The sequence below is a fragment of the Neovison vison genome, chromosome 2, assembly GCF_020171115.1.
Source record: "Neovison vison isolate M4711 chromosome 2, ASM_NN_V1, whole genome shotgun sequence".
Lineage (NCBI taxonomy): Eukaryota > Metazoa > Chordata > Mammalia > Carnivora > Mustelidae > Neogale > Neogale vison.
Window position 1 is genome coordinate 30,622,013 of NC_058092.1, and position 124,910 is coordinate 30,746,922.

The 124,910-nt window shown below is 51.7% G+C and overlaps 5 protein-coding genes across 6 annotated transcripts; 1 reads left to right on the plus strand and 4 right to left on the minus strand.

The window, feature by feature from the left end:
* Positions 1 to 6,097: 6,097 nt before the first annotated feature.
* On the minus strand, positions 6,098 to 26,748 carry NT5C1A (5'-nucleotidase, cytosolic IA). Its single transcript, XM_044237899.1, has 6 exons — positions 26,623 to 26,748; positions 20,034 to 20,201; positions 19,476 to 19,605; positions 17,702 to 17,824; positions 15,233 to 15,417; positions 6,098 to 13,706 (listed from the first exon to the last, which is right to left on the minus strand). The coding sequence occupies exons 1-6, from the start codon at positions 26,746 to 26,748 to the stop codon at positions 13,341 to 13,343; spliced, it is 1,098 nt and encodes a 365-aa protein (XP_044093834.1). The 3' UTR covers positions 6,098 to 13,340.
* A 5,003-nt stretch (positions 26,749 to 31,751) lies between these two features.
* HPCAL4 (hippocalcin like 4) lies at positions 31,752 to 44,058 on the minus strand. The gene is made up of 4 exons (XM_044237900.1): positions 43,899 to 44,058; positions 37,919 to 38,088; positions 37,517 to 37,732; positions 31,752 to 35,785 (listed from the first exon to the last, which is right to left on the minus strand). The coding sequence occupies exons 1-4, from the start codon at positions 44,056 to 44,058 to the stop codon at positions 35,588 to 35,590; spliced, it is 744 nt and encodes a 247-aa protein (XP_044093835.1). The 3' UTR covers positions 31,752 to 35,587.
* Positions 44,059 to 68,082: 24,024 nt separating this feature from the next.
* On the plus strand, positions 68,083 to 85,599 carry PPIE (peptidylprolyl isomerase E). 2 transcript variants are annotated; one of them, XM_044237902.1, is made up of 10 exons: positions 68,083 to 68,159; positions 69,333 to 69,431; positions 70,016 to 70,059; positions 70,551 to 70,577; positions 71,705 to 71,786; positions 72,497 to 72,597; positions 74,764 to 74,887; positions 81,114 to 81,299; positions 82,250 to 82,392; positions 82,568 to 85,599. In XM_044237902.1, exons 1-10 carry the CDS (start codon positions 68,129 to 68,131, stop codon positions 82,634 to 82,636), a joined length of 906 nt encoding a protein of 301 aa, XP_044093837.1. In that variant the 5' UTR covers positions 68,083 to 68,128; the 3' UTR covers positions 82,637 to 85,599. The 2 variants fall into 2 exon arrangements, with proteins under 2 accessions (XP_044093837.1, XP_044093838.1); XM_044237903.1 differs by having other exon boundaries at positions 68,105 to 68,151.
* Positions 85,600 to 87,995: 2,396 nt separating this feature from the next.
* Positions 87,996 to 116,354, minus strand: BMP8B (bone morphogenetic protein 8b). Its single transcript, XM_044237901.1, has 7 exons — positions 116,021 to 116,354; positions 101,057 to 101,246; positions 100,497 to 100,645; positions 94,158 to 94,352; positions 93,284 to 93,363; positions 92,411 to 92,521; positions 87,996 to 88,997 (listed from the first exon to the last, which is right to left on the minus strand). The coding sequence occupies exons 1-7, from the start codon at positions 116,352 to 116,354 to the stop codon at positions 88,848 to 88,850; spliced, it is 1,209 nt and encodes a 402-aa protein (XP_044093836.1). The 3' UTR covers positions 87,996 to 88,847.
* On the minus strand, positions 96,876 to 98,297 carry OXCT2 (3-oxoacid CoA-transferase 2). Its single transcript, XM_044236246.1, is given in 12 exon segments — positions 96,876 to 96,928; positions 96,931 to 97,052; positions 97,054 to 97,206; positions 97,208 to 97,262; positions 97,265 to 97,301; positions 97,304 to 97,632; positions 97,635 to 97,816; positions 97,818 to 97,896; positions 97,899 to 98,035; positions 98,037 to 98,142; positions 98,145 to 98,207; positions 98,210 to 98,297. Coding segments are annotated over 12 exon segments (1,404 nt in total).
* Positions 116,355 to 124,910: the final 8,556 nt, after the last annotated feature.

Sequence of the window (124,910 nt, forward strand, 5' to 3'; positions counted from 1 at the left end):
CATTTGGGCTAAGCCTCTGTCTCCGTGCATTCTCTCCCTGGGAGATTCATCTGCTTCTGTGGTTTTACCTCCTATAAGCCAACGGTTCCCAGATTTATATCTCTAGTGTAGACCTTTTTTTCCCCTGAGCTTTGGACCCATATATCCAACGGCCCAGTCTTTCTCCTTATACTCCTATTGGTCCACCGATGTTCCAAGACCCAGTGGGGTGTGCCGGGCCTGTCCAGGACCTCCCCCCCAGCTCTCTGCGCCCAGGCCCACATCCACAGGGCTCCCAGCCCAGATGTCAAGCGTCCCCATCACCACTTTCCTGCTTGCTGTTCCATCCCTGAGAACCCATCTGAGCCTCCTTGCCTCACCCCCTCCCTGACCTCTGCTCATCCCAGGCCCTTCCTGTCCTCCCCTTGCTCTCCTCCCCTGCTCCCCTGGGACCTATCAGCACTCACTCCCCACCTCCACAGCTGCCGCCAACAGCTGGTCCCTGACGGAATGTGCAGCTGCTGAGAGCCACATGTGGGGAACAGGCTGTGCACAGCTACCCCTGGGGCCAGGCGGGGGTGGGGGGTGGGACCATCTGTCTGTGTCTGTTCATGCATCTACTACACACACACACACACACACACACACACACACACACACACTCCTAACCTCCTTCTTAAGGGATGGTGGTGGACAGTATTGATTTGGTCCCTTTCTCTGCCCCTGGACTGCAGGGTTCATGCCCCATCAATGGGGGTCCAGTGGTCCCAGTTTGGGGTCCCTGATGGCAGACTGGCTGGGTCCAGCTATCTTGGTGCCGGATAGTCCCTGTCCCTGTGTGCGGGTAGCACAAAGCCTCCCCAGAGCTTGCTGAGGACCAAAACGGTGGCCTGGTTGATCAGAGCCTCTCTTTCTTTCCCAGACCCTGGGGGGTGGCCGGTGACAGAGGAAGCCAGAGGCCTCAGACATTCCAGAGCCCCCTGGGCAGCGCCTGAGGCTCCAAAGGAGTCTCAGCCCTGGGGCAGCGCCAACGGCATCTGTCCCGGTTCCCACACTCTGGCCTCTGGAATCTCCACGAATTTCTCTTCCATGTGTGCATGATGTCAGCAGGACAAGGACACTGGGGATAGAAGGAAGGGAGGCACTGAGGACACTATGCTCCCAGAAGTTAGATGGCCATGGGGAATGGGGATGGGGGAGAGCCCCCCCACCATAAGGAGAAGATGACTCGGCCTCTTGCTCCCAAGCCTAACTAGGTCTGGACACAGCCCGGGGCATTCCTATCAGAGCCCCTTGCTATCTCTAGGGCCTCAGTTTCCTCATCTGTAAGACAGAAATAAGACTAGCAGCTACCTCCTAAGTGTAATATGGAGGCTATAAAATCTTGACCCTTGTTGGAGTTCCTTCGTGATGTAGACACAGCTCTCTCTCTCACCATTTCCCTGACCTCCACCCCAGTCCTGCCATTTTTCATGTTTTAGAACACATAATGTAGGTTCATACTTCTGAGTCTGTCCATCTTGAAAGCCTTTTCCTTTTTCTATCTGGAAAACTCCTACTCAGCCTTCAGAACCCAGCACATAAGCCCCTTTCTAAGATGCCTGTCTAGACTCCCTTGGGCACTGGTACTGCTTCTTTGTACTCCAATGGTTCCCTCTATGGCAGCCTGATCTTCCCATACTGTACTGTCTATTTACCATCCCTGACTGGCTCTCAGGAAGCTGTCCTTCCTGGGGAGGATGGCCACTCTCAGGAGCCCAGACACAGCACCCACCCATAACTTGCGGGTGCCAGAATATAACCAGGACATGGTTCTAGGCTCACCCTGATACTACCTGGTAGAACTGCCTCCCCCAGCCCCCAGCCCCTAGTCCCACAGGTTTGGTCTTAACAGGAAAAGGAATTACTTTGTCCTTACCAGCTGTCAAGGCATTTCTTAAACCCAGGAAACAGCCACTGTTTCCTTTCCCCCACCCAGGGCAGCCAAGCCAAAGTCCCACTGTACAGATGGGGAAAACTGAACCCCAGAGAAGAGAAATTAGCAGTAAAGACTGGATTAGAACTCAGGGCTCCTACCCCAGTCTAAAGCCCCAAATCCCTTTTTCCTACCCCTAACTCCCTCTTGCAGGTTAGAGCTGGGAAGTGATAATGGGGTCAAGGCAGGGCCCCACTGGGTTGAGCGGGAGCCCTGAACTTGGGAAACAGCTGTTCCTCACCTCTGGCTGTGACTGGAATTGGGTCCCACTATGCTCCCTGGTATTGACAAGGAAACCTCCCTCTCTTGCACCACTAGTAATGATGAAGAATTTTAAGACCACCTGGGGACAGATGGGCATGGGTCCATGGCCCACAGAATGTGTGTCAGCTCAAGTTTTCCAGGAGACAGATGCTAAGACAAATGAGAGGTGCAGATTTATTGGGGACACCACCTGTAAAGATAAAGAGAAGGAGCAGAAGTAAGACCAAAGAGCCTTTTCTGAGCATGGTGGAGTTCTGACGCCTGTGAAGGAGAGAGAGCAGGAGGGAAGATGGTGGAAGAAGAGCCTCAGACTGCAACACAGCTCTGACAAGGTCTAGGTCAGGCCCCGAGCAGAGATTATCCACTAGGGGAGTCCCAGAAATAGTGAGCAGAAATAGCCCAGCTCTGGTCTCCCTATGGTGCCCAGCCACCAACTGGGAGCGGTCCAGGGAACCTCTGCCATCTGCTCCCCGAAAGTCCCCGTGGATCCAGGTCACAGCAGCAGGGGACTATTAGCTAACGATGCTCCTCACAGCAGCTTCTCTTGAGGACACATAGGAGTGACGGCTACCCCCCCCAGCAGCCGCCGAGGGTCCGTGCTTGGGAAAGTCACCCAGCCAGCGAGCAGGTGTCAAGTTCACGTTCCTGCATTGCAGGCATCCTAGCCTAACCTTTAAACCTCTTGGATCTTCACAGGGCTTGATGTGGGAGGTGGGTGGGGGACTTCACCAGAGGAAGGAAAGAATGAAGATTCAGAGGAAGTCAGGTGGGAACATTCCAGAGGGAATAGCTGTGAACCCGGAGCAGCTGGTTGGCATTACATGTCCTTTCAGCATCCACCAGCATGTGTCCTCAGATGAGTCGCTTCTCCTCTCTAACACGCGGCTTTCACCTTTGCAAGATGGGAATAAGAGAATATCTCGCTCACGCCTCCCCTGCCCAGATCCGAAAACAGTGGGACGAGGGGACCAGTTGGTTTGTGTCTGGAAAGATGGCTGTGTCTCTTACAGAGGTGCCCATGAAAGGCCACTCCTGAAACTTCCCCCTGGAGGAACCAAGTGGCAGAATACTATTTGTACTACATCTGAGGTTCAGGGGGACAGAGCTCAAACTAACAATGAAAGCTCAAATTTTATGTGTGTTTTATCTTGAAATGATACACAAGAGAGTCAGTATAGCGTAGCACTGAAGATGTAGACAACTTGAGTTTGAATCAAACTCTGCTATGGACCGTGGGTGAGTTACTTTGCCTCTCTGAACCTCAGTTTCCTCTTCTGTAAAATGGGATAATAATAGTACCTACTTCATGGGGTTATTTCGAGGATCAAATAAATCGGTTTATAGAAAGCACATAGGACAATCATTCTGTTTGTTGTTACGATGTGAATTTGTCATTTATTCCTGTGAGTTACCTGTTTGTAAAAAAATTTTTAATGGCTTACTGTCAAAGAAAACCAACCACCGATAAGGAAAAGTAAAGGCAAAGGAAGAGAACACACTTAGCCCTCAAGGCTCAGCCCTCAGGTCTTTCAGTTTTGCAGGTTGAAAAGTGAGGACACAACAGAGGAAAAAGAATTATGACCGTGATTTCTCCTTTCCCTTGTTCCAAGGCACAGTCACACTTCTTCTGTGTTACAGCATTTTTGCTCCCAGATCCAGTCCAAGATCCTGTCAGAAAATGGAGGATTCAGTTATGGCACCAGAGGGTTGAGTCTGTTTGCTTGAGGCCTGGGCAGGGGAAAGTTAGGGTTCAACGACCTCCCCCACCACCCTTCCGTACCCCTGCCCTTTCCCTCGCCTTAGACATGGCCCATCACCTACAACCAGCGTGAGCAGCTCTGGGACCGCTGGCCTTACAGACTTTCTGAAAACTTCACAACGAGACCGAGACATCTCAGAACACAAATTCTCCATGACGTTTTCAAGTAGGTGACCTCACAGCCCCTGAAGGAATCTGCTCGATGGGAGGTGTATGGAAGGATGTGGATGAGGAGTCACATTTCTCCTTCTCCCTGGTGACTGGCTGGAAAGGTGGAGGACCTTCAGGTGGGAGAATCAAAGAGGCACATTTGGGGCTAGTCTTGCCTGGAGGCCGGGGAATGGCTAAGATAACGTTGGAGGCCTCTAGTGATAGCAGGCAGATGGGAGCGTAATGACTTGTGGGAGTTGACCTCCAAGATGGCCGCCGATTTTCTCCACTTCCTAAGTTCACACCCTTGGATCATGCCCTCCCACACTGTAACAGTTTGGTCTTCATGATCCACCGCACGTGGTAGAAGCGATAATATGTCACTTCTGAGGCTGGGACTTCAAGGACAGTTTTTTTTAAAGGAAGTTTGCCTTGTCTGCTCTTGGTTACTTTGGGGGAAGCCACAGTTACGTTGTGAAGACACTTGGGCAACCGGAACTAAAGCTGCGTGCCGACACCCATGTGTGTGCGTGAGCAGATCCCCCAGCTCCCGCAAGCGTGCAGGTGACTTCAGCCCCCAGCTGACAGCCTGACTACAACCTCCTGAGACACTCTGAGCAAGACCCTCTGAGCTCAGCTGCTGCTAGGCTCCAGCCCTACAGAGACCATGAGATAAGAAATGTTTGCTGCTGTAAGCTGCTAAGTTATTTGGGGTAATTTGTGACACAGCAATAGATAACTAATGTGCCGTAAGACTCCCGTGCCTTTGGTTTCCTACCCACATGGGGGATGCTTTGGTGGTCTTTTAGGAGAGATATTCAAAATACTTTACAACCAATTCAGAAATGACATTGGCTACAAACGGCAGACAGTTCTAACAGCCCTGAATTCAATTGTTCAATTATAGGCACCTTTTAAAAAATCTTTTAAAGATTTTATTTATTTAGAGAGAGCAAGAGAGAGCAAGGGGAGGGTCAGAGGGGGAGGGAGAGAGAGAATCCCAAGCAGACTTAGTGCTGGACACAGAGCCGGATGCAGGGCTTGATTTCAAGACCCTGAGTTCATGACCTGAGGTGAAAGCTTAACCATCTGAGCCACTCAGGTGCCCCAATTATAGGCATGTTTTTTGAGCCCCACTTGGGGGTCACTTTGGGAACACCAAAATAAAACCGGAGATTTCTCCTTTGCACTATGGGACAAAGAGCCATGGAGCTAAAATGGGAGAGAGTTATCTCTCCCTCACGAAGTACCAGGTTCTGAGGGAGTCTAGCTGAGGAAAGTGTTTTGTTTTTTTTTTAAGATTTTATTTATTTATTTGACAGACAGAGGTCACAAGTAGGCAGAGAGGCAGGCAGAGAGAGAGGAAGGGAAGCAGGCTCCCTGCCGGGGCCGACGTGGGGCTCGATCCCAGGACCCTGGGATCATGACCTAAGCCGAAGGCAGAGGCTTTAACCCACTGAGCCACCCAGGCACCCCATGAGGAAAGTGTTTTGAGCTAAGTCTTGACAGGGCCTCAGCAGATGGAGGGGAAAGCAAGTGGCAGGAGAAATGAGGGTGGTGGACAGAATGGGGTAGAGGTACTGGGCCCAGGTTTGATGGGCTGTGGAGGGCACTGGGGTGCAGGAGGAAGGATAATGGGAGGGCTGAGGTAGAGACTGAGTCACCCTCTTCCTCCTCCGTTTCACACCCTCTCTTATCTCCTCTTCCTCCCACTCCATCCCACCCTCCCTTGCTAGCTCCAGATGGGAACATAGAGTCCACGCCAAGAGCACCGCTAGGAGAAGCTTGCCTTCTGATGGGCTCGGGCTGCCGAATCTCCCCCCAGGGTGGTCTTCACGTAGACCCTCGTACCCCAGGATGGAACTGATCTCAGGCCTGCTTGCTACAGGTCTCGCCAGGGGCATTTCTCCAGGAGGCCGTCAGTCAGTCAGCAGACACAATCGTGAGGAAGGCAGACAAGACAACATACGTTTATTTTAAAAGTGTTCGATTTATTTGAATGGCTTTTAAGAGGCAGAAGCCCATGTTGTGACGTTCAGTTACAGGACAAGCACAAGGACTGAGAGGCATCCACATGGACGATCACACAGCGCCCTTTATCACGTGACTGGGTAGCTGCTGGGAGCCAGACCGAGCGGGGGCACGGGGAGGGCTGAGCAGACCAACGAGGGGCAGAGCCGAGAAGGTACGAGCGGTCTTACCCCCTCTTCAGACGAGGGAACTCAGAGAGATGAAGAAGAACATGCTCTAACTGTTTCAGGAGGCACTTAGGAGATTTAAAAAAGCAACCCAAGGAGGTTCGCTTGTAAGGAAGACCAGGGCAGCCCGTGTTTGCAAAAGATATAAATAGACCTATAAAGATATAAATAGGGCTTCTGACAGGTAGACACAAGCATGACTACATGTAAGGCTTCACTTTCGATCTTGTTCTACACGAGGGGGTGGGCACTGAGATGCTTTTAAATAGATACCAGAAGCTAAAGATACGTGTGTTAATAAAGAACTTTATATGTACACAGTTTAAAACACACAGGGGTGAACCAGGCTATCTCTGAGGTCTCTCAGAGACCCCAGACTCTGTGATGTGAGCCTGAGGATAATATCCTCACACGCTCAGTGAGTCGGTTCTGAAGAACTCAGTTCTCCCTCTGGGTCTGGGCCAGAGGGAGCAGACAGGAGGCTCCAGGGCTGGCTTCGGCCTGCAAGATGTGTTTTGTTTGGCCCGCATGATCCTTTCCAAATTCAAAATAGTTGCCAACATTTGAAAGTCCAGATTTTTAGCTTCCCTTGAAAAATGGGGTGCGATATCTGGGAACAGCCCCACACATTCCCACACGGCAGCAACCGTGTCCGACAAAGAGCAAATGTGTGCTCCATTACCCGAAAGACCCGGCTGGCTTCGTCTCTTCGCTCACTCACATTTCCCGCCTGGCCCTGGGAGGCTTCAGGGTTTGGGACCAGGCCCAGGCATCCAGTCTGCGGTGACCTCATGATTTTCTACATGGTGGCAACTCCAAGATTAGCCTGAGGCCTTCCCCTAATTCTGTGGCAGACCCATCTAACCAGTGGGCCCATGAAGGCATCTTCACCCACAGGCCAGGAGCGTGGGAGGCAGTAACTCTATAGAACCCCAGTATGTCTTACAGGGACCACTAACTCTGAGAAGATGGGTTACTGAAAAGTTGCCAACATACTTCACTTTCATAAATTCAATCTCAACGGCATCAAGGAGATATTTCCAGATCAAGGTCAAGGGTTAGTCACTTCTGGGCCAGACTAGAACACCCAAGCAGAGTAAGGAATCCTAGCCTAGGCTGGGCTGGGCCAGGGGGGCAGGGAAGAAGGTAACTTTTCTAGCCATGATCATGAGATGACCAGGACAGCCATGGGAGGTTGGCAGGTTTTGCAGGTGTTTAGAAAGCTCCATTCAAGTCATAGCGTGAATGACTCTATCTGGATTTGTGCAGTATGCAATCTGCTCAACTGAGCACATTGGCCCTGGAACTATCAGTAGGAGGAAAGAAACAAATGGAGATGGTGAGGCAGGTGCAGCCAAAAGGGGTATCCTAGCACAGATTCTACCACTTCCTTTCCAAGTCTGCGGGAGGTAGGGCTTGGAGGCAGAGGGATGGGAGCCAAGATTTTATTGGCCAAATCTGAAAGCTGGAAAGAAAGATATGGAATTTGGCCTCAGTGGCCCCCATGCTGCACATGTGCAAATGCCCATGAGATGATGGGAATGGCCAGAAGCAGTCCCAAGAAACAGGGCTGGCCATAAATATATGGGGCCCAGGATCCTTAGTTAACAGAGATAACCATCCTGTCCACTGTACATGTACACACACAAACACACACACACACACACACACACAGAGTTATCACAGAGATATCTGCTCTGTTACACGCCCACATAAACATGGACACATGCAGCTTTCATCCTGTTGCACATGCTCATATGAATGTGTCCACACACACAGTCACAGTGGTTGCTGGTAAGAGAAATCAGCTTGTCACACAGGAAATTTTCAGAGCACCTATAGTGCTTTTAGGCCAAGCTACACAAAGGAGTCCAGCACAGCACCAAGTACCCCAGTAGAGAAAATTAACCAGTGAAGAAAACCAGGGAACGGTTGCCAATGGCGGAGTGCTGGCCTCTAGCGCCACCTACTGATGGGAAGGGTTTTCATGCTTTGCCTTGAGCTGGTGGAACCCGAAGAACAGTGACCTACATTCAAAGGCACCCAGTCTGGGGAAGCGGCCAACCCCAGGATGCCTACCATCCCCCCTCCACCCCCCCTGCACCCCTCCTTCCAGGGTAGGGTGAGACCCCCGGATTCTGAGTGGTACCGTGCCATCAGAGAATAAACAGGGCCTTGCAGAGGCCCTGGAAAGCAGAACCCCACACCAACAAGGATGTCAAAATAGGGTTCCATCTTCTGCATCAACTCCAACTTGCTAGTAGGGGCTTCTGGAATGCTGGATTGAGAAGGATTCTGAGGCCAAGTCTGGGCTTAAGAGACAAGAGTATCATGATGGAACAGTCATGTCTCTAGGTGGGACCACTTCTGCATTTGCCTTTCTTGCAGCCGATCCTGGAGACTGGGTAAACTCCTCTGGCTGCTGGGTCCCAGATTTCTCCTGATCCGCAGTTCCACCATGAGGGCGTGTGCGTAGCCCACACCCGCACAGCCCAAGACAATTGCGTTTTGACTTTCACTGGAGTTTTAGCTCTTGCTTGATCAGTAAGTTCTGGGCCAGCTAAAGCGCTCGCTGGAGCAGCCTTCATGAAGACCTTGTTCCTGCCTCCACGGAGAGCATACGGATGACTTGTTAGATCAGAGTGCTGAAGTCAACATCGGCTGCTCCATTATATCCAAAACCAATATTTAGCTAAAGCCCATTCACCTACCAGCACTTTTCATTTCCCAAGAGGCCCAGGAGGGCAATGACGAGCTGAGAACCACAAAGGCACACAGAGCAGGTGCTGAACAGCCAGCTGGGCTCAGCCCTAGCCAAGGGTCCTGCTCCCTGCCCTCACCCATCAGCTGAGGAGGGCACACCCGAGTCAACTTTATGAGTCAACAACATTTCAAATTATAACAGGCCACGGGGCACTTGGAAATGGTCAAAACCTGAAATCTGAAATCCTCCAATACCAAGGATCTGTTGTGTTCAACCTCACGGTACTCAGCTAGTGCCTATGATTTTCTGCAGCCCTAGCAATCCCCGCAGATGGGCACGGAGCCGGCCCATGCTGCCCCCCCTTGGCCGTGCAACCAGCCTCTGCCTCCAGCACTCGGGTGGATATGAGCTGGTCTCTCCCACGAAAGGGCACGCTGCGGGTGTTTGCCTCAGTCCAGGGTCAGATAAATATTTTCAGCTCCTTGGTTTCTGTTGAAACAACTCGACTCTGCTGTTGTGTGCAAAACCGGTAGGCATGGCTGTGTTCTGATGAAAGTTTCTTTACAAAAACAGGTGATGAGAGGGATTTGGCCCATCATCAGTTAAACTCTGCATGAGCCCCACACAAGGGCCTTTAGACTGGGTTCCAGAGAACTTGGGTGATGCTTCAGCAGCTCTGCAAATGTCTGGCTCTAATTTAAATTCTTCCTAGCTACTTAGGACACGATAACAGCAATGTACCACGTGTTTTATAGCAGTTTAACAGGAAGGAGGTCAGCATGCTAACTGGTGGGCAAGCCCCTCTGTCATGAAGCTTCTCTTGTGGCCTCTATGCTGTCTGGGCTGAACGGCAGAATGGCTGAGAGCCTGGGTCCCCAGGGACAGACATGGGCCCATTGCCAGGGCTGCCACTCACCAGCCGAATGACTCTGGGTAAGTTACTCTCTCTAGACGAGCAACCAGAGTGGACGATGGCCATTGAGCTAGCACAGACTCCCGGACGCCCCTTTTGCTGAATTGTGGGAAGACGGCGTTGTCACAGTGGAGGGAGGCCAGTGTAGCAGAGGCCATGGAAGGGCACTCCGGGGCTTGGGCCAGCGCTATTTCGCAACTGTCATAGAGGTATTTCCATGTGTTGATCACCAGTTTGGTGTGCAGGTGCTCACCTGTCACACCAGCTGGATATCATTATGATCCCAGATCCATCTCACGTTTGAGCTTCTCACAGGTTTTGGTTTCTCCTAGCGTTTCCTGCTCCATTCCTGCCATTCTGATTGGGCACCTGGGGAAAGGAGGGAGCAGCTTTGCGATGATCTTTGCAGTCTCAGCGCCTAGGAACAGGGCTTGGTTTCCTGCTCACTGGCAGATTTCCCTGGGTCTGGGACAGCGTGGGCAAGCACTTCCTGGGAAGCATTCAGGGGACTTGTTGGGGGGCAGAGCTATGGGCTCCAGGGGTCCAACATTTCAGGAGCTGGGATTCCCTGCCCAGTGCTGCAGTCCAGTACGGGCTGTGATGCTCACCTGGCATTTCAATCTGCCCGGGGAACCAATGCACAATGCTCCTTGCCTGGGGTTCCTCCTCACCACTGGAAAGAATCAGAAAGTGTGTCTGGCCACTGCCTCGCCTGCCCCCAGGATTCTGGCCTTTTACTCCGGCCCCCTAAAGCTTTTTTCCAGGCCCAAGATGCTCATTTATGGTTTCAATAACAGAACCAGATCCCAGTGGCTCTCACTGCCCAGGGCAGTCTGTGTCTATTACTGGTGGCTCCAGTGAAATCCACAGCTTTTACTGCCCCTTATCTTTCTCCTTCCAGCATCATATTTTTCTGCTCTTTGAAAGACCTGGAAGAATCAGGGCTGTTTATCATTAAGTCCTGGAGGCAAGACCTCTTGGTTCCCAGAATCCCTAGGGTTTATCTTAATTAGGTGCCATCTGGTGCCTAATGTACATACCCTGTTCTGGTCATGCAGACTAACACCATTCTTTGAACCTCAACTGTGCCAGCTTTTCAGGCTGCATATGGCTCTGGCTGGCTTTGGAGCCCTAGAGGCTCATCCAAGGGGGTGATTCTGACTGAGGGAAGGACAGAGGGCCTTTCATGGTTCAGCCAAGATCAAAGCTGAATCCCTCTCTCACTTTTTTTCCTAGAGGTAGTTCTTATGTCTCCTAGTATCTCTGGCTGGGCTAGGAGCAGAGGGAAGAGCTAAAAACCAGGCCCCCTGCCCTGAGGCCTCCTCTGTTGGCCAGATGGATCCTGGATGTGGATTGAAAGACCTGTACGAAGATATCATCATCACATGCCCCTCCTGTGATAAGGCAATCAGTGGTGGGGTCTGGCCCAGAAACTCAGCATGGCCTTGACCTTCCCCCTTCCCCCACTCCCCAGCCCAGCTTCACATACAGAGGGTGCAAACCCAGCCTGGCATTCCTCTTCTGGCCCAAACTATTGCTCATCTTGGAAACACTTCTGTCACTTCATTTTGTCTTCCATCCTGGATCATCTTTCTGCAACTACTACCCTGCCATACACTGCCCTGAACTTGTCCCCATTCAGATCCTGCACTGAGTCCACAAGATGACAAAGGTCAGGCCCAAGGTCAGCCCTTTACCTCCTTTTCCCGCCCTCACCAGCGGTCCAGCTCTCTCACACACACCTCCAGGCTCCTGCTCCCTATGATGGGGCCTTTGGCTTCCTTCACAAAGTGCTTGCTTACAGCTGGGATGGCCCAGGAGCCAGATAATCGGTCACCTGCCCTCTCAGATGACTGCTCACCTGTTCTGGGTCTTCCTGAGGGACCAGCCATCCCTGTTCACACCCTCCCTTCATAAAGAGAGCCAGGCTCGTTAGCAAAAAAAGAAGCGGACTCAGTAAAGAGTGAGAGTTCTCCCCTAGAAGTGGTGACAAAGAGGCTGCAGAGGCTCCTGCAAATGGGGGATTCACTGGCCCACTGCCGGGAGAGGTCACCTCATTCTGGCATCCCTTATACAGCATCCTGGTGACAGAGAGCTCAGTGTTTCCAATCATAGTCCCATAGCTGGAGGATCTTGCTAGTGCATCTTTCAGCTCCTTCCTGTCTAATGGGTCACTGCCTCAGACCAGATTTTCTCATGTCACCCTAGGCAGGCCTTCTCTCAGGGGCAAGTGGGACACCCTCCCACTTCAGCCACTGAGCTTTCTTCCCCTGCATTTGGACCCATGACAGCGAACCCCAACACTCTACCTCTTCCCCGCTGGCAAAGCTGCTTGGCAACACAGCAGAACACGGTAACCAAAGGACTGAGAGCTGAGGGGAGAGGGTTGGCAGGCAGGAACAACTAAACTTTGGCTAAAAGCAAAAGCAAAGGAGGCCCTGAGCAGGTGGTCCTGAAAGCTCCTCCTGGGGAAGAGCCCGCAGTGCCCCCTGCTGGCGGAATGAGAGTTTGTGTGCAGGTTAAGTTCACTCCTCTCTCCTTCCACAAACCCAGCTCCTGGCCGCTGACCCCCGACCGGGGACTCACAGTAGAGGAGCATGGGAAGCAGACAGGTCATCTTGTCTTGTGGTTTCCAAACGTGCAGAATGAGAGGTAGGGTTGCTGCGGAGGACTGTGCATTTTGCCCCTTTGACAAAGACCTCCGAGCCGAGGAGTCCGTGGGGGCTGAGATACAGGCTACATGCTTCTGAGCAAGCCATGTACCCCAGAGTGGATCTGGGTCAGTGCAGAGCAAGGGTCGTCTTTTTGAAATTCATTCTCGAGACAGTGTTCTCCTCTAATTGCACAAAGGTACCCTACGGTCTGGCAGCAGCCCTGGGCCGGGCAATCTTATTAAACCATGCCAATGCAGCTCCAAGAGAGATGGAAAACCACCTACAAGATGCGGGAACTGAGGCCCATGAAAGGGAGGGACTTACCCCAGGTCGTCAGTGCACGCTGCCACAGAGCTTGGAAGTCGGATGCCTTCTCTCTCAAAGCCAAGTTCTTTGCACCGCACTGAGCTAGTCTTAATCCCAAGCCCCCTTGGAGGCAGCCCGGCTCCTCTGACACTGTCACCCTCATTCCCATCAACCCACCCTCTTCCTCCCCCGAAACCAAGCTACTCTGCAATCTTACTCTTCCAGCCAGGATCGTGGCACAGTGTTTGCCCTGCGGGAGGGCTCTGCAGGGTGCTGGGTCAGTCTGCATAATTCCCTACAAGTTCCTCACTCGAGGGGAAGAGGGCAGACGTGCAGAAGGACAGAGCGGTGAGGAACTAGAAGGGTCCACTGGACGTTGGGGTGGAATACAGACAGGGATCCGTGCCCGCAGCCCTGCAAGTCAGTGAAGCTGGCGGCTCACTGCGCAGCTGGGGCTGGCTTCAGAGGGGCAGGCGACCGGGGCTTCTGGGCCACACCGTAAGGCACATGGGCGGCCACTGTGCCCATCTCCTGAGCCCCGGCTACGTGGAACATCTGGTCATCGAAGAAGATGTGTGGGCGGATCTTCTCAAGGAGGGGGCCCTTGGGCGCTCCTGCAAGGAACAAGGCCTCATCCGTCTCCAGGCCCCAGCTGCGCAGGGTCTTGAGAGCCCGGGCCCCCGAGCTGGCTGCGCTGCGTGCTGTCACCAAGTAGGTACGGATCGGGCACTCCAGCCGCAGGCCCTTGGAGTAGAACTTCTTCTGCAGCCTACCCAGCGCCTCCAGAAAGCCCTTCAAGGGGCCCTAGGAGAAGGCAAGGGAACAGGGTGAGCTCCTCTGTCTCCCAAACATTTGCCCCCTCTCCGGCAGGACTCCTCCCCAAAGCACTAGAATCCTGCTGTTTGGGATGGGAAAGCTTTCCGAGACCCCTAAATCGCCCAGCTCTGCTACACCTGCTGGGGCCACTGTGTGCGTCAGTGGTCTGTAGGTACCTCTGTCAGTCTGGGCATCCATATTGCTGTGATTGGGGCTGTCTGGGTCAGAATAACCATCCCAGGGCAACTGCTGCTACGTATGTCTGTCTATGTGCCCTGTAGGTACATGGTTGTCAGTCATGCAGCTGCGTAACTGTGCCCTTCTGTGCAATATCAGCCAGGAGGATATTTTAGTGATTATGGGATGGGCAACCTCCAATCAGAATGGACTCCAGCTGCAAACAACAGGGACAGACAGACCAATGGGTACCTGCCAAACACCGACCCTGCCCATTGGGCACAGGTGGCTCAGGATGTCACGCCCCAGCTCTCTAGGGTCAAGGGAAAGACCGACTCTCTGCTGTGCCCAGAACAACACAGCTGAAGGAGGATGTGTGAATAAAGAACCAGATGCTGATAAAGGGGAAAGCTGTATCAGTGGCTGGAAACGAGGGCAGGTGGGCTTCTAATCTTAGAGACCCCTCCCTGGCTGGGTGACCTGGAGCAAGTAGTGTTCTCCTGGGCCTCTGGCTACCACTTAGTGGTAAAACTGGTCCTGTCCCGGGTTTCCAGAGATTTCAGGAGGACTCCACAAGAATGGAATGAGTATCTGGGAGCTGCCACTACAAGCCTGCTGAGCTCTTGGGGAAAGAGTTCTGGAATTATTGCACACCCCGACTTTTGTTAAAAGCACAAATAGGATCTCCCAGGAGGTCTCTGGATTCCACCACCTCCAAACCCAGGAAATTTTCTCCAGGCTTCCTGGCATATTCTACTCTCAGGGAGACTCCAAGCAGTGCAAGGTTCCCCAAGCCTCCTGGCCATGGGAAGGATGACAGGAGGTAGGAGGGCTGGTGTGGCCCAAAGCAGTTGGGTTGCTCGAGACCCCACAACCAGTGGGGTCTCCATGCCCCCTGAGAGATTTTCCTCTCCTCCAGTAAGGGAAACAGGGGCTTCTTGAGGACCTGGGACCTGGGAGACTACTCAGAGGGGTGGGTGAATCTCAGAGAGGGGATGAGGGTTCCGGAGAGAAGATGGCAGTTTTGGAGACAGAGCGAGGCCTTCAGAAAGAGGAAGGAAGCTTCAGAGGGCAGAGGAGCTTAGAGAGAGAATGGGGGCTTCAAAGGTGGAGGATAGGACTGCAGTGAGGGGGACGAGGGTCAGTGAAGGTGGAGAAACACATTGAGGGGGCCAGGAGTCCGGTGAGAGGGATGAGGGCTGGAGGCCTGCAGAGGGGAACTGTCTGGATTCTGGGTTGGGCCTGGGGTTTGGTTCTGGGCTTGAAGTTCCAGCCAAGGGCAAGTTTAGGGGACCCGCCTTGCTCCTCTCAGGGGTTCTGGGGAGTGTATGCAGCACCTGGGCCAAAGGTTTGTTCTCGTGGGCCTTCTCGTGCTCAAAGAACCTGTCCAGCCCGTGGGCCTTGACGATGCGTTCCGACTCATCCGAGAAAAGCACAGCATCCCCATCGAAGGCCACGCGCAGCTGGCTCTGGGACACAGCCACGTCCCTGCTGGGGCTGAAGATGGTGGCCGCTGCGATCCCTAGGCAGAGAGAGGCAAGTGTTGTCTGCCTTCATCTAGGCAGTAGGGGCCCCTGACACGTGCCTCAGAGACCTGTGGCCTGCCTTTGGCCCCCTGCCCCAGCCTCTCCCAGGACTCAGGGCGAGACTAATGGGGGCTCATACTCAGAATATTTAAAAACTGGTCAATAAGAATGGACAGCGTCTTTTGCTTTGAGGAGGGCTCAGAGGGCCCTGGCCCATGTCAGGGTTTCCCTTTAGTTGCTGCTTTGTGGGAAGGTCGAGGATGGTGTGTGTGTGTGTGTGCCAGAAACAGAGGTAACTCAGAGGACTCAGGGAAACAGCTGTTTACCAGTCAGTATGGAGAAATTTCAATTCCTTAAAATCTAGTAAGGTCGTGCTGGTATGGACCAGCTGAATGTCAATCCTGACCGGAAGGAAGGGTCCCCCAGGCCACTGCTGTCCTTCGAGCAGATCCTCACAGGCACGGTGGGGCTGGGCTGGCCTGGCCTCAGTTACTCTCTACTGTTGATTTCTGCAAGTAATCAGCACTCTCTCTGGACCAAGGTAGAATTAAGGGTGTTCGAGCTCTGGAGCTGGAATCCCAGGCTGAAGTCTATGGGTACCCCCAGTTCACTGCCACAGTGGCCCTAGGTATACCCTACTCAGGGTTCCTTGAGGCAGTGTCAGTGATCAAAAAGGGCAGAACCAATGCCATCTGACCATGCACAGACTCTGCAACCCTGGGCTTCTCCAGGAGTCAAGGATGCCCGTGGGAGCCCAGGCCCCAGATTGGAGCTGCACTGGGAAGCAGAGAACCAATGCTAGGAGGCTGGAGGCCTGGGGCTCTGTTGTCTACTGGTCATCTCCCAAGGGCTGCTTCAGCTCTGCTCTTGGAACTCCAGGCTCGCAAGGGCTGGGCTAGGGCAGAGGTCCTGGGCGGAGAAAGCAGTGTCAGGCTCCGGGCAACTTCAGCAGCCAGAAGATGCGCCCGGGCAATCAGGCCGGGCACCTTCTCGGTGCCTGCAACACGGGAGCCAAGAGGAACCAGGACCACCCAGCTGGGGGCAGGGTCTCCCTCCTGACCATCCCCTGCTTGCTATCAGACACTCAAATTACAGATGTGGAGAGGCACGCACTCAGGCCAGTGCCAAGGGCCCAACCAGACCAACCAGAGGGTGTGCTATCTGCCTAGGGAAATCGCTTCCGGTTTCTGGTTAAAGAAAGCCTCTTATAGCCCAAAACAACACAGGGGAGTGAGGCATTGCGAGGTAAGAAGCCAGGCTTCTAGGCAGGAGACAGCATGAAAGAGGGAGAAAACAGTGGATATTTAAAAAAAAAAAAAAAAGTAGGGCACCTGGGTGGCTCGGGTTATGATCCCAGGGTTCTGGGATGGAGTCCCGCATCGGGATCCTTGCTCAGGGGAGAGTCTGCTTCTTTCTGTGGCCTTTCCCCCACACCTGTGGTCTCTCTCTCTCTCTCTCGTGGGTGCTATCTCTCTCTCTCTCGCATGTGCTCTCTCTCATGTGTGGAAAAATAAATTTTTAAAAATCTTAAAAAAAAAAAAAGGTGAATATATTGCCGGTTGATAGCAAAACCTGCCGGGAGTGTTCGGCCTGAGGAGCCCGCGTGGGCAGTGCGGCAATCCTTCCTCCCCTGTGGGCCTGTTTTCTTCCATGAGCAACAGGGATACACACCGGAGAACCAGGACTGTGGGAAACAAGGTTCCCACAGTTTAACCCTAAACTGACAGAGACCCTTGACAGAGACCCACGGAGGGAGATTCTCTTTGTCAGCCCTTGCGGCTGGGTCTCCTAACCTCACCCCAGCACTGGCCAGGCCGGCTGCTGGAATGCCAGCCGTTTCCCAGACCCCAGGGCTCAGGAGGAACTAGATACTGACCTTCCTCCCCACTGGCCCAGATGGGCGGCAAAGGCTGCTTTTGGTCACACAGGCATCAGAACTACCGACCTGGAGGGTTCTTAAAAGTGAGTAGCCTTCCAGGCTGTAAGGAAGGTTTCCACGGGAAGAGAAGGCTGGGGAATGCTGATGAGTAAAGGCATCCTTACCACGGGAGGGCGGAAGGTGGCAGAGTGGAATAGAAGGGCAATCAGTGGAACAGGTGGGCCTTAGTCTCAGTTTACCTGACAGGTCACAGGAATTAAGGAAGGCACTCCCTTTCCAATTACCACAGTAACCCCTAGCATCTGCTTAGAGCTTCAGGGCCAGCACCCCCCTCCCCCACCCGCAACCTCTGCAACCCTTTTGTCAGACTCCCCACATTCTCCCTCCTCAGCATGACTCACCTTCATCAATGGCTTCCCGCACTTTCTCCGCATCAGCTGACAAGTAGAGGTTGGTGTGATAAGCCTTGAGGTAGCAGATGGGGCTATTCCCACCTGTCATGCAGAACCGCTCAATGAACAGGTCTGAGGAGGAGGCAGAGAGCACCGAGGTGATGCCTGAGTCAACCCTCAGGGCCTCAGAGGGGTCCCTCCGTGTCCAGTGGGCTCCATCTTGGCTCTGAGTGGTGATGGGGCAGCAGAGCGATTCTCGGAGTGATTGTAGGCCACCCTTCCCCCTCCATCCTTCACCCATGAAACATGGATGACTAACCAGGAGTGACCGCCTGGCCCACGGTAATGTGCTCTGGTCAGATAATCACACTACTGCTACGGAAGGTGGGTGTCCAGTCAGAGGCTGGCCCTCCTGGCCATAGCTGATTGGATAGGGGCAGACTCCTGACCCAAGCTGGGCGGCTCAGATCCTCTCCAAGCCCGGGCTGATGGTCACCCAGTACCCCTGCGCGCAGCGGCTGGAGTGGATTTGCCGGTTGGTAAAAGGCTGCTGCTCTGGGCCTACTGAGTCACTCCATCACTACTACCCCAGCCCCTCATGGGGGACAATCCACAACAGAAGGCCTAATTCCTGGCGCGGCAGGGCCCTGCTCCGGTACTACGGCTGGTGTCTCTTGATCGCTCCGTGCCTGTGTCCTGAGGTAGTTAAATATTTTGAGTATCATTCTGCTCCCGGAAATTTGAAATGAGGATTACGAACATGCCACCAAACTCTGTTGGTTGCTTAAGACAAGGATTTGTAAACGTATAAATTTTGGCCATATTCAGGAAAAGCAGAGAGACCGAGTTTGGGAAGAGAGATGTGGGGAGGGGGAGGGGCTGGAAACAGACAGGCTGAGAGAAGCAGAAATAGGGGCTCACCTGGCCCGGAGAGAAAAAGCCCAGGAGAGATTTCCAGTACTTGGATTCAGGCTGCTCTGGGCCCGGTTTTACTTCCTGCCCTGTATTTCTAAAAGACATCCTTTTAACCTAATAAGATTCTCGCCAGCGTAGGCTAGCTTTGGAGGGTGTGTTACTTTCAATCAAGAGTTTGGATTAAGGGGCGCCTGGGTGGCTCAGTGGGTTAAGCCTCTGCCTTCAGCTCAGGTCATGGTCTCAGGGTCCTGGGATCAAGCCCTGCATCGGGCTCTCTGCTCACTGGGGAGCCTGCTTCCTCCTCTCTGCCTGCCTCTCTGCCTACTTGTGATCTCTGTCAAATAAATCAATAAACTCTTAAAAAAAAAAAAAGAGTTTGGACTAAGACACAAAGTCCCTTCACTCTGGCAATTGCACCTGCTTCTCCTAGCAGCCTTGTAAGGCCTGTGAGCCCCGTTGGCGATAGAGAAACTGAGGCACGGAGGCAGCAGGTGCTCTGCCCAATACAACAGGGCCTATGCAGTGGTGTGCTGGCGCTGGCCTGCACCAGCTTGCAGGAGCCAAAGGTTAAACATTCAGGGATTTTTTTTGTTTTTTGTTTGTTGTTTTTTTAGCCAGTTAGAGTGTCCGACTATAGATAACTTGAAATCAGGCACCGAGGGATATTCACACCCTAAGATGACTATGTTACAATCAGGGGTTTTGTTGTTATTTCTTTTGGTTTGTTTTGTTTTCTTGAGGAACCAGATTACCGGCATACCTCTGGGCTTCAGGTTCTAGCTGGTATTACCTACCCCCTCCCCAAAGGAGCGGCCCCATCTGCAAGCATCCGGTAGGCGTGTCCCATGGCCAAGCCCCTGATGCTCACCGTAGTGGTTGATACTGTTGATCAGACGGACACCCACTTGAGCATGGTTGTTGGTCACGAGGACGATATCAAAGATGTCCTCACTATCGGGGTACAGCTCCCGCAGCCTCCTGTTCACAGCCTCCAGAGCCTGGATAGGAGAGGGGACCCTCCTGCTCAGAACCCCAGGGACTGACATCTGGAGTTGGTAGCCAGCGTTGGGGAGGAGGAGTGAGCTGGGATCCAATGTGGGTGGACAGGGATGGTCAAGGGCTGGCTGTGGACGTGGACTGTCTCATCCTAACCTCAGCCATTGCGCTGACTGATATCTGCACAGGGGCACCTCCATACAGGGTGAGTGGGGGCCGAAATCCTGCCCAGCTCCACTCACTGAGCTAGTGACCTGGAGTGGGGTTGCATTAGCGCAGGGGACAGGGAGGCTTCTTCCCACGATGGCTCTGTCCCCTTGTCAAGCCGCGTTCCTGCGGGCTGGCATCTACCCAGAGGAGGCCCCCTTTCCTTATTCAAACCCAGGAGGGCTTTTTTCTAATCCCCACAAAAGCACTGCATGGCACCTACCTTCACAAAAGGGAAGGCTGGCCCAGGGCTGAAGGGCTCGTTCTCGTGCTCCAGCTGGTAGCGTACATACTCCTCCACGCCCTGCTCCGTGTAGATGCGCTGCTCCTCGTCCATGCGGAACAAGGCTCGGGAGGACACAGCAATGGTGACAGCATTCTGAGGCTTGGGCTGTGAAGTTGCAGGAGGAGGGCTATTACTCCCACTCTCTGAAGCAGGTCTCCTGGGCCAGCCTCTCTGGGTGCCCAGCTTTGGGCAGGGGCAGACCTGGGTCAGGACCCCTTCCCTGTGGGACCCAGCCGGGACCTGAGGGAGACGGGGGCTCCCTGCCAAGAGAGCATGATCCAGTGGGAGGACATGTCTTCAGGGAGTGTACAATCTCGTGGACCATCTGGACACAATGGAAAAATGAATACAGTGCCTGTAGCCAGAGTGTGACTGATGCTCGAGATGGTCTCCAGATGATTTCCATTATAACATGAGAGCTACATGCCCTGTAGGAAGAAATGGTGCCCAGAAACATGGTAGTTATGTAAGAAAATTCATCTCCAGCCCAGATCTTTCTCCTGAGATCCAGGCTGATATATCTGATTGCCCCAATTGACTAACAGACACTCAAACTTAACATTCCCAAGTTTGGATTCCCACCACCACCTGCACCTCCAAACCTGGTCTCCCATCTGCCTCCTCGTCTCAATGCTCAGCACCATCATAGACTCAACGTGAAGGCCAAAACCCAGAAGTCAACCTCAAGTCCTCCCCGCTCCTCAACTCCCCTCCCTACACCAGTCAATCAATCAATCAATCACCCAAACCTGTCAACTCTATAGAATCCATCCACTTCTCTGTGCCTTCCCTGCCAGAGTCCAGTCCATCACCATCTCCCATCCTAGGTCATCCATATTGTTGTTAGGGGGTGTTCTCAAGTTCACATCTGATGATGTTCCTCCCCCTTTCAGTGGTAACTGCTCCTCTCAAACTCTATTCCACAGCCTTGAGTATGGAGTAGGAAGCCCTTGGAGACAGATGCCTACCTCTTCACACTGTCAACTTTCTGCTATCCAGCTTTGCTTGATCTGACCTTTCTCGTGTCTGAGTATCATTTCCTGTCTGTCCCTGAGCCTTTGCACATGATGTGCCCTCTGCCTGGCTCTTCATCTAGCTAAATTTCCCCCCAACCTGCAGGTTTCAAACTACGTGTCCCCTGCAGGAAGACCTTTCCTGCTCCTAGTCATAGATTCCCTACCTCTCCCATAGATTTCCTTTTTTAATTAAATATAGCATGGCCCTAATTGCTTATTTATCTATTTCTATTTCTAGACAGAGTCCTGGGGAGGAAAGAGGGACCATGCTTAAGTTTGGAGGGAACATAAGCCAGAACTATCTTGTTCATTCAGAGTATCTATAGTGCTTTAAATTGTGCCCAGCACCTAGTAAATGCTCAGTAAATTTGTAATGCTCCTGAACTCTCACATAATATATTTCAAGGAGAAACAGTATTTGCTATGACAGATTTAACATGACCTAGAAACTCCAGGACAATACCCTAATCTGTTCAGATTGCTTGACATACAGTAGGTGCTCCGAGAATGGCTCCGAGTTTTCTATAGGTGCTCTATTGTGTTGTTTGTTTGTTTGTTTGTTTTTGGTTGATGCAAATTTTACAAGCATTTACTGGTTCTTTGCTCCATGTCCCTGGGCTCTGCCTGGGAAGTGGTTCTGGCAGTGACAGGGCTCCTGCCCTCAGAGTCACCTGCTGATAAGGAAGAAAGGCAGGTAAACAGAGACACAAAAGGGGATGGCATGAGTGATAGGACACAAGGGAAAGCAGAGTCTTGATGGTGGGTTCACAGTAGGCTGTCACGGGAAAGGAGGCATTTGTGGGCAGTCCAGAAGGAGGAATCAGGTAAAGGAAGGTATCAGGAAGTGAGCAAGTACGCAGTGCATTCACAGAGGTGAGCAGAGCCCAGGGCAGGGGGCGTGAGTGCCGATAAGTCCAGAAGAGTGGGCAGGTGCTAGGAGGCCTTCCCCAAGGCCCAGGAGGGCCTCAGAACTCCTTCACCACCCTCGGTGGAATAGAGAGAGACAGCAGCTGGACCCTTAAGAATCCCTGGGGAGGATCAGAATGTGGGGGTGACTCCCACTTTGCATGTGAGGAAACAGAGGCTCAAGATGGGGGCAAGATTCATAAATGGACCTCAAATTCAGGCCTGTTCCTGATAGCATTGCAGGCCATGTACCCAACTCCACTGCTTCTTTCTGGAATCAAGCCTGGGACCCAATCAGTGGGTAACATTGAGTGATTACCATGTGACAGGCACTGTGCTGGGGACATGGCAGGAAACAACACAGACAGGATCCCTGCCCCCACAGAGCTTATGATCTGTCCCTAAGCAGAGATTTGTGCCACCCTTTCGAAGAGCATTATCCACTAGAACTTTCTGTGATAACAGACACGTTCAGTCGCTTGCAATGTGACTATTGAGACTGAGGAATGGGATTTCTAATTGTGTTTAATTTTAATCAATTTAAATTTGAGTAGCTATGAATGGCTAGTGGCTAATGAAGCTTTAAACCTCAAAGCAGTAAATGGAAGACCAAAGAGTTCCCCAAGTGCATGCAGTAAGTCTCAGTTTGCCTTTGACTTTGACCCCAACAAAGATGGTGTATCCAGCCAGCGGGGTCAGGGAAAGGCGGTGGCAGGCAGGACAGGTGCCTCTTCTGGGGACTCAACCCAGGTTGAGCCACCCCTGTCTGTGTGATCACGGGTTGGGGAACTCCCAGCCCCCTTGGCAACTGTGAGCTTTCAAGGAAAGAAGGGAAAGCAAAAGCAAAGGATAGAGGGATGGCCAGGGATGGTAAGTGTGGGTGGGGTTGGTGGGTTGAGGAGACCACTCTTATAAACCCAGGAAGCCTACTGGCCTTCAGAATGGAGACTGAGTTTGCCCCACCTGCTGGGCTTACTTTCCCAGGGACAGGCCCAACACCCCATCAAGGACAGAGAGCCAGCTGCCCTCCTGGCCCCTTCAGTCAGATTCCCAAGCCAGCCGCTCCAGCCCAGGCAGCCAGCCAAGGTCTCACTCTTTTCTTGCTGTCCCATAGTCTCTGCCAGTCTTCTTCATTCTGGGTCCCCTCTGGTTGAGCTGCTCAGACCCCATCCCCTCCCATCCCACTTCTGGCCATCACAAGAAAGATATCCTAGTTGACTTGGCCCTAGGAGTCTCCACTTCCTTCTTTTACAAATGGGCAAGCAGACTCAGAGATGGACAGAGTATCACTCTAGGTCACACAGCAAAGTCAAGGCAGATCCAGGTAGGTAAGATCCCTAGGCTCTGGCCTCTAACCTGGCCTCTGTCCACATAGCAGCATCCCCCCATATACCCTTCCTAGATAGCTTCCAGATGTCCCCAGCCCCTTCCATTTCAGCCACTTCCTTGGGACACTTGCCCCAGGGACCCCTCCCCTTCCAGATTTGGGAGAAATGGTAGGGGAACACCATGCCCCCAGAATGAGGTTTCTAAGCCGCAGGGCTCTCTTTCTCCTCAGAATGGGGGTCCCCAGGGAAGAACCTTTCCACCAGCTCCACCTGCTCTCACATTGTACAGGAGGGTAGGGTCTTGGGGCCCAGAAGGCGTGAACTGCTGTGAGAGATACAGAAAGAGCGGCCTCTCCAGGCTCCAGCAGAGTTGAAGGGACAGGTATAGGGCTGGCCAGAGCTGGGGAGAAGCCAAACACCTGGAGACACCCCTGGGCCTAGCTGCAGAGGGAGACCACCCCTTCATGTGTTGTTAGGCATGGCTAGGAACAAACTGTTCCTCCAGAACACAAAAAGAAGTCCCGATTCCAGACTGGGAAATGGGTCAGGGGGGACCCTTGTCCTAGACAGGGGACTCAGCCTGGGAACAATGGGCTCCAGGGAGCTGGGGTCCTGCCAGTTCTCTGCCTTCCACTGGTGCTGGGGGGCAGGTGGGGGATTAATGGAGGAGAGCCAGCCTGCCTGAGGAGTTCTCATTTAGACCGACATGATTCTGCCTATTGGGCCCAAGTAGGGAACACAGCCAAAAGCTGTTCTTTTCGAACAGTCTTACTGGGAGAAGAGCTGCTGGAGGAGAAAGGGACAAGATAGGTCTGGACTGAGGAGTCCTCTGACCCCATGAGGTGAGGGGCTCCTCTGGGCCATCAGGGCTTAAATATTTCACTCAGGCTCCTGGGAATGAGACTAGGCTCTAATGGGACCCAGGAGGCCTAAAGCCCACAAAATAGCTTGTGGGAGGAGGGGCTACTGCAGGAAGGCGTAGAGGCTGGGAGGCTGCCAGGCCCCTTACCTCCCAGAGGCCCGTGAGGCGTCAGGGGTCATGACTGACAACTAGGCCTGAGCTCCCTGGCTTCATGGTCCTTGAGGGGGAGATGTATTGGTGAGGGTCTACTCGCCACTCCAGCCCCAGTGTCCATCTCCTGAGCCATGGCCATGAGATCAGTCAAGGTTCCCCCTCAGGCGGGGACCAGCTCCTCATTGATCTGCTTGCTGCTGGACTCACAGTCTCCCATCCACTCCCCAAGCAGCCCCAGAGTGATCGCGCTCAAATGAAATGGGACCAGTTAATATCCTGCTGAAAAACGGTTTTCATACTTTTAAAAAGGTTGACCTTTTGTTTCCATGGACTTCTGGGTAGAACCCCAATATGTAAATCAGCTAGTACTATAGTTTATTAGCATACAATTATTTTACTAGTTTACTTTTTGATTCCAATGTATTACCTGTACATGATCTATTTCTTATAATGTCAACCAATGGAAAGAGCACGTTTGTGTAAGTGATAAATTTGAACCTAGGAATTAGGCTGTCGGTGCAGACTTAAACGTCATCTCCTAGCTAATTTGCTCCTGTGTTTGATTGGTTTGTGCACAGTATTAGAAAGTCCTGAGTCCCATCAGTAAGTGGTTGCAAATCGCAAAAAAAAATTTTGTTTTCTGTTAAAATATAAGCCTCAAGATACTTGGCAACAATAATTGCCAGCAAACTCAAGATAAAACAGTTCCTAGGGAAAGATTTGTCTTGAGGTTTGCTAACGAGAAACCAAAAGACAAACCAAACAAAACAACAACAACTAATCAACCTACAGTATTAAATTAGTATGTTGGTGGTACTGAAGGTGCTAAGATGTCCACATAACACATTTGAGTGAATGGAGTTTTATTACACATTTAATTGTTTAAGAGGTAGTTGGGGAAAAAAAAAGAAAAGAAATTAGATCCGCATGTGTGCAGACCTCCAGAAACATAGGGCCCCAGTGGAACCTGGTTTTAAAACCCCTAACCCCACTGACAACCCAGGCTCCTGAGTATGGCATTCAAGGCCCTATGTGGGTCTCTGGCACCTGACCCATGTATCTCCCAAGGATCCTGCATTCTCCCACCCAGTATCAAAGACATCCTCAAGCCGTTTGCCCATCCTGTTTCCCAGTCTGGCTGAGAAATGCTGCCTACTCAGCCTTTAAGCTGAGCTCAAACGCTGCGTCTGCAAAGCCTTTCTTAGTCTCTGTCTGCAAAGCCTTCCTTAGCGGGCAGTCTCTCACTCCTGTATGCTCCCTCTGGACCATGTAGGGTCTTTCATCTGAACACTCACCCCGGCCAGGGTCTCCCTCAAAAGTCTCCCTCAGTGCACCGTGGGCTCCTGAGGCAGGGACTCAACCAAATTCATCTCTCAGTCCCCACTGCTGAGCAAGCAGGACCTGGAGATGCTGCAGGGAATGACTGTTGATAGGGTGGGCCTCCTGGGGAAGGGCCCTAGGAGGGAAGCAGCAGGCTGCTTTAAGGTCAGGCTGGAACCTTTCGGAGGATGCCTCTGGGCCAACCTCCGTTCAGCCCCCTTCCCAAGCTCTGAGATCTGGGAAGCAGCAATGAGCAAGGCCCAGGGCACAGCGGGGACATCAGGAATCTGTCCGATTGGAAGAGGAGCTCTCTTCACTGTGTGAGTCTCCCAGACCACCACGGGAGTCACGGAGATGTTGATGCCCACTGCGACGGGACCAGAATCCGGAGCGCAAAGTCCAGTGTCGGGAGCCCTGAACGTAGGGCGAAGATCCCAGTGCAGCTCCCTTCCCTTAGGACGCGGACAGCGCAGCCCCCGGAGCCCACAGCGCAGGGCCGTGAGCCAGAGCCCGAACGCAGACTCTCGGGTCCGGAGCCCGATGCCCCAGATGGCAGAGACCTGAGCGCACAACGAGGAGCCGGGTTTCCCGGGTCAGGTTACCCCACCCTGCCCAGGGCGCTTGGGCAGGCGCCGCTGACCCGCTGTGCCAACAAGTGCTGTCCGCGAGCCCCTGGCTGCGGGCTCTCGGAGGAACTGGGCTCTGAGGACAGCATGGGGGAAGGGGGTTCCTGGCGTGGAACCCGAGCCCGGGGAAAAAAAACACCGGCGCAGAGCTCCCAAAATAAACGCGAGCCGGTGCCAAGGGCCCGGCACATTCTGGTGCTAAGGATCTGCGTCCCCTCCTGGAGGCCTGCCGCGGGTCCTTCTCCAGAGGGCTTACGACCCTCCCTCAGTGACCCCTCCCCTGCCCTCCCCCCCGTACCCAGGCCCTGCCGTTACCGATTTGGGTTTCTTCTTGGGCGCGAGGTTTTCGTAGAAAGTCTTGGTCTCCTCCCAGCACCGGGCCGCCGCGGTCTCTGCCCCCGGCCCGGGCTCGCGGGGCTCCCGGAGCTCCCCGGCTTCCATGATCCGGCTGCCACCCTGCCGGCCCGAGCTGGCGGCGGCGGGGACGCGGCGCTGACAGGAATGGGCTGCAGCAGGGAGGCGCGGCCGGGGAGTGAGAAGGGGGCGGGCCGCGCGGGGAGTGTGCGCGCGCGAGCCGCTGGGGGTGGGGGTGGGCGGGGGATTGTTAAACTCGTTCTCCGCTGCGGGCGGGTTTGCTGATGTTGGATGTGTCCTGTGGGGGGGGGGGCAGCTGAGTCCCCAAGTGAATGTGGGGGTGGGGGGTGGTGACTGGGGAGGGTTTGGCCTTTCGGGCTCCCAGGAGCACCGGCCCTGAAGCGGGGCTTGCGGGCTGCCGCGGATTCGGGATTTCGGGGATCGTGTACTTCGCTGGTGCTTAAGGGAGGTCTGACAACTTTTCCCCCCAGGATGGTGATCCTTAAAGGAAAAAATGAAAAGCTAGCTCCAGTCGCCAAAAGCTAGCCGGCGGCCGCTTTCCCCTCCGGTGCCAGGACCCTGGGAATCCGATTGGCAGACCGTAGTCCGTTCTGCGGAGGGAGAGGTGGCTGTGGATGGACAGCTCCGCCCTTGAGCTGGATTCTGCTCCTAGCCGGGCGCACAATATACGGCCCGGATAGGCAGCTATTCCCCTCTAAGGCCGAAGGACCTTTAAAGTCGGTGGCGAAACCAGGTCCCCACAGCCTGGCCGGGGACCCACACCAGGAAGATACCCAGGGACTCTGAACCCAGGTTCTTGCTGGCTCCTTGACGGCCAGTAGGGGGCTCACTCTCACAGGGTCCACCTGCAGAGGGAGGGTAGAAAAGGAGCTTGGTACCAAAGACTATTGGACCACCATCCTGGAATTCCAGGGCACTGTCCCCTCTTGGTGCAGAGCCCGGGGTGCAGCCATTAATGCCACCTGTCCCGGAGTACAGGTCAGGAAGCAGACAAGGGGCATCTCTGTGTGAGCCTAGAAGTCCGCACAGGTGGGTGGGAGCAGCAGGAGAACATACTGGCTTAGCCTGGAAGGCATCTGGCTGGAAGGGGGTACAGAATGGAAAGATATGCCCAGCCTCCACCATGTTCTGGGGGGACCAACCAAAGCTTTGTGGGAGGAAGGGGGAAATAATAAAATTTGGGATCGGGGTAGGTATATTTCTTCTTCAGACTTGATAGTTTCCATAGATGGCTCCAAACCCTCTCTAGTCTGCCTACCCTCTGGCAATGTGACTTGCACAGAGATCTGGGTGAGCCTCAGCAGGCTGCGGCCATGTGCAACATGAGGGTAAGAAGGGGCAAAAACTCTATAAGCAGAATTAGCCAATCAGCAGAGAAAGATGGAAAAAGCTGTGCAGAGGGCAGCAGCGATCCCCTGAAAGAGAGACCATGCTGCCTTGGCAGGGAGCTGCTTCTGGTCCAGACAGCTTCCCAAGTCTCCACCTGAGGCCGGGGAATAATGTTCATCACTAAAGTCCCGTGAGATTCTCCACATCACTTCAACTAATGCCTCCCCAAAGTTGGTGGCTACTGGTTTTGTCTGACTAGCAACCCTTCCCACCCACTTCTCCTACAGCTATCCTTTTGGAAAAGATGGGTTTGGAGTGTGTGAGTCCACTTAAATGCAGACTTTTTCAATAAATACATTGAAATAAATTATTCAGTAAATATATATATAGTGCCATAAATATATTTTCTCTTTATGGTTTTCTTAAAACAATTTCCTTTCTCTGGTTTACTTTACTGTAAGAATACAGTGTATAATGCATATAACATAAAAAATCTGCGTTCATCCACTAGTTCTCAGTAAGGCTTTCCATCAACTGCAGGCTGTAAGAATGAAGTTTGGGGGCAGTCCAAATGTATAGGTGTGTTTTTTGAATGTTCGATGGTAGGGGGTGGTCAGTGCCTCTAATCCCTGCATTGTTCAAGGGTAGTTGTAGTTCAGGAGCCTGGCCTCCCCAGTCACAGGAGTAAGCATGTGAACCAGACCTGACCAATCGGAAACCCTATTTCCCTGGACATAGCAGTTGAACAAGGAAAGAGCCTGGGACCCCAGCTGAGCTACCCGCCTGTGCTCTTATTTAGGGTTGCTGGGAGATTTGGCTCTTCTCTGGGGTTATTAATTTGGGGCAGCGAGAGCTGGGAACCCATCTTTCCCTGTGGCAGGCAAAAGAACGTGGGAGAAGCCCATACAGAGCAGACAGCGAGGTCACAGAGGTAGAGAAGCAGAAGTGGAGAGAGGAAGAGAGGATGTAACACTGAGCCTCTGGCCTCAGCAGTGCCCAAATTCCCAATTATAGGAGCCAATAAGTCTCCCTTTTTTCTTGAGCTTGTTTGAATTGGGTTTTGTTCCTTTGAAACCAAAAATCTCAACCAATCTAGATGGACATGACTAAGCCTCTGTCTAAGGATCCTGTCTGACTCTGGGTTCAGTTCCTTTAAGAATTCTCCCTAGATCCCTCTTTGGAAGGGTTCTAACTCAATCCTAGACTGTTCTTTCCTCTCTATTAGGCTTCTGGCCATTGCCTCTATCTTCTCTGCCACCTCCGACCACGGGCTTGGTGCAGGGGTTCCCTGGCTCTGCATTGCTGAACTTGGGCCAGCGCTTCAAGGTTCAGCTGAACCTGAACCTCAGGGTTCAGCTCTTCTGCAGCTGGATAAGCCGGGAACACACCCTTCTGCACATGACTCCAGGATCTCCGCACCTGAACTGCTCATCTGGCCAGCCCTGCCCCAGCGTGCCTGTTGGTTGGTCTTTATCAAGACCTGGGGCAGAAGCTACCTACTCCATGAAGGCTCCCTTCACCCTTCTCTGCTCTCCCCTTCCCCCACACAGAAAGCACAATAAGCAGTAGGCTTGATGTTAGAAGACCCGAGTTCAAGTTGTATTCTTGCCATTCCCTGAGCCTTTATTTCCTTGCCTTTTTTTAAAGCTGGAGACTTGGCTTCCAGTTTCTTTAAACTGGAAACTGGAGCTGACAGGTAATCCCATGGGAAACTGTTTGGTATCTATCATGGACTGTGTTCGAAAGAGGGGTCATTATTTGAGCTTTAGGAAGGCTTTGCAGGGAAGGACATCATTGAGATAGGGAATGGGGGCTCAGGGAGAGGCGATGGCTTGCACACCAGTACAGAAGCATGAAAGATGCCTTAGGGAAATGGAGGGCAGTATGGGGAGGCCAAGTGCAGGGTGAAGGATGGGGAGGTTGGAGAGGTAGGGGAAGAAAAGGCTTTGGAGGTCAACAGGTGGCAAGCAGATCCTGTAGGACCTTGAGGGACTCTCTCTCTCTTTTTTAAAGATTTTATTTATTTATTTAAGAGAGAAAGAGGAGGAGCAGGGGCTAGGGAGAGTGAGAAGCAGACTCCCCACTGAGCAGGGAGCCCAATGCAGGACTCAATCCCAGGACCCTGGGATCATGACCTGAGCCCAAGGCAGATGCTTAGCCGACTGGGTCACCCAGGCCTTAAGGGACTTTTAGGAAGCTTATCACACTCACACTGAGGGAAGAGTGGAGATTTCGGAGAGTTGACACTGTCAGACTTGCGCTTCAGGAAGATCACTCTGATTTCTGGGGACACCTGGATGGCATGGAGGGCAAGCCTGAAAGCAGGAGGCAGACCAACCTGTGTCAGAGGTGCTGAAGGCCAGGAGGGTACTTTTCAGGATGTAACCCAGGACCCGGATCTGTGCACCCCAATAGGTAGGGAACAAGCCTCCCGATTCCCCCAGCAAGGCTTCAGCTGGGAATAGCAGCCCCAAGTTCTCAGGCTCTTGAGTCACCTCCGGAGGTTTATGGCTGCCCTGAGGGCAGGTCAGCCTCCTTCCTCTGTCCTAATTGCTTCCTGCCAAGGAAGCTGGCCCCCTCCAAGCGTCCTTGAGAAAATCCTTGTTAATGCAATTGAGTGTTTCAGGAGCAAGCAGTCCCCTCCAGCTGCCACTGCCCCCAGCTCCCTGCAACAAGCAGTCCCTCTCTGGCCACTGTGCTGGGTGGGGGTGGGAGTTGGTATTCTAAGAAAAACACGTCAACACCAACTCCAACACCAACTCCGTTCCAGAAGGTCTCAGGGCCTGGGCTGGTCTCCTTGGGGACGGCGGAACAGGTAACACACTGCACCCTCCACCAGCAGGGCAGGTGGGACTGAAATTCAAGATATGCTTCACTTGCCAAGCCATGCACCATGGCATGACAAGGCTGTGTTTATTCAGAAGAACGGGTATACTTTTTCATTAGGCCAAAGGTGCCATCCACTGGCCCAGCTGTGTTCTTATGAGGCTGTTTACACCCAGAAGGGGTGTCTTTTCCTAATTTGCACAAAAGGCATCATATAGCTTAATTAATTGTAATCCTGGCTCCTGGCCTTTCTCCCCACTCCCCACTATTCACTCCTTGGGGCTCTATGACGCCTTCCACTGGACGGAGGGAGAAACTACATCCAATGCTGTCTGCCATTGGCTCCCTTCTGGGGAAACTGCTCCGCCCACCAGCCCACGTTTCAGCACCTGGTGTGGTCATTGATGAATGGACCAAGGGCTCCCACCATAAGCCAAGCTCAACCAGTCAGATTCTTTTGCTTGAGAACTGAAACTAACTGGTGCAGTGGGGACTTGTCCCCTGCTAGGAAGTCTTGATACAGAGTTGGGGATGCAGCCGCTTTTGCAGAGAAACCAAGGAAGTCTGAAGAGAAACCGAGGAAAAGAACACAGCTGCAAATATTGCCGAGGGGAGGAGAGCCTGAGAGGCCCAGAAAGGAGAAGGGTGAGGCCCTATTGTCAGTTCCAGTCCTTCTGAGGCCAAGCCATTCTTGATTTTCCCTCTTCAGGGCCCCTTGTAATCTGCTCACCCCTTTCTCTGAACTAGCTCAAGTGGGTCTCTGTTCCACATAACCAGAGTCCTTGCTAGAACAAGGCCCTCAGGCCCAAGGAGGTTCCTGAGGCACCCCCACTGTTGAGCTCCCTCCAGGCTTCTTCTCCCCCTGTCTTGTATCCTAGGGCTACCTCAGCTTACAGAAGAGCAAGAGCCCTCAGCATGGTCACACCTTTATTCACGGTCAGTGACAAACACACCATACAGCACAGGGTTGAACAGTGAAGACAGTCTCTGCAGCCACAGCCAGGAGCAGCACATGTGGAAGGGACAGGGGCCACACTAGAGAATGAGTTGGGATGCCCCCCCTCTGGCACCCAGGTCCCCCTTCCCCCCAGGCCTCCACACCCCCACAGCCTCCACCAAGTAGGAAGGGCCATATGCCCTGGGAGGCCCAGTTCTGCCCCACCTTCTGGCAAAGGTAAAAGAAAAACCTTGAAAATTTCAGAAAGAAAATTCCATATTTTTCTGAGACTTCTTCACAATTACAGGATTTGAAGGATTTTTTTTTCAAAAATGATAAATAAAATACATAAGAACTATATTCTTTCTTCCACAGTGATCTCTAAAGTCAGAACAAAACCTCACCCAGGGCAGATCTTCAGGAAAATTGTTGTTTTAGTAAATTTTTGTGTAAAAATATCTACAGTGTCAGCTTACTGCCCTGTGTAGAAACCCCAGCTGTTCTCTCATTCTCTTTCCTTTCTCTTCCCTTGCCTCCTTCTCTCTCTCTCTCTCTCTCTCTCTCTGCAGCAGGATGAATTTCTACCTCTAGAAACTGTCAGTAAAAGATTAAGTGCCTTTGCTTATGGGCTTCCATCTTCTTAACTTTTGATTTCAAGGTTAAGTTATAGAACCCTGACTACAGCTGAAAGGACCAGAGCAGCCATCGGAAGTGGACCTTGCTGATGGTTTTTAGAGATAAGAAATAAGCGGCTCATCAGTTAGTCCAAAAGGATGAAGGACAGAATGCAGTTAGGAGGTAGATTCTAAAACCTTTTAATTCATATATATTCAGACTTGCTGCAAGAAGATATAAAACTTCAAAAGGAGAGTTTGAATATATCATTGTTTTCACTCTCTGTATATTTTTGTGTCTCTGTCAGTCATAATTCAATGTCTCCATGTGCTCTATGGCAAGTCCCTGAGAGCTGGCACGGAGATCAGAGGCCTGCCTCTCCTCTCAAGGGAGGGCCAGTGCTCTACCACAGGATCCCCTGAGCACACAGTCCCTGGGACATCCAGGAGCATGTGGGAGCAAGATCTGGCCTGCCTGTGTCTCTTCTCATCAACAAGATGTTGGTCTCGGTTCCCAGCCTGGCTTTATGTGTTCACACCGCTGGGTGTGAATCTTTGGCCATGGGATATGTCCAAATCTTGGTGATCAAACATGCTCTCACAGATAGGACTTGCCCACCTGCTGCAGAAAAACAGAAACAGTTCTCTTAGGGAGGAATATGGTGGTAAAGATAGAGCAAGATGCTTCCAGGGTGCTGAGTCAGAGGCATCCCAGGACAGCACTGACCCGTTGGCAGAGCTGCCCAGAAGCAGACAACAAGATGCTCGAAAATGTCAGGAGTTCAACCAAGATCCTATTTCTTTTTGGAAGACCACTGCCTCAGAAACTTCTTAGCAGGAAGCTTGTCAAAGACCAAAACTAACTTAGTTTGCCCCACAGTCAACTTGGTATGACTCGGAGTCAGAGAGATGAGAAGGGAGAGACTCTGAAAGACGAAACCCTCTTAAAGCCTTGGGTTCAAGTCCTGGCCTGTGCCACCCTCCTTGCACAAGGGCAGCCTCCCTTTCTGTGCCTCACTTCCCAAGTCTGGAGAAAGGGAATGAAAATCTCTGTTTCCCCAGGCCAGAGGATACAGTGTGATCGAATAGATCAAGCAAGCCTCTGAAAGCTGTGAAGTTCTGTGCGATTGTAAATCAGGTTAGATTCAACATTTGGGGGATGGGAACCCCACTTGGTAAAAAGTCTGGCAGTCTCAGCTCAGCCAAGCTGTTGAGTATCTATGTATCTGTGGTGCTGACTAGTAGCACAAGATACGCCTAATGACCCACTCCTCAGAGCAATGGAACATTCCTTGAGGCATTACTGGATAAAAACCTGCTGGTTCCTGCCTGAGGATGTAAATTCCCAGCCTCACCACATGGCTGGTCATAGGCATAAGACAGAAAGAGAGTGGCAACTAAGTGGCCTTGCTACCTTCAAGGGCAGCAAGAAGGAAGGTCCAATAGAGCTTGGGACCAAAGGTCAGCAGCCCCAAGAGCTTCCACTTTCAGAGAGGGAGGACAGGTGAGCCCCCAGAAGAGGCATGCCTTTCCTCTTTCCCGGAGATACAATCCAACCCCGCTGACTCAGCAATCATTCCCTGCTCCTACCCTGGGCTGACAGCACCTGTGTACAAGACTGTTTTCACCAGCAGCTCAAGAGGAAATCTGCCACTGCACATCAAAGCTAATTTCTGATCACAAGTACAGGAGAAAATAAAGTGAAAGGCTTGAAGAAGGAAGATAAGTTTTCTGGCAGTCAAAGCATGCAGCTGTAGAGCTCACTAACCCAAAATCAGAAAAGCAGAAAGCAAAGCCAGTACACCTGGAAGATGATGAATTTACCTGGCACAGTGAGGATTTGGGGTTAGGAAGAGCCTTGCAAATGGAGCACGTCCCCAGCACTTGAGACATTTGGTCCATAAATGCAGTCTGGCAACCTAAACAGTGGCTGGGTGTTTCTCTTCTAGCTCCTTCTGCTCCGGTAGCAGAAAGAACAAGCCCATCCTTGAAACAAGACCAAATCCAGAAAGGAACTACCAAGATGTAGGAGATACACTTGTCTCACTCTTAGCAAACCTTGTTTTTTTCTGTTTCCGCAGTCAGCATCCAGCCAGAGCAAGTGCACGATGAGAGAGCTGCCCACCGAGTTGAAAAAGGTCATGAAAAAGGAAGCAGCAGAAGCTGCTGATGGTGATGCCTCAGGACTTAGTCTGATAAGAGGTGTTATTTGGTAAGTTTGCTGGTATTTTCCCTCATTTTTTCTCAGCTCTCCCTCCCCACCACTCCCCAAGTTAGAATTTTCTATATTCATTTAATCATTTTACAAGAAACCAAGTAATATAAAGTATGTTTTAATATCCTAAACTAATAAAATGACTTTAGCTCTTTTAAAGGGTACTAAAAAAATAAGTATTACACAAATATCAGTGTTTCTTAAACCTTCCACTCACAACTGTTCCTAGACTTCTGAATACCTTTCATTTCATCCCTCTGCAGCTCCGGGTGGAGGTGAGCTGAAGGTATTTCATGGTTCCTTTCAAACTAACTGGCCTCAGCACACCCGCTGCTCAGCTGTGTGCCATGCTCCCATCTGAGACTCTGACCACTGGACGTTTGCCTCTCTTCCCTTATGAGCTTCCAGAGGGCACAGAATGTGTCTTGTAAACTACCATAACCTTAGCACCCAGAGATGCCTGGCATTGAACAGGTGCTCAATAAACGTTAGGTGAAGAAAGGACTGAACGAACGCTCCACAGGCTGGGGCCGGAGGGGCCAGGTAGAGTCAAGGGGGCAGGGCAGAGACCACCTTCAAGGAATTTAGGTCCTCAGCAAAGGACAGACCCACTTTGGCCCTTTAACTGGGATCTGTGAGATCACATCTTGTAAAGCGTAATCCCAGGAGAACAGAATTTCAAAGCAGACCTGCAGCCCCCCTTCCTCGATCCTGCCTCTTGGGGCAAAAGTCATCTCCCTAATGCCCAGAGGATGCTGGTTCTGGGCCAAGACGGGGTGGGGCTAGACCACAGAATACCCGAGGATCTGTCTCTTTTCCAGGGTGAGGTGTTCCCTCAAGGATCTCAACTGAGGGGAGCAAGGGCTTGGGCAGAGGGGTGGGTGGGCCAGAGAGTGAGGCTAGAGTACCCCTCCCCCTGAGAGGTCATCAGGTTGGGAGGTGGCCACGCCCCTCCTGGCCAGGGGCCCTGCCCCTCACCAGCCTCTACTTCTGCATGTCACACTGCAGCAGCAGCACAATGGACGGGTCACTCTTGGCCGCCTCCTTGAACTCCTCCAGTGTGATCTGGTCGTCCTTATCCTGGTCCATCTTCTTGAAGATCTTGTCCACACGCTGCTGGGGTGTGAGCCCATCCTGGTTCATGCGCATCATGATCACGGTGCCCACCATCTTGTAGATAGCCTGGTGGGGGTGGGGGGCAAGGGGGGAACTGTGAACACTCACAGTGGGCAGGAATGATCTGGGGTGAATGAAGGGGGTTGGGGATGGGCAGGGAGAACATGGGAAATGGCAAGGATACTGGAAGGTGATGTGTGGTCATTAAGACTGAATATGTAATGGGTATCTCATACCACACATGTCTACCACCCATCTCTTCACCTCCAGCCTGCTCTTCCCCCAGCATTCCCAGTCTCAGTAAATAGAAAATTCATCCTTCTGGTTCAGACCAAAAACCCTGATGCCATTCTTGGCTCTCTCTCATGTCCAATCTTTCCGCAACTCTTGCAAGCTCAAATCTCGCAACAGGTCCCATATCCAATCACTTCCGCTGCTTCCCCAGAGTTGCTGTTTCCATCAGCTCCTGACTGGCCTGCCGTGGATGCCTCCTAACTGGTCTCCTTGCTTCTGCCTTCCTGCGCCCTTAGTCTGTTCTCCACGCAGAGAACAGAGCACTGTAAATGGCTTCCCATCTCACTCAGAATAAAGTCAAATCTCTACGACAGACTGTGAGATGCTAAGTGATTGGGTTCCTGGCTGCCTACCTAACCGCTTCCTACCACGCTCCCCTCACTCACTTCTCTCGTACCACTCTTGCCTCCTGGCTACTCTTGAACACTGCAAACATAATCTCACCTCGGTGTCTTTGCATTTACTGTTCCCTCTGCATAGAACACTGTTCCCCCAGGCATTTACATGATTAGCTCCCTCACCTTATTCAGGTTGATGCTCAAATTTCACCCCATAGACTTCTCCATTGCTCTCACTCTCCTTACTCAGCTTCCCCTATCTTCTTCGTAACACTTACTTCTTGACATAGCACAGGTTGTTTTCTTGTTTTAAAACCTTCTCACTGTTTTGGGGTGCCTCAGTGGCTTAGTCAGTTGGGTGACAGCTTTTGGCTCATGTTGTGGTCCCAGGATCCTGGGATGGAGCCCTGCATCAGGCTCCCTGCTTGGAGGGGGTCTGTGTCTCCCTCTCCTCCCTGCTTGTGCGCTCTCTGGCTCTCTCTCGCTCTATCAAATAACATCTTTTTTAAAAAATAAAATAAAATCTTCTCACTATAGAATGAGTGTCCTAATAAAACAGAACTTTGCCTGGACACGGTAGGCACTCAATACATATTTGTTGAAAAAATAATGAATTAGAAACTTGGGCTCTGAAGTCAAGAGTGCTTGGATTTGACTCAAGAACCATTACACTACGGGGGCGCCTGGGTGGCTCAGTGGGTTAAGCCTCTGCCTTCGGCTCAGGTCATGATCCCAGGGTCCTGGGATCGAGTCCCACATCGGGCTCTCTGCTCAGCAGGGAGCCTGCTTCCCTTCCTCTCTCTCTGCCTGCCTCTCTGCCTGCTTGTGATCTCTGTCTGTCAAATAAATAAATAAAAATTTAAAAAAAAAAAAGAACCATTACACTACGTTTCCTCCTATGTAAAATGGGGTTTCTGTCAGTACCTACTCCATAGGGTTGCTGGGTAAAGCACTTAGCACAAGGCTTGTCCTACACTGCGCACCCAACCAATGCCAGTTAGCCACTGGGTCCTGGCAGGCGGGAGGCGGGGACAGGTGGAGTCAGCCAGGACACTCCTGAGGCCCGACAGTAGGGTGCCTGGGGAGGGCTGGAGAGGACCCGCCACGAAAATAGGAGGGGCATCACCCCAGCACAACCTGGCCTCCCGCATCCACCCCCGCGCACCTCGATGATCTCCAGCATCTCCAGGCGCGTGATGCGCCCGTCGCCGTCTAGGTCGTACATCTCGAAGGCCCAGTTCAGTTTCTGCTCGAAGCTGCCGCGAGAGGTGACCGAAAGGGCACAGATGAACTCCCGGAAGTCGATGGTACCGTCGCCGTTCTTGTCGAAGGTGCGGAAAGCATGCTGCGCAAACTTGGACGCGTCGCCATAGGGAAAGAACTGAGGAGTGAACCGAGCGTTGGGACGAATCCACAGCCTCGCTGTCTCTGCGGGTCTCCGCGATTGCGTGGCCCCGCCCCCTGGCCGTCCGGCGAGCTCCCTAGATGGACTGACCCCGCCCACACCCGCCTGCCCCGCCCTCTGGGGGGTTCCCTGGCCCCGCCTCCGGCCTCCCTGCCCGCCCACCTTGATGTACAGCTGCTGGAATTCCTCCAGGTTGAGGATGCCGCTGGGGCAGTCCTTCAGGAAGCCCTTGTACCACTGCTTCAGCTCCTGTTCGCTGAACTCGGTGTTCTGAACCAGGTCCTCCAGCACCTCTGGGGCCAGCTTGCTGTTGGTCTTCCCCATGGCAGGGCCTGGGGGACATGGGCTCCCTCAGTTTGGTTCAGGGCAAGGCCCTCACCTCAGCAGCTGTCCCCCAAGTCCCCAGAGGACAGGGTTCCCTTTCTCCACAACGACCCCTCCCATAACAGACCTCACGTTCCCACCGCCAGGATCCCTCCTTCCACAGCAGGGTGGGTCCTCTCCTGTCATCACTACCTTCAACAAGCTCACTTTCCTACAACTAGGCCCTGTCCTTCACACTCCTCCCCATAGGAGGTCCCGTCTCCCTTCCCCCATCGAACTCCCCCATAGCAGGACTTCTTCTTCCCACAGCAGCCCCTCCTCTCTCCTCACACAAGTTTCCTCTCCACCCCCGGGTCTCAGATCCCCACCTTCTCCCCGACCAGACCAGCGCGGATGCCTCAGTCTTCATCCTCCTTCTCCTGTGTACACCTGGCAAAGCACCCCACACCCTGTGAAAGTCTTAATCCTCTCCTTGCTCTTTAGAGCTTTCGGCCCCTGGTCCCCACCCGCCTCTACAGGCTCTTCTCTGCCCCGGGACCTGAGGAAGGTCCCTCGTGTATCCCCCTGGCACCATCTCCCAAGTTCTTCCTCAAGGCTTTCAGGGCCATCCCAGCAGGAAGCTTCTCTCTCTCCTTCCTCTGTACAAAGAGAAGTCCTAGCTGATAGCACTGACGACCTTGACTCATCCTGCTTTTCATTAGTCATTCATTCCCTGAGCCTTTACTGAGGCTGACTGTGTGTGCCAGGTCCCGTGCCAGTGATGGGGATAAAGGAAATATGGGCCAGCCTTCAATAACTCATAATTGGGTCAAAGAGGTAGCTGGCTGATTGTGAAGGCCCTTCAATCCCTGCCAAGGAGCTTGGCTTATACCCGTAGGGATTTTTTTTTTTTAAGATTTTATTTATTTATTTGACAGACAGAGATCACAAGTAGGCAGAGAGGCAGGCAGAGAGAGAGGAGGAAGCTCCCCACGGAGCAGACAGTCTGTTGTGGGGCTCGATCCCAGGACCCTGGGATCATGACCTGAGCAGAAGGCAGAGCCACCCAGGTGCCCCCCCCATAGGGATTTTAAAGCAAAGGCTAGGAACATAGCACTCAGTCCACAAACACAGAATGCTTATGTGGCAGATCCTGAACTAGATGCTGGGATGAGAGAAAAGGAATGCATTTAGGAATTTTTCCTTTGGCTACAATGTACAAGATGGCCTGAGTGGGGGCAAGTAGAGAGCAGAGAGAGGCAAGCTGCATAGTTCAGGCAAGAGATGGTGACACTAGGGAAGAGGCTGTGGAGTCACATAGATGGATGGAGATGTGTTAGGAGGGGCATCAGCAGGGCTTGGTGACCGAATGTGGGGGTGAGAGGGACAGAGAAGTTGAGGCAGATGCTTAGATTTGGGGCTGAATGGAGAAGTGGTAGTGTTGAGAAGCAGGTTCGGGGAGGATGAAAAGTCAGTCCCCCACAGGAACAGAAGCCCCTTCATGTGGCCTGTGACAGAGGCAGTTTTTGCAGAGAGGTACAGGACCTCCCCAGGATGCATCAGGAGTGAGGCCCTGCCAGGGCCTCAAGGTGGGCACTCTTGTCTGACCTCCATGGGAGGAATATCCCTCCAGGGCCTGAGTTTCCTAGGACATGACCCTGGAGGTAACTTTGACCTGTCTAGCCTTTTTGGAAGGGCATTAGACCCCGGCCGCAGGGTAGCCTGTCATAAAGATACCTTGGAAAAGGAAACCATCAGGTTAGCAGAAGGAATTCCACATCCATAGCCCACGGCCTGTCAGTGTGGCTTCTAATCCTTACTGCTAGGAGTGCCCCAAACAACCAGACCTGAGCTGGGTCTCTGTCACACCCTCTCCCTTGCTCCATGGCTTCAAGTTAGTCATAGGATATCTCTGGGCCTCCTCCACTGGGCCACAGGAAGATCAAGCAGCAACGGGAGTAACAACATCCTCCCCCGCTCACCACCCCCAGAGCATAAGGACTCCTCCATGCTCCCGGGGGGGAAGAGAGAAGCCGGTGGGGAGGGAGGTATGCTATCTTAGGAACCTGGAATGTGCCATCTAAAATAGCCACATTAGGTGCAAGGATGACTCTTGGACACCTACGGGCAGAAGAAGACAGGTTTCCCCCTCTGTTGATCCATTCCCAAGTCCAAAACACACTGAAGTCTTGGGGTATAGTCAAGGAAGCTGGAGAACCCAGAGAGACAGGTGTCCAGTAGGGGAAGTGAAATCTCTCTAGCATGCTCCCGGGGGACATGCCCGAGTGTCTGTGTAAGGGGCTGGATGTGGGTGGGAGCACGTCATTTTATGAGATTGCGTATCTGTCAGAGCACGTGTGTGTGTGTGTACGTGTGTGTATCATGGTGTCTGTGTGGCTTTTCTTTCACCCTTTTCCTCCTCCCTGTCTTGTGCTCCCTTCCCACAATTCTCTATGTCCTGGGGTCACATTCCCAGCCCAAATCGAGTCCCAGGCTTACTGGAGACTATATCTCCCTCTTCATTTCCTCTATTTTTCTTACATTGCCAGTCAAAGTTGGCAGTCCCTTCAAGATATCCCCTTATTTTAGTGGAAACTGGAACCCCGAGAAAGGAGAAAACACTCAGAGTTACACAGCCGGTCAGTAGAAGAATCCAGATGAGCACCCAGGCGGAGTCCATGCCACCTGCCTGGACCACCCTCTCCAAATCATGGCTACTCTTGTCCAGTACAGACTTTCCCCACTCCTGCCTGCCTTCTGGGAAAACCCTAGCTCTGATCTCCCTCTTGGCTCCAGGGGGACCATCTCACCAAGCTTCAGGCCATCATATCTGACATCTGGGAAACATCCATCCCTTGGAATGGCCCAACATCTCCTCTGACTCCGCTCATCTACAATCAGACACTCGCAACCTGTGGCCATCTTCCCTCTCCATCAGCCCTTCCTTCCTTCCCTCCCTTGTCCCAGGGCCGAAATGCAATCTTAGTTACCTTTAGTTTCCCCTCTTCCTTTTCCCTAGGTCCAGCTGGCACCAAGTCTTGTTGTTCTTTCTTTTCAAGTGTTTCTAGAACCTTCACCATGTCTTCTCTCTCCCCATAGTCAGGGCCAGGGGCACAGCTGACAGGCTGAGGTCCTACACTGCAGCCTAAGGTATGCCCATGGGCTCAGGGGTCTCAGAGGGAGTGCCTTTCTTCTGACTTCCGTGTTCTGAGACAATGTCATATCTGGTTTTGCCCAGAAAATATAGGCTAGAGGTGGACATGCCCATTAGACCCCTCACACTCTAGAATCCTCTAGAATCTGGCATCATGGTGCCCACCTGTCTAGCCTTACCTCCCACTGCTCCCCTCACAACTATATGGTTTCCAGTTAGTCTTCACTCAGCCAGGACCTACGTCCCTATTGCATAGCTGCTTTCCCTTCCCCTAATATCCCTTCCTCCCATCTGGGCTAATGCAGCTCTCCTCAGCCTTCAGGCCTGGCTGAAGCCCACTTCCTTATAATCAGCCTCTCCCAGCCTGGACAGTGGACAGTCAACAGCATGGATTCAGCATTTGAGGGCTGTGAAAGTGAGCCCCACAAGTGTGTAGACTCCAGAACTCTCTGACCCTCACGCGGTGCTCTAGAATTCCAGAATGGAACTTGATTTGGAAGAGTTTGGAAGAGATCTTCGTATTAAGCCTTGGCCCAAGCCAAAAAAAAAAGTCCTTTAAGCCTTTTTCTCAATGGCAAAGAGCTTATCCCCTCCCCCTATAGCTAAGTCCTCTTCGGGGCAACTCAGAGAGTGAGAAAAACATTTTTCCCATCATTGAGGTTTACCCTCTTGTAGCTGCCCCACACCGGTCCTGCTCTCCCCTCTGTGTCTGCACAGAACTGCCTGCAGAGACCCAAAGGCCATGTCTGGAACACGGAGATGTTCAATCAATGTCCTTTGGTGGGTTCCATGAGAGGAGCAGAACCCCCTTCTTCCTCCTCGGAATGGCGTTGGGCTTTCTAGTTTATCTGTGTTCTCCTGCCATTGCACCCACTTCAGAGACCATGGAACCCCGACCCGGGAAAGGAAGGGTTCGCCCAAGGCCAACCACAGTAGCAAGGTAAAGGCCTTGGGGGCATGGAGTGTTCTGTTGGAGCTGTGGCCCTGCTGGACATGGGCAGGCTTCTTGCCTACTGCTTGCGGGCTGCCCTTCAGCCGTGAAGGAGATGGCATTGCCTCATACACAAAGCCACGGCCCCTTTGTGCTCAGAGGCTTCTTCCAGAGGGCAGAGCTCGGGGTCCTGAGTTTCAAATGAGGAAGAGGCGGTGAGGGTGGGAGGGATTGAGGGAGGCAATAATCCCACATCCTCACCCAGCTTCAGAGGAGCTGGTGCTGAGACGGTTGCCATAGTGACAACAGCTCCCTGGTCAGGAGATTTTCTCTTTCCTCTCCTCCCTTTGCTCTTCTCCAAGCAGCAGCCATAGCGGCAGCAGCCAGGTCCTCTCCCTGTCCTTAATGAGGGGCAGGGCATGATAAACAAGATGTGGGCCATAGTGACCACCTCCACCGCAGAACTGTCCATGCCACATGGGCTGGTGGTCTGGGAGGAACTCCCAACAGCTGAGAAGGGGTCTGGGCCTGGAGAACATGTGGGAGGGGGAGGCCTGAGTAAGAAACAAGTCCCCTTGGTGAGGACTAACGCCACTCAGGCCTCTTCTCTGAAATGCCCTAACGGTTCACGGCAAGTGTGAAACGGTCCCATTTGCTCATAATCAGCCACAGAACCAGAGCATGTCAGGGTTGGAAGGCTGTTCAAGACCATCTCATCCAGTCCACCCTCTGTCCTGCCCCTTCCCCATTTCATGAAGGATCAGAGAGGGAAGTGGCTTGGCCAAAGGCAAACAGCAGCTGAGGCAAAGGCAAGATTTAACCCATCTCTTCTGCCTTCCAGATTCAGGCCACCTTAGGGAAAGGAGTGACACAGTCCACATGGAGCTTTGGCAGGTCCTCGCGGAACAGCGGGAAGATAGCAGAGCAGGAGTGACTGGGCGCAAGAAGGCCAGAGAGGATCCAAATTAGAAGTGTTTGAGAAGTAGAGTGAGAGAACTTGGTGCCTGTCAGGAGTGAGGGGAAAAGGGAAGTCTGGGACCTTGGCAACACTGATGGACAGGTGTGCTGGGAGGTGGTGCCCCTGGTTCATCCTCAGCCAGGATGAAAGAAGCCAAGCATGGGACTTCTCCTAGCCCTGGGACCATCGTGGGGTGGTTCTGCTGATTAGAGAATGTGAGGAGGAGAACTGGGGGAGGGGGACGCTTCTTTCCTCTTCCAGATATGCTGTGAGCTCCGGCAGCTTGAAGGGAGGTGGGGACAGTCGGAGGGGACAGTGTGAAGTGGGAGTAGGCTCTCTGTGGAGGTGGAAGCTGTCTTTGGGGGCAGCGGCCTTGTGGCCTGAAGTGCACAGGGAGCTGCTGGGGGGATGTGTGGGTGGGGGCTATCTGTGGAGGTAGGAGGTTGCCATGATGCTGGGCAAATTACCCATCTCCAAAGGAGAAGGGTGATTGATGCCTCCTCAAGCACCAGCAACACCACACCCCCAGGTGTGTATGTGTGAGTCAGCTGGGGGGCCAGAGCAGTGGGTGTTCTTACCTGAGCTGGGGGTAAGGAGGCGGCTGGGCCCCCTTCCCTGGGACCCATGGGGCCTGGACTGGGGTGGGAGTCCCCTGCCCAGGGGCGGCCCTCCAGATGCTGCCGCCTATGGGGGGAACCAGGGGTCAAGGATGAATGAGGGGAGCAGGAGAGGAGAATGGGAAGGGAGAGTAGAGGGGGAGGGGACAAGGGCCTCTACCCGGCCCCGCCCGCGTTACCTGAGGCCGCTCGCCGGGTCGCAGGATGGCTCTGAGCCTCGGCGGGCCGCGGGGACCGAGACTGGCTCGCGGACTGGCGGCCGGGCTCTCCGAGGTCCGTACCGGAGCCGCCTCCCAGCTCTTGTATCACTCTGTCTCTCGGAGGCGACAGGATTTGCATAAGCCCCGCCTCATCCCGAGCAGATCGGACGTTGATTGGCTCCGCTGGGGCGGAGTGGCAGGCGGGGTTTCAGGTGGGGACTGTACGACCAGTGAGGCCCCGCAGCCGGAGCGCGCCCCGCCCGCCCGCGCTGACCTTCTCCGACTTGCGAGGAAGGGGGAGGGCTGTGCTCCCAGCGGTACCCCACCCTAGGGTTCAGACCCCGGGCCGCACGCAGTCTGGGGCGAAAAGTGATGATTGAAGTGGATTCGCAAAAACAACCGCACGGTTGCTGTGGAAACGGGAGAGCCACAGCCGAGTCTCTAAGTCTTCCCTCCCAGGGCCCCAGACGGGGGTGGGGATGGAAGAGAGGATGAGTCACAAGATGTGACCCCTCCATGTCCCACCCGAAATCGGAGGAGGGCGACGAGGAGCTGCGGAGTAGCTGAGTGGGGGAGGGAAGTGTTGGGGTGGTCGGCTTCGTGCCCCCACGCCTTCGCGCCGCCTCCGCAACACACCCACTGCGCTGCCGCCGTGGGACTGCGCCGAGAGCGCAGCACGGATGGCGAAGCGCCCCACTTCTACCTGGCCCCAGGCTCCTCGTGCTTTCCCTACAGCCCTTAATTCCGATCCTCTCCAGACAGGCCTTGCTTGGTGCTCATGGACCCCCAACAGGCCTCTCGGGATCGCCTCCAGAAAGTCCCTCTGCCTACCCCATGGACCCTCCTTTCCCCACCCTCCCATCTCCCCGTCCCGCAGACGGAGCCGGTCCCCAGACGCCGCCAGTCTCCGGCCTCGGATGTTGACACAAACCCGTGGCGGTTTACACTGAGTGGGTCTGGAAGGTTTCAGGGCCGCGGGAACACCTTTTCCCTGAACTTGGGGGTCTCCCCAAAGCCCGGCCAGGTTGCCCTAGCTGCTCTGGCAGCTGAGAGCTCCTGAACCAAGGCGGTGGGAAGGGACTCTTTTATTCCAAACTGGGGTTGGGGGGGGGGGCGCTGAAGGGCGGGGGATAGGAGAGGGTATCTCTCAGACTGGGCCATGTGCGGGGGAGGGACTTCGAAACATCTGTCAAAAAAGTGAGGCGGGGCTTCTGGAGATTGGTCGAATGGGAGTTGGGATACTAAAGATGGGGGGGGAGGCGGGGCTTCCGCCGAAGGAGCAAAAGTTGAAGTGAGCCGGGTGATGGGGGATGAGGACAGGTCAGCCAAGGCTGATCTTCAAAATTCCTGGACCAGGCTCCGTGGGGGAGGAACCGGAGGATATTTTTTTTAGGAACCCATTTAGGTCCCATTCCCTCTGGAACTCTGGAATTTTGCAGTCCCATTCTTCGGGCTGCAGGCTAAGGCGGGCCCAAGGCCTGTGGTTCTCTATTTACAATCAGTCTGGAAGTATTTTGATGTTTTTCTCAACCAGCTCAGCTGTACCAGGCCTGGGGACTGAATTTCAGCCCGGGCAGCATGACTTTATTTCATATAAGTCATTAGCAACAGAGTTGGGATACCCATCCAGGTCTGATTCCAGAACTCACACTCCTACCACCGACTGACCTGTGTTCCTAGGAAGAAATAGTCAGGGTTTCCACTTCCTGCAGCTAAAAGCCGATCCCAAAGAATGAGATTTAAGTTCTGGGACTTATGCTGTGGCCTTGCTGTTCTCAGGCTTGGAGCCTGGACAACACCTGTCCCATGTTGTTGAAGGAATGCGCCTTACCCCTGCAGAGTGAGGAGGGCAGAGCAGGCTGCCTGGAACAGCGTGCTTGTGCGGGAGAACCCAAGATGGGAGCACAGAGGGGGAAACCCAGTAGGGTTTTGATGAGGGCAGAGAACTGCAGACAATGGCCCCTTCAATCTGCTTCACCAAATGCTAACATTCCTCACTGTTGGGTAGGGACAAGGCCTTTATGATGGATAACACCTCCCTAACTCCCTGGGTTTCCTCAGCCCTGGCTAGCGCAGCCTGGTGACAGCTAGAATTCCCCTGGGTCCTAGATATTTCACAGCCTTTATGGCTGGGAGAGAGTGAGATCACCAGCTTTGGACTCCTTCCCTCTCCCTTATTGGCTAAGCAAGAATTTTTTTTTTTTAATTTCCAAAATAGAAATCTGTTATCTTTTTTCTCTTCCTGTTAATACATGGTGGCTTAAAAAAAAAAAATGATACTGAGAGAGTGGAAGTTCCCTGGTAATTCCTCCCTTGAGCATTACCTGCAGGGGATCTTGTGTTTTTGTCCACCCTTCATTCACTTTCTTCTGGAGAAGGCCTATAGTGTAGTGGGTTACACATACAGACTCTGGAGCCAGGCTGCCCGGGTTTTCATCCCCACTCTATCACTTACCAGCTGTGTGACCATGGGCAAGTTACTTAACCACTCTGTGTGTCCATTTCCTCATCTGTAAAATAAGGATGGTAGTAACAGTACCTATATCAAAGGGCTACTCTGAGTACTAAAATGAGTTAGTATGCACCAACTGCTTAAAACAGATTTTGCTCTGGGGGAATTACACAGCCCCAGCTGTAAACATTCTTAGTGGGATTATCAGTCCAGGAGTCCTGCCCTCCTGTAGACAAGGGTTGGGCATGAGTCTCAAGTAGGGCTAAAGGGACACTCTACCCCCTGCCCAAGCCCTCTGAATCTGGAGTCTGAATCTGGAGTGAAGTGACCCAAGCCCTCTAGATGGTTACCACTGGTTTATTCCAAGGCTGCTCTGGTGACTGTCCACTCATTCCTCCTATCTGAATCCCCAGGGGGTGAACTCTGGTACACATCCTTTCCAACACCTAATTTTCCTGCTTTTCCTTTGGTTCTGTGAGCCACTCTACATCCCTCCCCCAAATTTCTATTCTTTCTTTCTTTTTTACTTAAGTTATCTAGAGGTGATTTCTGCTTACTTGTGGAAAATATGAATTTGGAATATTTCTCTATTCGTTATGGCTCTTGGTTGCAAGTGACAGAGAATCCAGCCCACAATGGGTTAAGCAAAAAGAGGATGCAGGAAGAGAAAACCCAGGAGTAGATTGGACTCTGGGGATGGCTTGATTCAGGGGCTTAAATAGTGTGATTAATATAGGACCTCTTTTCAGGGCATGGCTTTGCTCTTCTGTGTTGACTTCATTCTTGAGATCCACATAAAGGCAAGGTATCAGCCAGCATCTCTAGGCCCACACACTCTCAGTTTGGAGAACCAGAGAAAGAAAGAGAGCTTCTTTTCCTCAGTGCAGGCAGCCAGTGTACTGGGCTGGTTTGGGATCCATGTTGTGCTCTGAACCAGTCACTGAAGACAGGGGATACAGTGCTTGGATTGGCCAGAGCTGAGGCACATACCTACCCCTAGATAAAGTCAACTCCTCCCAAAGCTTGTGTCCGAAGACTAGGGCAGGTGGGTGTTCTTACCAAGGACAGCAGAAGTTCCTAAATTATAAAAACACATACAAGCTGTACTATCAGGGTGCAAGCAGGAAACAGATGGCGCTCAAAGAGATGACTGAAGATAGGTCAGGGAGGGAACTATAAGCACAGTTTTGGGCTATGGGGAGAGAAATCCAGAAGGTATCCTGAAACGCTGGGACTAGGGCCAATGGAGAGCCATTACCAACTCCAGGCCTCAAGGGGCAAGGGGAGGGAGCAGAACTGTTGTTGTAGGAGAGAGTCTTCTAGCAGGAGTTGTAGCCTTTGGTAAGGGAATACGGCACTGCCAATACATGGCCTGGTACAGAGAGACTGAGAGTGGGTGGAATAAAGACCTTGACCTCCTTCTACTCCCGCGGCCCGTGAATCTCCTACTTATGTCTCCCATTGGCCAAACCCAACTGGAAGCCAGAGGGCAAAGAAGCTCCAACTCATGCGGTCCCACAGAAACCTCGTGAGTGGAAAGAGTGGAGACGAGCAGAAAACAAACCTAATGGGAATAGAGAATGTCTGGATACACATGTTATGTATTTGCATGTAAAATATCTATCTATATATGTACCCAAGTGTGTAGGACTCCAAGTGAGACAATCCTTGGCCAAGGTTCTTAACCTCTCTGTAATTCAGAGAGTCTGCAAATGGGAATGATAAAAAGAAGTACTTGTTGTGTGAGACTCCAATGAGGACAGAGTGCTTAGCGAAGTGCCTGACATTCACGTAAATATGCCGACCATGGCTGTGAATGTGCCTTATTAATTGAGGCAAAGGTGAAGCTGCTGTAACAGATACACCCCAACCTACAAAAACTCAAATGCAATAGCAGTTTATTTTTCTTTTTTTTTTTTAAAGGAGAGATTTCTTTTTCTTTTTTAAATATTTATTTTTTATTTATTTATTTGACAGTCAGGATTACAAGTAGGCAGAGAGGCAGGCAGAGAGAGAGGGGGAAGCAGGCTCCCTGCTGAGCAGAGAGCCCTATGCAGGGCTCGATCTCAGGACCCCGGGATCATGACCTGAGCAGAAGGCAGAGGCTTTAACCCAATGAGCCACCCAGGCACCCCAGCAGTTTATTTTTCATTTACCTACAGTCTAAGGTCACTATTAGGTGGATGGGTGACTCTCCCTTTTACAGGGATTTGGGAGCAAGTGTCCATCTCCTGTGTGGTTCCACCATTCCCTGGGGTCTCCAGCCAGTGGAAAGGTGAAGACAGAGTGGAGGAGGCAGACAGTGAGGTGACTCAGAGATTTCGAATTGGAGGAAGATACTACCACCATTAGGCTGAAGGGGCAAAGGGGAAAATGATATTAGCCAGAGCCCCTGCTCACTGCATGGCTAGGTCGAGTGGAATGCCCGCTGCCATCACCATCAGAACCGCCACCATCAGAACACCACCGCTGCTGCCTGCGGGAAGCTAGGAGCTCCTACTCTTGCTGATGCTAGTCTGGAAGTCTGAAGTCACTTGCTGCTGTTGTTGGATCCTAAAAGCCCAGCAGCCAACATGTGGTTCCTCGTGCAGGGGAATAGCGGTTATGACCCAAAGGAAGAGGCCTGCCCCAACTCACTCGGGGCAGTCACATGAGAACCTGTTTTTTCCCGTCTCCCTCCATCCTCAAACCAGACCAGAGAAGCAATCACAAGGAAGGGAGTGGGAGTCTAAGAGCTCCCCTGCTGCCTCCAGCTGCTGGAGCCTTAAGTCTGCGCTTCATAAGGTGGGGCTGGGAAAGAGCTTTGAGTCAAATGTGAAATGGAAACTTTAATTGAATTTCAAGAATCAAAAGTGACTGAGATGTTGTGCTCAGGGGTGGAGTAGGGATGAGTGGCCCAGTGAAAGGAATCAACTCCCTTGATTCAAGTGCTGATCTCCTTAGGGACCTCCTTCTCCTGTCTGCCATCACCAATCCCAGGCAGCTCTTCTCTTACCCTGGCCCTGGGATGTCAGCCACTGAGCCTAGGGAATGCCTGCCTGGTCCTTTGGCCACCTACATGCACACACACCCCGCACACCTGTCTGCTCTGAAGACTCCCAAGGTCCTTTGGGAATACAGGAGCAGATCAAGGCATTCAGGGGCCAGTCTGGCCGTTAGAGGGGGAGACCCAATGAAGAGACCCCATAACCTCAGTCTGCTCTTGTGGAAAACGCCTGGCTCAAGTGGGGCCAGTCAGATGTTGTTTCCTGGGCATTTGGAATTTTGAACAGAGAGCCACAGAAACCCCAGTGTCATTAGAGCAGAAGCACATTGATGGCAGCCCTCTAGGGAGAAAGTCCTCTGGTCTCCTATGGGGCGTTGGGGGTACTCCAGGCCTGCCCTTCTGTGAATTGTCTTGGTTGTTCAACCCCGTCTTGGAATCCATGAGCTACTCCATACCTCTTCTAATGTTCATCCTCTGCTCTCCTCACTCACCTCTCCACACACCTTTTCCCCCTTAAGTTAGCCAGAACTGTTTTCTATGACTTTCAGTCAAACGATTAAGCTGATAAAGGCCATTTAAGGTCAGAGACAGGAGATGCAGTGAGAGGTAGAGGCCAGCAGAGGGCACTGTGGGCTCATTCTAAAGGGCCTTCTGAGTGGGCCCCAAAGGTTCTGGAGGTCTTTGAAAGGAAGTTGGGTGGAGGAGCCAGGCAGTGGGGAGAAGGTTTTTCCTTGCAGTAGGGAGGGCACACAAGGAGATGGTGAGATGGAAAGTCAGGACCTTTGTTGCAACTGTATCTATCATTTCACTCACCGTGTGACCTTTGGCAAGTCATGTCACTTCTTTGGTTTCCTCATTCGTAAAACTGGGATAAGACTAGAACCTACTTTACGAGACTGTTGTGAAGATTAAATCCAACAATGCCTCTTAAGTGCTTAGAACATTGTCTGGCCAGGGGCACCTGAGTGGCTCTGCTAGCTGAGCATCACACTCTTGGTTTCAGTTTAGATCATACCTCAGGGTTGTGAGATCCCAGGCCCATGTTGGGCTCCAGGCTGGGTGAAGAACCTGCTTAAGATTTTCTGTCTCCCTGGGTGGGGCGCCTGGGTGGCTCAGTTGGTTGAGCAAGTGCCTTCGGCTCAGGTCATGATCCCGGACTTCCAGGATCGAGTCCTGCATTGGGCTCCCTCTGACCTTCTCCTCTCTCATGCTCTCTCTCACTCATTCTCCCTCAAATAAATAAATAAAATTAAAAAAAAAAAAAAAAGATTTTCTCTCTCCCTCTCCCTCTGCCCCCCAACCCATGCTTGTGTACTCTCTCTCTCTCGGTCTCTAAAAAACAAAAACAAAACAAAACATTGTCCAGCAAATACACTATTAATAGGTTTTAGTTATTATTATTATTCTCATTTCACCACGCACATAATCAAAGGGTCAGAGAAAGGGCCAGAAAATAGCAAGGGACAGGAAAAAAAAAAAAAAAAGACCACTGAACAGTGGCCACAGACTTCAGATGTTTCCAAAGAACAGGAATGTTATTAGGAAGCCCTTGGTACAGAGGAAGAAGAGGAGAAGGGATAGAAGGAAGGTTGGTGGAATGGTCTGCAAAAGGGAAATGGGGGCATTTTCTCCTTTGGGGTGAGAGGAAAGGCAATCAGGCAAACCCCGGAAAAATTAGGTACAGATGTGGAGGTCAAGTCTTTGTAAAGCACACCATGTGCTTAGCAGAGAGTGAGGGGGTGGGCATGGCTGGGGAGGTCCAGAATTCTCCACTATCACGGCCCCAGACCTTCTTTATCATGTGAGCCCTATGTCTGTCTTCTTTAAGTTCTCACCATTCATCTACTGAATACATATTTATTGGATGCCTATTAAGTATTAAGTATTAAGCTCTGGGGATATAAATATAAAAGAGTCTATATTGGTCTGGGTTCTCAAGAGAAACAGAACCAAAAGATGATAGAGATGGATGGGTAGGTAGATGGATAGATAGATAATAAGGAAAGGTTTATGCACTTACAGAGGCTAGGAAATCCCAAGATCTGCAGTCAGCCTGCTGGGGACTCAGGAGAGCTGATGCTATAAATTCTAGTCTTCATCCATTCAAGGATGTCCTAACTTGGTGATGGTCAGGCAGCAGGAGCAAATTCTTCCTCACCTTTTGTTCTATGAGGGCCTGAATGGTTGGATGCTGCCCACCCACATTGTGGAGGGCAGTCTGCTTTCCTGAGTCCAAATGCTAACTCGTGCAGAAACACCCCCGCAGGCACACCCCAAAACAATGTCTGGGCACCCCATGGCCCCGTCATGTTGACGTGTGAAATTAACAATTACAAAGACCAACATGGCAACTCCTCTCCTGCAGTTTATGGTCCAACAGGAACAACAGACCCAAAAAGTAAAACCACGGGTATGTAATTCATACTGTCACAATATGCCATGAGAGAAATGAACAGGGTCTGTGATCAAATAAGGGGGCACCGAACTGAATGCAGATTGGAGGTTTAGGGGAGCCTCTCCAAGAAGATGACATGTCAAGGATTGGCAGTGGCCAGCCAGGGGAAAGAAGGGGAAGAATGTTCTGGTGATGAAGGGTGGTTTATCACATGAGCTCGAAAAAGACCTCTGTAGCAGAAAGAGAAGGGAGTTCACTGAGAGAAGACTATAGACAGGAGCTGGGGTTTTATCCCAAGGGCTACCAGACTGTTTTGTGCGTGGGTGGTGGGTTATGTGAGCTGTCTGAATCACATTGTTTGGTGTTATTCAGGCTTCTAGGGAGAGACTGGGTTGGAGGGGGCTGAAAGTGGAGATGGCCAAGCTGGAGGGGGTTGAAGCCTGGGTCCTGAGGAGAGCACCAGCAGCCTGATGGAAAGGGGTGACAGATAAAACTTGGGATTAGGGTCTCTACGCCTGCTCCCCTGGCCTCCCACACCAATACCGTGGAAGGAGACTGGAAGCCTAACTCCCTGTTCTGGATATTGGGGGCCTCTGGGTGCCAGGTGGGTAGGTGCCTATGCTTTAGGGTGCTGGAGAAGGGGAACCCAACAGTAGCCAGCCCATGGAGAGGGAAGCACTGAACTTATTCCCTCTTCCTAGTAGACCGCGGCTAGCTAGACTGAACTCAGGGGTCAATTCCAGATCCGAGTTCTAGCTCCTGATCTCGGGTGAGCAAGTGGGAAGGGAAAGAGGAGAGGCTCAGGACAAGTCTGATTCCATCCCAGCTCTGCTGGGACTTCCCCTTCAGTGATTACTTGGTGTCAGCAAGATTGGTAATGGTCCCAGGATCACAGGATTTGTGATCTGCATTGGGTGAGGCAATGCATGAAAAAATACCTAGCACGGTGTCAGGCACAGAGCAGGGAGTCAACACATGGAGCTGCTTCCCCATGCCCAGAGAAACTCTAGTTTCTGGCTGAGACTAAAGGGCCATCTGGGGCTAGGTCATATCATCTTGGCTGGCTCTGAAGCCTCACTTATCCTCTACTTGCAGATGGAGCCCGGTTACATGGGGCTGGATAATCTCTCTTGAGATCTGGAAGGTGGGGAGGTAGCCAGAGGCAAGAAAAGGCAGAGCTTGAAGTGACCCAGAGAATAAAATTGGAAATGCTGGGGTCACTTCTCGGAATCTACATTTTCTGTACACTGAAGTTTGAGAACTACTGTCTTGTCCATTTTATTTATTTTGGGTTCATGAAGACTCGAGGCCAAAGGAGGAGAACTAAAGGCAGGGTAGTGGGTGTGCTTGGGTGAGGAGGCTGTAGGGGAAAGACAAGACTCCCCGGAATGAATGAGATAGGCAAAGGGTGAACACACGGGGCTTGACTGGATTAGGGAAAGGTTCTTCCTGTTTAAAAAGAGCAAACAAGGGCACCTGGGTGGCTCAGTGGGTTAAGCCTCTGCCTTCGGCTCAGGTCGTGATCTCAGAGTCCTGAGATCCAGTCCCGCATCTGGCTCTCTGCTCCACAGGGAGCTTGCTTCCTCCTCTCTCTCTCTCTCTCTGCCTGCCTCTCTGCCTACTTGTGATCTCTGTCAAATAAACAAAATATTTTTTAAAAAAGATTCTCTCTAAAAAAAAAAAAAAAAGAACAAACAAAACACTTCTGTGATGTGAATTCTGAACGGAGAATTTGCAAGTGGGGAGAGATTTCTAAGTAAATAACCCAGTTCTCCCCCACCCACACCCGCCGCCCATCGTGGCAGGACAACTGGGACAGGTGAGGAAATATTGCCAGCTGACATACCAGTCGGAACCTCACTAAATTGCAAAGTTAATTATATATAAATATAAGTTCTAGATTCATTAGTTCATTGGATACCCTCATGAACATTGATAAATGTCCTCCTAAAATAATCACCGCTGAGAAACACCCATGGCGCTCTCAGCGACTCTGCCCACGTCCCTGCACCCGCGCCCGGTGCCTTGCTCATTCTTTATAAAGCACTCTGTGCTCTAGGGGAATCATCAGTTTATCTTTATCTTCAAATTACTCACGTGTTAGGGGCTCTAAATAGTTTACCCTTTCCATCGGCTTTAATTGGTGGCCCATTATGCTTGTATAAGTAGTAGGTGGGCAGGGTGTTAACGTTTTCTTGGAAGATCCAGAACTTACAGAAAAAAATTTAAAGATGAACATCCAGGAGAAAGACGGTGGTGTTTGGGTAAATGTTTCTTTTAAATATCGGAAAGAAAAATCTTCTGGCTCTAAGGGAGAAATATTCAAAAAGGTATTAATAATTGCTAGGCATAGAAATGTTGGGTCAAAGCCTACCCCAATTTTCATAAAAGTAGAAGGTGTTTGAGCCCCTTGGTGCTTGTACTATTTGGAATGGCAAATCTGTTCTACCAAAGTTCATGGCTTGCAGGAATCAGGGTTACAGCAGATAAGCAGAAACAGTATGAACAATATAGAAAAAGGAATTTATGAAGGGATTAGAGTTTATGCAATTTTAAGTTTCCCTTAAAGGCATAGTTGGCAAGTGCGGCTTCTCTCTGTTCCTCAATATCTGGGGTTCTACTGGGAAAATCAGAGACGGAGGGCTAACGTCATCTGGGGCCATCTTCACACGCACATCAGGGACTTGATGCTGGTGTCAGTCGGGGACCTCAGCCGGAGCTGTTGTGTAGACATGGGTCTGAGCTCTGGCCAATGGAGTATGAGTGGAAGTTGTACGATCTCCTCCAGGCCTGGCCCATACAAACTTCCTGTATGACCCTTTCTCTTTTCCATCTATTAGCTCAACAGACAGAAATTCAAAGACCTAGAAGAAGGGAAAACCCAAATGTAGAAGAAGTCTGGGTTTCTGAGGAACCATGCAGAGCAAAGCCCTCACTGCCTTGCCCCGGGCTGGGACATGAATGAGAGCACCTTGTTACTAAGCCATTTACAGGTAGGAGCTGTGTACTACAGTGGCCGACATTCACTGCCTTGACTAATAACCATGCCTGCTCATTTACTGAAGTTACACGCAACTGGAGGCTTTCACCTGGTGGGATGTGATGAGCTGTGAACATCTCTGGGGGTCGTGCTCACCATCGCACTGTGACAAGAACCCTTTGTATAGGCACTGTGTCAAAGGGCTGATCTTGCAGCTCTGACCAGCTGTTTTTGACGTGTTTGATCGAATTTTGATGATCTCATATACCTCTTTCTGACTAATGGTCGCAACACATGAGTTCATTTTGTTGGCATTTTGTTAAGGAAAAGGGCAAACTCCATTGTCTTTCTATCACCCAGTTTATGAAAGAGCTCAGATCTGGATCCATCTCTTCTGCCCCCATGAACTTGGAGGAGTGTTCATCTCCTACCTAAAGGCAGTCAAGTGTACAAATATCTTCCCCCTGACCGAATCCCATAGTATTTCTATGTTACTGTCCCTCTTAATCCCATCAACAATGCAGTTGAACAAATTCCTCCTTGAGACACTTTCTTCATTGGACTCCTATAACACACCTTTCCTATAACATGCTGGCTTCACCATAATCCCTTTTGCAGGCTCTTTGGTTGTATATCTAATAATATCTCAAATCAAACAAGTCCAAATTAGAAACTCTGATTAACCCCTCCAGATCCAGATCCCCTGCACGCATCCACACATCAACCCTTGGCACCATGCTTCATATAGTTGTTCAGGCTATATGATTCAGTCACCCAGGAATCATGCTTTTCGCCTCCTTCTCATAACCCCAAACTCTAATCAATGGATAAATCCTATCAAATCCAACTTCAAATGATAACACCAGGATCAGTCAACTTCTTGCTATCTCTGCTTTTACTGTTCTAGTTCCAACTACCATCTTCTTGTGCTTGGATGATAGAATAGCCTTGGAATTGGTCAACTCTCCCCCATGCTTGTTCCTACATTGTTTATTCTCCACAAAGAAACCAGAGTGATCTTTTAAAAGCAAAAACTGTCTTTTCAGTCCTCCAAACATACCAAATACTTTCCTACCTCAGGGCCTTTGCACTTGTGGGTCTCTTTTCCTGGAACATTGAATGACTATTTCTTTTCTTTTCTTTTCTTTTCTTTCTTTCTTTCTTTATCAGAGAAAGAGCGTGTGCACAAGCAGGGGGAGAGGCAGGCAGAGGGAGAAGCAGGCTCCCCACTGATCGAGGAGCCCAATGCAGGGCTCGATCTCAGGACCCTGTGATCACAACCTGAGCTAAAGGCAGACGCTTAACAGACTGACCCAACCAGGTGATCCTGAATGGCTATTCCTTATGCTTCAGATCCCAACCCATATGGCATATCCTCAGAAGCACTTAGGTTCTCCCTCTCTTGCTGTTCTCTTTCACAGGACCCTATTTATTTTTCAGTAGGACTCATAATTATATTTTTGTTTACCTGTTTATATTGTTGAAATGTCAATCTTCATGAGATGATAATCTCCATAAGGGTGAGTGCTATGGACTGAATTGTGTGTTCCCCTACACCAAAATTCATAAGTTGCTCTAACCCCCAGTGTGCTTGAAGATATGGTTTTTAGGAGGTAATTAAGATTAAATGAAGTCATGGGCCCCCCGAGGTGGCTCAGTCGGTTAAGCGTCCAATGCTTGGTGTCAGCTCAGGTCACGATCCCAGGATGGTGAGATCGAGCTCCATCTTGGGCTTTGTTCTGGTTGTGGAGCCTGCTTAGGATTCTCTCTCCCTCTGCCCTTCCCCCCACGCACATTTCCATGCTCGCTCGCTCTCAAAAAAAAAAAAAAGATTAAATGAAGTCATAAGGATAGGGTACAAATCTAATAGGACTGATGGACTTAGAAGAGGAAGAGTTCTCCTTCCCTCTCTCCCTCTCTCTCTTAATCTTTCTTCCCCTTTCCTCCACCCCAAGTATACACCCTAGGGAAAGGCCATGGAAGAATGTATTGAGAAGGTGGCTGTCTACAAGCCAGGAAGAGCGCCCACGCTAGGAACTGGATTTAATCTGACATTTCCCAGCCTCTAGAACGGTGAGAAAATACATTTCTGCATAAGCCCTCCAGGCTGTGGTATTTTGTTATAGCCGTCCACGCTAAGACAGCAGATTTGCAGAGTCTGCTTGTCTCTACGTTTTTATCCCTTGCACTTAGCATGGTGATCTGCACACAGTAGGCATGCAAAAATTATTGTTGAATGAATGGATGGGCTCCACACAAGCTGCTTGTCCTACCCTTTCAGCTATATATGCCACCCCCATACCAGTCCTCAACTTCCCTAAATGTGAGGACCATGTCACAGGAATTTAAAGAGCAGCTTTTCCTTTCTCCTGCCCCTTTCCTGATTACTGGAAACATTACTGATAGATGACTGCGTCGCTTCCCACTTGTTACGACACTTTATCCAGAATTTAGCTATTCAGGATTACCACATGAGATGAAACCTGTTGGCCTTCCTGGGACTAAATGTAACCAGCTCTGGTGAAAAAATGAGACCTCAGGGGGCATCGGGGTGGCTCAGTCGGTAAAGCTTCCGACTCCTGGTTTTGGCTCGGTCACGATCTCTGGGTCCTGGGAAGGAGCCCCCCATCAGTCTCCACTGAGCAGTGAGGAGTCTACCTGAGATTGTCCCTTCCTCCCCCTCCCTCTCTGCTCCTCCCACCCCGTTGTGTTCCCTCCCGCACAAGTGTGCTCTCTCTCTCAGAAAGAAAGAAAAGGAAATAAGGAAGAGAAAGAGAGAGAAAGGACGGAAGGAAAAAAGGAAGGAAGTCAGTCTTCAAAAAACAAACAAAAACCCTAGGCCTGTCCCGTGACCCTCACTCAGGGCTGGGTTAATGGGTAACCGTGTTTGGGGTTTGTCCCTGTTTTCTGTGACCCGCGGGGCGATGACCCTGTGCAGGGAACAGTGGAGAGCAGGTGTGGGCGCCGCCCGCCCAGCCTTGGCCCGGAGTTCGGGGCTTCTCTTGGGTGCCGCACGGGGGGCTGCAGGGTGCTGCCCACTGCAAGGTGCAGACGGGAACACTCAGGCCCGAGTCCCGGGAGGAGCACCGCCCACCTCCCTGCGCAGCCATGGGCCCGCTGTTCCAAGTGGCCAAATGCACAGCGCTGCCCAAGCCCTGGAAGTCCAGGTGCGGACACCCCACGGCCAGGTCTCTAAGAGGCACCCCAACTAACATGTCTAAAACCGAACTCCCGATTGCCACCCCCTCCCTGACGCCGTCCACCCCAGCTCCTCCTGGTCTCAGGAAGTGACCTCTCTGTCCTTCTGGCTGCTCTGTCCCAAAGCCCCAAGGTTGTCCCCGACACCTCTCTCCCTCACAGCCCGCACTGGGTCCGTGGGCAAATCCCCTGGGCACAGCCCTGTCTTCAGCCACTTCTCACCACGGCGCCTCTGTCCGCCAGTCCGGGCCAGCAGCACGTGTCCCTCTGTCCTCTGCATCCCTGCAGCGGCCTCCTCGTGGGGACCCGTGGCTCTGCCCTCGCCCTGCAGTCCGTTCTCCTCGCGGCAGCCAGAGCGGCCTTGAGCTCACAAGCCAGATGAGGCCACCCGTTTGCTCAGCACCCTCTGATGACTCCCCAGCCCACGGAGAGGCCAGCACCCTCCCCGAGGCCACAAGGCCGCACCTCACGGGCTCCTGGCCCCACACATCCCATGGAGCCCATGGCGCCCACTCTCTTCTGCGCCCCTGGCCTGGATTCGGCAGACTATTTCAGAGAAACAGGATCAAGAGGAGGCGTACATATGTGTGGAGAGAGAGTTCTCCGCATCACGTTGGGGCAGGCCAGTCTGAACTCTGCAGGGTTGGCCCGCAGTCTGGAAACTCAGGCAGGAGTTGGTGTGGTCTGGGGTCCAGCAGGAGTTCTGTGTTGCCGCGTGGGGGCAGCATTTCCTTCTTCCTGGGATTGGGGGGGATGGGACTTGAGTCTGGGCTCTCCAGGCCTTCAGCTGGTTACATGAGGCCCACCCGCACATAGAGGGTAACCCGCCTGGCTCAAAGTCTGCTGATGGAAACATCCATCCCACCCAAAAAGTGCCTTCATAGGAACAGCTAGTTTGACCGAAACACCAGGCACACAGCCTGGCCACGTTGGCACATAAAATTGGCATCATGCAACCCCTTTTGCCGTTCCCCAAAGGCAGCGTCCTCCTGTCTCAGGCCCTCACCCTCGCTCCTCTCTCTGCCCCAGTGTTCTGCTCCACGTGACTCCTGGATATCCAGAAGGTCCCCGCTCACTTCCTGTGGGTGTTGCTGGATGTCACTATGTGACGCTTTCTTGGACAGTCCCAGCACACCCAGTCGCCCCTCTGCTGGGCTTCTCTGTGAAGTGGTCTCAGGTGAGGCGTGTCTCAGAGGCACAGTTTTCTGCTCATGCGGTCTCATTGTAAACAGTTGTGCTCTGGACTAGAAACTCCTTAATTTGCAAACCCCACCCCCTTCCTATACGGACTTGGTGAGGCTGGAGCCTGGACTCTGGGCCCGCATTCGGCTTTGCTAGCCAGCTTTGCTAGTCGGGCTCTGCCCTTGGGGCTGCCACAGAATGCTCTAGGGGAACTTGAGGTTTGTTTAATCAGATATGGTGGGATGCGCACACACAGAAATGACACTCATGAAGGAGGCTGCTTATGCACAGTCCTGGAAACAGGAAGGCAGAGCTCCCTGTGTAGGGCTGCTTGGGGAAACGCCAGGATGGGTCAGGAGGGAGAGGGAGTTAGGGGAAAACGGGGGAAGAGAACTGACTGATGGGTTGCAGCTTCCACTGGAAGGAAGAGGCAAGGCAGAGTTAGCAGGTCCTGAATTGACTAGGTTGAGTAATTTCCGAGGGCTCTGGGGTATAGAGGCTGTCCTTAGTTGTCTGGCACATGGCTCTGGGGTGCCTAGAGCAAGTGAATAGTGACCCTGAGTGTGAAAGCCCACTAGAGGAGGTGGCTGGTTTGCATATGAAAGGCAATCTCTAGGGCAAATTGTGTGCTACTACCAGTTTGTTGGTTTTTTTTAAGATTTTATTTATTTATTTATTTGACAGAGAGAGAGAGAGAGAGAGACAGAGAACGAGAACGCAAGAGGGAATACAAGCAGGGGGAGTGGGAGAGGGAGAAGCAGGTTTCCCGCCAAGCAGGGACCCCGATGCAGGGCTCAATCATGACCTGAGCCGAAGGTAGACGCTTAACGACTGAGCCACCCAGGCGCCCATACCTCTATATTTTTTAAGGTTTTATTTATTTATTTGAGAGATTGAGAGAGAGAGGGCAAGAGCAGGGGAAGGGGCAGAGGGAGAAGCAGAGAATCCCAAGCAGTCTTCCCGGCTGAGCGCAAAGCCTGACATGGGACTCAGTCTTACAACCCTGAGATCATGACCTGAGCCAAAATCAAGAGTCTGGATGCCCAACTGACTGAGCCAGCCAGGAGCCCCCTACCTCTAAAGGTGATGGTATAAGCAGTCCCTCCAGAGCCAGTAAGTCCCCAAGGTGCCAAAGCATCAAATAAAAGGAATCAAAAAGCATAATTACTAGAGGCATACCTTGTTTTATGGCAGTTCACTTTATTGTGCTTCACAGATAATGTGGGTTTTTTTTTTTAACAAATGTGGCAACTCTGCGTCAACCAAATCTATTGACACCATTTTTCTTTTCTTTTTTTTTTTAAAAGATTTTATTCGTTCATTTAACACAGAGAGAGATCACAGGTAGGCAGAGAGGCAGGCAGAGAGAGAAAGGGGGAAGCAGGACTGAGCAGACAGCCTGATGCGGGGCTCCATCTTAGAACCTTGAGATCATGACCTGAGCCAAAGGCAGAGGCCCAACCCACTGAGCCACCCAGGCACCCCTATTGACACCATTTTTCCAACAGCATTTGTTCACTTCATGTCTCTGTGTCACATTTTTGCTAATTCTCACAATATTTCATTACAATTATATTAGTTATGGTGATCTGTTGATCCGTGATTATGACTTGCTGAAAGCTAAGAGATGGTTAGCATTCTTTTTTAGCAATGAAGCGTTTTTTAATTAAGGTACGTACTTTTTTTTAGACCACAGTACAGTGTAAACTAACTTTTATATGCACTGGAAAACCAAAAACTTCATCGAACTTGCTTTATTATGACATTTGCTTTATTGCAGTGGTCTGGAAGGGAATTTGCCATATCTCCCAGGTGTGCCTAGACAGGGAGGGAGCATGCAAGGACAGGAATGGAAGAAGAAACTAACTCCCTTGCCCCGTGCCCTGCGAACTTCCCGTGGGCTCTTGAGATGGCTGACACTTTCTGTGTAACTCCAGCAATGATCTGACTCCCTAGTAACAGCAGTACCTTCCCGCTACAGCCTCAGATTCCAGGGTCCAATTTCCTACTGCTTGCAAAGCCAGCCCCATTGTGCCCATCTCAGAGATACCAACACTAGCCAGTCCGTGTCCTGTTCCCAAACATGGGTCTCAGCCCCATGGAAACTTCTTCCAGATTCAGAGACACCAGCATCCTCCAAGCAGTGCCCATCCTTAGAGGCCTGTGTTCCTGCTCTGCTTTGCCCTCCTCCAAACTCATATGGAGTCTGGATCGCTCAGCTCTCATCTCTGAGCTCCTTCAGAAACTTTTATTGAGTCCATTAACACCTTTATAGCTAGTTAGCAATTCCTGATAGTTTTCTCTGTTGCAATCATTTGTGGGCTTCTGTCTCCTGAATGGGCTCTGGATGACTGAGACAATGTGACAGGAGAGAATTTTTTTGACATTGCTTTGGTTGTGTTCTTGGAGTTGAACTTGGTGCTGACCTCCTTGCCCATGGACAATGGGATGATAGCAGTTGTAGCTGTGGAGTCCAAGAAAAACAAGGCTATACCCATCTCAAGTCTAGCCCTGACATAAGTGCAGCCATCTTGATGTTCCAGATTATCACAAAATATTTCTTGGGTTCTGACCTACTCAGGTTAGCACTTTAAACAGTCCCTCTCTCCTTTAATGATTGATTTAAGCCCCTGGACTCAGCTGCCTCTGTCTTTCATAACTCCCCTATACAGTCCCCAACTGATCAATGTTGACCCGAGTAGGTAGGGACAACTCTACACCCCTACTCAGCAGGAATAAGTTACAGAAGATGAGACCTTCCACCTTCAAAAACCTTAAAGATTTAAGTGTCAAAATTGTTCAGGGGGAAATGTGGAGGCCGAGAAAATTAAGGCCATCCCACCTCAGGTTTAGCCTTAGCATAGGTACAGCCATCTTAGCTCCGGCAGCCATCTCAGATCCCTGTGCCCAAGGGCTGAACTTTCCCCTACTTTGCTTTAGTAAGCCCCACCCTGCTTTGGTTCCAGGAATTCCCACCCTGCTTTAGTAACAGGAACCCATAAATACCCTTGCCTTAACTAAGCTCGGGGTCCAAGTCCCTACTCCGCTGTGTCGGGTATACTTGGGCCCAAGCTTAAGCTTGTCAAATAAAGCCTTATGTGATTGTATTGGTGCTTGGTTCCTTGGTGGTCTCTCAGACTCGAAAACTGGGGCACAACAGTAGCATGCAAAGACTTCACAATCAATCAATCATCCCTGGCTGACTGTGATGAAATGCCTACTGGAAGTGCCAGAGGACAAGGCGGCTGCTTCCCTTGGTCATTATGGTGGAGATCATGACTACAAGGACCATGGTGTGGCATGAATTCTTTTGAATGCCCCAGAGTGCTTGTGGAAAGAAGATGGATGAGCTCACGTGAATAGTCAGTTGGGATTATGACTGAATTTGAGGAGTCATTAACATATCTTAGAAATGGATGTCTTAAAAATGGATACAACCATTACTGCAAACTTGACATCTTCTCATTTGGGGGGAGAAGATTAGATGTCTCCATTTGTATGAAGGACAGTTTTATTTTGTTAGGTAGAAAGACAGGGTTGTTTTTATTGTCTTATGGAAGTTCAAATACGTGAAGACTTGTGCACAGGGATGCTGAATAGCCAAAGGGAGGGAGGGTGCCATTCGTTAAGCTGTTGTCTGTTAGCTCCAACCGGCCCTTCCATACTTTGCCTTGCAACGTGAGGGCAGGGATTCCGCCAATCACTTCTCTGCTCTGCCAAAAGCAGGCTCCCTATAGTCTCTGTCTACATGTGGTACAAGGGACGATAGGATTGCCAGAAGTAGGAACTGGCTTCTTCCCCTGGAGTTCCCAAACTTGTATCCTCCAGGAACACTTCACCACGGTCACAGCAGACCCTCCTGTGGGGCTTGCTGAATCCATGTGGGGTTTTTCCCGACATTGGGACACCAACCTTATTGTGCTTTGCTCAGAAACCCCAACCGCAGCTGAACAGTACCCCTCCTCAGAGATCTCAGTCTCCACTCTGCAAGGCCTGCTTCTCCGCTAAGCTTGAGTTTTTAAAAATTTAAATACCTTCCCTTTGTTCTCCCAGCCCAGATGGTGGTATTGCTTCCAGTAATTGCTGCCTCCAAGATACCCACAGCTAACCACTCAGTAACTTTAGACCTAGGGGACAATCACTGAGGTTAAATTCTCTCTGCTCAAATAAATCATGCGGTTTCTATCTCCTGATCAGACCCTTCCTGATACATACACCATAGTGCAGGACACCGTAGCACTGAAAAAGATATTTGTGGAACTAATGGCAATAACACTTATGAGCCCTACCGCCTTGGGATTTGTTCTAAGTGCCCTACAGGCCTTTCCTCATTTAATTGTCAAAGTAATCTGATGAGATAGGAATTGTTATCCCTAATAAAAGGAAAAATAAGTACTGATCTATAGTGAGTATTCAATTGAACACACGGCCAGGGAAAGCAGGGGAACTGGATCCAGTAGAGAAGTGAGGCCGTGGGAGATCGCATCTTCAGATTAAGTGTTAGCAAATACCTGGGGATGCCTGGAAGGCTTCCTTCGAGGTAGTTAATGTACAGGGGCTGAACACGCCCTGTAGAAACAGAGGGTGAGTTTCTAAGGGCGACAGCCCCAGTTTTAGCAGAAGGGGGATTGGTTGATTTAAACGTACATTTCCTTATCATCTCATTCTTACCACGAGGAACCTGAGCCACAGAGCAGTTAAGCAGCCTCCCGTTGGCCCCATGGCAGCTCAGTGATAGAGCCAGACATTGGTAGGTACAGCAGGTGGCTTTTCATGGGAATCGGTTTCCTGAGGCCATATTTCCTTTCCTACAGGTCCTCATACAGGCCAAGCCTTCCTGGTCAGGCAGGTTGACCTCAGAGTTGGTATATTTAACCACTTTGGTACACTATTTCTAACAGGAGGGGGCAATAGAGAGAGAGAGAGTGAGAGTGAGAGAAAGAGAGACCAAGAATATAGTATTGCTGGGGCACCTGGGTGGCTCAGTGGATTAAAGCCTCTGCCTTCGGCTTGGGTCATGATCCCAGGGTTCTGGAATCGAGGCCCACATCGGGCTCTCTGCTTGCTGGGGAGCCTGCTTCCTCCTCTCTCTCTGCCTCTCTGCCTACTTGTGATTTCTGTCTGTCAAATAAATAAATAAAATTAAAAAAAAAAAAGAATATAGTATTGTTAAGAGCACGGACTCTAGTGCTCCATAAATCTAGGCTAAAACTCCAGATTTACCTTATGCCACTTACACCTTCAACGAACTCATTAGGTTACTTAGCTTTTCGAAACTCAGTTTCCTCATCTGTAAAGTGGGGAAAACAATACATACATACCTAAAAGAGCAGTCAGTTTAATCTATTTTGTATCAGTTTTTTAAAAGCATACCAATTTGTAGTCCATGACTGCCCCCTAGAGGTAAGATTAAAATTTGCGCTCTATCCTTACACAAAATACAGTTCCCCAACTGTTCAGTGACAAAGCCAGTAGTTTCTGCAAATCAAATGGCCCAATAACCACCACTCTATAGAGTCTCTGATGTCTTTGAATTGCAAGATTAGGCTTCTTCAAATGGAATCAACAAGGCTTGGCCCAGGTGAGTACTGCAGGGCACGGTGGCACCAGAGAAGGGATTTGCATGAAACGTAAGTGACCTGCTATGAGCAATAACAGCAGCATGAAACCCAGAGTGTTCCTGAGTCAAAGAAAGAAATGATCCCCTCTCTTATACAAACGACTTCAAATAACAACAGAAAGAGAGAGAAGAAACCTGACCAATTCATTTTATTAGCTTAAACTAAGTCTGCAATCCTTTATCTTAAATTCTTTGGGGTTTGGGAGTTTAGAAAGATAGTACAATGTACAAGTTGTGTATAACACCTCCAGCAAAGTCTGGACCAACTCTGACAATCAAATATGTTAATATCTTCATAGCATAACATACAAAATGGGATATGGGGCACTTGGATGGCTCAGTGGGATAAGCCTCTGCCTTCTGCTCAGGTCATGGTCTGGGTCCTGGGATCGAGCCCTGCTCTCTGCTCAGCTCTCTCTCTGCCTGCCTCTCTGCCTTCTAGTGATCTCTCCCTCTGTCAAATGAATAAATAAAATCTTTCTTAAAAAAATAAAAATTGGGGTGTCTGGATGGCTCAGACGGTAAGCGTCTGCCTTCGGCTCAGGTCATGGTCCTAGGGTCCTGGGATTGAGCCCTGCATCTGGCTCCCAGCTCAGCGGGAAGCCTGCTTCTCCTTCTCCTGCTCCCCCTGCCTGTGTTCCCTCTCTCACTCTCTCTCCGTCAGATAAATAAATAAAATCTTTTAAAAAAAATATTTTTTAAAACTATAAATAGGCTCACCTCAATTCAGATCAGGTTCTGCTGCCAAATGAGTTTGCTGAAGAAGTACTCTCCCTTAAAAAAAAAAAAAGCCCCTATTGTTAGTTCTCAGAACTTTCTGAATTTTAGAATCGCAGATAAAGACTGTGGGCCTATTAATGGATGCCAAACAAATCTGGGAGGCTGGTATGAAAAAGAATATTTAGCCCAAACTTGTTAAAATATTTAGAAAGCTCCTAAAACAAACAAACACATAACAAACAAACAAACAAACAAACACATAACATGACCCCTTCTCTCCCATTCTTTGCCCTCTACTTTCAAAATATATCCAAAATACATCCAATATATAATCCCACCACTTTTTACCACCTCCAGTGCCATTTGTCCCCCATCCACATCACCATCTCTCAATTGAATTTTTGTAATAGTTAGTTCTCTCACCACAGAAGCCAGAATGGTTCCACTAAAACACATCAGGTCTTGTCACTCCTCTGGGCAAACCTCTGGTGTCTTCCCATTGAATTCAGAATAAAGTTAAAGTTCTTACAATCACCTGCAAAGCTTTACATGATCTGATCTCCCAGCGATTTTTCTGGCCTCACCTCCTACTGCTCTCTGTCGGCTCACTCCACTTGAGCTGAAATGGCCTTGAGGCTCCTTGAACTGGTGGGGAAGACAGTAGCCCCAGGCAAAACACCACAGAGTCCCACGGTTCTTACCTGAAGTCCACCAGGTTTTCATGAATAAATACTTCTCAATCTGTTACGTGGCTGAGGCACAGGGGCTCAGGAGCGACTGTGCCAGGTTCTAGAGACAAAGATCCAACATAGGTATTTTTCATTATTCCACACCCACTTAAAGGATACCTGGTCAGATTCTTCTTGAGAGTGACCTTATGGGTCTGGAATCGTGCCAGGGACCCAAGGAGATGTCAGAATCAGATCTCAGAGCCTTATTTCTATGAGCATCTCCATGGTTTGGCCTGAGGTTGGTGCAGTCAGCTACTGCTTGGCTCTGAGAACACAATAGGCACAGGCCTTGGTGTCCAAGTGGGACAGAGAGACACACCTGACTATAGTTACAGGGTGTGTTTTTGATTGGCTTCTGGGTTTGAAAGCTGTGGCCTCTCATCTGCCAAGATGAACTAGGACCTCTGACAAGGACTGGCAGGTAGCTCCTGATGGAAGAAGGGGAGAACCCGGTGAGCAGGGGCAGAGGTGAGGGAAAAAGGCATATTGTAAGGGCCAGAGTTAATATGGAGGTTAGGGTTGACTTGACACAGCCATGGCCCCTTGTCAAGGGCTCTAGGAGCCTTGTTATTAGCATTCATCAGTGTTTAAGAAGGGAGCTCTAGAGAGTTTACATTTATTTTGAAGAAAGATCACCCTAGGAAAAAGCTGGAATGTGGATTGAAGGGGCAAAGCCACCAACTCTTTCCTAGTCAACTGCATTAACCTTCTGGTCTCCAGGATTCCACCCAGTCCTCTCTGGACATAGTGGTCAGAGCACTATCTTAGAACATAAAATGTGACCATGAACTCCCCCAGGATAACCTCCAGTAGCTTCTCCAAACTGCCAAATCCCTCATGTAGCTTATGGGGCCCTGCTTGGTGTGGCCTCTGCCCACTTTTCCTGCCTGATCTCATGGCCCTCCTCTGCACCCTCTGACCTTTTCATTCCTTGAGTGTGCGCAAGTGTCTCTCCCCCAAATCTTCTCCCTCCTTCCACCTCTCCCTGCTGCTTCTTCCTTTAGGCTTCAGCTTAGAGGAAACTTTATATTTTTTGAGAGAGAGAGAGAGCATGAGTGCAAGCATGTGAAGGGGGCGCAGAGGGAGAGAGAGAGAATCTTAAGCAGGCTGCACCCAGCTAGGAACAGGAGGTGGAGAGCAGAACTCAGTCTGCGCACACTGAGATCATGACTTGATCCTAAGTCCCCCACTTAACTGACTGAGCCACCCATGTGGTCCAAGGCTTCGACTTAAATGTGACTCAAAAAGGTCTTAACCCACAGCTCTATGAAAAATAGGTGGTCCCATTATTTTCTACCACAAATGGCAATCTGTGATTTATGTACTGGTTTATTCCAAGAGTCGCATACTTTTCCCCTGTAGTGTCAGGTGGTAGATATTTCAGGTAGGTCTCCTGATCTTGTGTGAAAGAAGCCACCAACCATACTAAAAGAGATGAGCATGCCTGCGTTCCAATAACACTTTATAAACAATTTTCACCTGTGACAAGATATTCTTGTTTTAAAAACGCTCCCCATCTATTTAAAAATGTAAAAACCTGGGCACCTGGGTGGCTCAGGTCATCAGCCCAGAGTCCTGGGATCAAGCCCCGCATTGGGCTCCCTGCTCAGCGGGAAGCCGGCTTTTCTCTCCCCACTTCCCCTGCTTGTGCTCCCTCTCTCATTGGCGGATTGGCGGATTCCGCCCAGGCGGGTTTCCAAGGCACCTGACACCGACCGACCAGGTCTGGGCGCTGCGGCTCACTCCGGGGCTCACTCTTGAGCTCACTCATGGGCTCACTCACGGGCTCACTCGTGCCGCCGCGCCTCCCTCCACCCCCGACGCGGACTGACAGCCAGAGGCAGGGTCTGCGGGCACCTAGACGCAGGGGCGGGGCCGGAGGGGCGGGGCAGGGAAAAGGGGGCGGGATGAACGCCGACTTCCGGCGGGTGAGCGCGGGAGCAAGATGGCTACTACCAAGCGTGTGCTGTACGTGGGTGAGCAAGCGCGGAGCTAGGCGGTATCGGGGCTAACCGGGCCGGAGTGGGTCTCGGCGTGGGGCAGGAACGCGTTTACGGTTGCGGAGGGTGGCGAGCCTTTGTCTAGGCCGGATCGATGGCGGTATTGCTTTGCTTCGAGGAGTTAGCCCCAGACTTCCGCAGTCTTTCCGGTTTTTTTTCCAAGCCGGCTGAGATCTAACGGGAACCCCTTCACCTGCTGGGCCGGGAGGATTGGTAGAGGAATATTATGAGGCTCAAGATCCTCGCGCTCCTTCATTTTACAGACCCTCACTGCAGCGATGGCTCAGTCCTGGCCCCTGCCCTAAAGAACGAAGTTCCCCGATTAACCCAGTAGAAGTGAGAAAAACCTCCGTAGCGAAGTTTGATGAGGGCTTTGTAGCCTAAGTAGGGGGCAGCTGTGTTTACTGAAAGGGAACAGCAAGAGCAAAAACCCGAAGGTATGAAATAGCCTTACCCATGGAGCAAAGGGGTCCTCTTGCGGGAAGCCCAGAGAATTGAGGAAGCAGAGGGAAAAAGGGTGAAATAATTGACAGGGCCCAGGTCGTAAAGAGCCTTGTGTTCGCTGTTAAGGAGTTTGTACTTTATTCTGAGGACAGTGGGAAATCTTTGAAAGAGTTTAAGCAGGGAAGTGATGGATTAAAAATCTGCATGTTGGGGCGCCTGGGTGGTTCAGTGGGTGAAGTCTCTGCCTTCGGCTCAGGTCATGGTCTCGGGGTCCTGGGATCGAGCCCCACATCGGGCTCTCTGCTCATCTGCTCAGCAGGGAGCCTACTTCCCTTCCTCTCTTTCTGCCTGCCTCAACCTCGAGTACTGCGGGCAATTTAGAAAAATAAAATGCAGTTTGAAATTCTGAAAAAAAAAAAAAAATCTGCATGTTCCCGGGATCGCTCTAGTTGGCTGTGTGGAGGAGAGGGAGGCCAGTTAAGAAGCTATTGCAGTAATCCTGGCGCTAAGATGAGCGCCTGCAAGAAAAGGTGAAGAGGTGTGTTTCATAAGGATGGTTGAGGGAGCAAATGAGAAACGTGCTTATGTACCCAAAGGACTGAATGGAACAACCCCTCTCCTTGGCTGTCACATGCTAACTGGGCTGCGGGAACTTCTCAAGAGAATGGAGGGCAGTGGCTCAGAAGGCATTTGGCATCTTTGCAGGTGGGTTGGCAGAGGAGGTGGACGACAAAGTTCTTCATGCTGCTTTTATCCCTTTTGGAGACATCACAGATATTCAGATTCCTCTGGATTATGAAACAGGTGAGTCCTTTTCATGTCTTGTTCAGAATCCTAAGAGGAAAAGAATTTGAAAAAATTATAAATGTGCATTCTAATATGGTTGGTATGTAGGAAAGTTCCAGAGGGTGCCTCATTAGGGCAGCAGGACAGTGATCTTTCTAGTTATAGCAGCATTTTTCTGAGGATAAAGAGTGAGCATCATACTCAAGGTTTTAGGATTCATGCTTTATGCACCGTTGATGCTCAAAATGTGGGATCAATAATTGAGAAATTAAATAACTTCATTTTTCTGCTTGCCTTGTATGCTGAGGTTAAGGTTTTAATTTGGCTTTGGTAGAAGAATTGACTGCCTGAAAGATTAGAAGTATAATTCATTACTTAGCCTTGTCTTCTAAAAGTCAAAGTTCAATATGGCTTGAAGTGTTGTTTAAACTGGGAAGAATTAAAGAAGGAGATTCCTTCTTCCAAAAAAATGATTGGGTGGATTTTCCAGTGTCAGGATATGGCATGTGACTGACTTCACTTTCCTTGTAACCCTGTTTCTTCCCATTGCCCCCCAGGGTAATTACTTATTTTTGTCCCCCCTCCTTTTTTTTTTTTCCCAGAAAAACACCGAGGATTTGCTTTTGTTGAATTTGAGTTGGCAGAGGTGAGAAAATTCTGTGTTACCTGTGTTTAGTCTTGGGCTTCTTTTAGTGTCGTTACTGATTACAAAAGCAGCTGCTCTCGCATTTGGTTGGGTTTCTCCCATTTGGTTGGGTTTCTCTAACTGATGCTTCCATAGAGGCAGGAAGTGCCGCTTGATGGAAAGCTTCCCTCAGTTAATTAAATTGTACACTGTTAACAACACTGACATGCCCCTCTTGCTCTGCCGAGCTCCTGCAGCTCTGCTCACTGAGCATTCTTGCCTGGCATTGCTGGTGATTATTTCTTACACCTTCCTCGAGATGGCAAGTTGCTGCACTAGCAGCTCTAAACTCAGCCAGGATGCGCTCTTTGTTAGACGGACACACAGCCCAGGGCGGAGGTATAGATGGGACTTTTTCCTGTTTTGTTTTGTTTTACTCTGTTTTTCTGTTGCTACGAGTATGTGTTTAGACACCACAAGAAGCTAAACTTGACCTTGTCTTTCCTTGACAGGATGCCGCAGCAGCTATTGACAACATGGTAAGGCTGAGAATCTTCATTCTTACTGAAGTTGCTTTTGGGTGGTACAGAGGGGCCTGTGCATCTGCTGGCTTGCTGAACTGTCAAAGTCACAAGGTTGCATGGGGAAGCAGAAAGCTGTGGTCGTGTGAGAAGATTCACTGTGAATTAATCACTTATAAGATCAGTCCTTACTCAAACCTCTTTCCCCATTTAACGGTGATACAAATTCGAATCCTTGTTATTGGCCAGTCTCTCACCGGCTGCCCCATGTCTAGGATAATAAATTGCAAACACTATGTAAATTGATTGCACAGTGAAACCGCATATGTTGCAGAAGAGGCAGAATTTCATGAAGCTTCAGACTAATTACAAGTGAGAAATTTCAGTAAGGATAATGGCAGGGCGTGCTCCTGATGCCGATGATTTTAATATCCTGGAGAGGTCTTTGGGAGTAATGATGAAATGCTGGAGTATTCGCGATTTTCCTATCAGAAAGGAAGCGCAGTGATGTCACAGCATACTGTCGATAAAATCTTGTTGGAAAAAACACTGCAAATTAACCAGCACCCATTGTATCTTTGCTCTACAAATTAGTGCATAGTTAAACCTGAAATTTATAAAAAATTTATTTCCCTTATTTTTAGTTTAATCACAATAAAGTCCCATTCCTTTTTTTTCCCCCTTAACTTTTTACTGTGAAATTTTCTTCACTGCTCTAAATGGATTTACATGAAGTGACCATTCCTGGTGCCAGTTACCTTTGGATGATAAAGTTCTTTATTCCTCTTCCGTTACCCACTCACCGAACATATTCCTCAACCCCCCGAGATCATTTCTCACCATTTCAAAGCAGGTCTTAGCTTTTGAAGGTAAGCTCAAATACGTGGAAGCTACATGTATGCTTATAATCCCAGGGCACTCTGGACCTGGAGTCACTTTCAGGAGCACAGGCCTTTGCTAGTATGAAAGAAAGGTGTGTGATAGAGGGAAATTGCCTGCAGCGCCTGGGCTGAGCTTGCTGCTGGGGCTCACGGATTAAGGGAGAACGAGTCCTGAGCTTATCTCGCATGTAGCAGGAACAAATGCAAAGTGGTCTGACTCATAACCTGATGGAGTTTAAACAGCTAGGTTTTTAATCTTTTCAGAATGAATCTGAGCTCTTTGGACGGACAATTCGTGTCAATTTGGCAAAACCAATGAGGATTAAGGAGGGCTCTTCCAGACCAGGTGAGTGGGGGCAATGTAGGTTCCCCAGCGTGACCTCCACTGTGGCCCTGGTTGCATTTTTATCCGGATTTACTTGGAAGTAGGTGCTGAACGCCGCTCTGGATGGTTTGTGTTGGCAGAGGGCATGAGCCACCTTTGTGGGAAATAAAAAAGAGGTTGAGCTTCTCAGAGTAATTGTTGGCATTAGGAGAGAAAGCCTGCTTGATCTCCCATCTTTCCCAGTTTCCTCCACTTCGTTCCTGAGATGTTCCCATCAAGGGCTGGAACTGGCAAGGCTACACCTTCCATCTTGGCATAGTTTTGTTTTGTTTTAGATTTTATTTATTTATTTATTTGACACAGAGAGACAGCAAGAGAGGGAAAACAAGCAGGGGGAGCAGGAGAGGGAGAAGCAGGCTCCCCGCTGAGCAGGGAGCCCAACGTGGGTCTCGATCCCAGGACCCCGGGATCATGACCTGAGCTGAAGGCAGACGCTTAACAACTGAGCCACCCAGGCGCCCCTTGGCATACTTTTTTTACTTGGCCTTCTAAGAGCTGGACTTCAGGGCTGACATTCCCAGTGGAAACGTTATACTTGGGAGTTCCCTCAGCCGAAGCCTCTGGCTGAGAGGGCCACTGAGTATGTTATGCTTTGCAGACAGAAGCACCTGGCGAGCCGTGGGGGCGACGGCTTAAATTTCTGAGCATTTGTTCAATTCTTTTCCTTGCAGTGTGGTCAGATGATGACTGGCTGAAGAAGTTTTCTGGGAAGACTCTTGAAGAAAATAAGGAGGAGGAGGGGTCAGAGCCTCCCAAAGTGGAAACCCAGGAGGTGAGTCGAAGGCATGCGCCTCCCCGGGGGGGCTGGCACTTTCCATAAGAGAATTTTTTTTTTTCAAGTTTTTGTGGAAATTTGCAAAACATATTTTTAAAACATATTAAAAAATAAGGTCTTAGTATTGTGGTAAAGTGGTTATTGAGTGAGTGAAAGAGACAAACGGTAGGTCCCTCACCTTATGCTCTGTGTGATGAGCTACTCCACTCGGCCCAGCCCTGCCCAGCCCTGCCCAGTCCCAGGTTGGGATTACCTGCTGATGAGGAGGACACCTGAGGTGAGGAAGGCCAGTGAGGGCTCCTCTTCACCCCTCCTGCCCAGTCCCTCCTTGAGCCTGGGGTGTGGTACCTGCCCTCAGTCTGCACGTGGGTCCGAGGCTCTCCCTCCCCGGGAGCAGCCTGCGGGCACTCTCTCCCGTCTCTGGGCATCCCTCTCTGGCTGGCTCCTTGGGCTTTCCCAGCGCTCCCTGTGAGTGGTGTTCTCTGGACTTCTTTCTGGGCTAGGAGCATCCCTCTTCCCTTCTCATCTTGGCCGAAACAGTAGCAGTCACGGATCTTTGCAGCCTCTCCTGTGCTCTTGCCTTTCCTGGTCTCTGTTCTGGTGTCAAGCCGGAGACGTTTCGGCCACCAAGTGTCACAGACAACATCGAGTTGCCCAGAATGGGTGGCCTCCTCTCTCTAATCTTGTTCTCCATCTTGTCGATTTGCTGCCATCCATCCGCGCACACACTGACCCAAGCCAGAAACTGGGTTGCAAAGCAGAGCACACCTGTGGCCTTCACAGTCGGAGATTCCATCTGCAGAACAGAGCCAGCGTGTCTTCACGTGCTGCTGAGTTCTCTCGCAGACCTTCCTGAGTCCCCCTCCCCTGTTTGTCCCACTGTCCCCCGCAGCTTCTTCTCCTGCACGTAATAGCAGAAGCTCCCTAGCTGGTCTCTGGTGCAGTGCTCCCTAGCCCTTCACCAGGACAGCTAGAATGATCTGTTTAAAACGGCACAGACTGCTGCCCTGACTCCTGCCGAGAACTTTTCAGTGGCTCCTACCGCGCATCCCAAGGGATAAAGTTGGGGGGCGTGCCCCAGCTTCTGTCCCCCCACCTCGCCGTCTCACTTCCACCGTCTGGAAAACCAGTCTGTTTCCCTATACGTCTTCTCTCTTGTGCAGCCTACGCAAGTGTTTATTGCCTATCCCTTTCTAGACAGGGATTCTATGAGGCCTTGTGTCAGCATCTTACTAACTAAAAAGTGAGGTGAAGGAACGTGGTTAAGAGTGTGGGCTCGGGGATGCGGTGATGATTGAAGTTTCATTTCCAGCTTCACTTACCAGCCTCTTGTTTTGGACAAGTGACTGCACTTCCTTGGACCTCTGTTTCCCCACCTGTAAAATGGGGATAAATAGTGGTACGGCTGGATCATCAGGATGGTAGTAAAGAGTTGATGAGCTAACAGATGTGAACATCGAGAATAGCGTCCTGCTCTTGGCAAGTGCTCTGCGCGTGGCAGCCAATCACAGCCGTGTCCTCTGTGCCTGCGCCGGGTCTCAGCACACGGCCGCTAAACTGAGCCCCAAACCAGTTAGGAACTTCGGATTTTTCTCTTTGGAACATGCGATGCCTGCAAATGTCTCTTATCCCCTTCTTAGCCTTGTCTCCATGGGGTGGAAAACAGGCTCCCTTCCTCCCCCGCTGTCTTCCTGTCTTCCGAGCAGGCCAGAGGGCTGCCCTCCTGGCCTCCATTGTAGCCAGCCTGGGGGGCCAAGGGGGCCCAGCAGAGGGGAGGACATGCTGTCCGCCTGACTGGCATGAGATGGGTTTGTGGGTGTGGAGAGCCACGTATTGTGGGCCAGGGAGATGGGGTTCTTTGACCGTGGGGCAGGGTGCGGCGAGCTGGGAGCTGGCATGTCTGAGGGTGAGTGTCAGGGGGGTCCCAAGCCTGTGGGGCAGGGCTGAATTAGCCAGTGCTCGGTGGCGGGGTTGGGGGTGGTCCCCAGCAATGTCACTGGGGGTCTGGCTGGTGGCTGCCTTCTGCGGCTCCAGGCCTTCCCTGGTGGCACCAGGCTGCAGCCTGCTCCCCGCACCTGGGTTCTTGGTGTGGATGCGGAAGACTCACTCTCTGACTTGGGGAGGCGGGGTGCTCTCCAACCTAACCATTTCTTCTGTGCCCAGGGGGAGCCCAAGGCAAAAAAGGCCCGCTCAAACCCTCAGGTGTACATGGACATCAAAATTGGGAACAAGCCAGCTGGCCGCATCCAGATGCTGCTGCGTTCGGACGTTGTCCCCATGACAGCAGGTGAGCGGGACTCTGGGCGGGACTCTGGAGGCCGTGCAGGGGGCCTTCCCCTGGGTCTCACTGCCTCCCTTCTTGTGCCCTTGACACTGTTGCTGACCTGAGTTCCTTTGAGGCATCTCAGACCCTGGGTTCTAGTAACAAATGAGGCCAGCCAGGCACTTTCGAAGCTTTATAGGTGCTGCTTTACTATTTTCTTTTTAAATACATTCATGGTAAAACAAAAGAAAAAATCGGACATACGTATTCGAATAATACTGAAGGCAGTAAGTAGAAAATGTCCATTTTTTCCCTCCCTTCTCCATATCCAGTTTATTCTCCAAAAGTAACTGGTTTTTGTTTTGTTTTAATTAATTATTATTATTTTATTCTGACAGAGAGAGAGAGATCACAAGTAGAGAGATAGGGGAAGGGGGAAGCAGGCCTCTTGCTGAACAGAGAGCCTGATATGGGGCTCAATCCCAGGACCCTGAGATCATGACTTGAGCCAAAGGCAGAGGCTTAACCCACTGAGCCACCCAGGTGCCTAAAAGTAACTGCTGTTAACTAACAGTTTCTTGAGTCTTTCTAGTGTAAATATCGACTTCCACTCATTTTTTTTTTTTAATCTTAATTTTGCTATGTAGACACATAGTTTAAAAAGTCAATTTCACAAAGCTTGTTTTGAAAAACAGCAGGCCCCTGACCCTGGCCCTGACCCTGGCGCCCCACCAACACCATCTGCTGCTCGTCAGAGGCAGTGGCTTCAACTTCCAGCTGGTTCTTTTGGCATTTACCTCCGTATTGGTAGAGAAGAGATTTTTATGTAGCTACTTCCTGGTTTTTTGTTTTAGACCTCTGTTGGCTTTCCATTCCATTCCATTCCATTGTTTTAGACCTCTGTTGGATTCCTGATAAGGAATCAGCTTATCCCTCTCGCTGCCCCTTCATCTTCCTTATATAGTTACTGTAAGTTTGGTTAGGCCATAGGTTATTCTCACTATGTAAGCATCATACTAGCGTGACCTCCTTTCATGCACAGCATTTTGTTTTCCTGGGATTCATAATTGTCCAGTTTTCACACAAGCTTAGTCTTCTGTTCGTTTATTCCTGATGCTCCCCCTGATTATGCTGCCTGTGTAAATCTCTCCTCATGTTCACACACAGCAGATAGTCTGTCAGTTTCCCTCCCCTGCAGAAGTTCCTCTTTGGAGCCTCTGACTCTCCCCAGCCTGGACCGTGCTGTCCTGGCCCACTGCACAGCGAGTGTCATGGGGTCTCCTGTGTTCACCTCTTAGGTTGGACTCTCTTCTGTCTTGTTTTTTGGTGTATTCCCTCATTTTAGTAGAAGACATCCTTCTGTAATCTTCTGCAGCAAAAAGCTTGGGAAGTCCATTTTTGGAGAGTGAAGGCGAAATACATGTACCTTCCCACTTAATGGACAGTTAGGGTGTAGATTTTTAGAGAAGTCTAATGTCGTTCCAATTCCAGATCCTTTACATAAAACTTCTTTTCTGTCTAGTGCCGAGCTGTTCGATATAGTAGCCACTAGCCATATCTGACTGTTGAAATTTAAATTAAATAAAATTAAAATTCGTTTACTCAGTTGCATTAGCCAGGTGCTTAAGAGCTGTTCAATAGCCCTGTCCAGAGGCTTGTAGGCTGTCTGTGTAGTGTTCTTTTTTTTTTTTTATTTTTTTATTTTTTAAAGATTTTATTTATTTATTTGACAGACAGAGATCACAAGTAGACAGAGAGGCAGGCAGAGAGAGGAGGAAGCAGGCTCCCCGCTGAGCAGAGAGCCCGATGCGGAGCTTGATCCCAGGACCCTGAGACCATGACCTGAGCCGAAAGCAGAGGCTTTAAGCCACTGAGCCACCCAGGCGCCCCATGTCCTGTGTTCTAAAACCATGTGCCTTTGGCTAGATCTTACATGAATCTGGATATTCAGTGGGCCCCACTGTATTAGTTTTCTCTTCCTGTTGTCACAGATGGCCACAAACTTAGTGGCTTATGACAACACAAATTTAAATTATCTCCCATTCTGTAGGCCAGAAGTCCTGTAGGCTACAGTGAAGATGGTTGGGTCACTGCCTTCCCTACTGGATGTGCTGGGGGGTACATTTCCAGGCATATTCAGGTTGTCGGCAGAATTCAGTTCCCTGCGTCTGTAGGACTGAGGTACCCCATTTCCTTGCTGCTGTCAGCTGAGGGCTATTCCTAGCTTCTGGAGGCTTGCAGCACCCACTCCCCTTCCTCCGTCTTCGGAGCCAGCAATGGTGGATCGAGTCCTTCCCACATTTTGAATCTTTCTAACCCCACCTGGGGAAAGTTCTATCACAGGCTCATGATCATATTAGGCCCATCCAGATAATTGGGGTTGTTTTCCCCGTCTTGAGGTCCATCCATAACCCTAATCGTGTCTGCAAAGGCTCTCTTGCCATAACAGGTTCTCAGCTTCCAGGGACTGGCATGGACGTGTTTAGGTGGCTGTTACTCTGTGTACCACACCCACAGGACAGTGTTTTATCCTCTGGTTAGGGAAACTTTCTTCAATTATTTGTTTGCTTTTGTCCCCTCTGATTCCTCTCTTTCTGGAGCCTTCCTAAGTGTTCTTTCTCTATAGCACTCTGTGCTTATTTCCCAGAGGTAAGATCATTTCATCTTTCTGAGGACATTACTGAGTTTTTTCTTCCTATATTTTATGTCTTAAGCCGCTATTTCCTGAGTATTATGTTTTGCTTTGTGTTTGGTCTGTTTGTTTTGGTCTTTGCTTTTCACATCAGATGCCTCCCTCATATTAAGAATGGGTCCCTAACTATGTGATTGCAGAACTTCCTAGGAGAACTTCCTAGGCATTGCTAAGGCTTGCTGGCTGCGGCTTCCACTGTGGGGTGATTTATTTGGGGTCTTCTTCTGTCCGACCCCAAATACCATTTCCCTGACATATTCTCTTGGATAGCTGGGAGGCCCCTGAGAAGAGTCTAGTCTCCTGCTGGAGGCTCTACATCCAGTTATTAGCCATTGTGATGGTGGGAAGTGGGGCTAGTGTAGAAACCTTCACCTAATACCTGTTTGTCGCTAGGGTCCCTCAGCCCCCAGCTGCGTCTAGTGTATTCCCAGCCAGAGACCTCAGCTTTTACCCACCAGAAAGCAGCCTCCAGCTGCCTGCCTGCGGAGTGGGGGAGGATCCAGAGGTTAGCTGTTTTCTTAAATAGCCGACTTTACTGTTTTTAGAACTACCTTTACCTTGGACCTGAGCTTTTGGCATTTCTGTAGCATAGAGTGAGTTGGTTCTCAGCTCTGCCAGCTTTTAAGATGCAACTTTCTTTTCTTTTTTGTTTTAATGTTTCAAGTTTTTATTTAAAGTCCAGTTTGTTAACATAGCGTATAATAATAGTTTTGGGAGTAGAATTCAGTGACTCATCACTTACGGTTTGCCTCCCTCTTTTTTTTCTTTTCTCCTCTGTTCGTCTGCTTCATTTCTTAAATTCCACGTAGGAGTGAAATCACGATAATTGTCTTTCTCTGACTGGCTTATTCCACTCAGCATAATACCCTCTAGTTCCATCCATAGCATTGCAAATGGCAAGATTTCATTTCTTTTGATGGCTGCATTGTAGTCCACTGTATATATACACCACATCTTCTTTATCCATTCCTCAATCGGTGGACATTTGGGCTCCTTCCATCATTTGGCTGTTGCTGATAATATTGCTAAAAACATCAGGTGTAGGTGCTGAGATTCAGCTTTCTGAGGTCTGCTACATGTGGTATGATTCATCTGTCTATTTCCTAGCTTTCAAAACTTTTATGTTGCTTGGTCTCCTTCCTCCCTCTCTCTCTCTCTCTCTCTTTTGGCCTTTTAAACCATTTTTTTTTAAAGATTTTATTTGTTTATTTGACAGATAGAGATCACAAGCAGGCAGAGAGAGGGGGAAGCAGGCTCCCCGCCAAGCAGAGAGCACAAAGCGGGCCTCAATCCCAGGGCCCTGGGATCACGACCCGAGCCAAAGGCAGAGACTAACCCACTGAGCCACCCAGGCGCCCCCTTTTTAAATCATTTTTAAGTGTACGGTTCGGGGACATTGATCGCATTCACAGTGTTGTACGACCATCCCCACCGTCTCCAAACTTTGCTCAGCCCGCACCGAACTGCTGATCCCATTAGCCCACTCCTCATGGTCTCTCTCTTGCCCCTGGGGGCCTCTCCTCTACCCTCCATCTCTGGATTTGTCTGCTCTAGACATTTCCTATAAATAGAATCATACACTATGTGGTCCTTTCCTTACAACTGGCTTTTTTTTTCACTTAGTATGTGTTCAGGGTTTATCCATGTTCTGTGTTGGGGTTCTGTCCCTTTTTTATGGCTGAATAATATCCTGTTTTCTGGATATGTGACATGTTGTTCGTTCATTTATTGATGGATATGAGCATTGTTTCTACTTTTTGGCTCTCGTGAATAATGCTGCCATGGACATTCGTGTGCCAGTATGTGTTTTAACACCTGTTGTCAGCTCTTTTGCATATATACCTAGGGGTGGAAATGTACTCACATGGCAATTCCGTGTTTACCTTTTTGAGAAATTGCCAGACTCTTTTCTACAGTGGCTGTACCACTTTACATTCCCACCTCCAATGTATGAGGGTCTCGTTTCTCCATATTCCTACCAACACTCATTATTTTCTGTTGATTACGGCCATCCTAGTGAGTGCGAAGCGGTATCTCATTGTGGTTTTGATTGGCATTTCTCGCATTTGCTAATGGTGTTGAGCATCTTTTCTTGGTGTTGAGCATCTTTTCTTGGTCTTATGGGTCATTTGTAGATCTTCTTTGGGAAATGTCTGTTCAAATTTTTTACCCATTTATCAACTGCGTTCGTCTGTTACTGAGTTGTAGGAGTTCATTATATATTCTGGGTATTGAACTCTCATCAGATAAGATTTACAGATACTTTCTCCCATTCTGTGGATTGTCTTTTCTATTGAGTGTCCTCTGATTCACAAAGGTTTTTAGTTTTGACGAGGTCATTTTATTTTTTCTCTTTTATTATTTGTGCTTTGGGTGTCATGTTTAAGAAACTTGCCAAATCCAGAGTCACAAAGATTTTATTATTCCCTAAATAATATCCATTATTCCCTAAATAAATATCCAAAGATATTATTCTCTATGTTTTCTGGTAAGATTCTTTTTAGTTTTTCTTGAAAAAAAAGAAAGAAAGAAAGAAAAGTAAAAAGAAACCAGGATGCCTGGGTGGCTCAGTTGGTTAAGCATCTATCTTCAGCTTAGGTCATGATCCTGGGATCGAGTCCCTGCTAATGAGGCGACGGCTTCTCCTCCTGCCTGCTTCTCCCCCTGCTTGTGCTCTCTCTCTGACAAATAAATAAAATCTTCAAAAAAAAAAAAAAATGAGTTGCCCTCCATTCAGAGTAGAGCAGAGCTGGAACACAGGTATTCAATTTTCCTTTTTAACTGGAGTCTCTCTAGTCCTTTATAGTGTGAGGATCACAAAGGTTTGGAATCCACAGCATATATATTTTTTTAAGATTTTATTTATTTATTTGACAGAGAGAGATCACAAATAGGCAGAGAGGCAGGCAGAGAGAGAGGAAGGGAAGCAGGCTCCCTGCTGAGCAGCGAGCCCGATGTGGGACTTGATCCCAGGACCCTGGGATCATGACCTGAGCCGAAAGCAGAGGCTTTAACCCACTGAGCCACCCAAGCGCCCCACAGCATATTCTTTAATGAAAATACAAATACTAAACAAATATAGTTTATTAGAATCTAGCTTCAGAGGTTTTGTTTGGGGGGGCTTGTGTTTTGTTGTTTCCTCAGAGACTTTGGTGTTATTAGAGTACATGGGTTAGGAGCGATGGGAAGGCGGGTAGCTGTCATGGGCAACCCTGAGTCATATCAGATGCCCATCCCGATGGCCACGAATGTGCCACAGGTCCTGCCATGCTGATCTGCCTCATGGTTTTGCTGCGGTGCTGCCCACAGCTCCTAGCCCTGCATCCTGCGCCTGGCCCCCACACCCACTGTGTGGCACACCCCAAAGTCCATCTTCACGTGGTTGCAGCAGCTTGGCTGGGACTGTCCGTGGGCCCCACGGCCCCTAGCATCTTGCTGGCAGCTTCGGTGGCTCCCTTCCTTGTCTGTCGTGGAACGCGAAGCACAGTGACCCCACGGTCCGATGAACGGCTCTCTTTTATTTCCTGACCTCTATACCTTTTCCTTTCTCTGCACCAGAGAATTTCCGATGCCTGTGCACCCACGAGAAGGGCTTTGGCTTTAAGGGAAGCAGCTTCCACCGGATTATCCCCCAGTTCATGTGCCAGGGCGGCGACTTCACGAACCACAACGGCACAGGGGGCAAGTCCATCTTTGGGAAGAAGTTCGACGATGAGAACTTTATCCTCAAACACACGGGACCAGGTGGGAGCTGCTGGGGTGCGGGGGGCTGAGGTCTGCCGGCAAGCCAGCCGGTGACCCAGCGCCAGTGTGTGGCCTGGCCAGGGTCAGGGAAGCGGCATCCATCTGTCTACTCCCTGCCGTGCATACCTGCTGTGGTCTAGCTCCGGCTCGGGCCTGCCGTGGTGAGCTGGGTCCGTCAGCCCCGCAGCCCCGTCTCTCTGTCGGACATACCTCTCTGCGAGCGGCTGGTCCCCCAGCAGCTGGAGAAAGACAGCTGCTGTGCTGCGTGATCATCTTGAAATTCAGGACTACACTTCAGGGGCCTGAGCTGTGCTGCTAGAGCCCGTCAGGGAATCATGCTTGGTCCATGTCCAAGACCACCGTTGCCCCTTCCCTTCATTCCTCAAGCCTCCACAGCACCCTCCAAGTGGATACATGGCCCCCTGCATCCTTCCCAATGCACCCGCTCTGCCTTCCCTCCAAGGAAGGGCGTGAGCTGTCTCCTGTGGGTGGCTGTGCTCGTGGCCTGGACCCCATCCCCCTCTCCCACCAAGGAAGCATGGCTTCTGTAGTTGTCCCCCTGCTGCCTTGTGGCCACGTCCCCTGCTCTGCTGGATCAGCCCAGCAACGTGAAAGTATGTGGTATTGATCTTTAAAAAAAGAGTCCTCCTTTGACTTGTGTGAGCTGTCGTCCATGCCTCCAATGTCCTGGTAAGGAAAACTTGGAAAAGTGCAGCCTCCCTGCCTTTTGTTCTCTCTCTCCCCCTTCAGCCAGACTTCGTGCCCCACCCTGTCTCTGAAGCCACTCTTACCACAGATGCCAACAGCATCCATCTTGCCCGTGGCCAGTTCTCGGCCCACATCCAGGGCCGGCTTCCGGCAGCATTTCCACTGCTCTGTCTCCCGCACAGATATCCCTCTGGGGGTTGGGAGTCAGGGGAAGTGGGTGACGCGCTCCTTCTCTCCCCCAGGCCTGCTCTCCATGGCCAACTCTGGCCCAAACACCAACGGCTCCCAGTTCTTCCTGACGTGTGACAAGACGGACTGGCTGGATGGCAAGCACGTGGTGTTTGGGGAGGTCACAGAAGGCCTGGATGTCCTGCGGCAGATTGAGGTGGGTGGCTGCCCGGGCCCTGGGCCCAGTGGGACAGCTGGAGAGGGGGGCCACGGCTGCTCCCAGAGAGGGCTGCTTCTGCTCAGGCGGCAGCAGGCACCTGGAGAGGGCATCCCTGAGCTGCTCCTCACTCTCCAGCCTCCCTGGTTTCTCTCCCTCTTCTGTCTCCACAAAGGCCCAGGGCAGCAAGGACGGGAAGCCAAAGCAGAAAGTGATCATCGCCGACTGCGGGGAGTATGTGTGAGTCTGCGCTGGCCATCTCTGTGCCGCCCCTGCCTGTCCACGATCCATCCGCCTGGGAACCAGCACTTGAGGTCGCTGTCCCCTCTGTGGCGAGCAGGGATGTGTGTTGTGGCCCTTCTTGGGGCCAGCTTGGAGTGGCTCTTGTGCAGATGCAGCCCGGACTCCCTCTGGCTCTCTCCCAGGTGTGGCTCTGCCCGGGAGCGCACAGAGGCACCGCCTTCCCCACTGGGGACGGGCTGCACGTGGCCTTTTCTAGGCCTTTGCTGCCACGGCTTCTCCTGGGCCCACCCGTGGGGCTCCTGGACATTGCTTCTGGTAAAATAAACCCTCGTTCTTGTACTGCTGAGTCCAGCTAGTTCCTAGGGGTTGTCAGGGATGGCGTCTGTGGCTGAGCGGTCCTGCTGAGTTAGGCTGCCAGAGGGGTAGGGCTTAGCTTTTCTTTCCTCCCTTGGGTGGATTCCCGGAGATGCCAGGTGGGAGATCTGAAGCCAGTACCCTTGTCAGACCATGGTCAGGATAATGGAAATCAGAAATACCGAAGACGTCCCTGTGTCCTGCTGCCTCCACTCTTAAACTCCTGGCCAGTCCTTGAGGCAGCAAGGGTATGTTATGATTCTCAACAATTCATTTGTTTCTCCATAGTCAGTCTACAGAGGTTTTTTTAAGTAAGCTCTACGCCCAGTGTGGGGCTTGAACTCATGACCCTGAGATTGAGAGTCGCCTGCTCGAATGACTGAGCCAGCCAGGCACCCCCATTCTATGGAATTTGTAAATGCTATTTTATAACTCGAAGTGCCTTCTCTGTGCCAGGTATTTTGCTTACTTGTCTGGAGGCAGGCGGTCACCCAATTCTGTGGGCCTAATTCAGCCTGCTGCTGCTTTTATGCATAAAGTTACTGGAATCCAGCCATATCCATCCATTTACATGTTATCTGTGACTGCGTCCCTACTGCAGGGACAGATACTGTATGGTCTCTGGGTTAGAGCTTTCCAGAGAAACAGAACCAGTAGGATAGGTGTAGGTATGCATATAGAGATTGATTTATTTTAAGGATTTGGTCCCATGATTGTGGGGGGTAGCAAGTCGGAATTCTGCAGGGCTGGTAGGCTGGAGACCCAGGAAAGAGTTGATGTTGCAATTTGAGTCCAAAGGCTGGCTGGAGGCAGAATTCCTTCTCCCTCATGCAGTCTCTGTCTTCTCTCTCTGAATAGCCTTCCACTGATTAGATGAGGCCCACCCACATTATGGAGGGTAATCTGTGCTACTTCCAATCTGTTGATTTAGAGCCAACTGACACATGAAATGAACCAACACAGCTTCAAAGCCTAAAATATTGACTGCTTGAACCTTTACAGGAAGAGCTTGCTAATTGCTGAAAGACATAGCCCCACCCCCTGCTGAGCTCTGCTCCTTCTAATGCAGTCACTGCTCACATCAGGCTGGCTTCTCTCTCCCCTCCCTCTCCACATACTTCCCTCCCCACATACTGCTCAGTCAGGTGGTTTTTGAGAATCCCTCACCTGCTGAAGACCCCAAGCAGGGACTGAGCCCTATGGCCACTAGACACCTCTCTGATTGGGTTACTAAGACCATTCAGAATCCACTGGGCTGGGCTTTTTCATCTTGAGATCTGGACAAGCCAGGTGCAGGAGAGGCCTGATGCCTCCTGGGCCTGGTGGCCCCAGGAGCGCTCCTGTGAGGGATGATGGCATTCTCGCCCTGCCTCTGGCTTCTCTGGGCCCAACAGACTCCCACCCTTTGCTGAGCTCCTGCTCGGGGTTTCTGTCTCCCTGTGGCCAGGATGTACCACATGGTTACCCTTGGCCCTGTGGGGCTTCCAAAGGAGACCTTCCCCCAAAGCGCAGGCCTCCACTGTGAGGGCAAACGCTGGCCATCACAGGTCAGTCACTAGGAAAGTTTGTGTTTAAAGGGCATAGCATGGTGCATGGCCACCTCCCAAGAGGGAACTAACTTCTGTGACAATGACCTTGTTGCTTTCTCTTCTTCTCTGTTAACACCCACTGGGCACCACTGCCCATCCCAGTGCACTCTGGAGTATCCACAGGTATTATCATCGTATCCGCAGTGGAACTCTATACAGAGGGAAACCAAGGCTCGGGTGACATGCACCCAGAATATGGCAGAGCTGGGATAGGAAGCTTGGCCTGCCTCCCCATACTTGAATGTGGTCCTGGGAGGTTTACTGGGCTCTAGCCTCAGGCTATGGCAGGGGCCCAAGGCCCTGGAGGAAGACACAGTCATGGTCCTTATAATTAGTCTGGACCCTCTGGGGAGACCCAAGGAAGCCATGCTCTTCTCTGCCAGGCAGGAGGGGCCTGGGGCCCAGGGAAGAGTGGCCCCATGGCCTGGTTCGGCTGTCACAGCCCAGCACCAGCCTGTTCCGTGGGAAGTCTCTGCACTGACAGAAGTGGACCTGAAGATGCCGTGCAGCATCTGCTATGGCCCAAAGGGCAGAGTGCCTTCCTTGGTCTGCCTGGCTCCCATCCAGGGTGGCCTGGTTGGTGTACACGTTGTTCCATTGTGGCAAACAGGGCTGAGTTTTGCCAGTGCACAGAGTCCTTTGGGCTGTGGCCCTGAGATCAGGCCTGCGGCTGCTGGAGCTCCCTCTCAAACAGCAGGTCTGCCTTCAGGCACGGTGGGCTCTAGGTGCCAGTCATGACAGCCTGCAGCAACCCTCCCAGGAAGGCTAGGGACCTACTTTTTAGTCGTGAACACTGAGTCTCGTATGCTTCGGGGGTTAAAAATCTAAAAAGCCATGTTTTCAAAAAACATTAACAGGAAAATTTTTTTACTGCATAATAAAGTGGGAAAGCGTATTTCAAAACAATTTACAGAAGACAGTATGATCCCAATTTTGTAAAAATATCTGTCTATAATATATAAACATCTGTATGTGTATATGCTAAGAAAAAAGCCTAGAAATAAATTCACCAAAATATTAAGTGTGTTTATCTGAGTCATACAACTGTGATTTCAGTTGCATTTTTTTCCAATTTTTCCTCCAAAACTGCATTATTTTTGTAATAAATGAAAACCCCATTTTTTTTAAAAGGTGGGTCAAGCTTTGTACCTTCAGCAGGCTGGTGAGATCCCCTTGCCTCTGGGAACACAGGGAAATACTCACAGCCTTGGCCATAACCAGGCATTTTCCTTAGGCCTTAAAAGCAAGTGGGAACACAAGGTCTTCCTTCCACAGATTGCAGGGTCTAGATTTTCCAGGAAAAAGCACAACTCTGAAATAAATACTCCACCTACAGCACACTTTCTGGGAGGAGATTTAGTGGACAAACATGGAAAGGGCTAAGCAAATCAGTAAATCCTTTTGTAATGATGCCAACAGGTGCCTGTTGCTAAGCGTTCAGATGGCAGACATTGTCCTAAATGTGAATGTCCATGTGTTTGTAATAGCCTGGAAGGAAAGAACCAATACCTTGCTCCACAAAAGAAAAACGGATTCAAACCCATTTGACTTCAAAATTCTGTCCTCTTGCTATGCTGCCTCTTTTTCTATTTCTTAGGGATTTTTCCATAATGGGTAACTTCCCCACCTTAGAAAACTGTGAACACTGATGTGCTGACTTGGCCTTGAGGCTAGCCTCGCACTGCCCAAACCAAGACTGACCGCTGCGTTTCTTCTCAGCCTTTTCCCACAGCCCACCACCCCCCCCTTCCTGGCAGCAGTCGTGACTCAGAGCTATCGGTGCATCTAACCAACCACCCGTATTTATCCTTCTGGTCTCGTGCACCCAGATAAGCCATGCCTTGAGCAAGAGAGAGGGAAACGGTGGCGTGTGGGCCGCTCCCTGCCGCTGCCGTGCGTGGCTCAGCAAACAGGTAACTGGGAATACATAGCATGCAGTGAGTGCGTGCAGTATCCTGCAATAAATGGGAGAAAATGCGTGGGCCTTATATCCATTCACAATTGTTTCTCTGCTCAGGGCTTTTTCTGCGCGATCTCATTCAGTGACGGCGGGGATGGCAACAGTTGCTGGAAGTCTGACCCAGGTCAGCAGGCAAAGGCTTACTCTTCAGGTGTTGGGCATGCAAAAGGAGGGGGACAACATCCAGGCATTCGTGCCATGCTCACCTTGACAGGTGAGGTGCACTCCTAGTCTATAAACCTTTGATTTGACAGACATTCCTGGTGCACCCCGAATTGTGCTGGGCTGTTGGCTGGGCACAAAACATACCAGGTGAAGTAAAAAATAGTTAAAATAATTGGCTAATATTAAATTCATATTTGCCTAACGGACAGTCCTTGATGTTAGAAAGACAGAAGCGTCAAAGGACTAGAATGGCAAACAGGTTCCCTATTATATACCAACTCTGATCTGACTGCCACCGGACCCCCAAGTTCAGGATCATGAGGCTGTTTCTGGGTACAGTGTGAGAAAGGGCTGGCAGACAGATTCCTGGCAGAAGGCCCTTTGGACACCCAAAAAGTACACTGCCTTCAGGTACAGATGGAAAATGAGGCCCAGAGGGAGAAGCCACCTATGAGTCTGGGCTCCTAACCTCTAAGCCAGAGTTTAGATCCCTCATCACTTTGTCAAGAGTCTGGGCCCAACCTCTGTGTACAGGGAGGGTTTCCCTCTGTGCTTACTCCAGACTCACCTCCCGGTCCCTATGGAGGGGCCGCTGTCCTGCAGCAGGGCCCCAGCGTCCACACTTGCTGTCGCGGGCCCCTCCTCGGGGTGTGGAATGACTGCTGAAGGACTCATCCTTGGGCACATGGGGGGGCTCCACCTTGGCTGGGCTATGCCTGTGGGGTGGGGCGGCCCCACGAACAGCTTTTAATGACAGTATTTTAGGGTTCAGGCAGCTGGACTCTGTGCCAGCAGGTAAATTACAGGCTTAGCAAGTCAGAAATCAAATAAACAGCCCAGCTGCCTGCGGTGGCTCCTCCAAGGAGAACAGCGGTTTCCGGGAACCTCCCCACCCGGGGCCAGCCTTATTACTGCCTGTCACTCCCCTGGGACAGGGGCCTTTTCTTTGGCTCACAGGTCTTGAGAAACAGGACAGCGCTCCAGGGCGTACAGGGTGGTGCAGATTATGACAGCCTGTTTCTGACAACTTCTAGACATAAGCAGGTGCTGGGAGGCCCTAGCCCCAGCCACAGGCTGTCCAGGGTCACAGAGGTATGGCTGTGGATGAAGGGGATCGCTCCTTAGCACACCAGAAGATGGCAAACAGTTTTCACTTCACGTGTCAACTCTGATCTCTTGGCAGTGGCTGTGTGAAGTTTTAATATGGATCATTTTGAAATTCTATACAGGTTTGGAAAGAAAAAATACCAAGTTTGGTGATTGATGTTTGCCATGCCAAAGGGAAAGCGAAATGATGTCATCTGTGCTGAGCGTTGTCCTCCTAGACCACCCAATGTATCTACCTGCTAGGTTCAATAAAAAGGTAACTTTTCCAGGGAGCTGAGCTCCTCATGATTCAATGTGATGACAGGCGAATGAGGCCCTCCAAATTTTTTGTTTCTACAAAGGTCAAATGTCCATGCCTGGCACTTCTTCCCCAGACAGCAGAGGCAGATCAAGGCAGGGGATGGGGGGAGACAGATGCCATTGGCCTTTGCCCTACATCATGTTGTTCATCCAGCTCATTCTTGAGTTGACCCACATGCCTCCCAGCAGGCTGATCATTCAGATCCACAACAAGACACAACAATGAGGGCAAGTCCACATTCTAACAAAAGTGCCCAGAAAATGCCTGGGAGGGGCAGGCAACCGGAGGTGGACTAGACCATGTCTACACATATCCATGCCCTGAAATGAACCGTGAAGAACCCGAGGTAGCCATTTGGGGCCCCAGGTGCTTCTCAGTTCACCCCATATTACCCGAAGCCTGGGCCAGCAATGGATAAGAATAGGTCCTCAGACTTTTGTTCTAAATGCAAAATGTTGGGCAGCACCTGCTTTTGGAGGAGGCGGCTGGGAGAGAACCTGCTTGATGCCTCAGACCACCAGGCCTGGAGGCCAAGAGACTGTCACAAACCTCAGGCAGGGAAGGGGGCAGCGGGGCCTGGAGAAGATCCAGCCTTGGCAGGAAGGAGAGAGGAACACAGATACATTGATCTGTGAGGGCCAACCCGCCGGAAGTCTGGCGAGGTTTGAGGGTTTCCTGGCTCTGGAGAGGGGCCTGTCCTGGGCGGAAGAGGGTCCCCCCGCGGCGGGCATTGTCCTCAGTGGCAGCCGCAGGCCCGGACCACCATGTTGCGGTGCTTGCGCAGGATGACATTGTTGCTGCTGTCGTAGTAGAGCACAGAGGTGGCGCTCAGCTTGGTGGGGGCACAGCACGCCTTGGGGACTGCATCTGGCTTCATCAGGTGCACCTGGCCGGAGCAGGGGGGGCAGCAAAGGTGTGAACACGGCGGCCTTGCCCCAGCACCCCCGCCCTCGCTCGCCCCAGAGTCTCTGGCCACTCATCCTCCCCTGCTCCGTCCTCTGCCTGTAGTGCAGGCAGGTGCTCATGCGGGGACCTGCCCCACCCCGTGCCCCTGCACCCCTGCCCTGGCCCACTGCCCTTAGGGCCCACCCACTCCCTTCAGACAGGACACCCCAGCACATGGTGTGCCCAGAAGCCCTCCGGGGACCCCTCTGCTCCTCTCTCTGTGTCTCCTGATGTGTCTGCACTGTCTCTTGTTCCCATTAGCTGTTTGCCGTCTGTTTCCCCTCCCAAATGTGGGCCAGTGAGTGCTCCCAGAACCAAACAAAGCCCAGAATCCTCGGTCCACCCCTGGAATGTCCGACGCTCTTACTCCTCAAAGCACGTCCCAGCCCTGACAATGACCTCCAAGGCAGCTCTGTTCTGGGCACACGGAGACCGAGCTTGTGGAAGCTGCACATGGTGCTGAGTCACGTGGCTCTCGGTGGCGAGACGGGGACCAGGTGTGGGGACTTGTGACCCTCCTAACAGCATGACTGCCAGCATGCAGACTCCCTCCTGAAGGAGCAGCCTGTACTCAGCCTCCTAAAAATAGTTCTCCTGAGCAGTGGCAGGATGGGCTGCACTACCTGTGACTCCGGTCTGGGGCCCCCAGGGAGGTGGCCACCCTGCAGCCCAGGACTTCGGGCTTCTCAGAGCCTGCCAAGTGGGACCCAGACAAAGCTGGCTAGGGGCAACCTGTCTGGCAGCTCCAGGTGCAGGGACAGGGCTTGGTGTTCGTGAGTCCATGTGGAAGAAACTGGGGGACACCAGCCCACCTGCACCAGCTGTGGGGCTCCACATGTCTGGAAACCAGGGAGGGCCTTTCCTGCACTGGGGTGCTGGGGAGAAGTCAGGCACTGCAGGGGTGCGGCCTTCCTGAGACTCCCCCCAAACAAGAGCTTTGTTAGCTAAGTGACAGAAAGAAGGCCTTTTACCCTATCTGGCACCAAACAGAATGATCTGTGGAGGCTCATGTGCCATTCCATTCCGCCTGTCTTTGAGCCTCTGGGAGACCAAATTGGAGGGTCACTTACTGGCTGTGCATTTTTGGGTACAAATCACGCATCTGTGGGGCTCATTTCCTTCTCTGCCAAATGAGTATAATGGTTTTTCTCTCATTTTCCAGCATGAACATATCTAGAACATGTATCCTGGCCAGCTCTGCCAGGATGGGTCACAGAAGTGTCCCAGACGTGGTCACTACTCTCACAGACTCAGTGGGAAGGAAGGGGAGACAGGGAACATTCCAGTGGACAAACAGGACCTATGGGGGTTGGCACAGCACACAGGTGCTTAGCACTGGGAGCATAAGCATGGTGACTGACCCTGACAGGAAGGGCCACAGACACGAGGTGTGCAGGTAAGCAGGTGGTAGCTGGGCCCAGAGCGGGGGAGGCGGCCTTCGAGGGTGGAGGGAACAGCACTTGAGCAGTGGCAGGTGCAAAGCCAGAAAGGTGGGAAAATCAGGCCATCCTGGCACTAGGCCTGTGCAGGGAGATAAGGACACTGGGTCATGTGGGGATGCTGGCGAGGTCAGCAGGGTGGCTCGTGAGGAGCTCTGTGTCCCAGGCCAAGGGGCTCAGCCTTCCCCAGGGAATGATGAGAGGCAAGGCGAGCTTCTCAGCTGAGAACAAAGTGCTCAGCTGTGCTTTAGTGGGGCCCCTGGCTGCTGCATGGAGAAGGGCTGGGAGGATGAGCCCAGGGGGAAATGCTTCCTTCTCTTGGCCCCCAGGACACCCCAAGACCCCCATCACTGCCCTGGCATCCCCACAGAGGAGGCCAGTCCTAGCCACCTCTCCAGTGTCTGCGGTCTCCCCAGAGGAGCTCATCTGTTTCGAGGACTTGAAGCTTGGCCACATGCCCCTCTCTCACAGAGCTTCGGCCTGGCCACCTCTCTGACCTCAGATCTGTTGCTTTGGTTTCCCACCGGCAACCCTGCTTGAGATCTAATTGGACCCCAATCTTACGGTGCAGCTGGTGCAGAACTGCTGTCCCCCCACTTCACCACCTTGGACCCCAGCAACGACTCTGCCCCCGACAAGGCTCCCCATCCCTGTCTTCACATGGCCCTCATCTGTAGGCTCCTGGGTTCCTCCCACCCCACACCCATGCCCATGAGCAGCCTTACCTCCACCCTCCACCAGCTGCCCCCACCCCTTGTCGGGTGACCACAGCAGCCCCTCACTTGGCTCCCCGCCTGCCCCACCCTCGACCCCATTCATCTGCGTGTTGCTGCCAGTTACTTCTAGAGTAAGTCAGATCACTGACCTGTGTTGCTAAAACCCTGCACCAGCTTCTCAGTTTTCTTGGAAATCAGTCCACCCACCCAGCATCCTAGGTGGAGCCATAAGCCCCTCTGTGCCAGCCCCTGCCCAACCCCAGCATCACCTTCCCAGCTGCCCCCCCCCGCCCTGCAGCCTGTCCACCCAGCCATCCTGACGTGGTGACCATCACCCACTCGCCCCTGTGGGCCGGAGGAAGCACACATATCTCATCACTCCCGAGCTTCTCACAGGAAAAGGGCTCCTGGGGGCAGCAAGTCCCACTGGGTCTGAGAAAGGCAGTGTCACCACAGGGTCAAAGCTGCTGTTGCCGATACGTTTACTCTCGCTCAGAAGCATCACGTCACCTATTATTACTAGATTAACATGGGGTGGATTCTACCTAAATGTTCTAGAAAGAAATCTCAACCCTAGAACCAACAAACATTTAAAACACTTAGCAATCAACGGCAGCTTGTGAAGGTACCCCGGCCACAGCTCCCGAAGCTTTGTCTACGGAAAGCACAAAGGGAAAAAGTGCCAGCAGGGAGGTGAACAGGGGAGGCCGGAGCCCAGAAGCACAGTGAGGCACACCCGTACCCCATCCTGCACACACACGCAGCAGGCAGCTGAGCCCACGTGTGTGTCACTCATGCACACAGTGATGTGTGTGTTCGGAGCACATGGGCCCCAGGAGGGATGCACGCCCGTTATGCAGGCGCTGTGTATCTGACCATGAGCAAGCATGTCTTGTAAATCTGTGTACCCACATACTGTCTGTGGAGTCATCACATGTGTGTGTGCAGTGCACAGAGGTTGGTGTGCACCAGCAGTCAGGGTAAGTCGGGTATATGCATGTTGAGGTACATAGGCATCTACATGGCCAGCTCGGCCATACAGGCACCCGTTTCCCTCCAGGTGTGGGCCGTCCCTGCTCATGTGTGCAGGGAAGGTTCTGGGCAGAGAGAGCCCCCCGACCCCCTGGCAGGGGCTTCCATTCACCGGGCCATGCCAACCCCCGTCCCCGTGAGCCGGACCAGACAGACGCAGTACTGACCAGGGACTGCAGGATGGCGTGGTTGGTGGCGTTCATGCACGAATCCAGTGGGAACGAGCACTCCCCCTCACAGTAATAGGCCGAGTAGCCTTGGGGAGCAATGACCCAGTCCTGGGGTGTAAGGGAAGAAGGTGAGTCCCATCCAGATGCCCCCTCCTGAGCTCCTGAATCTAGCACCCGGCACAGGACGGCTCGGGGCTGCCCCGCACCCAGCCCTCAGCCCCAGGCCAGGCAGCCAACCCCAGGGTCCCTTCAGACAGGCTCCCCCAAGAGGCTGGGCACTCTCAGCAGGTGGGGCTGGGCACAGCTCTGTCCCCCTCATGTGCAGTCAGCCCAGGCCTTGTCCTCCCACCCTGCCCCTACCGCCCACGCCTCCTAGAGCTGCAGTCCCAGCAGGTGCGCAGGCGCACTGCCCACCATGGCCTCCGTTTCCCTGTTGCAGATCTGACCTGTTAGGGCTGAGGATTCAAACTATCTCTCTTTTCGGGCGCCTGGGTGGCTCAGTGGGTTAAGCCACTGCCTTCGGCTCAGGTCATGATTTCAGGGTCCTGGGATCGAGTCCCGCATCGGGCATCCTGGATCAGCAGGGAGCCTGCTTCCCTCTCTCTCTCTCTTTGCCTGCCTCTCTGTCTACTTCTAATCTCTGTCAAATAAACAAATAAAATCTTTTTTTAAAAAATCTCTCTTTTCATGGTTTTTACCAAAAAGCACTTCTCACAATAAAAGTGAGATATTCTCCCTTCAGAAAACACAGAAGAACCTAATGCATGAGAAAATGAAAATCACCCATAATTCTACCTCCTCCTGGAGCTACACTTAGGATTTTGGGGTGGGGACCGTCATTTAAGAAGAAAAAGGAGAGTCAGAAATTACCAGCCAGCCGAGGTCCTGGAAGCTGACGTAGAGCTCATGCCGCCGGCAAACCTGCCGGCCGTGGGCGCCGTGAACATCGTCTGCAGGGACAGAAGCACAGGTCTTTTCTGGGGTTCCTGCTCACGCAGCTACCCCTGGTGGCTCCTAGGGCGGGGACACCCCATTGGGCATATTTTTTGAATAAAATGATTGAAGAGAAACTAATGCATGTGGTGTCATAAAGCCCATCCTGCAGCTCTGCTGGTGCCCTGACCCAGCTCGAGAAACTTCCATGGCTCCAGGTGGCTCCTGATAGCTACAGAGTAACCCTGCACTGAGCCCAGCCTCCTTTGACTTCCAACCTGTGGCCCCAAAGGTGCCAATAAAGAGGCCAAGGGGGCCCAGGACATCAGGCGGCTCCTCCTCTGCAGAGATACCTCCTGACCTCCCCACACCTCTTCTGCCGCACCCGTTCCACCAGGTTGAGTGGCTCTATGGAGGCCAAAGGGCTGACTCCCCATGGAGGAAAGGAGGGCAGGAGGGCAGGGCAGGCCCACCCCTATCCCAAGGAACTTGGTCAGGTGGGGAGAAAACAACAATGGGTCCTCAGGGTCCCCAAGGGAGACCTGAGAACCACCAGTGCCTAGAGGAAGGGGCACCTGGTGCTGACAGAGACTTCTGGGAAAAGCCCTGGTGAGCCAGAGGAGGTCTGAGAAGGTGCTTCTGGGTGGCAGGAACAGAGAGGGCAGTGGCTGGTCTTCAAGGCACACAGGACAAAGGAGGTGTCGGGAAAGTGCTGGAGGGTAAGCACAGACTTGAACTTATGGCAGGCCTGGAGGGTTCTGTCCCCCAGAGCTGTTCTGGGGCCCAGCCGCAGGCCTGCCCTGGACCTCACCAAAAATCCCTGGAAGTCTGTTTGCATGTGGCAGCTCGTTGGTTTTCTTCGGCAGCCTCCTCTTCAGGGGCCTGGCTGCCCGAGGGGCTCGGATGGGACTGGGGTTTTCCCTGAAAAAGGTGACCAGGAAAGGCTGCTTGGAGCGTGGCGCCTGTCGCCCCAGCAGACCGGCCAGGCCAGGATCCACGCTGTGCCCTGGGATGGAGACAGGAGAGAGGGCGGTCACTCATGGGCAGGGCTGGGCACGGGGGACAGCGGGGACCCTTCCATTAGAGACTGCACGGGCTCTGGCCCATGGAGGCAGAGGGCCTCAGTTTCCTCATCTGGAGACCCAAGGGAGACAGGGCGGGGGGCCTTGCCAACACAGGGTCATCATTTGTGACAGTGGTCAACACTGCCATCTGTGAAGCCCTTTACAGGTTTGAGCGACTCCCACTTGTGACCCCATGTGTCTCCACAGTAACCTGGACCACATGCCTCACGGAGAAACTTTGGAGGCCCGTGGCCAGGGGAGCACAGAACCGTGGTTCCCACCGCTGTCTGAGAGCTCCAGGGCCCGAGTTCTCCCGCCCACCCCATACTTTCGGAGGACTCGCTGGATTGTGCCCCAGCAGATGGGAGCAGCTGCCAGGACAGAGCAAGGGCTTGTTCTGCTTGTGATGCCCACAAACCGGGGACAGCAGGGCCACGACATCAGGCCAAAGTCCCAGAGCTGGGGTTCAGCCCACGTCTAATTCCAGACCCCAAGTTCTTATTCACTTAAGAGTTAACCCCAGGTTTGTGGGTCAAAAAAAAAGAGAAAAGACTGTGGGCAGGGAAATATGGAGGCCTCTGGCTAGGAAGAGGGTTACCCATTAAAATGGGATTTGGTCCCAAAGCTGCTTAAAGATGAGGATGCCTTAAGAAACACAGACATGATCCCTGGAAATGTCGATTCCACCAATAAAACTAATTTCCTGTACCTCTTTGTATTTCCAAAGGACCTCCTGATTTTTTTTTAGGATTTATTTATTTATTCTGACTGGGAGAGAGAGTCTCAAGTTGACTCCCAGCTTAGCATAGAGACCCATGTGGGGCTTGATCTCACAACCTTGAGATCATGACCTGGGCCAAAACCAAGAGTGAGCCAGGCTTCTCAACTGACTGAGCCACCAGGCTTCCTGCCTCCTGATTTTTTAATTGTCCAAGTAATACAATAGCAACTGTAAAGTAACCTTTGAGAAAAAAAGATCCCTCTGAAATCTCTCCACACTCCAACACAGCATTTTCATATTTCTGGAATATATTCATGTCAATTGAAGTTTTACACAATGGTGACCATGAGTGTCTGTATTTTTTTCCAACTTTTTCATATAAACACGTTCACTGCTGTTAAAATGTCTCCACAATGAGCATTTCAAATGTATAAATTCCTTTGAGAAAATACACCATAATATTTAGATATTAGTTTCACTTTAAACACGTCAGTTATTTCCTGGCTTCCACTGTGAAGACGAGAGTGCCACAGACCCCTTCATTTTCTCTTCCTGTGGAATTTTCTTAAACAACAGGAGAGGATTACTAACTCAGTTTTATGCTTTATAACATGCAGAGTCAACTGTTCCCCTTCCGTGTCCCTGTCCCCTCGATATGACCACCCTGACATACACACACGTTATGTATAGAAACACATGCATTTATCATACAGTATACAGACGTCCACATGTACAAATACCTATGTTTGCTCCATTAGTGGGTCTATTATGAGTCACTAGGATACACCACAGGTCAAGGGCACTGCCTGCCCCACCCACAGTCCTGCTCGGCTGGTAAAGGTCAGCCCTTCAATAGCCGTGCTGTAGGCCCATGTCCTTGGGCCAAGTTGACTGAACAACGAATCAATCCAGAGACCGAACTCTGACCTATGACATCACCTGCCACACACAAATGCCCTGGACCCATTTGAGGCTCACCTGGGAACAACCCTGCTGGACAGGAGGTCAGCAGCAGCAGGAGCCTGAGGATGAGAAAACCCAGAAATCCGTCTTAGGTTTCTAGAACCCCTCCTACCACAAGCCGCAGCCTTCGACAGCACACGGGGGGACGGCTGTTCGACAGGGGAACCTTGTCACTGTGTTGCCAGTCCTCTGGCCCAGCAAGACAACCTTGCTGTCCTTCCAGACACATCTATCGAGCCACGAGGAGGAGGATATGCAGGGAGGAAGAGGGGAGGCTGCAGGGACACAGAATTTAACCAGAAGACGGAAGGCCCAGAGGAAAAGTCAGAGGGGCCGCAGGAAGACAAGCTCACCCGGACAGCATCCCCCAGGTCAAGGGGCGTACGGTGCTGGCAAAGTGGGGCCTTGGGGGTATGGGGGTGGTCACGCCTTCCTCACCATCCCCCCACGTTTCCTGACTCATTCACAAGGGGAGGCCCTTCTGTGAAAACTGTCCCGTGGGCTCATTCGAGCTGCACATAATGTCATGTAAACAGCACAGTGAGGAGGGTGTTCAAAGCGCCTGACGATGGTACCAGACCATTCTGGGAAGCACAGAACTAACAAGATAAAGGGCTCCGTTCTCCTTTGGTTTTTAATTAAAGCCATATCCCTCTTGGCAGAATAGTCTGTCTGGCGGTGGGAAAGCTGGTCAGACAGCCAGCGCCATGGACAGAGGTGACCAGACCTCCTCTGGTTTCCAATGAAAACCACCCTCTGGGACCGGGGCTTCCTTCCCAGCTCAGGCTGCCACCTGCTGTGTGGGTCTGAGGTTTGGGGACAGGGCAAAGGGCTGCCCGAGCTCTTTTTGACGTCGTCCACCATCAGGCCATCCCAGAGTTCGATCCGCGTGGGGCCTTTCTTCCCGTGCACGTGGAACGCAGCCTTCTTGGGGATGGCTTTGTCCGCACAGCGCCCTGGTCAGCGGCCCAGTGCATTTCTCCAAGACGTGGGGTCCCTTGTCCTTGGTGTGGCATTGCATGGTGACCACCGTTCTGGCCTTGGTGCTGGACACCAAATCCATGGCTCCCTCCGGGCCGCTCCCCTTCTTACCGGGGGTGACCCGGTTAGCCTGTCACCAGACAGGAAACCTGTACGGCTCCCAGTATGGTGAGGTGGAGGTGTCCCCTCGAATTACTACAGACGAGTCTTCGCGGGAGAAAAAACAGCTCCCCCGGGGGGAAATGTGACCGTCTGCTCACCCGCAGTGATGAGATCTGCATCCACCTCCTCTTTTAATGGAAACGGAAGGAAGCCCAGGATCCCATTTTCACAGTGAAGATGAACAGTTACATCCGGGCTGATGTAGTGGCTGGGCAGGAGTGGGATTCCTATGCCCCAGGTGGTGCACATGCCATCCTCGTGTTCAAGAGCTGCCTGTGTGATGATCCGGGCCCTGGGGTCACCCACACACTTGGCTTTTTCACCTTCCTCTGGCTGCACCATGAGATGTTCAATTCTTTTCTCATACTTTTCCCTCCGGATGACGCGGCTGTATCAGCGTTAGGAACCTGGACGTTTTTGGGGGCAGACGTGCCCACACCTGTAGCTTCGTCTGCCCCCATCATGGAGGTTTCTGCAGCTTTGCTCATGGGCACGTTGGAACTCCTGGCGCTTCTTCTGAAGATAACGTTTCCTCCGCAGTGGGCCTTCCACCCTTTCACCAAAGCAAACCCGCCAAGATGGATGCTCCAGAAGACAGTGGTCCCCGAGAAAGTCCCTCACCTCTGGGCACTGGCTCTTGAGGGCCATGTGGCCTCCTGCGAGTACGTGATGGGGGCACCTCTTTCCTGCACCAGGATCCTGTAGGCTGTCGGCCTGTAGAACAGGGGCACTCCTGTGCACCCCTTAGGGATGTGCTCCCCCGGGGTGCCCTGGGGTGGCAGCTCCAGCCCCAGCTGCGGGACAGGCACTGGTTCTCCCCTGCTCAGTGCCGATGATATGGGGGACCTGCTTGGTCTCCAAGAGAACACCCAGCCCAAAGTCGTCCACCCCCATGTTGCTGCTTCCTTGACATGTGTCTTGAGCAGCACCTTTATCAGGTTCTCTGGAATCCTGCAGAGCCCAAAGCCATGACCCTGAGCTTGGCACTGTCGGAGATGTCTTTCCCAAGCTCCATGGGGTCCGTGTACAATCTGGCGAACCGATGAAGGGCTACAATCATGCCCTCTGCCTCCGGGCTCTGGACCTGGTAAGGACCGACTGACTGCCACAGCTGCCACGTCACAGAGCAGGGAGGGCACACGGGGTGTTTATGCGGAGACAAGGTGACCCCCGACGTCCTGGCCCCTCCACACTTCAAGAGGCTCGGGAAGCATCGTGCCTCTTAGCCCGCAGGACCCAAACCCAGGACCCTGCACCCGATGGGGAGGGAGCCATGCCTGCAGAGGCCCCGTGGTGGTGTCTGTGAGGGGAAGACTGACCCTGAGCCCTCAGGCTGGCCAGAAGGCCGCCTTCTACACCCCAGAACCCCCATGGGAAGGAAAGATCCTCCACATCACCCCTTCTGGGCAGCCCTCTCCATGTGGGAGGCCCCAGGGTTCTGGACCGTCCCCTTACTTCTCCACCCACACCCCTGCCCAGGAAACCTGCTCCGGCTCCAGGCCTCTCAAGCCACTTAGATGTGGGCACTTCCCACCTGTGCCCCAGCTCTCACCTGTCCTAGCTGACTCTCCATCTGGACGTCAACCAGGGCTCTCAATAACATCGCTGCCGAAAAAGGCCTCCTGCTTTGCTCCCTCAAGCCTGCCCATCCACTACTTTAATTCAGGCAGGAAAATATAAAGATTCTATTAAAAATGGCCACTGGCTCGATCCACATTTTCCATCATTCCTCCTGTATCCCCTCTTCTCCATTTCTGCTGCTACCAACCAACAAGCACGTCTCCACTCTCCCCTGCAGCTCGTGGCTCCTGTTGCTCTGACTTTGTTCTTGTCCCCCCCAGACTACGGTCCCTGCAGACGTAGGGGGCAGGGCCTTTGTTGGACACACATGCTAAGTTTTTATTTTACAACAGTTGACATTTACAGAAAAACCGCAAGGACAGTACAGACATTTCCCAGCTACTCAGGCCCGTTTCCCCGGGAAATGCCAACATTGACATTAGCACTGTGCACTTGTCACAACTAAACGACCAACACCAAGTCTGAAGATAAACTAAACACGATGTATTCGGACCTCACTGGTCTTCCCCAGTGTCCTTTCTCTCCTCCAGGGTCCCGTCCCGGATCCCACACGGCATTCCGTTCCTACAACTGCTTAGGCTCCCCGGGCTGTTACAATCTCTCAGACTTTCTTTGTGTTTGACGACCTGGACAGTTTTGAGAAACACTCGTCAGGCATCTGTAGCAGGTCCTTCAATTTGGGTTTGTCTGATGTTTTTCCCACGGTCAGGTGGAGTTCTGGGATGAACGAGATGAAGGGCCCTTCCCATTCCATCACATCAAGGGGACACAGCACGTGCAGGACATTCCTATGAGCCTTGGTCACCTGCTAAGTTAGTGCCATCAGCTTTCTCCTCTGTGAACTCACTTCCCTCGCCCCATCCCCACTGTACTTATGGGAAGCCTAATTCACTAAGCACCGGGGTAAGTGATGCCCTCCTCCAGGGCTGTCTCAGAGGGCTCTTTTCTAAAAACCTGACTCAGATCCCGTCATCCTCCATTGCTATGAATTACAGGGAGCCACCCTGACACGGGGCCTGGGTTCACCCACACTCAGGATGTGCCCTGCAGCTCTCAGTCTCCTCTCCCACCTCGCCCCTGCCCGCCCAGCTCCAGCCATGGCGGCCCCTTGCTGTAGCTCAGATCCACCATCCTGTGCCCACTTTCTGCCTCTCCCTCCCCCACTCCACTGCCTGCGATGAAGGAGGTTCTCCCCCAGCTGCCTGGGGAATGAATGAAGATGTGAACCCTTGTTCTACAAAGGAGGACACTGAGACCCTGAAGGTAAGTACCCTGCCAAGCTCACCGGCTTAGAGTGCTGAAGAGCTGGGATTCAAACCCAGGCCTCTCTGCTCCGAGTCTGAGGGTGTAACTGCCTCCCTTCGGCCCTGCCCAGTATGGACCGCCCACATACACGGCTGCTCTTGGGGAGGGACAACATGGACTCTCTCTTAGTGACTGAAATGTTGGTTCTGCAAAAGGAGAGGAGGGAGACCAGCGTGGTAGGGGGCTCCCGCTGTGGGTACCGTGGCTTCTGCACCCCAGTGAGCACCCAAAGTGGTTAGGGGATTATCACCCCAGTCGCTGGGCTGAGAGAGGCCAGGCCTCCAGGGCCAAAGGAGGGGGTTGCAGCTGGCTCTGTGCCAGCAGCACTGAAGAGCCTCCCGGAGAAGGTCTGCTGCCCAACCCTGAGCCTTACCGTCGTCCGTTTCCACATAGAGTCGGAGCGCCAGGTCCTTGTTCCGGCTCAGCAACCAGCGGTCACTGGCTGCTGTCACGTCCAGCACCAGCCAGCCCTCGTCCCCAGCTCGGAGCGTCTGAAGATCCAAAAACAACAAGTCAGACTCCCTGTGGACATGAAAAAACAATTAACTGAGAGCCGGCACAGCTGCCTTTGCATTTCCAGTGCCCACCCGGGGGATGCTGTGCGGGGTACCTATCCCACCTGGCTCGGGGTGGGCGCCCCGTGTGCCTTCTCTCACTTTACGTACTGCACAAAATGCTACTGGGCCCAGCAGGGGTGTGGAAACCGAGGCTCGGGAGCTCAGTGACCTGCCCATGGTCGTCCCATAGCCGGGACAGCATGGCAGTGATGTGAAGCAGGACCTATGCTGGGCCTCTCCCCGCAGTGACACGAGGCCTTGGCCAAATATCCTTCTGCCTCTGAGGGTGTACTCCCCAGGCAGCTCCCCTTCTGTCCTCTGGGAAGTGTCCCCTCCTCGGCCAGGCTTCATCAGGAGGCAGCGTGAGGGTAGGCACCTGTTGGACTGCTCCCTGACCACCTGGAACATGCTGACGTGCAGGGTCCTGTTGAGCAGGTGGGCGCTGGCCAACTTGTAAATCCGGAACTCGGCGGCTGTGACTGCCTCGCCCTCTGGGATCTGGGTCAGGTCGAAGCGGAACTCCTTCCAGTGGGGCTCCTGGTAGCCCAGGGTGCGGTCACGCTCCACTGCGAGATAGAGTGGGGCCGTCGGTCACTTGTGCTCTGCACAGAGCTGGGGCTGGGGGAGACGGGGCCCCGGGCAGCCTGGGTGGGGACGGCTCCCTCCTCTGCAAGACCCCAAGCTCTGCCTCCTGGTGCTGAGAGGGCATGGCGGGTCAATCGCTGAGGTGTCCGGCACAGGGCCCAGCACACCGTGGTGCCAGCAAGAGCTGCCTCTGCTTCTGACCCCCAAGCCCTAAACCCAGCCTGCCCCACCCCTCCCCTGCTGGCTCTGGGACCCAAGGATGGGACCTGAGGGCACGTCCCTCCTCTGGGAAGACTGACATCAGACCCAAGGCAGAAACAGGCCACGGGGTGGGCAGGGACAGAGCTGACCATGTTTTTGAGGCCGGGGCTGAGCAGAGCCTGCTGATGTGTGTGCACAGGAGCCTGGGGGAGAGGGAGTGTTTGCAACTGATCCCGGAGCTGGGCCTCAAGGGCTGAGAGTGTATGTGCCCCCATGTCAAGGGAGGACAATGCAGAGGAATGGCCCAGCCTGAACAAAGGCCTAGGGCTGAGGAATAGATAGCACAGGCAGGGAAAACAACAGCCACAAACACAGTGAAAGACAAAGGATGGCAGTTCCTGTTTGGTGACAAGGTGAAGGAAGGAGGAGGGTCAGAGGGAGACCTGGAAAGGAACAAGAAGAAGCAAAGTAGGAGTGACAGCGCCTGGTGACACCTGGTCAGGTCCCAGGGAAGCTGGACGGTCCCATGATGGGTAGGATCTGAGCAGGCTTCCCAAGGGAGGTGCCACCTGAACTGGCCTTAAAGGATGGGACGGAGTCCTGTGGGGTGGAAAAGGTGGCAGGGAAGCCATAGTAGGCAGAGGAGACCTCAGAGGCACAGGTGTGCAGCACAGGAGTGTCCACAGGTCAGCGCTGTGGGGGACCGGCCCTGAATCTAGCTGTGGTCTGACTCTGGATGGCTGGAATTCTGGCCTGGGAGCACCAGCTGTGTGTCTGGCCAGCGAGGTTTAGGGTTCTGGGCAGCAGGGGGGCGATGTGGTTTGAAGCGGGAGTGGAAGATAGGCGCGAAGGGGAAGGGGATGCACAGGCTGGAGGGGGGCCGAGGCGGGGCTGGTCTGTCTGGGCCAGAGGCTGGGGTGGCGAGTCAATCCCACATCCCCCCGCTGCCCGGAAATGCCCAGGATGGTATATTTAGTACCATCCCACTTTAGTCTCCTGTCACTGTCAAATACCCCAAATCTGTTTCCAGAAAGCAGGGGCGGGAGCCACCCAGCACCTTCCCCCAAACCCAACACTGAGATTTTAATGACATGTCTGTGAGTCTTTTTAAAAACTCTCTCTGGCTACTGGGGTCCGGGACCACAAGTCACCAGGCTGGGGCGGAGGTGGATGTGGGGAACGCTTCCTGTCCTTGCGGTAGGGACTGGGTCCAGCGAGGGACAGGCCAACAGCTGGGCTGGGCGGGGCTGGTAGACACACACGGTGACGGGACAAGGTGGGCTCTTTCTCCCGAGACCGCAGTGGCAAAGAAAGACAACGGCTAGGCTCCGCCAGGTTGGCGAACAGGCAGCACATGTGCAGCCGGGAGCCAGGATGCTTCGGAGGCGGTGACCCCGGGAGGGACCCGTGTCCTCCCACACATGTGGAGAGCGAGGACGGCAAGGCTCTGGTCCTGCACCCGGGGATGCGGGCCACAAGTACTGCCACACGCGTCCACTCCTCCCTATGGACACTCCCACACGCACAGCTTTGGGGACAATTTCTGTGGATTTGGGGACCACACAGACCACCTCTGTTCCGTGGCTGTGTTAAGAATCCTGGGTGTGCAGAACGCCCCAGGTCGAGGCTGCTGACTGTGACAGGGTATGGCCCAGAGTGGGAAGGAAGGTGGCTCTGTCCCACCCTTCACCTGACTCCTCACAGAGCCTCAAACCCGGATCCGTGAACACATATCTGCTCCCAAGACTGTGGGGCTGGTGCGTGGGTGGAACCACAGGCGATCTTGTTCCGCAGGCCTGCAGCTGATTTCCTGTCGGATCTGGGGGCCAAGGGGACAACCCACGAATCTGCCAGCTCCAAGGGAGGACCACGCTCTGGGGCCGCCCTCCTTTGCTGACCTCCTTTGTAGGGTCAGGGAGCCTTGTGCACCTGAACTGAACCCGGTTCCAAGCTTCTACCTTGTGCATTTGTGAAATCCATGAACTACCCAGTAGCTCAGCACAGGAAACTGCCCCCCTGGCTGTTCCAGGCAAGCACCAGAAGCTAGGACGTTGTGAGGAAAGTGATGTTTTTCATCAGAAATTAGTGATATTTCCTGCAGTGTGGGACTAAAAAGAAAGATCCTTCATCTGACAGTCAGTTGGAAGGATGGGAAGAGGTAACCTAAAGATTTGCCTCCTTTTCAGTGGCTGTTGCTCTGAGCTAGGGAAAGATTTTCTAAAAGCAGATGTTCTGGGAAATCATTTTCTGGCACCTCTACGTCCCTTTGTTAACCAAGTGCAAGCCAAGACTTCTTTAGCCAAAGAGGCAGCTCAAGGCAGCACAGGAAACTGTGGCAGTGGTCAGGTCAGAGCCTCATCTCCTCCATGAACGGGGAGTAAGGGTGCAGTCCAGCTTTCCTCATAGGGCCATGGAAGAGCTTTGTAAACAGTCAGGAATGGACTGGGAGGAGTAGTCTTTCAACTTAAGTTCTGAGGAGCCTGACTTGCAATCTCCCTATTTATTTGTGCCAAGATGTGATGCCCTCAAGAGGCCATGTCAGAAATTTCAAAGCCATGGGAAGGAGAGGAAGGGGAGATTTGGGATGATCTTTTTTTAAATAAATGTATCACTCTGCTCATTTAATTTTCATTGGTTTATCAAGTTCTATTTATAAACAAATGTATTAAGTTCTTACGATGGTAAGGTAGAGACCACCTGAGCACTGGGAGTACCGTAAGTGAGTCAGGTCTCTGTTTTGATGGGTTTATGGTATAATGGGGGAGACACAATATGAACACTACCAATAACAAAACAAGTAAGACAAGGGATGCCATTTACATTGTTGAGTGGAATATGGAGGGTTATGAGGTCAACAGTAATGCGGAAAGGAAGAGGATACTTTATAGGGTGCTCAGTGTGGCCTTTGAGAAGTAGGTGAGAGCAGACAAGAACATTCTCCCACATCACTGGTAGGAATGTGTTGGAGAGCAATTTGGCAATATCCTTTTGCAGTACCCTGGCAAAATTACATACGAATTTACTCTTTAACACAACAACCCCAAGATATACTGGAGAGATATGAAAGGCCCCACACGAATTATTCAGTGGGCCTAGGGAACAAAGCTACACCTGGCTCAAAAGGCACTTCTAAATGTTTATTTTCTACATAATTATAAAAGCTGCCCCAAATGATCAAACACTGAACCAGCGTCTGTCTGGGGAAGGAGCAAACAAATTTACTTTCTGAATCACCATAATGTGGCTTCCGGAACAAGAAATAATTATGAATCATCAACGTGTGCTGTTAGGACTCTCAGCCTTCTTTAGTCTCTGGTAAACCAACCTCCAGATCCCACATTTGGGAAAGGCCCGCTGTGGGGACGTGATGTCCTCCACCCTCTGTGACCGCCATCCACATTCTACGTTTCTGTGTCTGAGGCCCTGCACCACTCGTGGGCTAGATCTCCAGATGCCACACCCTGAGTCCACCAGTCCTACACCAACAAAAGCTTTGGCCATTTTGGTGCCCTGGACAAAATTTAGAGTCACTCAGGACCTAAATCTGTCTTGCTTCTGACCAAAAGTAAGCCACCCAGAGTGGCTGTTAAGAAAATAGAATCGCCTGACCTGTCTGCCCTCAAACCCTTCTCTAACCCCACAGGGTCCCCAGGAGGAGACTAAGCTCTGGTTCTGCCCCCACACGAGCTGGCCCGGCCCAACCTCATGGCCTCCTGGGCCTTCTGGCTACAGATACCTCTTCCCTCCCCTGAAGGCCCTCCCCAAAGCGCCCTCTCCTGAGTCGCCCCCATTCTGCCCTGTCTAAAGGATGCTTTTCCTCTCAGTCCAGCTTTCAAGGCCCCTCGTCCTCCTCTGACCTCACACAGATCAGTCTGCTGGCCTCTCTCTTTCCCCCGTCCCAGGGGTCCCCATCTCTGGTTCATGTGTCCCTCTGGATGGTGAGCAATTAAGGGCAGGATTGTACCATGTGGGGCGGAAACGGGAGGCTCTCAGTGGATGTCATTGAGCTCCCTTTGTTCCGGGGGCCCAGAGAGGGCATGTGTCTGCAGGTTCTTTCCAAGCTCCGCAGGACAGTGGGGCAGCTGCTGGTCTGGGAATGGCTTCCACAGCACAGCGGGTCTCCATCAGAAGCCGCTCACATTTTCACTTTGCTGTGGGACTAACCACCCCCCCTCCCCCCACAGCCAGGCTGCTGAGGTGGAGGGCAGGCTCCAGAGGGTCCCAGAAGCAGAGGCACTGGTCCCGTCTGGCTAGTCCTGCTAGTGACAAGGCTAAAGTGCCCCCTTTAGACCTAAAGCAAGACCCGGGTCTCTGTGCCTGGTGCGGGGCCCTGGGAGGAGCTGCAGCACTGATCACCTACCAGTTCTGCGTCTGAAGGGCTTCTCCCTCCCACCCAGAAATCTCAGTGCTACCCAGAGGAGGCCAAGGAGTCTTCATTTCTAAGATATTTTTAGTCAGTTTTCATTACCGACTTTTTTCAAGAGCTGCTTCCATAAATGGCTCTGCACTCATGATTGCCAGTCCAGACCTCAGACAGCTTTAGACCCCAAATTAAAAGGGAACACCCGCACACTCCACCACATCAAGTCGGTCAAGGCCAAAAATAGATCCAACGAGATTGAGCAAGTATACGATTCCCCAGTGCAATTCCAGGGAAAGAACTGAACTGTGGGAGCTTTCCAGAAAGATGTGGTCACGATGACACATCCCTTTCTCCCGTGGGGAATGGGTTCCCATGAGGAGGTGGAGTGGGTGTACCTCCCTGTCCTGGGCTCCAGTGCTGGAGGAACCCCATCAGTGGGCAGGGCACATTCTTTCAGACTTCAAGATGATGTGAGATGCGTGGCAACAGATTCCCTGTAGGTGGCGAAATTAGGATGGGAGGGTCACCTGTCAATGAGGTTCTGCTGTCAAAGGGAGGACCCTAGTCCCCTCAGAATGCCTGCTGAAGCTACCTTCCTCCAGGCAGGGCCCTGGGAGGACTGGAGATCCCAGGGAAGCGTTTAGGGAGATGCTGCACCCATGGTCAGCCTCCATAAGGACAGGGAGGGCAGGCCCTGCTCTGCCCCAGCTGATCAGGCCCAGGCTCCTGCCCCTGCTCTCAGCCCCCGCCTCCCACTGTGTTCTTCCTCCCTTCACCTTGCCAGTCTGCCCCACGCACCTGCCACATAGGAGCTGGGGTGCACAGTGGGAGGGGGGATGTCATGGAGAGTCAGATCTGGCCCCTGTTCTCAGGTTGTTCATGGTTTCTTAGGGAGCAGGAGAAAGGGGCAAGGCATGGCTCTGAATGAGGCTGGCAGAAAGTGACTCAAATCCTAAGAAAAATACATAGGATGGGGGATCAGGGCTCTAATCATGGAGGGTGCTGTGGGGAGAAGGGTCAGTGACACTTAGTAGAAAACAGATTTGAGAGTGGTGGGAGACTTCTGACAAGCCAGAAATGCAACAGAGTATTTGAGGCAAAGGCACAGGGTTGGGAAATAATGTGCCAGCTGCCATTATTTAAGCACCCAACTGTATCAGGCATCACACTGGGCACGTTACACACACCACTTCTGTTAATGCTTACCTAACTCTTTTAGTCATCTGTTGCTGTGTAACACAGTAACCCAATTGTAGCAGCTTAGAACAAGAAACATTTATTATTTCACATATTTCTGAGGGTCAGGAATCTAGGCACTTAGCCAGGTGGGTCTGGCTCAGGGTCCCTCCTGGCTGGGATGAACAAATCTACTAAGCTCATGTGGCTGCTGGTGGCAGGCTTCTGTTCCTCATGGTGTCCACCTCTCCCTGGGGTTGCTCATGGCATTCACAGCATGACTTCCCCCAGAATCAGCAATCTGGTAGGGGCGCGAGGAGTGGCAGAGTGTTGGACCCAAGAAGGAAGCTGTAGTCTTTTATACCTAGTCTCAGAAGTGACATATCATCACCACTCTCCTGTTCTATTGGTCACACAGACCAGTGCTGGCACAGTGTGGCAGGGACCTGCACAAGGGCATGAACACCAGGAGACAGGATCACTGAAAACCAGGCCAGAGGACACAAGAACTCAGTGGAAGAGGCATTATTTGCCCAGTTTTATAGATGAGAACATGGATGGTCAGGGAAGGTAACTGATTTGCATGGGTTCACAGAAGCACCCAAAGTGGGATGAGAGTCTAGGTGTATCTGATTCCAAAGTTTGTATTTTCCCCTCATTCAAAGCCTCAGCATACTGGGGACATATCAAGGGAACGCCATGTGGTTAAGCTGGACTAGAACACTGGACACAGTGTACAAGACTCGAGGAACTTGAATGCTGGCATGAAGAGACACACAGAGGGACCCTGAGCAGGGAAACTGTCTTGAGTAGATTTTCACTGGAGGTACTGGAGTTCTAAAACATGCCGAGAGCTTTTCACCTTCATGCCTCCCCTCCACCTGAACACCTTCTCCTTCCACCCCCTTCTGACTCCATTCTACCCTTCTTCAAGGTCCAGCATGAATGTTATCTCCTGCCGAGCTTTCTCTGTCCTCCAGCCAGGAGAACCTTTCTCCTCTTCTTCTGGCCTTGTTTGTCTCCCACAAAATGAGAGGAAGACCTGGTCTGTCTTCTGCTGTGCTGAACCATTCTGCTCCTGTTTGCTGAGTGCATGAATGGTCATTCCTCCCATTTTGCCATAATTTATAGCTATAACAAGCAGACCTTGGGCTGGGGCTGTACTTTGGAATAGGCCCCAAGATAACCAGGAAGGGGAATGGCACACAGTGAGTTCCTAGTAGTGTTAAAGAATGGCCACAGACCGAACAATCCAACATTCTCCATACCCAGGTCTTGCAGCCTTCAGCTTCCCCAGAACTCACTGTATTCAGAGCCCTTGGCTGCTCAGAATAAATGGCTGCTGCTCAGAGCACAGAGCCAGCAGCTAAAGGAAATAACCGGATTTTACTTCTGGTCTTGTTACTAACTAGCTGGCCTTGGGCTAAAAACAGATAAAGCTAACATTTATTGGGTATTTACCAGGCACTGTTTCAGCACTTGGCACAGATTATCTCATTTAACACAGCAATCCTATGACACAGGAACTATTATCTCTCCCATTTTATAGGGAGGAAACTGAGGCACAGAGCATTAAATAATTTACACAAAAATCATATAAACAGTATCTCAGGTCAGGTTTCCTGGGAAAAAGTCCCTGAGTCAGAAGGTTTGGCAGAGAATTCTCTCTGTAAGGAATGGAGACAGCAGGACTGAGCTCAGCTGAACAGTGATGTGGACCCACAAAGGCCTCAGCCCATTCCTCCTGCACAGGGGCCATTCAGAGCAGTCCTCCTTGAGACCAAGGGGCTGGACATTTACACCCCCATAAAATAGCCATTAAATGTGGGGTGCTGCCAAGGAGGGTGGCTGACCTTGGATAAGCAGCTCCTGTGTACCTGGCCACTTAGTGCCTAGAGGAAGACTCGCCACCGGACCAAAGTCCACCCTCCAGGCAGCTTACTCCTGAAGAGAAGATGTGGCAAATACCGCAGCAGCCACTACAAACAGCAAGTGGCAGAATGGGGATCTGAACCCAGGCAGCCTGATCCTGAAATGGATCCTGAAACCCACTCAGCTGCAGGTCCCTAAGGGGATGGTTGGGCTAGGGGGAGGGTGTAGATAAACAGGGCAGGCCCTTCCCTTGGATCGCTGGCCACTCTAACTGAGCACTGCCAGGCACTTGCTAAGGGTTTAAATGCCTTAACCTATTTAAGTGTTGCACCAGGATATAGGTACATTATCCTGATGTTAAAGGTGAGGAAACAGATGTGGAGGCTCTTAGTAACTTGTGCAACATCTCATGGCTCTCAAGTGGTAGACCCAGGATAGAAACCTGGCGTGTCCTCCTCCAAAGTAGCCCACCCCTCTGGCCTCCCAGTGGCAGGGGCAAGCCTCCTCACTGCTGTGATCCACTTTTCACATCCGCCCCTGTGGACCTGGGTACCCAGGAACTGAGCCAGTCACTTATAGTCCTTGAGACTCCATTTCCTCCCCTGCCTACAGGGGGTGGTAGTAGACATTTACCCCAGAAGGGTAAGAAACACGGAGGAGATGGATGTGGGGAAGGAGGCAGTTATCAGGGATTCACAGGGGACACCATCCTGGTGGACTGACAGGGTTTTAGAGAAAAGGGAACCACCTTCAACTCTTGGAAAGTGATCTGTGAAATGAAAGACAATATTTGCAAACCACTTATCTGATAAGGAACTAATATCTAAAATAGATAAGGAACTCAATAGCAAAAATAATAATAGTAACAATAATAATAATCCAATTAAAAATGGGCAGAGAGGGGCACCTGGGTGGCCCTAAGTTGGTGACCTCAGCCTTTGGCTTAGGTCATGATCCCAGGGTCCTAGAATCAAGCCCCAGATAGGGCTCCCTGCTCAGCGGGGAGCCTGCTTCTCCCTCTGCCTGCCTCTCCCTCTGCTTGTGCTCTCTCTCACTCTCTCTCTGCCAAATAAATAAATTTTTAAAAAATATTTAAAAATGGGCAGAGGAACTGAATAGACATTCTTCCAAAGAAGACATCCAGATGGCCAACAGACACATGAAAAGGTGCTCAACATCATTCGGCATCAGAGAAATGCAAATCAAAACCACAATAAGCTACACCTCACACCTGTTACAATGGCTATCCTCAAGAAGACAGGAGATAACAAGTGTTGGTAAGGATGTGGAGAAAAGGGAACACTTGTCCACTGTTGGTAAGAATGTACACTGGTGCAGCCATTGTGGAAATCATTACAGAGGTTCCTTGAAAAACTGAAAACAGAACTACCATATGATCCAGCACACATACTTCGGAGAATAGATCCAAAGGAAATGAAAACAGGATCCCGAAGTGATCACGGCACTCCCATGTTCACTGTACATTATTCACAACAGTTACGATATAGAAACAACCTAAGTGTGCATCAACAGGTAAATGGACAAAAAAGATGCAGTGTGTACATACGACAGAGTATCATTCAGTCATGAAAAAGAAGGCAATCCTGTCATTTGTGACAAGATGGGCTGGACTTTGAAGGCATTATGCAAAGTGAAATAAGCCAGACAGAGAAGACAAATACTGTATGGTGAAATCATGCTATGCTAAGTGAAATCTTAGGAAAAAAAGTCAGAATCATAAAGATAGAGAGTAGAAAGATGTTGCCAGGGGCTTAAGGGTGGGGGATATTGGAGAGATTTAAAAGGGTACAAACATCCAGCTAGAAGAGGAATAAGGTCTTGTACCCTTGGGGCTAATAATACATTTTATGTTCATAAAAAACATGTTCATATGTTTTTTTCATATGTTCATATGTTTTTAAAAAAAGATGAATAGGGTCTGAGGACCTAATGTAAAATATAAGGACTAGAGCTGATGACACAATAGTGTGTAATTGAAATCTGTGAGGTGACCAATGTGGTGATTAACCAGCTGCGGAGAATCCTGTGACAATGCCTCTGTATAACAAGTCACCACATAGTATACTTCAGATATCTTCTAATTTTACATGTCAATTATACATCGATAAAGCTAAGTTAATTTTTAATAAGAGATGCCACCTTTGGGCATATGGCCACATTAACGGCTTTTCATATGGACAAAGGATTTACTGTTAAATGATAGATGAAGTAGCAAGACATTAGGCATTTATGTTCCATTTTTAAAAAGTAATAAAATATTAATATCTGTATTGATAAAATGTCAGGGCTGATTGGGGAGACTACAGCAAAGGATTAAAATGCTGGTTTTCTCTGAAGTGGAGAGAGGGTTGCAAAGGGCTTCCATATTTTATGTTTTTTTTTTCTTTTTTTTTAAAGATTTTACTTATTTATTTGACAGACAGAGATCACAGGTAGGCAGGCAGACAGAGAGAAGGAAGGGAAGCAGACTCCCTGCTGAGCAGAGAGCCCAGTGAGGGGCTCCATCCCAGGACCCTGGGATCAAGACCTGAGCCGAAGGCAGAGGCTTTAACCCACTGAGCCACCCAGGCACCCCCATATTTTATGTTTCTGAACATATGGTCTGATTTTCTAAAATGAAATTCTACAATTAATCCATATGGTATGAATTTTTTACGGTGAACACTCATTATCATTAGTTCTATAAAACCCTCAAATGAAGATATTTTCAAAATAAGAATCTCAGTTTACAACCTACATTCCACACAGTCCAAGTCCGCCACACTTAATGCACCTAATGATGGACCAGGGCCCCACAGGGAGAGGCAGCTTCTATACCGGAGAAGAGCAGAAGAGCAGAGGAGCAGGGAGCAGACCTGCTGGGTGGCCTTGGGAAAATCACCCAACTTCTCTGAGCTTCACTCTCCTCTTTTCCAAAACATAGATGTGACTGTAATTGTAATGCAAATGAAGGCACAGACCTGGACGTTCTGGGCATGAGGTCCTCACCAGGCATCATCTCACATGCTCCCGGAACAGCTCCGGTGGGTGAGTACCCTGAGTGCCTCCATTTTACAGAGGAAGAAACTGAGCCTCCTGGAGGTGGACTAGAAGACCCAGATCACACTCACAGCAGGTGGTGGCATTGAGATGCAGATTATGTCTGAGTCCAGGGTCAGAACCCGCCATCTAGGTCCCCTCTGCCTTCCCCTTGTCCCTTGGCTCCTGGTTTCCAGACGGCGGGGGGGGGGGGGGGGGGGGGGAGGGGTGTCACTGTCTACACCACTTGACAACCATCTCTGTGGTTTATGCATTTATTATTTGCATCTCCCCTCTGAAGACCGGTTCCATGAGGGCTGGACTTGGTTAGGCTCACTGTCACATCCCAGTAACCAGAACTGTGCCTGGCACATGGCAGTTATCACACAACTATTTGTTGAGTGAATTCATGAAAAATGAAAGAATTCCCTAGTAAAGAACCAAAGAAAGTGACCCTGGGGTCATGGAGACCAAGCATTGCCCCTTCAAGGTCACAGGGCTGAGGAGGATGTGGGCCAGATTCCTCGTTTCCACTCAGCCCTACTGCCCCCAAATCGAACACCTCAGGTCAACACCTACGTCCTCGGCTGCCCAAGGCACAGGAGTAAGTCTGCTCAGAGAAGGGCTGGGACAACAGTGAAGACGGCTCCATGCATTTCTGGCTAGACCTCTGCCTGCAGGGCTATCTGTGCCTCAGTTTCTCGACCTGGAACTCGGCATCTTCTGCTCCTGACTCAAGGTGGAGAAGGACCAGAAGGAACACGCAGAGTCAGTCCTTCCCTCCTCATTCCTCCCTCACCAGCGGCAGGACCAGCCCCAGGTGCCTAAGGTACAGCCGGTCAGACCCACCCTCCAGCCCAGGGGGTGGGGCAGTGCGGTGAGGAGCTGTTTCCAGCACAGGGCCACAGGGTCAGGGCTGGGAGGCCCCTCGCTTCCTGACACCATTGCTGTGGACTGGACGAGAAAGCAGAGGGAAGGGAGGTGACTCGGGACAGGAAGGAATCAGTAGTGGGTCCAGGAGGTGTAAGAATGTGAATGTTGCCTCCCAGCTCAGGGCTCTCCTCTCCCGGAGCACAGGAGACACTCGGGACAGACCCCATCTGCTCCACATGGGCATCAGCCCCCCTCAGCATGTCCTGACCAAGGGGAGCCAAGAGTGTACAGTCTGAGACAGACAGGCCAGGAAGGGGCCCCAGCTCTGACCACAGCCCTGGCCTCCCTCCGGAGATGCTGGCAGCCATGACAGAGGTGTTCTAAAGCATCTGCTTGGGCACAGATGCCCGGCCTGTGGGCTGGAGGCCCATGACAGGGCCAAGGCCTCTGGTCCCACAGGATGCCGTGGATGGTCAGGGGCCTAGCAGGCACTAGGTCTGGCTTCTGGAGCAGATGAGGCCAGTAGGAGAGGTGGAGCTGGTGGTGCGGGTACAGGAGCCCAGCTGTGGGCGCAGATACCACCATGACTGCCATCAGGCTCTGTGGCGGTTCAAGGGCCTGGGGCCTGGGCCTCCAAAGAAGCAAAGACTCCTGCTAGGTGTCTAACCCTCCCACCCCCACAGCCTAGGTAATTACCAGTTAAACCACTCACACTGCAAGAGTTCTACTAGTGCAATTAGTACATCAGAATAAAGAGGCCCTCTGACAGCTGGCTGGGCCCGCCCACAGACTGGGCTTCCACCAAACAAAGATCTGCTTGTTAATCCCACAGCGTCAGAGGCCTTAGATCTTAATGAAACACACACAGACAGCGTGGGAAGAAGCTGGCATCAGGAATCCACAGGCCCTGGATGATGCCATGGATGAGCTGTGTGGCCCTGGGCTGGCCATTTTACCTCTCTGAGCCCATGCAAAGGGGGCTGGTAAAACAGCTTACATGTCGGGGCGCCTGGGTGGCTCAGTGGGTTAAGGCCTCTGGCTGCGGCTCAGGTCATGATCTCAGGGTCCGGGGATCGAGTCCCTGCTTCCTCCTCCTCTCTCTCTCTCTGCCTGTCTCTCTGCCTACTTGTGATCTCTGTCTGTCAAATAAATAAATAAAATCTTAAAAAAAAAAAAAAAACAGCTTACATGTCGCTAGATGGGTGCAACAAAGGCTCTTCAGGTGCTCGTTTTTATTCGAAAAATAGGTACAGGCATCTTTTGCTTGGCTTTTAAAATCTGTTTCTGGGTTGCATATAGGAAGTGTGGGACATTCCCAACACACCCAACCAAGGCTGGGCAGCAGCTGGCTGGGAGCTGGGGCAACAGGGACCAGTCCAGGTGCACCTACTAGAGGGCTGATTTTCTGCTCCTCCCATCTATCAACCCATCCCACAATACCCCTGACAATGCACTGATCTCAGTGAGCCCCATTTTACAAGAAGGGATCTGTGGCTCCAAGAGGGCAAGGGGCTTGCCTGAGGTCACACAGCGGAGGCAGGAGAGAAATCAGTCTGAGCTAAGGGTACTGCTTGATTCGCAGTAAGAGCTCCCACCAAGGCTGTGCACGCCTTCACCCAGGGGATGCTGGGGAAGCAGGACACTGGCTGGGCAGAGACTCACTCTAATGGATGTCACCCTTAGGGACATTCTCAGGATGACTGTATCCACAACCCCTCTTGGTTCTGGCCTCAGGTCAGCTTGTCCTGAGGAAAAGGCTCTAGTTTCAGTTCCACACATGGTCTCTTAAGTCCTGAGTCCCCCACCCTGCCCTTAACCAATAAGGTGGCATTCAGAACCCATTGACCCAGTCCTATGCCTGGCACTGGCTCTCAGCAGAGGTTAACAGCCACTTCCTGGTGCTCACTCCCCACCTCAGCCCACCCACCAGCTCTGGGATGTGGTGGACAGAGGTCTCCTTGACTGTCCAATCTGCCTGCCCTTATAGAGGAAGCGAATGGCTGAAAACCCCACAAAACCTGCTGCTGCTCCATCCCCTGGGTTTTTCTGCCTAAACCCCTCTGGAAGCTCTTTCCACCTTGAAAGCCTGCCCTCCTGACAGTAGAAATATCATCTTCTTGAGGACCCGATGTAGGGCCAAACAACCTGGGCCTGTCCTGACTGGGCCATGGAGAGGCTGTGCTGTCCTGGGCATGACATTACCTCTCTGAGCCTCACTGTCCTCATCTGGGAGATGGGGATGAATCTCATGTCTGTTCCCGGGGTTGTGGGGAGGGGTGAGCGTGATGCTGTACGTGAAGGGATGCTTGTGCCGTTGGCAAGGGTCCTGTCTCCACCTCAGCCTGAGCTGTAGTCCTGCAATCCCACATCCAGTCTGGTGTCTGCTCCAGCCCAGAACCCTGGTCCTCACTGGCTACAGACAGGAGGCAAAGCAGATTAAAGAGATTTAGTAATGGGGAGACACCTTCGAGTATTCTAACCACAAATGCGTCCACGACTTGGAGAAAAATTACTGTAGAAAGGAAAGGCTGGGCTTTGTGTGGAAGAACGAGGAGGGTCCAAGGGGCCTACTGGGTCCTTCCACCGGCCTGGACACTCACTGCATGCCAGCCATGTCCCAGGTGCTAGGCCCAGGGTGACAGGACCACTGACTGCCTCATTGAACTCAGAGGCTACTCCTTCCCGCCTGCTGCCCTGGCAGCCACACCCTCACCTGCAGGAGCTGGGGCTCTGGCCAGGGAACAGGCAGCTGTGCACTCAGGACATCTGGGTTCTCATCTCCGGTCACTTTGATGATGTGACCGGGGCTTTCCACACTGAACTTTGTCCTTTTCCAGTACCGCCCTTATCACTGTGACAGCATCTGGGCCTGTTTACTCATCTGTCTCTCCGGGACCAAACTGTCTTCCTGGCACTGTCCGGTCCACCCGACAGGAGATGATTCCTACCCTTGGGTGTGTTCGGGGGCGGGAAGAACGCGCACATCCGTGGGACTCACATTCGTGCCCCCACCCGCCGTGGACTTGGCCCTGAGCTCCGCATTTCTCAACCCTCGTTGGGGGCGTGGCCACAACCAGGGGGCACCTGTTCCAGGCGGGGGCGCACTGGCCAAGGCGGTGCACTCGCCCCTGCCGCCCGCGAGGGGTCCCTGGTCCCGTCCGCGCCCGCGGGTCCAGGCGGAGGCCGATCAGTCATCTGGGCCCCAGACGCCCAGCCGGCGGCCGCACTCACCCATGTTGACGAAGCTCATGACCAGGTCGGCGCGGCCCGGGGACCACTCCGGGGGACCGCCGTCCTCGTCGTCGTCGTCGGCCATGGCGTGGTACAGGTCCAGCATGAAGAGCGGCGCCGACGCGGGCAGCCGGGCGGCGGCGGGGGGCGCGCGGGGCCGGGGCCGCCCGGGCAGCCCCAGCACCGCCAGGATCTCGCGCTGCATGTCGCGGCGCTCGCGCGGGCCCAGGCGGCGGACCGGGCAGCCGGCCGGGGGGCGCGGGCCGGGACCACCACCGCTCAGCGCGCACAGCGCCAGACCCACGAGCCACAGCGGCCCGGGGCGCGCGGCCATGGCGGGCCGGGCAGGGGTTCAGCGGGTGCGCATCCGCTCCGCGGCCGAGCGGGGACCGCGGCCGCCCCGACGGCGAGCGGCGGGCGAGGCTCGGGGTCTGCGCCTCCGGTCGGGGTCGCCGGCGGCCGCGGCGCTACCTCAGACCGCCTCCCGCGCCGCACCTGCTGGGCTCCCGGCGGCGTCGACGAGGCCTCCGCTGCCTCGCGGTAGGCGCTCCTCCGGGGGCCGGGGACTGGGGACTGGCGGCCAATCTGTGGCCGCTGTGCGGTCGGTCGGCTACTGCCGAGGCCGCTTCCAAGGTAGGGGCGACGGGAGAGCTCCCGTTGACCCTGAGGGCGGCGCGGACCCGCGGGCGCCTCTTCAGTGGGACCCGCCGTCTGCGCCGCGCACCCCGCCTCCGCCGCCTGTGGGGACCGCGCGCCGCCGTCAGGCCCCGCCCCCTCCCGCCCCGACCAATGGCGGCGCGGGGCGGGGCCAAAGCCGCGGAACCGACGCCCGGGAAGGGGCTGTGGATCTCGGTTAGTGTCGCGGGTGCTGGCTTCCCCGAGATGTGAGCCGTCGTTGGTGATGGACGGGTCTGGTGAGGAGTCCTCTGCCCAGCCGTCGGGTCTTCGCGACCCTGCTGGGCTCCTCTCCCAGCCGCTGGGGGCGCCGTCGGGCGACCGCGGGGCCTTGTCCTAGGTTTTCCAGGATAGCGGCCCGGTCCGGCGAAATCCGGGACTTGAGCTCCCGCAGGACGTGTCCTCGAGCGCCGTCTCGCCAGCGCAGTGACCCAGCAGCCTCGCCTGGTGCGCGGAGGGTTGCTCCAGGACCTGTAAGGCCTCAGTGGGGTCTAGAGGTAGAGGGACCCCGCTGGTGCCAGTTGCGGCGGGAGAGTGGGACGCGTTCCTCTGCCAGCCGCCGCCTCCGCAGTTCCTCGCTGGCCACCCCCTCTCCGGCTGTCCGCTTACGCGCGCTCTTGGCGGCTTCTCCTTCCCTGACTACTGCTCGGTCTCTTGCTCCGAGGCTTCCATCTACCTGGCTCCAGCGAGCTCCTGGCCCGCGTCCCAGGCGGGCTCCCCACGCTCCCCGATGATCCCTCAACCGCATCGTCACCTCCGGCTTTTGATCTGCACTCTGCAGCCCCCAAGCTGATCCAGCCGCGCAAAGGAGATGCATACCCGTGTCCAACTGGGCCAGGGAACTCTGGGGCCCTTCCGGAGCGTCCAGGAAGCTCCCTTTGCGCATCTTAATTGTCAGGACCCCCAAGGGCTTTCAAGAGAAGACTCTACACGGAACCCCCTCCATTGACTCAGCTCCTTCCTGCACACTCTGCTCTTCCTGGACGCTTTCTCGCTGCATTTATTCATTTATGGCTAAGACGCTGCACTGGGAGGAAGTGACACCTAGACTGAGCTCGAAAGGCTGGAAGGAACGGGCCTGGGATGAGAGGAAAGGTCAATGGGCAGAGGAAACTGCTGATGTGCGATGCCAGGGAGCGTAATGCAGGCACCACTCCGCACTTACCGTTTGCTATGCGTGCTCTGCATTATTGCTTTAAGGCTCACACATAGAGGGTAGACGCCATTTCAACCCCTTCTTTTAACAAACAAAACTGATGCACGCATAAGTTAAGGGACTTCCCCTTTCACACAACGGTGTAGCTGGGCTTGGGCAGGTGAGCTGTTCAGTGAAACCTGGAGAGCCAATGGCCCAGGTGAGGCTGAGCGGCTGGTAAAGGATGGACCCAAAGGACCTTCCAGGGAGCCTAGATGAGGGCACTGGACCATAGATGGTTATGCGGCCCCAGTGTGGATTCAATATTAAACTTCAAAATAAATTAAGAAGTCCACCAAAATTAAGAATTTCCCCTGATCACTTCAAACTTTTAGGAAGTATCAGAACTGGGATGCCTGGCTGGCTCTGTCGGTAGAATGTGGGACTCTTGATCTGGAGTTGTGAGTTCAAGCTCCACATTGTGTGTGGAGCCTACTGTACATAAATTAATTAATTAAGCAAACAATCGTTTGTTGGTGCCTTAAACCCATGCTTAGTCTGCCTTTTATCCAATGGGCGAATTTCCACACTGCTTATAAGCCTCTTTTTTTTTAAGATTTTATTTATTTGACAGAGAGATCACAAGTAGGCAGAGAGGCAGGCAGAGAGAGAGGGGGAAGCATGCACCCCTCTGAGCAGAGAGCCCAATGTGGGGCTGGATCCCAGGACCCTGAGATCATGACCCGAGCCGAAGGCAGAGGCTTAACCCACTGAGCCACCCAGGCGCCCCTGCTTATAAGCCTCTTAAGGATGTTGCAGCTTATAAGCAAAATAAGGTAAGGGAGGGAAAAATGAAACAAGACAAAATCAGAGAGGGAGACAAACCATGAGTGAGTCTCAATCTCAGGAAACAAACTGAAGGTCTCTGGAGAGGGGGCTGGCTGGGTCTTGGACATGGAGGAGGGTATGTGTTGTGGTGAGAGCTGCGAATTGTGTAAGACTGATGTATCACAGACCTGTACCCCTAAAACAAATAATACATTATATGTTAAAAAGGGAAAGAAAAAAAAATGATGTTGCAGCTCAGCCACTGAACATGCCTAAGACAGAGTCTGCTGCAGGAGTAACCATGGATCAGAGGGACGAAGGTTAGAGTCAGGGCCCACAGCTGGAGGCAGGTACAGTAATGAGGGTGTGTGGACATGACCATGATCCTTTTTGGTGATGGGGGGAGGGAGGAGGAGAAAGCAGTTGGGGAGGCTGCATCCCCAGGGCTTGGTGACTGCATGCAGAGGTGGGGGCAGAGTCAAGGGGGCATCCCCGTGTCAGGCTTGTTCACAGCCGCTGAATCGCCTGTCCTCTTCATTGTCCTTCTCTGTACTCCACTTGGAGTCCGCACCACATCATCTGGAGCCTATCGTGAGACACTGGGCTTCCAGCTAGACTGTAAGCCAGCTCAGTGTGGGTCTGATTCTTCAGAGCAGAAATCATTTAGCTCAACTTAGGGTGAGCAGAGATAGCTGCGTTCTTCCAACAATGGGCCTCCCATTCTTGTAAAACTAAACATCAGGTTTTAGCCATTCCAAAGGATGGCACCCCTTAACTCAGTTCAACAGCAAACACCATGGGCCGCTCAGTCCTTGCCCTGAGCTAGAGATGAAGCCAACCAGTCCCTGCTCCCGAGTGACCCAGGCCCCCAACAGGGGTGATAGTCAGGTGAACAGTCTTCACAGAAGGCAGAACCAAGGCTGTGCTCCGACCTGGGGGCTGGCAAAGCGCCTGGAAGGACAGAGAACAAGGAGCTGGGACTTGTTTGGGGGGGCAGAGGGGGATGTGAATGGAATCATCTAACTCAGGAACTAGAAGGGAAGTGAGGTGGGGAAGGTCTTGGAGAAAGTAATGTCAAACAAGGGCTTTCCCTAGCCGCCTGGTGCACTCTGAGCTGGGGCAGTTTCTGAACCTCTCAGGCTGTTGCTCATCTGTGAATGGAGTCAGGATGGTAGGATTGTAGATAGAGCACTTAGCACAGTGACTGGCCTATGGCAAGCAGTCAGTAAATGGTAGCTACCATAACAATGGTAGTTGTTATTATTAAAATATTATTATTACACTATTCAAAGTACTAAAAAAATAACTTGCTTATTGTGGAATCTTTTGAAAATATAGAGAGGTAAAACGGAGAACAAAAATCACCCAAACCCATATTTCTGAGAGAAATACTGCTTAATATGTGGTATGTCTTTTTCTTATATACATCTGTATATTTTTAGTACAAAAAACCCCCAGAGAATCATGCTTTATTGACTTCATAATTTATTGCAGTATTTCACTATGCCATTATTTATTTCACATGTAGTATTTTACCAGTTTCATGATTTTTTTATCATCTGACTATCCTAATGTATTTAACCAGTCCTGTGTTATTAAATAATACATTTCTTTTTAAATATTACATGCAATGCTATTACAAACAATCTTGTTCATCACCCTCCATGATGATTTCCTTAGGGTAAGTTTCTAGAGATGGAATATTTGGATCAAAGGGCATACTTGGTTTATAAAGTTTTTGCTGCATATTGTCTATTACCCAAATCATATGAGGGTGGTGCCCTTTTTCTTTCACCCTTGCTAATACCCTATGTTATTGTTAAACACGTGAATCAATACATTTCTGCTGATGTGACAAGGAAATACAGCTCTCTGCTGTTGTAATTTGCATGTGGGAAGGTTACTAAGTGCTCTCTTCTTGAAGCACTCTCCTCCCTTGGCTCCCAGGACACCTGCTCTCCTGTTTCTTTCCTTCCTCCATTACTCTTTCCAGCCCATTCCCAAACACTGATGTTCCCCCGCTTCCGTCCACAGTCCTGGTCTCCTTCTTGGACTTTGAACCTGGTGTTGATAAGCTCACCCACCTGAGACTTCATTGCCGTCACACTGTCATGCCTGACTCCAAATATATCCCCTGCACAGACGCTCTCCTGAACACCAGGAGTTAACACCCAAGTGATCAGACATGGTCAAAGCCAGAAACCTGGGAGCCGATGTGTGTCCCTCCCTCCAAAGGCAGTTCAATCCATTGATTCTACCTTCCCATGCTTCTTGAATCCCCAGAGCCTTTCCACGCCCTCCCCCTGTGTGGTTCATGGAGTGTCTTCTCTACTCTGCATGGCTGTAACAGGCTTCCTTCTGACTGGTCTCCTTGTTTTTCATTTCCCATCCCTCCCATGCTCTTCACTCCCCAGAATGAATTTCTTTTTTTTTTTTTTTTAAGATTTTATTTATTTGACAGAAACACAGTGAGAGAGGGAACACAAGCAGGAGGAGTGGGAGAGGGAAAAGCAGGTTCCCCACGGAGCAGGGAGCCTGATGCAGGGCTCAATCCCAGAACCCCGGGATCATGACTTGAGCCGAAGGCAGACACTTAATGACTGAGCCACCTAGGCGCCCCCCAGAATGAATTTCTAATGAAAATCTGACACCTGTAAATGGCTCCAAATCCTCCCATGGCCTTTCACTTCTTACAGCAGGATTATCCAATTTTAGTATATGTGCTGCCGAAGCGAGCACCAGCAGGATTATCCAAACTGAGGTTTGTGAAGGGGTTCCTACAGAAAGGACTTTGGTAAAGGCTGCACACTACATTTCTCCCTTCCCCCAGGGGAATCCTCCTCTAACCTGCAGTAAGCTCTGGGAAGTCCTGTAGGGAAGAAACTACTTAGCTTTAATGCATTGTCTTCCAAAGGCACTTGGCCATGTTTGGGGGTTGAGGGTTTGAAGGCCACATCTTGGGGACTAGGGGGACACCATGTGATCATATGTTCAAGTGCACAGCACTGGTGGTCTGGCCTATATTGCTGGGTCCCTCTTTATAGTCTAACCTAGCCAACAACGGGTACACTTTGCTACAGTCACGTTGGGCTACCTATGGTCCCTTCACCTGTCCTGTTGCAAACATTTCTGTTCACCTGCACCTGTGCTCTGCCAAATAAATAAAATCTTTTTTTAAAAAGGGTGGGGGGAATGCCTGAGTGGCTTAGTGGGTTAAGTCTTTGCCTTCGGCTCTGGTCATGATCTTAGGGTCCTGGGATCGAGTCCCACATCGGGCTCCTTGCTCAGCGGGAAGCCTGCTTCTCTCTCTGCCTCTGCCCTCCACTCTGCCTCCTTACTCTCTCTCTGACAAATAAATAAAATCTTCAAAAAAGAAAATAAGAACCATTTTCCATAAGAAAGATATTACAGGGATGGAGATTATCCAGTGTTCTACCAACAAATTTAACCTTTGCATTTTGTGATCTGAGGAACTGTTTAATCCTATCACAGGATCCTGCCCAGAGGTCCTATGTCAGGACTGTGTCAGACCCAGAGGCTCCCAGGGGCTAAGGGCAGTATTCTGCCTCACTAAATGATCTCTAAGGGGCCCGGAGTGGGCCTCCCTCCCACTTCTGGTTGGCTGCATCTCTGGAGGCTGGGAAAAGCCAGTTCATTGTGTTCCCAAGGTGTGCTCACCTGCCAAGAACAAACAAACAAACCGTAATGACACAGTTCCTGTCTTCTGGCAATCTCCAGCCAGTGGGTCAGGTCACCTCCTATTAATGGGCTAAAGGGCCCAATTATAAGTCAAAGATTGTCAGATGCCTTAAGGGAGAAGAAAAAGAAGCAAAAGAGCAAAGGACAAGTCGTTTTTAGGAGATGCACTGTAAATATAACAATACAGGTTGAGGGGTGCCTGGGTGGCTCAGTGGGTTAAAGCCTCTGCCTTTAGCTCGGGTCATGATCCCAAGGTCCTGGGGTCGAGCCCAGTGTCGGGCTCTCTGCTCAGCGGGGAGCCTGCTTCCTCTCTCTGCCTGCCTCTCTGCCTACTTGTGATCACTGTCTGTCAAATTAAAAAAAAAAAAAATACAGGTTGAAAGTAAATGGATGGAAAAACACTCTGTTATGCAAATAAAAGAAAAGGCTGCAGTGGCTTATTACTATCAGGAGAACTAGTCTCAAGATAAAGACTATTGGGGCATCTGGCTGGCTCAGTCATGTGTGCTGGTGACTCTGGATCTGGGGGTTGTGCGTTTTAGCCCCACGATGGGTGTAGAGATTATGTAAAGAAAAAAATCTTGAAAAAAAAAAAAGATAAAGAATATTAGCAGAGACAGTGTTAAAAGTGCCCCTTCCTATGGACTGAAAAACAATCTGAGGGTTTTGAAGGGGTGGGGGGTGGGAGGTTGGGGGAACCAGGTGGTGGGTATTAGAGAGGGCACGGATTGCATGGAGGACTGAGTGTGGTGCAAAAACAATGAATACTGTTACGCTGAAAAAAATAAAGAAAATAAAATAAAAGTGCCCCTTCATCTGAATCCAACCTGCCAAAATAGGAGGGTGTGATGCGTCTCACGATGATAGGCTCCGGCTACCCCAGATACTGATGTGGGTGGTTCCATGTGGTTACAAAGTTCTCACATTTATTTTGGGAGTCACTGGAAATGGGTATGTTTGAAATTTCCACCTGAAATTAATGTCATTTGTGACCCAAATGAGGGATGCGATCCAGTGGATGAAAGGACCAGGGATGGGGTGAAATTTACACATTGCCAAATCTGAATCGAAGCAATCTGGGTAAATTCTCTGTGACTGACACGGAATCCCAGCAATAGTTTAAGGACACAGAGCGAGGAGTGGTCTCTCTGACGAGTGGAGACAAAGGCTCATCGAGGCTTCCTTTCTCCCCTGGGTGGGGAGTGTGAGCAGAAGGTCTGCAGAGGCCGAGGACCCAGTGGCTGTGCCTCCTGCGGTGCAGCTCCCACCCCTCACCTTATGGGCATCCATGAGGTTCATGACGAGGTCGAGGTCCCCGTGCACGGGCTGGTCCTCAGCCAGCTGCGGCTCTACCTTGTACAGCCAGTCGACCAAGGCCTGCAAAGTGTCCATGAACTGACCCGAAAACAGCAGGGCCGCCTCCAACTTGTGCTGCCTGAGAAAAGCACACAACCCTCACCGTTTTTAGAGATCCCGTCTCTTTGGTTGGCTCACAGTTCTGACCACTGAATGGAAAAGGAATACTCCTTGAACTCTAGAGAGAGAGGACCCTCCACGCTGGACTGGTTTGAAATAGAGCAAAAAGTTGGGCGTCTGGGTGGCTCAGTTGGTTAAGCAACTGCCTTCGGCTTGGGTCATGATGGCAGGGTCCTGGCATCCAGTCCTGCATGGGGTTTCCTGCTCTGTGGGGAGCCTGCTTCTCCCTCTGCCTCTGCCTGCCACGCCCCTGCTTGTGCTCTCTATCAAATAAATAAAATCTCAAAAAAAAAAAAAAAAAAAAAAGGAAAAAGTCATCAAGATGGTATCCAAAGCACAGGCAACCAAAGAAAAAATAGAGCAACTGGACTTTGGGACTTCATCAAAATTTAAAACTTGTGTATCAAAGGACACTATCAACAGAGCAAAAAGACGATGTATAGGATGTGGGAAAATATTTGCAAATCATATACCCAACAACATCCAGAATATATAAAGAACTCTTACATCTCAACAACAATAAAATAGATAACCAATTTAGAAATGGCCAAAGGACTTAAATATTTATCCAAAGAAGATGTAGAGATGGCCAATAAGCACAAGAAAAGATGTCCAGAGGTGCCTGGCTGGCTCAGTCCGTGGAGTGCACAACTCTTGATCACAGGTCGTCAGTTCAAGCCCCATGCTAGGTATAGAGCTTACTTTAAAAAATAAAGTAAGGGTGCGCCTGCGTGGCTCAGTGGGTTAAAGCCTCTGCCTTTGGCTCAGGTCGTGATCTCAGGATCCTGGGATCGAGCCCCGCATCCGGCTCTCTGCATGGCGGGGAGCCTGCTTCCCTCTCTTTCTCTCTCTGCCTGCCTCTCTGCCTACTTGTGATCTCTCTCTCTCTCTCTCTCTCTCTGTTAAATAAATAAATAAATAAAATCTTTTTTAAAAATAAAATAAAATAGGTCTTTAAAAAAGTGTTCAGGGGTGCCTGTGTGGCTCAGTTGGTTGAGCAACTGCCTTCGGCTCAGGTCATGATCCTGGACTTCCAGGATCGAGTCCCACATCGGGCTCCCAGCTCCTTGCCGAGTC

Coding starts and splice junctions, on each gene's coding strand:
- NT5C1A (XM_044237899.1), bottom strand. CDS start 26,748: ATGGAAGCCGGGGAGCTCCGGGAGCCCCGCGAGCCCGGGCCGGGGGCA. Junction 20,202..26,622: donor CCAAGAAGAAACCCAAATCG/GTAACGGCAGGG, acceptor GCAACTTCACAG/CCCAAGCCTCAGAATGCTGT. Junction 15,418..17,701: donor GCGGGAAGCCATTGATGAAG/GTGAGTCATGCT, acceptor CTCTCTGCCTAG/GGATCGCAGCGGCCACCATC.
- HPCAL4 (XM_044237900.1), bottom strand. CDS start 44,058: ATGCAAATCCTGTCGCCTCCGAGAGACAGAGTGATACAAGAGCTGGGA. Junction 37,733..37,918: donor TCCAGCAGCTGTACATCAAG/GTGGGCGGGCAG, acceptor TTCACTCCTCAG/TTCTTTCCCTATGGCGACGC. Junction 35,786..37,516: donor AGATGCTGGAGATCATCGAG/GTGCGCGGGGGT, acceptor CACCCCCACCAG/GCTATCTACAAGATGGTGGG.
- PPIE (XM_044237902.1), top strand. CDS start 68,129: ATGGCTACTACCAAGCGTGTGCTGTACGTGG. Junction 70,060..70,550: donor TTGAATTTGAGTTGGCAGAG/GTGAGAAAATTC, acceptor TTTCCTTGACAG/GATGCCGCAGCAGCTATTGA. Junction 71,787..72,496: donor GGAGGGCTCTTCCAGACCAG/GTGAGTGGGGGC, acceptor TTTTCCTTGCAG/TGTGGTCAGATGATGACTGG.
- BMP8B (XM_044237901.1), bottom strand. CDS start 116,354: ATGGCCGCGCGCCCCGGGCCGCTGTGGCTCGTGGGTCTGGCGCTGTGC. Junction 93,364..94,157: donor CAGACTTCCAGGGATTTTTG/GTGAGGTCCAGG, acceptor CTGTCCCTGCAG/ACGATGTTCACGGCGCCCAC. Junction 88,998..92,410: donor ACGCCATCCTGCAGTCCCTG/GTCAGTACTGCG, acceptor TGCTCCGGCCAG/GTGCACCTGATGAAGCCAGA.